The sequence below is a fragment of the Dryobates pubescens genome, chromosome Z (assembly GCF_014839835.1).
Source record: "Dryobates pubescens isolate bDryPub1 chromosome Z, bDryPub1.pri, whole genome shotgun sequence".
Taxonomy (NCBI): Eukaryota; Metazoa; Chordata; class Aves; order Piciformes; family Picidae; genus Dryobates; species Dryobates pubescens.
Window position 1 is genome coordinate 17231546 of NC_071657.1, and position 144179 is coordinate 17375724.

The window sequence follows — 144179 nt, forward strand, 5'->3', positions numbered from 1 at the left end:
AATACCACTTTTTGATCTTTTGAGAATTTTGAACATGGTTGGGACACCCAAATATAGAATAGAATAGAATCATAGAATCAATAAGGTTGGAAAAGACTCCAGAGATCATCAAGTCCAACTTGTCACTTAACGCCTCATAACTAACTAAACCATGGCTTCAAGCACCATGTCCAATCCCCTCTTGAACACCTCCAGGGAGGGTGACTCCACTGCCCCGCTGGGCAGCTCATTCCAACAGACAATTACTCTTTCTGTGAAGAACTTCCTCCTCACCTCAAGCCTAAACTTCCACTGGTGCAGCTTGAGACTCTGTCCTCTTGTTCTGGTGCTGGTTGCCTGGGAGAAGAGACCACTCCCCACCTGTCAACAACCTCCCTTCAGGTAGTTGTAGAGAGCAATGAGGTCTCCCCTGAGCCTCCTCTTCTCCAGGCCTCAAGGCCTCTCACCAGCCTTGTTGCCCTTCTCTGGACACATTCAAGTATCTCAATGTCCTTCTTAAATTGAGGGGCCCAGAACTGGACACAATTCTCAAGGTGTGGCCTAATCGGTGCCGAGTACAGGGGCAGAATGATTTCCCTGCCCCTGCCAGGATGCCATTGTCCTTCTTGGCCACCTGGACATACTGCTGGCTCATGTTCAGCCTGCTATCAACCAGTACCTCCAGGTCCCTTCCTGCCTGGCTGCTCTCCAGCCACTCTGACCCCAGCCTGTAGTGCTGCATGGTGTTGTTGTGACCAAAATGCAGCAGCCAGCACTTGGACTTGTTGAATGCCATCATATTGACTCTGCCCATCTGTCCAGCCTGACAAGGTCTCTCTTCAGAGCTCTTCTACCCTCTAACAGATCAACACCTGCTCCCAACTTGGTGTCATCTGCAAATTTACTGATGGATTCAATCCCCTCGTCCAGATCATCAGTAAAGATATTGAACAGATTGGGGTCCAGAACTGATCCCTGGGGGACACCACTAGTGACTGGCTGCCAGCTGGCTGTGGCACCAGTCACTGCCACTCTCTGGGCTCAGCCCTCCAGCCAGTTCGTAACCCAGCGCAGAGTGCTGCTGTCCAAGCCATGAGCTGACAGCTTGGCCAGGAGTTTGCTGTGGGGGACAGTGTCAAAGGCCTTGCTGAAGCCCAGGTAGACTACATCCACAGCCTTTCCCACATTCACCAGGTGGGGCACCTGATCATAGAAGAAGATCAGGCTGGTCAGGCAGGACCTGCCCTTCCTAAATCCATGTTAGTTGGGCATGATCCCTTGACTGTCCTTCAGGTGCGCCGTGATTGCCCCCAAGATGATCTGCTCCATAATGTTTCCTGGCACTGAGATCAAGCTGACAGGCCTGTAGTTTGCAGGCTCATCCATCTGGCCCTTCTTGTGGATGGGCATCACATTTGCCAGTTTCCAGTCACCTGGGATGTCTCTGGTGAGCCAGGACTGGTAGTAAATGATGGAGAGTGGCTTGGCGAGCTCATCTGCCCATCCTGTCCCATGGACTTTTGTATATCTGAGTGGCCTTGACCCCATCTACCAGTTCAGGAGGCCAGTTACCATGAAGACCTCCTGCCTTACTGTTGAAAATGGAGGCAAAGGAGGTACTTAGTATCTCAGCCTTTCCCTCATCTTTAGCTACAATGTTCCTCTCCAGGTCCAATAAAGAGTGGAGGTTGTTCTTGCCCCTCTTTTTAGCATTAATATATTCATAAAAATGCTTTTTTTGGTCTTTCACAGAAGTGGCCAGCTTGAGTTCTAACTGGGCTTTTGCCTCTCTAATTTTTCTCCTACATGATCTAACAACATCCTTAAATGTATCACAAATTGCCTCCCCTGCTTTCCAAAGGTGATACATTCTCTTTTTTCTCCTTAATTCCTTCAAGAGTTGCTTGCCCATCCAGGCCAGTCACCTTCCCCAGCAGCTTATCTTTTGGCAAATGGGCACAGCCTGTTCCTGTGCCTTCAAGAGCTCCTGTATGAAGTAGGTCCAACTATCCTGGACCCCTTTGTTCTTAAGGGCTGCTACCCAGGGTACTCTGTAAATTAAACAAGCTGAAGTTTGCCCTCCAGAAGTCCAGAGCAAGGGTTCTGTTATTGCTCGTCCTTATTTCCACTATCTCACGGTCGCTGCATCCTAGACAGTGACTATGGAAAATGTAAAATATCTTAGTAGCTTCACTTACCAGTTCCCATGGATCCATGGATGGACCTCATCAGGTCCCATGCACCTTCAGATTCTTTAGGTGGTCTTGAAGCTGATCTTCACTTGCAGGGGGTGGTTTTTCACTTCCCCAGTTCTTGCTTTTACCTTCTGTAACTTGGATGGTATTGTTAGTCCCCTTGCCAGTGGAGGCTGAAACAAAGAAGTCATTGAGTACCTCAGTCTTCTCCATATTCTGGGTGGTCAGATCTCCTGTTTCTTTCTGGAGAGGGTACACGTCTTTCTTAATTTTATCATTGATCTACATATAGAAGCTTTTCTGGTTCTGGATGTTTCTGGCCAGATTTAGTTCTGCCTGGGATTTTGCTTTCCTGGTCTCTGCTCAGACAAGTTCTCTGTATACCTCCCAGAATGCCTGTCCTTGTTTTCACCCTTTCTAGTCTTCTTTGTGTTGAAGAATGTCCAGGAGCACATTTTGCACTTAACATTTTTTCCCACCTTTCTCTTTGTTGGGACATGTTGCTCCTTGTATTGGAGGATATTATCCTTGAATATTAAACATTTTTTTGGGCCACTTTCTCCTCCAGGGTTTTATCTCATGGTACTTCTCCTAGCAGATCTCTGAAGAGGCAAAGCCTGCTCTTTTGGCAGAGCTGTGAGCCTACTTCTCATCCTCGTTTCCCTAAATGTCACGGCGGATTTGTCACGGACTCCAATGTGGTAATTGAAGACATTGAAGACAAATTTATTAATGCTTCTAAGGGCCTTGTATGTTCTAAAACAACTGATGTAATATGTGGGCAAAGATACAAAATCTGCAGTTGTACTAATTTAACAAGCACATTCTTTTCACTACTCAATATTGTTTCTACTTTCTAATCTGCAAGGTCAGGACAGTCTCAGAGAGCTAACTTTCTTTAGACAGATAACAGAAAGCTGTCCCATAGTTTTGAACTTAGAAGCACCATATTTCTTAAAGGGGACTTAGATTCTGCTGGTCCCAATCTACACTTAAAGATCCTGAACTCCACTATTTTGTGTTTATTGCAGCCAAGGCTGCCCTTTGAGTTTCACAATTCCAAAGAGACTTACCTTCTTGTTGAGAGCAAGGTCTATCACAGCACGTTTCCTCGCTAGCTTCTTAACTACTTGGAGATGGAAATTGTTATCAATGCATTGCTGGAATCTTTTGGATTGCTTGTGCTCTGCTGTGTTGTCCCTTCAAGAGATGCTGGATGATCAGTCTCCTGTGAAGACCAGGACATGCGAATGTAATGGTTCTCCTAGCTGTCTTAAGAGGGCCTCATCCTGGTCGGGTGGTCTGGTCAGGTGGCCCCTGCCATGATATCAACCTTCCTTTAATTCTAGCTGGCAAACTCTCACTAATGTACTCATCCATCCACAGGTGGATCTCCATGGTGAGGGGTAACACCCCCTCCTCATCTCCTCTGCCCATCTTTCCTGTAGAGCTTGTAACCTCTCCATCCCAGAACTCTAGCAGTTGGACCCATCATCTCAGTGATGTAAATAACATCATAACCTTGCAGATGTGCACATATGTCTAGCTCCTCTTCTTCAACTATAACGTATTAGACACTCTTGCAACACAGGGTTTTTCCTAGAGTGTTATAAAACATGTTGTTCCCGAGGATCAGTATTGAACATGGCCACATGTTAAGAAGGAGGAAAAGCTTTGGGAAATGTTCCACTTCTGGGTATTTTTGTTTGTTTGTTTGTTTGTTTTGGTTGTGTTGGGTGTGGGTTTTTTTCCTTTTTTTTTTCATTTTTCTTTTCTTTTTCTTTTCTTTTCCTTTTTCCTTTTTCTTTCTTTCTTTCTTTTCTTGAATGTGTGTACAGATAGAAACACTGACATTTCCTAAACATTTTTTATCAAATTCTCATGTCAAATAAGTGGAGTAGATATTTGCAGGAAAGTGGTATGGCCAAAGTGCTAGAGTTCCATCTAACAAGCCTTTTCTTCCTTTATGGCTTGTGAGGAAGAAACCTCTAGGAGCTGCACACTGCTAGTTACTCTTCCCCCTAATACCCAGTAGCAGAAATGCAAAGTGCCTGAGCAGGAAAAACAACCTTCTTTGAACCCTTCTCTAAGCACTCCTTCATATTCCCTGCTGCCACAGTTTGCTGCTTAGCTGCTGCCCTCCAAAAATGACATGTTCCCATTCAGTGTCAAGGACACACAAGGTACACTCAGACACACTAAAGAATGTATTTGCCATACATGTCACAGAGCCTGCTCTGCAGTGGTGCCATGAACCATGCTGGCTCTTCTATTTGTCTAGGCAGTATATTTTCTGTTTAGTACTAAGACAGGGGAAGGTTATGCACCCTGGTGCTGTCAGGTTAATGGTTCCAAAAAAGGCAATGCTTTTTGAAAATATGTCAAACTATAGCCTGTCTTCCAAATCGTGAAGGTGCAGAACTGCTATCTTTGACATAAATGCATGGAATCCAAAGCCTGCAGCAAAACATTTAGTTTCTACAGCTTTTTACTGTCCTACTTTGCTAAATGACCTAGTGAACTGAAGGGAGCTTTTTCTTAATCCACCAATAGCAGCTGGATCTCTTTCCCCACCTCCAACTGTTCAGTCGTTTTGCTGTCTTGAAGTTATGGCAGGAAAATAAAATGCCAATAAATGAAGGTCTTGGCATTCAATCTGTGTGTTATATGCTAGCAGCACTAAGAAGTGAAAAAAATGGAACCAGGATAAGCAGTCTAGAGGGAAACTGTAGAAATGACTTGTAACTAAGAGGATGTGACCCCCTGCATAATTCATAATCATTAGTCTAAGTGACACTTCTGCACTCTGTGCAATAGTGCTCTCCAATACGACAGGTCTGAGTCCAAATGGCCCACTCAGCAGCAGTTGTTTTGTGATCATATTTCCCCAAAAGACAACTCTCAAAGCTACATTTGCTCTGTGTACATGCATATGCATTTTTTTCTTTTTCTTATTTTTTTTTTCCTAAAGGAAAGGTGCTGGCTCAGCTTCATCATGTGTGTAGTTTAAGGGTTGCTCAAGTGATTCTTTAAAACTGCATAAAGGCAATTCTGCTGTGCCTTGGAGACAGCATTGCTGTAATGTGCTGTGCATACATCTGCATGATTTCTCAAAGCTAATTCAAATTTAATGCATTGGTAATTCCTTTTCTGCAGAAGTTGCCCAGCAGTAATCCGAAGGTTACAGAATGATCTTCTAGATCAAATAACACTTCTAAAATGGTATAAACTGGGAGGCAAGATTATAATGAATAAAATTAGACTTTTGTTAAGTGACTCTACTCTCTTTACAATCCTAAACATAGCAACCTGGTGTCAAAACTATTTTCAGGAAGTACATACACAAGAAAGATACAGTTTATGAATCAGCCACAAGACAGTTTACACCACTGTAGTTTAACAGAGGCTTGAGTCAGCAGAAACTTTGAAAAGCAGGGGCATTTATGTGTTTATATGTTCACAGAATAAAGGCATTTGGTTGTTTATGTAAATTATTCACGGTTAAATTTTTATGTACATTGAGCCTAACCAAATGAACAAAATAAATTGCACTCCTCTTGGGATTTACATGTCACAGTACTAATGGGCCGCTAGTTCCTATTTCATCTGAGAAGACATTTAATGTAAAATGTTACCGTGTTGGAATACAGCAAAGCAGCAAGTTAAGTGGGTTTACTTGGCAATGACCAGTTCTGAAGAGAACAAATCTTGTTCCATTTTGGACAGCCACACTGCAATTTAGTCCTACTTGGCCTCCTATCTGACTGCAATGAGAAGCAAGTATATGAGGGTAGAGTTAGATTTCCTGAACCCTATGACTTTTTCCTTGGATCAGTACAAATGTATTTCACCCAGCTTCTGGGACTTAGTTATAAGATACAGCTGGCAAACTGGAAATCAGGCAAAACACTCAGCAGTCCTGAGAAGTATGTACTTGAAGATACAAACACTAGTGTTTTTAATTTGGACTGTGCTGCCTCTTCTGCTTTATTTTAAGCAGTATTCATTTGCAGTTAAGCACAACCCTTACTAATATCCTGAAGATCCGTGTAGCCCAGTTTCTTCACTGTCCCTCATGTACTTCTACAAGAGAGAAAAGTTACATCTTTTCACTGCCTCTGACATTTGCTTATTGCCACTTACATAAGCTGGTTTGTGGTGTATGTAGACAAGAGATTTTGGTCTTTTGGACTACTGTGAATAATATTTAAGAGGTGTTATGGTTTGAAGCTGGAACTCTAGCCTAGTTCTTCATTACAAAATAGTAGGGATTTTTCCATAGACTTAAAGTAAAAGGTAAATAAAATTGCAGGTTGGATACAGAATAATAAGAAGTGATAGGTATATATCATCCAGTTTGTTTGCTGGATAGCTTATACTTGGTTGCACAGATAGCTCTTTCTGTTTTCTGTTGCTTCTGCCCACATCTCCCTCCTTTTCTCCATGGGCTTGCCACGATAATCTCTGTTCTGACTGCTGGGGGGGAGGCACCAGGGAGAAGGGACTGGTGGGGAGAAGGCTGCTAGCAGTCCCTCTGGACTGCCCAGGGGATACTTCTGATTGTTGGGTTGTAAACACATATATATTTTGTATATATCTTATCACCTTATATAGGTTCATATTTAGTTCAGTTTGTAAATATAACTTCATTTTGCTTTCATACTTTCCTTTCTGATCTAGTCTGGTGATTTATTCTGGAGGTAACTCTCCATCCTGGGGGAGGGAATCTCCAATTGTTGGGGGATGGGGAGGGCAAATCCTAACCTCACAACAAGAAGTCAGTGTCTGTCGCTGAAAAAATATTCTGCAACCTACGCCAAAGGCATCTTAGTTTTCAAGGGAGGGTAGTTCCATCTGATTTCTTCTAGATTAACATTGGAAACAGAAAGGACTTTTTCAGATGAAAAAAAATTAAGAAAACCTGGCTCAGAGCAAGATCCAACACTGTCATGGGGTGTCCCATAAGATTTGAAAAGCATATCTCACTCTAGGCTCTGCCTATGCACCTCAGAATAAATGCACTGAAAGATGTGTTAAAATGTGATCACACTAAATGAGAATTACATGACTGAAAGAACTAGCATATGTAATAACAACAATAATAATAAAGAAAAGTTTTCCAGTAACTTGTGTTTAATCCTATTTGTAAAAGCAAAAAGTGTTCTCCCTGATTTTTATGTAGCCTATAAAAATAAAAATAAAAAGGAACGCAAACATAAGAACCTAACATGCTTTCATCCCCTTTGTAATTCAGTTTTAAGAATTGATATACTTTGCATGAGAAATCCTTGATACTAATTATTTGCCAAGCTTCATACTCTCTGTGTTGTGCTTTTTTCTAAATTTTTTAATAGTACAAATGGTGAATGTCAACAATTAATTATTTTCTTAATCAAATTTAAAAAGAAGGTTAATACGATTTCTTATAGCAAAATCCTTATGACAGCAGCTTCATAGAGTCAATTACACTGCTGTGTACTCTCTAGCAGACTTATTTTTCATAGTCAGAGTGAATAAGGAGCAAGGTGAACAAATATCTCTGTATTGACAGAAGACTGACTTCCTTTGGTTTGCAGCAATTGGAATAGAGGAATCTTGTCTAATGAACTGGACCTATTTATCACTAAACAATGCAGGGCAAGGATTACTGCCCTGTCATCACTAGAACAGATAACACAGAAAACATAGCTGTCCAACAGGAGTTTTTGGACTCTAGTAAAGTAATAAAAAGAATGAAATAAACCCAAAACATTCTTAATGGAAAAAAAATCTCATTCAAAGAACTCCTGCGTTCTTTGGATGATCAATGATTCTATTAGATGTTCTTTAAAAAGAGCAGAAGTGAGTCATTTACATAGAATACATAGAATACATAGAATAAACCAGGTTGGAAGAGACCTTCAAGATCATCGCGTCCAACCCATCAACCAATCCAACACCGCCCAAACAACTAACCCACGGCACCAAGCACCCTGTCAAGTCTTCTCCTAAAAACCTCCAGTGATGGCGACTCCACCACCTCCCCAGGCAGCCCATTCCAACGGGCAATCACTCTTTCTGTATAGAACTTTTTCCTAACATCCAGCCTGAACCTCCCCTGGCACAGCCTGAGACTGTGTCCTCTTGTTCTGGTACTGGCTGCCTGGGAGAAGAGACCAACATCTGTCTGTCTACAACCTCCCCTCAGGTAGTTGTAGAGAGTAATAAGGTCACCCCTGAGTCTCCTCTTCTCCAGGCTAAGCAACCCCAGCTCCCTCAGCCTCTCCTGATAGGGCCTGTGTTCCAAACCCCTCACCAACTTTGTTGCCCTTCTCTGGACTCGTTCCAGCAAGTCAACATCCTTCCCAAACTGAGGGGCCCAGAACTGGACACAGGACTCGAGGTGCGGCCTAACCAGTGCAGTGTACAGGGGCAGAATGACCTCCCTGCTCCTGCTGGCCACACTGTTCCTGATGCAGGCCAGGATGCCATTGGCCCTCTTAGCTGCCTGGGCACACTGCAGGCTCATGTTCAATCTACCGTCAACCAGCACCCCCAGGTCCCTCTCAGCCTGACTGCTCTCCAGCCACTCTGACCCCAGCCTGTAGCACTGCATGGGGTTGTTGTGGCCAATGTGCAGAACCCGGCACTTGGATGTGTTAAATCTCATGCCATTGGACTCTGCCCATCTGTCCAGCCTGTCGAGGTCCCTCTGCAGAGCCTCTCAACCCTCCAGCAGATCAACTCCTGCCCCCAGCTTGGTGTCGTCAGCAAATTTACTGATGATGGACTCAATGCCCTCATGCAGATCATCAATAAAGATGTTAAAGAGCATGGGGCCCAGTACTGATCCCTGGGGCACACCACTAGTGACTGGCTGCCAGCTGGATGTGGCACCATTCACCACCACTCTCTGGGCTCGGCCCTCCAGCCAGTTCCTAACCCATCGCAGTGTGCTCCCATCCAAGCCATGGGCTGACAGCTTGGCCAGAAGTTTGCTATGGGGAACGGTATCAAAGGCCTTGCTGAGGTCCAGGTAGACTACATCCACAGGCCTCCCCACATCCACCAGGCGGGTCACCTGATCATAGAAGGAGATCAGGTTGGTCAGGCAGGACCTGCCCTTCCTAAACCCATGCTGGCTGGGCCTGATCCCTTGGCCATCCTGTAAGTGTTGTGTGATTGCACTCAGGATGACCTGCTCCATAATCCAGGCAGGAGCAGAAGGAAGAAACAAACCAAGCATTTTCTTGATACACATGGAAAATCATTCCACAATAAGAAGTTATTTGGATACAAGTTTAAATACATATTAATTTTAATCTGTTTGGAGAGGATAGATAGTAGTATGATGTAAGGTTTTATAAACTTGGGAGAGTTAACACTGTAAGGCAAGCCAGGCATATATTGCACAAATTATCACAAATGAATTACCTGTTATATCTTCTATGACTCCATGCCATTGCATGCACTCAATGCAATTACAGAAGCAGAGTTTGGAAAATACACCACGACATTAATAGAATTATCTCTGGCATCATTTTTCATTTATAGAATCACAGAATTGGTTTGGTTTGACATGGATCAGGATGTTACCCGATGGAACAGATATAGAATGAAAATAACTGTTAGCAAAACCTTTCTAAAGCCACCAACATCAAGTTGAAGGCATTCTACATATTTTTAAACAGATACGCGCTTTTCTTGCAGAGGTAATGAGTTGTGTGTGTTAGATGGTGCAATCAGGGGTTCAGGTCTGAGCTGGTGTACATCTGTAAGGGAGATTCTTCTCAGATGACAAGTGCAGAATGCTGATCATCTTTCACAACTCACCAAAAGCAAGTCTTGCTTTCTTTCCCTGGTTGACTTGGACTTGGCATTTCATCAGGCTGCATAGTTATAGTGGCTTCCTGAAATGTTGCCATTCCTGGATACCTAGCCTGTTTTACCTGTATATGGTACTACCTCCCCAATTTAAATCAGGTTAAAGATGTTTTCTTCTCATGTGGGTATCCAATAGATATTAGAAAATAAAGAGTTTAGAATTGTCTTTGAGTGCATTATTTATTTTAATGACACACTTGTTAATGGTTTTCTTCTCAGGATGCATAAAAAAAATGAAATCATTGCCTCTGTTTCTGTATTACCCAGGTCATGTTACTGCAAAAAGACATCACTGCTCTGAAAATCTCCACTATTCCCTGAATGGAGTACATGAGCCTCATCTCACAGGTCTGTAAAATTAATGTAGTAGGAATATCTTCTAATTTGGAACTGAAATCTTACTGAGCTATTACATGAAAAACTGTACATATGTACAAACACTTGTCTCACTGTTAGAAAGAAAATGTGTCCAGTAAAAACAAAACATGGATTAAGTTAACATTTCAGCTTAAGACTCTGCAGAAACAGATATTCCAGTGTTCTCAGTAACATACTCCAGTGCCTTTATATTTGGCAGAATGTGACATTGCACACATCATGCACAGAACTGTAAATATAGAGAACTCTTGAAGTCTCTAACTATTAAGAACACTCTACAAAAATGTAAAGTGAAACATGATGATAATTACAATAGAAGTTCCTCTGATTAGGCAGTGTAGTCATATTTATATCTTTGCTACCAAGAGAGAAGAAATTAATTTCTCTTCATATGCCTCAGTTTACAAGCAGTTTAGTTGTCTCTGCTTGATGGAATAAATTAATGACTACTCTGGACTTTGTGATCATGTAAAAACAACTAAGAAAATTAATATCAGCAGCAGCGTATGCACGAGCATATGCACACACATGGAGCTTGGTGATCTTTGCTCTAGCTAGGAAGGGCTTAGAAACTGAGCTCACCAAATGGGTAATATTACTGAAAGAGTGTATCAAGAATGAAGCTGAAGGACAAGTAGTTTGGTGTATAAGAAAATTACACTATTATTCAAAACTAGATTGGTTTACTTGCCCAGTACTCACAAACCCTATCCCTTGATAATAATCTTCACATTCAGCTGCACTTCACAGCTTGTTTACCATGTTACACTGATAGTTATTCCTCAAGTTTATTTGATGTTGGCTGTTTGAAAACTTTATCATTTAAATTAGCTCCTGTAACTAATGAGCATATGTTGCATATGTGTTCCACAGGAACAAGGAAATAAAAACATTTTGGTCTAACAGCCTCTTTTTTGATCAAGTTTAAGCATCATGAAAAATAGAGAACAGACTACAAAGAGTTATGCTGACATAAGATAATATGACAAGAATTCAAAGGAATTAGCATATTTTAAATTTTAAAACCTATTCAGATGTCACAAGCTCATGACTCTTCCAGTAGAGCTAAATATGATAGATAGGCTCTAAAAAACCCAAATTGTTTAATAGGAAGTGAGGCAGAAGAAGCTGAATGTCAGCTCACTTACTAGCTCATAGTCCATGGTATCATGTTTGGATTATAATTGTTGAAGCACTGAATCACCAAAGGAAAAAAGATGTGCAATAAAACAGGGAAAAGCAATAATAAAACAAAACAAAACAACACAACAAAAAACCCAAAACAAAACAAAACAAACCACACCACTATATTTGAGGGGCAGTTAAGAGTGGCTCTCCAAAACTTCTGTCTGTTCTACATCTGAGGATCAAGGGGAAGGGTTTAATTTTTCAAAAGATATACCCATCCATTCTGCATTTTCAGTTTTCCTGAGTAGTTTAGAACTTAGTATAAGGGTAGAGAAGAACATTGGATGTGAAAAGTACAGAACTGAAAAAACAAAATTAAAAATACTATACCAAGTGGCCATGAGGATGTCATACTGGGAAGAAAAGAGCTGTAAGTGGTGAAAATATGTGGTGCAGAATTAAACATGATATTTGCTCTCTGACTTCCTAGCCAGTTTTGTATGTTTATAGTATTGGAGTAACTTGGAAATACTTGCATGGCCTCCAAAGTTTTGGCTTTGATACATTTCTTTATTGAAAGAGTTGACATTTGAAAAACATTTCCAATTGTGATGCTGTGATAGTTTATGTATCAGGGTTTATGTCAAGAATTTTTTTTTTTTTCTTTTTAGGTAATGTGGGCATACACATATTAGGCTGAGGAATAACCTATGCCAGTTCTCTTGGGAACAGACTAGGGGGAAGTCCTCAGGCTCTACAATCTGCCTTGTAGCTTTGCCTCGTCAAAAGACAGTAGAATCATACTCTTCACACAATTTTGAGAAATGTAACCAGGAATAGTAGTATTTGCCAGTGTCCTAAATATTACAGAAGTCAATGGAGACACTTTTTGGTTGATGACTGCCATCAAATCATTAGGGCTTTCCATGCATATCCTGCTTGAGTTATTGAGTTCTACATGCGGAAGTCTTGACAATGTACCCTTAAGATTTTTATTTCCACTCTTTTCATAAGAAGAAATTTGTGATCTTGTTAGTCATCAGTCAGTTTTAATCATTTTTGGTGGCAAAATATCATGGCCATTCTCCCTAGTTTTATATATAGACAATAATTTTGAAACCTCTTTTTTGTAATCAAGTGAATATTCAGAATGTAGAAAGCAAAATTCTTCTAATTATCTGTTTGACAGAGAAACTCACAATAGCTCTTAGAAACACAAAAGCCCCTGATTACCATTTCAGAGTCTGCTGTCTTCTTTTTTTCCCCTTTTTTTTCTGTAATTCTGGTTAGAGTTTCAATATGTGGCTTCTTTTCTTTCTCCTTTTTAATTTTTTTTAAGTGTGTGTGTCTTAGTTATAGACTTTTTAAATCTTAGCCACTTGCATTTCTTCATATTTTTTAAGTATATTCATGATATGTGATCTCTTTATGGAGTTTCACAAAAATATTGCTATCTTACTGAATAAAAACTTCAAGTGGTTTCTCATATACAGTTTCTGGTGTGAAAAGTAAAACCTTATCCATGATAAGTCAAGTCAGGAGCCATAAACAAAATGGTAAAGTTTATTTTTTAATAATGGAGTCTAATAATCTGGCTCCTGTAATTGGTCCCATAATTTGGGACCAGCACTGAACTAATGGAACAATTTTCCAATCTGAAGCTGGTCTGCGGCCATGTGTCTGCAGAAAACTAGCACAGACAAGGAGCTCTTGCAAAATTTTTATGGCTTAGGATAGAGAAGAAGTAGAGATATTTTTTTGGGGGTAAGATTAAACATTAGCTTAATTGTGAGTTATTGGGGGGAAAGGCAATATATAATTTCATAGTTATGAAGGAAGGGTTATGTTTATTTTAAGTTTTCCTACATTGTGGCAGAGTTGTGATTCTAAATGAAATTTCACTTCCTCAGACTTCCAAAAATCTTCTGCCTTTCTCTTTCTGTGGCATAATTTTTGTTAATGTCAGCAATAAATTCAGAGATTAAAAAAAAAAAAATCCATTACTTTCTTTGTGGTTTGCCTTTAATTTTATGGGTGTGGGTGTTTTTTTTCATTAGAAGGGAAATGATAGCTGCTGTTTCAGTTTGAAGCAATTATTTTACTCTTTGCAGGGATGAAATCTGTGGCTTCCTATAAAACCATGAAAACATAACACTAGAGAAAGTCCCTGGAAAAGGACAACTTTGTACAAGAAGAAACTCAGTAAGAGATGAGACATACAGAATCATCTTAAATGATTCCATTGAAGACCTGTTCCCCAGGCCTGATCATTTCTTGTAAATTTTTATAAAGCATCTCAGCTCTCCTTACCAGCCCTACACAGGGATTTATCAGTAATGAAAAACTTGCCTGCCCACAGTTAATTTCAGGCTCTGCATGGTGTTAGACAACCAAAGCAGGGTAGAATATACTCACACAGTTTCTACTGAACAATATCTTCTGGGCATGCCAGAGGTCCACAGCATGCTTACTGTGTACAGCCAGGAATCCCTACTTGATTTCCACCACTGATATGCTGCCACACAGCTGCCATGTGGAAAGATTAGCACAGGACCATGAATACCTGTGAGCAAATGAGATTCAGAAATTACTGCCCTCTGACATGCACTAGTGCAAGTGACAAAAGGCACACACAAAATCTAGAAGTATTGCTCTCCACAAGTAAAGCTTGTTACAACAAAATAATCCACTTTTAATACCACAAAGAGCATTCTCATAGTCGATTATGGGGACAAACAGTTCTTTAATCAATTTAATAAACATAACCTTATTAAAGGAACTCCTGAGTCAACAATAGACCATGTCCTTAATTAACCTGAGTTCTAAAATACTCAGTTAAATGAACAGACGTAAAGAGGGTGCTGAATTTGAAAATAAGCTCTGCTTTTTGCACGCAAAAAGCAAGGAGAAAAAAATGCCTTTTTGGCAGAGGCAGTTTAGCTGCTGTAAGTTTGCTTTGAATGTAAACATGTAACAATATCAGCCAAAGTTACCTGCAAGAATAAAAGGGTCCTGGAAAAAAACCCACCAGAACACATGAATTTGAATTATTGCAGTTATTCATGCTTCTGTTTTCTCTTTCCCTGCCTGCAACAAGTAATTTAGTCAATAGCACCCATAGGTGTCTCAAGACACAGATGTTGTCCAAGACTTTCAGTGATCCTTTTCCAGGGCACTTAAGATTTTTGAGATAAAAACCTATTTATTCTCCATTCAAGCCCTGCCCAAAAGGACAGGTTTATAATGATGACAGATGGTAGGAAAAAATGTCTTACTGTATTAAATACTCAATCTACACAGATTTGTTTTGAAACTTCCAAAGAAATTAAATGCTGTATTGGTTGCTTTGCAGCATTATAGGTTTCTGCTGAGCTTTAAACAAGAAACAATATAAAACTTATGAATGTCTGCGCTTCTCTTTCCTGCTGTCCATCTGGCTGATAGCGGAGGAGACTGCCTCCACTAAGATTTATATGGAGGATCCCACAGCATTGTAATTCCTTCCTTTCTTCCTGATATTGCTTAAAATGAAAGAAGATAAGAACTCAGTGGGAAAAAAAAAGAAGAATGTAGGTTGCCATACTGGTTCTAGCCATTTCACTGTTATCAGAGCTGAGAACATCACCGTGACTGAGAATAGATCTGAAAAGTACAAATATCCAGAGACATGAATTATCTACATTCAGAAGCTGCTAAGTATTCTATTAACAAAAGCAATAAAAACCTTCTTAACACTATTTCTGTCCTCCAGCCACACCTTACTATGAACCTTAAATTATTAGAATAGAATAGAATAGAATAGAATAGAATAGAATAGACCAGGTTGGAAGAGACCTTCAAGATCATCATGTCCAACCTATCAACTAATCCAACCCACCTAATCAACTAAACCATGCAGCCAAACACCCTATCAAGTCTCCTCCTGAACACCTCCAATGATGGTGACTCCACCACCTCCCCAGGCAGCCCATTCCAATGGGCAATCACTCTCTCTGTGTAGAACTTCTTCCTAACATCCAGCCTAAACCTCCCCTGGTACAGCCTGAGACTGTGTCCTCTTGTTCTGGTGCTGGTTGCCTGGGAGAAGAGACCAACATCCGCCGGTCTACAGCCTCCCTTAAGGCAGTTGCAGAGAGCAATAAGGTCTCCCCTGAGTCTCCTCTTCTCCAGGCTAAGCAACCCCAGCTCCCTCAGCCTCTCCTCATAGGGCTTGTGTTCCAAACCCCTCACCAACTTCATTGCCCTTCTCTGGACTCGTTCCAGCAAGTCAACATCCTTCCTAAACTGAGGGGCCCAGAACTGGACACAGGACTCGAGGTGTGGCCTAACCAGTGCAGTGTACAGGGGCAGAATGACCTCCCTGCTCCTGCTGACCACACTGTTCCTGATGCAGGCCAGGATGCCATTGGCCCTCTTGGCTGCCTGGGCACACTGCAGGCTCATGTTCAGCCTACCATCAACCAGCACCCCCAGGTCCCTCTCTGCCTGGCTGCTCTCCAGCCACTCTGACCCCAGCCTGTAGCTCTGCATGGGGTTGTTGTGGCCAATGTGCAGAACCCAGCACTTGGATGTGTTAAATCTCCATTAGATTCAGCCCATCTGTCCAGCCTATTGAGGTCCTTCTTCAAAGCCTCTCTACCCTCCAGCAGATCAACATCTACCCCCAGCTTGGTGTCATCTGCAAATTTATTCATGATGGACTCAATGCCCTCATCCAAATCATCAATAAAGATGTTAAAGAGCATGGGGCCCAGCACTGATCCTTGGGGCACACCACTACTGACTGGCCTCCAGCTGGATGTGGCACTGTTATTAGTAATAATAGTAGCTGTTATTAGTAATTAGCAACTCACTTTGCTTTTATATTACCAAGACCTTTATTAGTAAACAAATAAATGCTCAGACTATAGTCACAGAAACAGCTTAAAAGTATATTCATAGAATTGTCAGGGCTGGAAGGGACCTCAAGAATCATGTAGTTCCAATCTCCCTGCCATGGGCAGGGACACCTTATACTAGATCAAGTTGCTCAGAGCCACATCCATCCTGGTCTTAAAAACCTTCAGGGATGTGGCTTCTACCACCTCCCTGGACAAACAGTTCTAGTGCCTCACCACCCTCATAGTAAACAATTTCTTCCTAACATCCAACCTGGATCCACCCATTTCTAGTTTTGCTCTCTTACCACTAGATCTATCACTACCTGACATCCTAAAATGTCCCTTACCAGCTTTCTTGTAGTCCCCCTTAAGATACTGGAAGGCCACAATAAGGTCTCCTGAGAGCCTTCTCTTCTCCAGATTGAGTAGCCCCAACTCTCTCAGTGCTCCAGCCCTCTGATCATCCTTGTGGCCCTTCTCTGGACACACTCCAGTATGTCCAGATCATTCTTGCAATAGGGGCTCCAGAACTAGATGCAGTACTCCAGGTGGGATCTCACTGGAGTGGAGTAGAGCGGGAGAATCACCTCCCTTGACCTGCTGGCTATGCTTCTTTTGAAGCAGCCCAGGATGTGATTGGCTTTCTGGGCTGCAAATAAATGCTGGCAGCTCATGTTGAACTTCTTTTCCACCAGCACCTACATCCATATTAGTTCGCAGTTAATTGCAAAACAAGTCAGAAACTGGACTGGTAAGAGGGAGCAGACACAGGTAGTTACAGCTTCCTTGTCAAACAATTCTTTATTAGACTTTTATAAAGTGTAAACATTTTATCACAAAACAGCATTTTCTGTAAGTGCTGCTTGTCTGTACATCTCAAAAAAACATAATAAAAGAGGCCTTTTCTGTTATATCCATTTCTATATGGAGAAAGACATACAAAATAATTTCTCTATGGCTCACCTCAGTGTTAAAACTTGGAAGACAAAACAAGCCCCCACAATACTATTCCATCATCTATTTAAGTGGAAAAAACTGATTTAGGAATTGAGAGGTGTGGTGGTGAGAAAAGTTCAGTTCTTCCCACCCCCCCCAAAAAAAAACCCCGCAGCTAACTCAGTTGGTGGAGCAGATGGAAAAGCTATATTTTTACAAGCAGGATGAAATGTGATGAATATATACACAGTATACAGTATTTAGAGTATATATAGAAAAATATACAGGAAAGAACGTAACACAGAAAACCTGCCCCCCCCCGCCCCTCCATAGAGGAGGGTCTCCCCCTAAAAAACCCTTTCCCCCCCTTCCTCCTTTTTTCCCAAAAAGGGTTAGAGAGAGAAAAGTAATTATTAAGGGGGAAATTCTGTTAGTTCACAATGTATGTTAAGGGAAGAAAAAGAATTAGTTTCTCATCTCGTTAGCTGAAACAGAAACAGCTGTCCGGACTCAGACTGAAACAGAGAGAGACACAAACTGACTGCACAGAGCAAAACCTAAAAATTACCTTGCCACTGATCTACCAATGAAATTTGTATAGAATTATCTTTCTTTTCCCTTTTTACACCAAAACATTCAGCCAGAGTGTTTCAGTAGCTGTCCTTCTTAAAGGCATAGCCTAAAACTGTCACAAGAGGTGAGTTCAGAAGTGTGATATAAGCATTATTAATGCAACATATTACTATCATATGATTCAATGTTAAAAAATTTTCCTACTCCTTATTCATGTTGTACCTGTTTTTCAAAATTATTTTGTACTTAATACCTAGTATTGTTCTGAAAGAAGCCTAGAAAAATTCTTCTTAAGGAATAATTTGTTTTCTGCAAAAGAATTCATCATGGTGAAACTTAGAATTTTCTCCACTGTAGCAGGAGACCATCATTTTGCTCTTATTAGATACGCAAAGAGAGTCAGATTTACAGACAGGAAGTCAAACATAAACCTAAGGTTGTTTTATTTCTGCAAATGAGATTGACTAAGTGCTAAAAAAAAATATATATAATAGAGGAGTGAATATTATAATTACAGTATCATAAAGTGAAACAATAATCATTAAACTATGAAAGCATGATCATTATCAATGCTTAAAGAGGAAATCGAGGTCTAATTAAGGCATTTCTAACAAGAACATCAACAAGGTTCATTAACTACCCTTACAGCTTTCTGAATATGGTAATTTACATAAAAATGAATTTAGTGACACCAATTGCTCATTGCTGTTGGGTTTTGGTTAGGTTCATAACATATCATTGTAAATAAATACACTGTCAATATATTTTCAAAGGAGTATTCTAAGGGATGAAAAGATGAACATTCATACTGTTAAGTATTATGTAGCTACATCTAGGCACAGACACAGGTAAAACAGAGCCCCAAGACATAATCCATGTTCAGTCATCTTCATGTGCATTGTACTCTCTTTTTGATCCCCTCATCTTATTTTGTGACAGAACTTTTAGCCTCTGTTATCTTTTCCTGCAGACTTATTAAATTTTATGATATATTTTCTCATGATGACTTCTTTCTTGGAGTTACTGTCTACAGTGTGTGCTGGTTTAACAATATTGTAACTCAGTTTAGTATTTTGACTTAATAATATTTTGACTTAATAACATTAATAGGATATTAGAGCAATGTCAGGTAAATCATGAAAGATACCTAGGGATTCTAATTCAACTTCTGAAGCAGCCATAAGCCAGTTCAATTTCAAGCTGTTTAATGAAGTCACTAACAGAAAAGTAGAAGTATTCTCACAAAATACATGAACTATCTTAGATTGGCAAAGTGAGTCTCTTTGCCTACTCTACTTCTTCAAAAGATGAATTTAATCAAAAGCAACCATTGCTCTAGCAGAATTCATGACCCAAGGGCCATGTCTACATGTTTTTTAACACCTTGGGGGAGAGCTTATTCCAATGCTTCACCACCCTTTCAGCAAAGAACTTTTTCCTAATATCCAATTTAAACCTTCCCTGGCACTATATCAGTCCATTTCTTCTCATGCTAACACTTGATATTAGAGAGAAGTGATGGATTCCCACCACACTAAGACCTCTTTTCATGTAGCTGCAGAGAGCAATTAGGTCTTCCTTCTCTCAAGACAAAACAATCCCATTTCCCTCAGCCACTCCTTGTAAAACTTGTTCTCCAAACCCCTCATTGCTTTTCTCTGGACATGCTCCAGCAACTCATTGTCTTTCTTGTAGTGAGCCGTTCAAAACTGAATACAGTATTCAGTTGGCAGCCTCACCAGTGTTGACTACAGGGACATGGTTACTTCCCTGTTCCTGCTAGCCACACTATTCCTGATGCAGGCCAGGATGCTGTTGGCCTTCTTGACCACCCGAGCACACTGACGGCTGATGTACATCTGGCTGGCAACCAGCACCCTCATGTGCTTTGGTGCCTGGTAACTTTCCAGCCACTCTTCCACAAGCCTGTAGTGTTGCAAGGGCTTATTTTGACCCAAGTGCCTGCATACAATTGATGCTGGCCCACCAATCCAGCCTGTCCAGATCCCTTTGCAGAGCCTTCCTACTCTCAAGCAGATCAACAAGATTTAGCAGCGACCTCGGTCTGTATACCAGCCTGTAGTACTAACTAGAAATTATTAGAAGCAGAAATTATCTGTGAAAACATACTGTTAATTGCAGAAAGTGTAGTTACTTGGAAGAGATAGGGATGAAAAGTAAAATCAGTGAATAGAATTTCTTCTGTTCTAACTGAAGTCAGGACACATTTTAAGATATTAACTGATGGGGATGGGAGGACAGTTTATGGGCAAGCAAGGACTTCAGATCTGAAACAGAAGCAACCTAACCTTCAGTGTAAGAAGAGACTGGAAGCAGTGATTATTATTATTAATTTAAATGTAGAACAATTAATATTGAAAGAGTTCCTGAGAGGTATGTTAACAACAAGAAGGTTATCAGTCCCTGGAAAAATGAAAAGTTAAACACAGGTTACTGCATGGCAAACTAATGTGCAATAAAGCAAATATGTCTTTGATTTCATGATTAATATATATGGAACGTGTCCAGAGAAGGGCAACAAAGTTGGTGAGGGGTTTGGAACACAAGCCCTATGAGGAGAGGCTGAGGGAGCTGGGGTTGCTTAGCCTGGAGAAGAGGAGATTCAGGGGTGACCTTATTGCTCTCTGCAACTGCCTTAAATGAGGTTGTAGCCAGGTGGGGATTGGTCTCTTCTCTCAGGCAACCAGCACCAGAACAAGAGGACACAGTCTCAGGCTGTACCAGGGGAGGTTTAGGCTGGATGTTAGGAAGAAGTTCTACAGAGAGAGAGTGATTGCCCATTGGAATGGGCTGCCCAGGGAGGTGTTCAGGAGGAGACTTGATAGGGTGCTTGGCTGCATGGTTTAGTTGATTAGGTGGTGTTGGATGATAGGTTGGACATGATGATCTTAAAGGTCTCTTCCAACCTGTTTTATTCTATTCTATTCTATTCTATTCTATTCTATTCTATTCTATTCTATTCTATTCTATTCTATTCTATTCTATTCTATTCTATTCTATTCTAAATAGACCTTAGAGGTAAAATTAACAATTTAATTAGTTATTTCCACAGTCTTCTTTGCAGGACTACTGTAAAGAAAGCCAAAGATGTGAGTATTTTCTGTGGAAAACATGTTGCCTTTTCAGGAGAAAGTGGAGGCTCTTTCAGATATCTGTATTACATTTCAATGGTGCATAGCTGTCTGGTTTCATGCATGTAGTCTATATAAGGGTATTTAGCTTTGTTGAATGAAGTCCAGTACACTCTAGACATACATATAGGAACTATGGTGGGTTTTCCCCACACTGAGTTCTTCCATACATTTGTTGTTGATCCTGTATTGTTTGGTTTTGCATTGTAGTATCAGCATACCCACAACAAACACCACATTAACACAAGATACATTTCTATATAAGCTAGTCTAACATCTTTATCAATGATCTTAATGAGGAGTTCAAATGCACCATTTGTAAATTTGCAGATGACACCAACTAAAGTGGAAGCATTGATCTGCTTGAGGGTAGAGAGGCTCTAAAAAGACAGAAATATTTGACCAATGGGCCGAGATTAATGGGATGTGTTTCAACAAGGCCAAATTGTGGGTCACTTGTGCCATAATAACCCCATGCAAGGCTACAAGCTTGTGGAAGTGTGGATGGAAAGTTATTCAGCAGAAAGGCACATCAGGACTGTAATGGACATGTGGCTGAATATGAGCCAGCAGTGTGCCCAGGCATCAAGAAAAGTCAATGACATTCTGGTTTGTATCAGAAACTGTGACCAGCAGGAGTAGGGAAGTGATTGTCCACCCTTACTTGACATTGGTGAGGCCACACCTTGAGTACTGTGTTCAGTTTTGGGAGTAAAGAAGAGTGGCTAAGTTGGTGAAAGGCCTGGACAATGAGCCCTATGAAGAGTGGCTGAGGGAACTGGGATTGTTTAGTTTGAGGAAGAGGAGGCTCAGGGGAGACTTTATCACCGTCTGCAACTACCTGAAAGGACAACATGGAGAGGTAGGTGCTGGTCTCCTTTGACAGGTAGTTAGTGATAGAACAAAAGGGAATGGCCTTAAACTGCACCAGGGTAATTTTCGGCTAGACGTGTTTACGTATGAACTGGGTAAAATAGGGTTAATGATTGGACCTGATAATCTCAAGGGATTTTTCCAACCTGAGTGATTCTATGATCTGAAAAGAAAATGTTAAGTATTATACTTCATCTTCTCATTCCTTCTGCTGCCTTCTCTGTCTTTTTGAAAACATCATTTTTTCCTCAAATGGTCTATTTTTGATACATTCCTTCATTCAAGGTCTGCTATATTTTATTCAACTATTAATTTTTCCTCCAGCTCTCAGTTTCTGACTCATGTTCTATTCTGTTTAGTTCTTTATCTCTGGTCTTAATTTAGTTCTGTAAATAACTAAAGCATGTTTTTGAAAAAAAATTGTAACACTTCAGACAAGTTAAACAGTGCCGTGTCTGTTGAACATAAGACAAGGTTGGATCCTCAGTACCATAAGGCTCAAGATGCAACCTATTTAGGTGGAGTTACGGTTCAAAACAAAACCAAACCCCAAACCAAATCCCATCTTTGAAGTCTGAGGATTTTACTCTAGACTGAGGTCAATGTTAATTGCAAACTCAGAAGGTGAGGCTAAACAGTATTTTTTTTTTTGGGGTGGGGGGGGGAGCATGAGTATTAGTCATCAAATTAAAATTTCCACTACCCTGTATTATGAAGCTATCCTTCAGAAATGCAGTGGGATCTGAATGTGACCAGTACTCCTGGGATACCTCAGACTTTTGAGACGTTTCCTACATAAGTTATTTAAAGTGTATTAAGTGTATTAGATATTAATTAATATGATTAAGATGCATTACATGTTTAATATAGTAATATGTTTATTTATGCAAATATAATGTATTCAGAATTTGTCATACAATGAAATCTACCATCCTGCAGATAATAGGGGGGGGGTGTGTGTAATGGAGGTGGGGGGAGGTGAAAGGAACCTTCAGAAAGGCAAAGTACTTCCTACTGGAACTTGCAAATCCTATTGGAATCCAGTTTTACAAGATGTGTGTCAGTAACTTCTCTACCACCAAGCAGAAAACTTTCAGAGAGCCAGAGAGAAAGTGTGTAGGTGAGCATCATTTTCAGCAATCTCTGCCCAAATCTAGGCGTTCAAAACTTGGGATATGAAGCCACACATTAGTAATTCATAAACACCAGGAAAATTGCATTAAGAAACTATGATTCTCAGTACACAGTATTGTCAGATAAAAAAAAAAAAAAATTAAAAATTACATATGCCATTTAGCAGCCAGGACACAAATAACTGCAACATTTTTCCCCCGTTCCACATGGTTAAGCAGTACTAGTAAAAAGTATTTCATTTGCAAATATTACTGTAAACACACATGGTCAATTTCATATTCCTTCCAAACTGTTTACTTAAAACATGTTAATGGCAGTGTAACACAAATCCTTTAGTAGATGCTTTATGGTTAAATAACGAGAGTATTTATTATATTGTTTACTTGTGAAAGCACTACATGCCAAGGCTTTCACAATACTTGTGACCTGCTAAATAGTCCGTATTACTGAAAAGCATCTTACCAACCTAGGATTCCAAGAGTAGTTACTCCAAAATTACACTTAAATGCAGAACAAACTACCCTTATACACAGCATGTTAATACCTAATTTTTTTTTTTCTACATTTTTCAAAAAGCTCCTGATCTCTTTTTGGCCAAATGTGTTGAGAATGGCACATTTATGAATGTTTTCAGATGTCTGGACCTAGGCTACAGTTCCCAGTTTGCAGCAGCCAATTAACTGTTTGCACATTAGAAACCCTTTGAAGATCAGACCCTGTATTTACCATACAGTCTCTCTTAACAAGAAATCTTTTCACTATATAGCTAAGATACCATGTAAAAAGTGTAGTAAAAATCTCAATATTCTTCTTTTTCCTCTTATGACAACTAGAACTCAGTCAGATTCACCAGTTCAAACACAGAGCCCCAGATATAAAACTCACTTAGTCATGAGATGTTCTGCCTTTCAAACATGATATAAATGGAAATACAATTTAAGCAACTCAGGTCATTCATGAATTAGGTGGAAAAATTCACTGTGAAAAATGGGTCCCCAGATTAGGACATTTAATAGCTAATCTCTTAAAGAGGAATTCTGAAGAAGAATAAGAATTTAGCATCTTGGATGAGAATGTTCATGTTATGTTTGAGAAGCTCCCAGTAGATAGTTTTTACAAAACCAGGCTTTGTTGTTATTCAATATATATTAGTGCTGTATCTGAGGGTTTTTATTTTAGAACAAGGATTAAAATACACTATATTTTCTGCCTCCCTACACATGAAAAGGATCTTTTGGACACCTTTTAGTACTATAAACTTTAAAAATGTCTCCCCAGATTGTCTTTTCTAGTTTTGTATTTTGGACAAAGTCATGGTCATTATTGATTACCAAAGATATTAGAGCACTGTTCCCCTGATAAGAAATACCTTGAGAAAAAAAAAAAGAAGAAGGGAGATGACTCCATCCACTGCTCTTTGTAATTCAGGAAAAGAGGTGAAATAGCCATCATTAAATCAATCCTGTACATGGCCCCTTTTAATTCAATGACACTGGGTCTAAGCACTTTCATTACAGATATCAAATGGTGCTATCCTTTAAAGAAGCTTGGAGGATAAGGCCAGTTTTGAGAGACAGTATTTATTTAGTAGTCACAAGGTCCTGGGTGGACAGGTTGGACTTGATGATCTTCGAGGTCTCTTCCAACCTTATTGATTCTACGATTCTAATTTAAGCATGTCTTTTTTTCTTTTTTTTTTTTTTTTCCTTTCTTGAAATTACACCATGAAAGAGTTTTGTTGCACATGATTTAAAGTAATTCAATTTAAGACTAAATCCTGTATCTCACAGCTCTGTCCATCTACAGTTTATCACCTTAATCACATTTACTTCATGAAGGCTTTCTGACATGGAAATAATAGCATACCTGCACTATAGATTAACAACATAAGGATCACCTTCAATGGCAGCTAAAGTGTTAATTGTGTGTGGATGTCAATCACCCTCATTCAGTCAATCATGCAACTAATTCCTTCAGGGGTCACAGTTACAACAAGGACAGCATGTGACAGGGGAGTTGACAGACAGAGAATCCTACCACCTAGGTAACAGTTTATGCATACCAAGTCACTCCTTACACAAACAGATGGCATAGTCCATTCAGCACAGGGTAAGCCCTTGGGCATTTTTGACATTTTATCCAAAACAATCCTTTGAAAAACAGGAAGCAAAAAGTGTCTTCATTTTTGTGTTGCTGTAGTATACAATTTACACAGCAAACTGATTATGTCATCCCTCTTCTCTTTTCTCCCTCTACAACATGTATCTTTTGCTGGCAATAAAATGTGAAGAAAATAAGTGTAACTGATAAAAAAAAAATTGTTCTTTTAATTGACATGCCAATTCATGTGAGCACACATACAAGTGGCCTGCATGCTGTCATTTCTGTAGAAGAGGTAGTTATCTATGCCTGGCTATGGTGTTTTTGGTATTACCTTGAAGACAGTTTTTACATAGACAGACTCCCACGTGCTTTCATAAGAATGCAAATTTTTACTTGAGACTCTGTCTAATCATAAAATGAGCCTAAAATATTCTAGCCTGATTTCTTAGTAGAACTAGATGCATTCAAAATATTTGCCTTTACTTTCTAAGCTAAAAATTGCCAGTGATGTTCTGGTAAGTCATTGAGATTTAAAAAAGGGGTTCTAATTAGATAAACTTTGAAAAATAAATAGTAATAAGGTATTTGAAGGCCCTAGTGCAAAAGCAAGAATTATGTCTAACAGAGGAAAACAAATAATCATGTATATATTTAAGAATTCATCAATGTAAGACTGATAGTCATTCCCTGCTAACTTCAAGCTGCCTTCATGCAACATAGGTGGAAGAAACATTTAGTATATACATAGCACAAAACACTTTTTAACAGTCTAGTACCTTGCTTCAACACCTGTTGTGATAATGAACCAACAAAGTAAAGATGTAAGGGGTATGCCACTCTCCAAAGCCATGTAGTAGCCAGGCTGCTTTCCTAAAAAAGGAAGTACTTGCCTCTCAGATCATTCAGAGGGAGTTCACAGATTCTCAGTACTCTCTAAAATTTCAGACATGGGAAAATCCTTTATAGGTTTGAATCAATCAATTTTTTTCCAGTATAGAAGGAATATAGATTTCTCTTTTTGGTCACTGGAAGCTACTGTCTAACTGTAACAGATACATCATGGAAGGTGTAAAAACATGCAGAAGTCAACATATGTTTGAAGCAAAGAAGATGACTTTGCTTCTGCAGATGATCATTAGAAGCTCAAAAAAAAAAAAAAAAGGAAAAAAAAAGAATATCACAAAGATTGTGCCAAAAATGAAATTAACAAACAAAAGTTCAGTTCCTTTTAGTTCTGTTTTTTTTTGCACCATTAGCTTGATTTCAAGACTATTTCAAACTGCTTTTGTTGGCTGAAGACAGTGATTTCAAAAATAGCTTGAATCATTTATTAGCTTCATATTGTGCCAGTATTGAAAAAAAATGGTTTAAATTGACTTGGATTACTCCTTGTATCTTCAGCACAGCCATCAGATTAATTAGAACTAATTTCCACCCCCCCATTCCTACCCCCCTCACCACCCCTCCCCCCACCCCCACCCCCAGCTTCTTACCAGATAGAGCTAAAAGGTCATATTGCATTCATGGATTAGCTCCCTTCAAAGAGCTATAGACCAGCTCTCTGAATTTTACACTAGCTACAGCCAACAGAACTGCAATGTAATTGAGTAAAAGACATCTGTATGTTACAGTTATTGGTTTAGTTCTCTGATACTGCAATTCTGTCACCTTAGAATGAAGTTTTATAACTGTTTTATAACAGTTTGCAAATAAAATTTTCACCTTCAAATTGTGACACTTTGTTAGGTTTGCATATATGACTCATACAAAGGGTTAACAAATGCTCAACGAAATGTGTAAGCAGGTGGTAGATACAAAAACAAGAGAAGTGTAAAATGCAGTTAAAAGTAGGTATATAGGCTGCATGAGAGGAGAAGTATTTCATATATGGAATGGTAATATTAAGCAATATGTAAAGGCTTTACTCATAATTGTTTGAACTTAAAGGAGCCAACATGTGAAAACAAACTCAAAAGAAAACAGGAGAAAAGTACTACAATTCCAAAATGAAATCACACATCACAGGTTAATCACAAACTATGAGCCATAACTGTTACCAGAATTGAAAAATCAATGCACTGAACAATCAATTTTCAACAGACAGCTTTAACATGCAGTAAATAATATGCAGAACATGTGAATTTTCTCCTGGTAATTAAACAACAACAAAATCCCACAGAAAAATAAGGTCTTTGACTGATGGGATCTACCCCTCCTTTCCCATCTCCACCCCCCCACCCCCATTGTAAAATTTTGGTCTGATTTGGATCCAAACCAGACATTTTAAAAAAAAAATTCCCATGAACTAGAAACTCACTGAACTCTGCAGCTAAGTCAAAGCTGATGATCTCATCAGTTTCACTGTTTATATCCACAACAAATTGACAAAGAGGTCAAATTTGCTGAGGACTCACAGGGACAGTTTCACCAGCTGATTGCCTCAGACCAAGAACACAATATTTCTTAGTTTTATTGCCACTGTGTGGATCCTCCAGGTCACTGCCCTGGAGGCAGTTGTATGACTACCATAAGTGATCATGCTTTGGCAGGGGGGTTGGACCTGGAGGTCTTTTGAGGTCTCTTCCAACCTCAAATATACTGTGATACTGTGATACTGTGGTAATTAGTGAATAAATGAACAGGAGAGTCCCTTCAGCTAAAAGAAATGATAATAAAAATAAAATTGCAAGCTTTCAGCATTCAAAGTAGAGAAATAGGTTTGAGAAAATTGCTGTCTATTTCAAGAAGATCAAATCTCCAAATAAAGATGCTTTTTATTAGTTCCAATCCTGCCTCCTTGGAGGATAATTGGCCAATCTAATCTTCAAAATAGCACAAAGAACTGCTGATGGATATATATGAAATACTGTTCTGCCTTTCCAAAAATATTTCAAAGAGAATCCCTTCCCTGAAGAACTGTTCTGAGAAATTATTTAAGCATGTCCTTAGTTTAAGGCACATACTTAATGATTTTTCCAAGAATAGTCTGCTTTTCCTAAGTAAGTGCCTTGGCAGAAAGCATAAACTAATACTAAACCAAAAGAGCTGATCAATGACTTTTTTTTAAAATTTTTTTTTTTTTTTTAAAGACTAGTTTCCTCAAGTCTCTAACTCAAGGTTATGGATTAACCCTTAATGAGCCTTGACAGAGCTCCAGGGTAGTACTCAAGAGATATATCAGTTTCCAACAAGGATAAAAACATTTCATACCCATCTGATTGTTAGCCAGTTACAAGTCTACTATTTATATTTATATTTCCAAACAAAACAGAAAGAACAGAAAAGTCACAGTACAAAAGGCAAACAGAAATAATAATGCAAGAATCTTACCAATGTCTGTCTACATTTATCAAATGCAGCATACGCTTGGGAGGTAAGAATAAGAAGCATTGAAGTTCTCTGAGAAACAACTCTTCTTCTCTCTAGCTTGAAGTGAATCTTGCAATTCTTTGGAAACTATCTTATCAAAGAGAGTAAGCTAAACTAAAATATATGTTAAGGTGTTGCCCCTGAGGAACTGCTGGTTTTTTTTTCAAAATTGGAAGTCTACAAAAAGTGTCAACCTTGTAAATTAACCTAGTAAGGAGAAAAAAGTTTTGTTTTTATACCTCTCAGTGTGTAACATAACTCACATGAAATATTTATCTGAATAGCAGCAGTTTTCAAAATGACTCACATTTACAGATTTTAGGTGGAGTGGGGAAGGGAGCAGAGGAAAGAGAGAAAAATCTGTGCAGTGATGTCAGTAGCAAATTCACACCCGACATGAAACAAGAAAATAGGAGGCAGTTAAACTACTATAAAAAAAGAAGTTCTGTTTAAATGTGAAAGAGGCTTTCACAACTACAAGAATTACATTTACTTTCCAGAATGGGATGAGAAATCAAGCAAAAAGAAAGGAAAATAAAAGACAGAAAAAAAATGTAGAAGAAACCCTGCCAATAAAAATGTTTAAACCTCAGTTACAACTCCCTGGGGAATGGCAGCTATTATCCCCTATTGAGTTGGTGCTTACCATACAGAGCCTGAACAATTCATACAGAAAAATAAACCATAACATTCCTGTTTATTATTACTTCAGCTGAGAGGTGCTGACATTGAACAGTTCTGCACTGCTGCTATAAATCAGCATGCTGTGGATGTTCTCAGCATGGGACTAAAGCTCCCTGGTAACAGCCCTCATCAAGGCAGCCAGCTGTCAGAATTCTTCAAATTAAACTATTATTACTGCAGTATTCATTAATCAGTTACTGACTATTAAGATATTTTTATATCTAAGCCATTGACATTAGATATTGCATTTTAATATGCAAGTTATATATAAACATGATTAAGTGGTTCGTGTGGGGTTGACGGCTTCTATTATAGCTTGATCACCCCTTTGCAGGGACTACAATGTTGGTGTAACATCCTGGTCTGCACTAAAATTAATTTTCCATTTAAAAGTCTTGTATTTCTGCTGTGATTGATAGTCTGTTTTCTTAAGCACCAGCATTCATGTTGCAGAGGTATAACACAATGAGAAAGGGATGTGTAATAGATTGTTTAAACCATGATATGGAGTGATAAATAATGGTATTTTTAATTGCATTTCTCTCCATGCTGGACTTGTGGTTGTTTTGTTTAGGTAAGAATCATGTAACTGAGGTTTTAGGAAAGATGAACTTCAAAAGCTTTTAATACATGCTTCCTTTAGCAATTTTTTTTAGTGTATATAAATATATACACACTAATTTTTTTTTTTATATATATATATATCAGTGTATATATATCAGTATATATATATTTCAGTATATATACACTGATATATATGTATATATATTAAACCAGTATATATATATACTGAAAAAAATATAACTCATTTAAATAGGAACATTCTGAACATTTCAGCAATTTATTTTGGCTAAAATACTAATTAAAAATTACTGAGGTTTCAAACACACAGAAGTAATTTCATCTAGGGTATTTCCCTTTCTTCAAAATAAAGATGTGCAATGTAAAGATTTTTCTGACTTTTTTTTTGCATTCAAATCTTGCTTACATTTCAGACATCCCCTTTGTTTTCTGCATTATTTGGATAAGTGCTTAGTAAAAATATAATTTTGATCCTGTTTCAAATTGTGTTTGCTATTTCATGATATGAAGACATTTATGAGGCACTGCATCACTACCACAGGATTTTGTTGCTTTGACAGAGCATCTTTAGACTAGGAAAAGCCAGTTTTCTTAGCTTTATTCTTATGTTAGCAAACACACAAAAGATTTTAATGGGACTACTCTTAAAAATCTGTATGTGTTTAAACAGAAAGCTTTCCCCATTATTTGATCTCCAAAAGCTGTAACGAGTTGTAATTGCAGCAGTAACTAAGGCAGTATGTCATACACACCTCAAAGGCATACCTAACCACAAGAATATTGTAAACTCATAGTAACACTCTCATAAGAACTTCCAGCTATATAGTATGGGAAAAGGATCCTAGTATAGGTTGTGCAACAGTGGAAATAACAGCAAAGCAGCATCCTATCTGTCTGGTGTACATAACCCTTAGCTCCATGAACTACTTCATATACCCTTAGAATTAAATGCACTCAGTGGTTGGTTCAGGGCATCCAGAAAACCCATGTTCCTCCTCTCCACCATTAAGTGCAAATATACACTAAAGCTCCAGAAGAAACAAAAAAAAATAGACATGATCACATTTTCATTAGTGGAAATCTAGAGTAGTTCTACTGAAGTTAATAGAATTACTAAGTTCAGAAAACAAACAATAGTGCTGAAAATTCTTATAGTGAAAACAACTCAGAAAATATCTTTTCATAATGCCACAAATGGGAAGGTTTCACACCATTCTTGAGTTACTTTAAATAACTCCATATACCTCTGTAGTGGTGAAAGGGCTTTAGTACATAGTACAATAATGATTTTTGTGCCTTAGTAATTATTTTATATGAGGTTGTTCTTAGAGCTAATCACCAAGAAATTGTTCTTATCTCTCCACAACACACACCTGCACCTCCCCATCCCACACTCCCTTCCCCCTTCCCCAAGCTTTGACATTTAAACACAGGAAGTAGTTTGAGAAGATTGGGAAAATCATCCCAGAGAAAGAGAAATCTGCTTTATGGATATCAAATGCCCCCATACAAGTAAAGATCTGATACTTGACAATTGTATAAAGGAGTTCCCTATTCCATACGGGGCTTTGTTCTCTGAACCTTTCTGAAAATCACAGAGTCACAGAATATTTCTGATTGGAAGAGACCTCAAAGATCATCTAGTCCAGCCCTTGACCCAGCACTGAAGGATCAATATTAAATCATGTCCCTAAGCTCCAGGTCCACATGATTCTAGAACACTCCCAGAGATGCCCACTGCCCTGGGCAGACCATTCTAATGTTTGATAACCCTTTCAGTGAAGAAGTATTTCCTAATATCCAGACTAAAACTCCCCTGGTGCAGCTTCTAACTGTTTCCTCTAGTCCTGTCACTTGTCATCAAGGAGAAAAAGCTAGCCCTCTCCTCACTCAAACCTCCCTTCAAGTAGTTGTAGATAGAAAGCAATAAGGTCTTCCCTCAGCCACCTCTTCTCAAGACTGAACAATCCCTCTGAAGCTCCACATAGGTCATGAGCTCAAGGCTCTTCATGAGTCTTATTGCCCTTCTCTAGATAAGAGCCATCACTTCAATATCCTTCCTCTAGGAGAGACCCAGAACTGAAGACAGTACTCAAGATATGGACTCACTAGTGCTGAGTACAGGGGAATGATCACCTTCCTGTTCCTGATGGCCACAGAGTTTCTAATACAAGCCAGGATGCCACTGGATTTCTTGGCCACCTGGGTGCACTTCTGACTCATATTGAGTTGACTGTCAACCAATGTGCCCAGATCCCTCTCCAAGTTATGGCTTTCCAGCCACATATCCCTAAGCCTGTATCTTAACGTGGAGTTCTTGTGGCTCAAGTGCAGGACCTGACACTTGGCCTATGTTGAATGTCATACAATTACCATTGCCCCATTGGTCCAACCTGTCCACATACCACTGTAAATCTTCCCTACCCTCCAGCAGATTAACACAGCCACCCAGCTTGGTGTCATCTGAAAACTTACTGAGGGTGCACTCAACACCCTCATACAGATCACTGATAAAGATATTAAAGACAGGCCCCAGTACTGAACTCTGGAGGTCACCAGTAGTGATTGTGCACCATCCAGATTTAACTTCATTCACCGCTACTCTTTGGGTCCAGCTAGCCAGTCATATTTTATCCAGTGCACAGTGCACTTATCCAAGCCTTGTGTCTTGAGTTTCTGAAAGAGAATGCTGTAGGAGACAGTGTCAAAAGCTTTACTTAAGTCCAGGTAGACAATGCCCCCAGCCCTTCCCTCGCCACCTTATTGCAGGAGATCAGAGTAGTCAGACAGGACCTGCCTTTCATAAACTCATGCTGACTGCTCCTGATTGCCTTATTGTCTTGTATGTGCTATGTGATGGCACTCAGGATGACCTGCTCCATAACCTTTCCTGGCACTGAGGTTGAACTGATAGGACTGTAGTTCCCTGGAGCATCCTTTTGGCCCTAAACACATTAAGAGAAGTTGTGCTTAATCACTACCATGGCAGTCATGAATGTTTTCTTCTGTAGTTAAGCAGTGTATTCCAGTCCAGAATGGCATCTATTCTTATCTTATTCAGGGATTTTTTATGCATATTACTTAGTAAGCTATGTCAGATTTCCTTTTGTAGTAGCTTCATATAAAACTAACCACATAAAACTCCTTTGTCCACAGTCAATGGTATTTTTTTAAATTATTGCTCCTTCAAATTTCATATAGACCTTAGAAACTTGTCGATTTTCAATTTTTTCTAAATACTGTCAAAATGTCCTTGAATATTTTTCTAAGGCTGTGAGTGGTGAAAACTTGTTACTTAAGTTTCAGCAACACATCAAGTAGAGTATAAAGATACTTGTTAGGTAGTTCACAAAAGATGAAGACTGGGAGAAAAGTAACATGCAGGGTAAAAAGATGTATCTAGATAGTTTGGACTCAGAATTGAAGTTGATCCCTCTGGGAGCAATTATACTGCCAGCAAGTCGCACATGTATGATGAATGAGACAGTAAAAAAAGTGCTTATGGAAGTGTGATGACAGCTCTGTGTCCTTAAGACGAACATCCCCAAGGTACACTTGTGCATCTGTTCTATATTTTGGTATTGTTTTTTCTTCCATTTTAAGTTATTTAAGAAGGTAAGAATCTATGCCCAAAAGGCCATAAAGAAAGAAAAGTTAGCAGAGGCAGTAAGGTAACAACAGGAGTGGCTGGAAGGATTTATCATCAGGAAGAGTACAGAATATTGTAAATACTCTAGAAGACTGTACAGCAGATGAAGAAAGCTCTGTCATTCACTCTCCTATTAAGTCAAGGGTGAATTATGTTTTCCTTCTTATTGTACATCCACTGCAACACAGTGCCCAGACTGCTGTTCTCACAGAGCTGAGCCTTGTTATTTCTGAAGTACATCAGCTTCCTCTCCAATACTCAGTTTTCTTTTTCTTTCTCCCTCTTTCCAAGTCTGGTAAAGAAGTAAACAAATGCTAACTTTTCTGCAAGAACTTTGAAGTCTGCATTTCCTCAGCTAGAACAAGTAGGTGCAAACAGGAGTAGAAAGGGGAAGGGGAAAAAAAAAAGAAGATAAAAAGAAAGTGTAGCAATGAACTACGTGATATGCAGCGTTTTGTGCTGTTTATACAAACTCCACGATTTTACTGCTGCTGACAAACCTTGAGCCTAAAAATTACAGGATTCAGTGCTTAGGTCAGCATGACCTGGTACTTGCATACAAATAAGGGATTGCCTACACTAGTGCCCAAGTGAACTGTTTTCTGCTTTCTGCTTAGAAGATGGTGAACACATAAGACACAATATCCAAGACCATGGTGTAAGATTTATCTGAAGCAATTGGAAAGAATGCCTACTCTAGAGAGCTTAAACAGAAAGTATAGCAAGAGAATAAAATTTAGATCAAGTGATACAGATAGAAAGACAGAACAGACAAGACAAACTTCCCAGCAAAATGACACTCTGGATACATGGAATATTTTGCAACATTTGAAAAAAAGAAAGAAAATAGAAATTCAGTATAACTTGTTAACCAAAGACCATGCTTCAAAGCTGTGTAGTATACTATAAAAAAGGCTAAAGAAATATCTTTGTTATAGTTTACAGCTACTTGCCTTAGCTTAGTGTCCTAACTGTAAATGAGAATGCAAACTTTCTGGAGATATTTGTGTAAAAGGCAAACGAAATTTGCCATTGGATACAAAAGGAAAATAATGCTACGTCTATATAATTCCATTGGTTTGCTAATGAGGATAAAAGTTAAGTGCATAAACATTTCTGTCTCTTTTCACTTCTTCTCTCTGCAATCTCTGCTTTTGCATTGCTCGCTTACATCTTTCCTGACATTCTGGTGGTGTATGTGTTATCTGTTAGGTACTGGGAAAGGGAAGGAGGGAGAGAGGGAGAGGGGTGGTTGTGAGCAGCACCTCTCACTTGTCCAGAGGGGTCTGGGAACAGTTCAAGGGAGCCATTGTGTTGTTTCTGTATAAAACATATTCATTGCATTTCATATTTCTAGAGTTTTGATTGCTTTGTGAATATAACTTCATTCTGCTTCCAAACATTCTGAGTTAGTTTGATGATTTATTTTGGGGGCAAATCTCCAATTTTTTTTGGGGTAATTTCAACCCACCACAGTCCTGCCATTAAGCCAATTTGAATGTTGCACAGAAGCACACAGAGGAATTCATAAAGCTCAATCTATCACCACCTACAAATAGATGGTTGTTCAAAGTAAAATTGATCTTGTGTACTTGATAGGTCCAAGGACAAAGAATTGATACATCCACAGCTGAACTAGATATGACAGCTTTTGTTTGCATTTTGACATCTTTTATGCTAGATGTGATCTTCAAGTTCTCTGCAAAAAGTGGATACTACTTTAGGACACATTATGCCAAATTCAACCTCCCCTTCTTATGTTTGGCAGGGCTTCTCTCCTCTTCCAGAAAGTAAACCATAGTACTCTACTGTTGTGCAGAAGCTGAAAATAGAAACATCGCCTTTTTTCTTCATTAGTTAAGAGAATGCAGCAGAAAACATTCAGTACAACTAACTCCAAAATGTAGGGTGGACTGATGTGATGTTTATGAGTAACCAAAGGAAGAACTCCCTTCTTAATGTTGAAAATCTTCTTTTGGTGTGTGCATTCTAATGGATATATTACTGACTTAAAACAGTCTTCAGAAATGACAGATTCTGGCCAATTGCAGAAATCAGTTATTTTCTTAAAAGCTATACTCAGCCAACACATGTGCAAAACTATTGCATTTATTTGAAATTAATTCAGCACACTTCTTAACATCAGCATCTAATATTCACTACTGTGTCAGGAAGATGTGCTTTTAGGGCAGTAGTTTTATGTGTAGGTATTACATATTAATTTAATCACAAGTAAACATTTATAAAAGCTATCTGTGTCAAAAATACTAGGAGATAGTATAGTGGCTGAATTCAGTGTATACTCACAACCTGGGTCTAATATACTCTAAGTACAGACACTAATTTTACAAAAATATGGTCCCTTATACCAGGCTCTATGAACATCTTTCCATTTCTGTAAGCTATGAATCACACAGATGGCAATAGCCTTCAGGAAAGGAAATAGCAGTTTTTCAGTAATGAAGTGTTAGTGCAGGTCACGTTGAGAAAAAAACCCATGGTTTAGATAAGTCAGCACCAGTTCTCATGGTCACTGCTTGAACCTGGCAGCCAGATGTCTGAAGTTGCAAAGCTTCAGAAGGCTACCTGGCTTGAGAAGAAAGAATGGGATTACTGCAAGAAGTGAGCAACTGGTCTTTACAAAACCAAACCAAAACAAACCACCAAACCAAACCAAAACCCAAACCACACCAAGCCAAGCAAATCACATCACAGACTTTGTCTGATATGTATAGAGAAAGAAAAACTCTAGACTGCTTTCAAGCCTGTAAGAGGTATAATGGACGATGTAAGATGTCTGTGGTTGATTGCCTTGATAGTATGAAGTGTGGTTGATTTTTTTAGTTCCAACCACAATCTTCAAAGCAGGATCTTCTGCAGAAGGCAGCCAGGAGGAACTGAAATAACTGCAACCACATTGCTAAGCCAGCTACAGAAAATGACCTTATTGTCTGAACACAGCATTCCACAAAAGTCAGAGAGAGAGCAAGAAATAAGATTCTTTCCAAAGAAGTGAGGAAATCATCTTAGTCTTGGATATTAGCAAGACTGAACAAAATGCAATAATAATGTAGGTTGGGAAGAATTTTAGCATAGCACACATCAACTTAATCTCACATATGCATACAAGAAAACTTCAAAACCTAAGCTAAATAAGACAGGGATTTGCAGTTTTACTGTCAGCAATTCTCTCAGGAAACAGGCAAGTTTTTCTCCTGAACTTTAGACTGAACAGGAGGTAAGGTTGTCCCCCGTTTTTCTAACAGATCCTTTAAGTGCTTCCCAGCAAGTCTGTGTAACATTCATACTAGCGACAAAAAGTTACACATACAGAGAACTTTTCTGCTGACAGATGGCCTTTCTACAGTAATGCTAAGTAAAGTCATTGTCAAGGGAACTCTATTATCTTTTTAACCTATGTGCAAGGGGAGATTTGGTGGATCTCAGTGACACATTCACCATTATGTTGAAGTGAAAGCAGCTCCTTGTGATGGAACAGTTTACTGGGAAAAGATAGCTTCTGCTGGGTAAACTATTGACCGACACTTCTCAAAACATCTTACACAATGAGGCTGCTGCTGTATCTGCATCTCTCTGATTGCGCCACATCTTTTTCATGGCATGCACAATAAAACAGCTCAAATTTTCTAAATTTAAGCTTTCTCATAATGGCCGATGTTCTGGCTGAATCAGATTTCTGAAGATCAAAAGCAATAAAGCTCTATCTGAAAAAAAACAACCAACCCACAAGTATTTCACAAGAAAGTGCAAAGCAAACAAAGGTTGTTTACCCTCTCACGTCTACAATATTTGTATTTCTGACCCTGTTGAGTAAAACACAGAAAACAAGGCTATGAACAAGACCATGGCTTTTTTTTTTTTTTTTAACACAAGTGTTTATTGCTTAGAAAAGTTCTACTTTCAATTGAAAACATAAATTAGGAAAAAATTGATTTAGTTAACAATCACGTGGAAAATATAACACATTCAGAGTTACTTTTCTAGAACTATTTTAGATGTCAGTGTCAACGTGATGATCTCACTGAACAGAACACAAACCACGCTTCCTAAAGCATTTTCAAAATGTGAATGTACAATAGTATTTTAACCAATCAGTTTGTGTTTAAAAAACACACCAGTAACAACAGGGAAAAGAAACCCAAACCAAACAAACCTCAAAAATCTTTGTATTGTTTCCATAAAGATTGACTGTGATTTAAAATCTGGAGGTTGTTAACACTGTAAATCTTGCTGAAAGATATTTCAGCTGAATAAAAAAAATAATAAAATAAATCAACATATAACAGATTTAACATAAATTACAGACTTTGAGGCTATGTTAAAATAACTGAATCATTTATTATACCCAAAGTTGTAAGATTAGCATTAAAAACAATCCTTTCCCTTACAATATTGTCCCCTCAGAAAATCTCTAGTCAGTTGAAAGTCTGTCTAGTGCTTGAGTCCCAGCAAATTGATTTTTCTCCTGGAATATTTTAAAGTTAGTGGAATATTTTTAATCAATATGCAACAGTGACTAATTTCTGTGTGGATAATTTTATAGATTAACCAAAATTCATCTGCACTATTTGTAATAATTGGAAAAACATTGTGACTTTCCACTATAAAAGTACTTATTTCTCTAAGTTCCTAACCTGACAGTACTTGAATGTGAAATTAACTTTACACCTGTGTCCATTGTCTACATTGTTATGTATGAAAAATAAGCACCTCAGAGGAGCCATGGTTAGAGGTGTGAATTAGACACAAATGGTTTTAATGAATGCCACACTTTGACATGTTGAATATACCAGTAATGTACAACTGAAGGAAGGCTAGAAGCGCTGCATGTAAATTATTTCTCTTGTGTTAAAGTTACAATAAGCACTGTTATGTTCATGCAAAAATAACTGGTGCGCTGGAGCCTGTGAGATTAGAGAGGTGTAAAAATTCCTTCAGACATGAAATCCCAAGACTCTCCAATTATATTTTGCTCTGCACTTCTGTATGATGCTTAGGATATTCACCCATAACATTTTTGCAATTTACCTACTGGAAAAAAAAAAAAAAAGAGAGAGATATGTCTGAAGGCATTACAGTGTGTATAAAGACGGATGGAAAATAAAGATCTAATTCACTGGAGGCTTTTCCCTCCCCCACAACTGCATAAGACTAAACTACACCAATTCAAGCAAGTAATATTTAATTATATATCCCTATATACATTAAAAACCCCTAATTTCCAAACACTTCTTATATGATGAATTATGTAATCCATATTAAAAGTGCTTTGATGTTTACAACTTGAAAATATGCAAAATAGCATTGTAGTGGTACTGAAACATCACTTACACTAATAAAGTCAATGTGCTTACACATTCTATTTTATTTACTAGTGAATAATAAAAGGTATATTTGTTGGGAATGCCCTTACAGTAACTCTAAAGGAAAAAAAATATTCATTGTACAGCTGGTTTAGAAGAAACTTGAGATGTAATTTAATAATTGACAAAAATTATACACAAATTGCTGCTAATATTTCAGAGTAATAAGTTAAAACACTTTAAAAATATCAGTTAAAGTCATACTGAAGTTTGGTATTTTACTGCATTCTTCAGAACTTACAAAAATACTTTGTTTTTGCTATAGTCTGTATCCTTACTTCCATTTCAGTTTTCACAAAGGAGAAGAGAAATTTGGAATTAAATTAATAAAGTGAAATATATGTAAGGAGAGATTATGCTGGGTAAACTTGCACTCAGAAAAATGTTGACAAGAAGCAAGCTTGTTAAAATTCAAAGTAGAAACAGCAAATAGTGAAATACTTCCTCTTAATCCCAGGCAAGTTTTCTCCACACTGATCAGAAGGTGACAAATAATACAAGAAGATTGGAGATAAGAGCGAATTATATACATTTCCACTCACTATAATTATGGTATTTTGAAAGGTGTGAACTTACTTTACAAGCTGAGTACTAAGTCATTAGCTGTGTAAACACTAACCATAACCTTTTTCTTGCGCTCTGCCAACTGTTGTTTCTTGTCTTTTAAATACTCGCTTATTTCTGTTCATTGATTTTCTTAATACATAGCAGATATAAGGTCTAAACTGTAGGTCTTGTGTTAAATAATTAATATAATTATTCTGGACCTCTGCAGAACTTCTGTTCTCTTAACTGCCTATGAATTTATTTTATTTTCCACTATGCTATATGCTATAGTTATATGCTATATGCTATATATCCTATATGCTTCCATTACATATATGCTATAGTTAACTGTGAATTCTATCACACTGCAAAAATCTGGAAAATGTAGATGAAAAGCAGTGAGGGACTTGATGTGCAGCAGAAGTAATCACTGAATTATCTGAGTCAATAATGCTTCAAAAATCAATAAGAGAAAAATATTACTCTTTTAAAGTGTCATACTACAGCCGTGTTTTTCTGAAAATTGTTGTCTGTGTCCAATTTAGGAAGGCATCTGCTCATGTTTGCTTAAAACAAAAGGGTGGTTGATTTAACAAATTATTTACAGGGATGCAATATGGCAAGAGTATCATTATGAACTCTTCTGATATCTCCTCTGGCTACTCCTGGCAGGGTGTCAATATGCTTGTTTATATGGTGGGTGCATGAAATTAGGGAGCCATTCGCTGAAATGAGATTCTACTCTTCTACTCACTAAATATTAGCAAAGTCAATGAATGAATTGCATTATTTCTACATCTCAGGGAAAAGGCTTATTTCTTAATAAGAGAAGTGCTCCCAAACACAGATTTAAAACAAAGATTTTGAAGCCACTGTGCAGAGATTTACCACGAGTAGGTAATTTCCTAAAACTATGAAGTGTTAGAAAGCACTGATGACAGTAACAGGAGCTTGTCAGTAGCTTTTAAGGGGAGTCTTTTAAACACAAGGATATTTTTACAGGAAATTCCCCCATATGTCCCCTATATGAAATTCCCCTATATGTCCCCAGCAGGACATAACTGGCAGTCACATCAACATTACCAAATTGTGTAAGCCAGAGAAACAAAACTATCTGTGAACAAGGATCCAAAAGTATGAGGACTTTTCTGAGCAGGAATGGATACAACTTTCAAACCAACTGGTTTGTTTAGAGATGACAACTTACCACTTCAATCCAATAAATAAGGCAGAGAAAAAAGGGCTTAATGATAATATCCCCCACTTGCATGTCGCCACAGATAAGTTACTAGTAGATCACTCTAAGAACAGAAAATAAAAATTAGGTGAGGCTTCCTTAAAGTTCTACTCCCATTCTTACACTGTTTTCATCAGTAATGACCTGGATAATGGAGTAGAGCATAATTAGTACACCTGAAGATGACACCAGTATAAAACAGTTGCAAGTGCTGGAGGATAACTTCAGAATACAAAACCATCTTGACAAACTGGCTAAATGTCCAGGGGAAAAAAAAGAAAAAAGAGCAAGAGAAAGTGAAGGATTACAGAACATTATTATTATTATCCTTTGGTAGGAGCAATCAGTCACTCAAATGTGGGACAGAGAGCAACTGCTAGTGGCACTACTGCACAAAACAATCTTCAGGTTATGCTTAATCATAAGAAGAATTCTCAGCATTCTGTCACTGCAAGGAAGTCACTCAAATTATCTGGATGCACAAACTATAGTATGGCTACAAGGCGTGTGAAATAACACCCCTACTTAGAACTGCCACTCTGTTACAATCTCTGTTAACCTTGCTCCAGGAAGTACATTTTTCCAACCTGTCTCTAACTACTCTGTAAGACAAGATGAAAAAACATGGCTCATGAAGACTGAGCTAACTGTACTCCTTCATCCTGAGGAAAAACAGATAGAGAGCCCAAACTTTCAAACCTATGCAAACTGAAGTAGTTTTCATGCACACAAATATTTAAAATCAATATTCCAACTCAGTTATTTTCAACATTTTATCTCATAACTCTTGATTTTTGGTTATATGAATGAGTATGCATTCTAACAGATGAATAATTGAGATTCTTAGGCACTCGTGAGACAACTGGCCAGAGACTGCCAAAACATAGTATCTATATTGTACATAGAAATGAAACACAGACTATTAAAATCCCAGTTTGCTCCTCTGATGGCAAAACTGTTTGCTTAGAACTTCTAATTCAATGACAGAACCTGGGAGCCACTCACTATATCATATCTCTGGGGAGTGGAGGGTGGAGGGGGAGAGGAGGAAAGAAAGAGGGAAGAAAAAAAGTCACGAGCCCTCATTTCTTTCAGAAGCCTAGACAGCATGGAAGCAATATTGTTTTCAAAAGCACCTGTTTGTAATTGTTTTAGCAAACACTGCGGTTTTACAAATTACCTATATGTGTTCAGCAAGGGTGATAAATTGATATTCTATATTAAGACAGACCTTATGCATTTCATTTGTGCTTAATGTCATCTGTTTTCTGACCCAAACAGTATGCTTGTTTCTCCTTAGTTTTAAGCCTTCTGGGAATTACAGCATTTCCAAGACAAGTGTAAAGTCTCATGGAAAAGATTTTGGGAATTATATCAACTTGTATAATTGGTTAATCGGGTCAGGTTTTGGGTGACATTGTCTTCTCTGTGCTGAGGTCTTTTGTCTGCAGGGAGATGAGAAGAGGAAAGCTAGTACTTGTGTGTGTCTGGCATCCAGGATAAACCACTTTTTCTGCATTTATTACATCCCAGTTATTTACTGTGAGAGAAACTGCAACTGTGCTTTTCCTCTGGGGAACAAAAACCTGTCAACTTGACAAGTCCATGGTCAGTTTGAATAACGTTTGAGTAAATGGGTATTTTTCAGAGCTATGAGAGGCCTTTAACTCTTTTAAGGGACGCAGCAGAATGTCCCAAAACATAGGAAGAGACACTTGTTTAGATCTTTATAATTACAGACTCCAAGGGCTGAGCTTCAATATGTATATGAAGTGCTAACACCAGGAAATGCCTTATTCTGTTATTTTGAAACAAATAACCTCCCTTGAACCTTTCTTAGAGTACTATTCAACTATATGATTCAGAAGGGAGATATTTCACCCCTAGTATTTGCAGCTTAAAAATTAACCAAATACAGGCTTTAACTGTGCTATATTTATCACTGCAGTATTTCCATTACATTAAAAAATAAATATTTGAACATAATCAGACCAGTGGCTTTTTAGCTTCACTGACTAGGAATACTGACTAGGAATAAGGCCATCTCTTCTGTTTAGGTGTATTTAAATACAAAGTAAGAAAGAGTTAAAAACATGTATAAACGCAGTGTTTATTTTTTGTTAATTTCCCTGGCTCATAAATATGTGTTCCCATTTAGCATGGCTGATAATGTCAGTTTGTGACAAGGACAGGTTGGATGTAGGTTGGAATCAATTTATTAAGTAGGGTTATGGCTCATGCACCCTTCAGCAGTTTCAGACTTTCTGCTTATCTATAGGCAGTGTAATCAGTCTTCTCCTTACAACAGCATTAAACCTGGTGTTTGAAAAATGTGTTGTAAATATTAAGAGAGAAGAAAAAGGAACAAAGGATTTTTTTAAGAATAATGAATTAAATTATCTGAAGGCTACAGCCCTGCATTTCCTGTGCTGTTGTAGTCTTAAAGACATTCCTTGATCTATCTTCAGCAAGGATATCTTCTCTTCTAACAGCATACTTCTCTACACTGTTGGCCTAACAGCATACTTCTCTACACTGTTGGCATTTCAGGATGGCCACAAGGCATAGGCAACATTCACATTTGGGGGTAACTGACTTGGAAATGCACAGGGGTCTGTGACAGGGCATTAACTATGTACTAAGTTGATATCATTGCTTTCCCATGGTTCAGCAAGGCTTTGCATTCCCAGAGGTGCTGCTGACTGCCTATAATGGCTGCTCTACCTCTTTTGCACTCTTGGAAGTTGTACTTCAGTAGTGTTTCTACCCTGTGTTTCTGCTGCCATTATTTATTTGCTCACATATATGGCAGTACATCAGAGAGGAAGCCTTGAACTCTTTCAGACTGTTTAGTCAAGGTTATGCTGTTTGTTGATGCATGTAGTTTCATAACTTAGTCTTCTTAAACAGGCAAAATGAATAGATTGAACTTGTGATGAGGCTGGCTATAATGAATCCTGTGGCTTTGAACCATCTCCTGTAGGTTTTCGCTTTACAGTATCACAGTATAACTAAGGTTGGAAGAGACCCCAAGGATCATCGAGTCCAACCTGTCTCCACAAACCTCATGACTAGACCATGGCACCAAGTGCCACGTCCAATCTCCTCTTGAACACCTCCAGGGACGGTGACTCCACCACCTCCCCGGGCAGCCCATTCCAATGATGAACGACTCGCTCAGTGAAGAACTTTCTCCTCACTTCGAGTCTAAACCTCCCCTGGCACAACTTCAGACTGTGTCCCCTTGTTCTGGTGCTGGTTGCCTGGGAGAAGACACCAACCCCTTCCTGGCTACAACCACCTTTCAGGTAGCTGTAGAGGCAATGAGGTCACCCCTGAGCCTCCTCTTCTCCAGGCTAAACAATCCCAGCTCCCTCAGCCTCTCCTCATAGGGCTGTGCTCAAGGCCTCTCACCAGCCTTGTTGCCCTTCTCTGGACACGTTCAAGTGTCTCGATGTCCTTCTTAAACTGAGGGGCCCAGAAATGGACACAGGACTCAAGGTGCGGCCTAACCAATGCAGAGTACAGGGGCACAATGACTTCCCTGCTCCTGCTGGCCACACTATTCCTAATGCAGGTCAGGATGCCATTGGCCTTCTTGGCCACCTGGGCACATTGCTGGCTCATGTTTAGGCGGCTGCCAATCAGCACCCCCAGGTCCTTCTCCATTTGGGAGCTCTCCAGCCACTCTGACCCCAGCCTGTAGCTCTGCATGGGGTTGCCGTGGCCAAAGTGCAGCACCTGGCACTTGGACTTGTTGAATGCCATCCCATTGGACTCTGCCCATTTGTCTAGTTGGTCAAGGTCCCTCTGGGGAGCCCTTCTGTCCTCTAACTGACCAACATCTGCTCCCAACTTGGTGTCATCTGCAAATTTGCTGATGACAGACTCAATCCCCTCATCCAGATCATCAATGAAGATGTTAAAGAGGATGGGGCCCAGCACTGATCCCTGGGGGATGCCACTGGTGACTGGCCGCCAGCTGGATGTGGCACCATTCACCACCACTCTCTGGGCATGGGAACTTTGGAATATGTGGTAGAGGCATTATCTCTGCTGTGAGTCTGGGCTCAGCAAGCATGAAGCATGATACTACCTGGTTGCCGGTGGGCGCTGTCCACACCTTGCAGACCTCTCCATCACCATTGTCACTGCACTCAGCCATCTTGAGCTGGGGAGTTTCACTTCACGTACTGCCAAATGAACTTCTGGTCACCAATTCAGGTGTTAAGATCCAAACCAAACCTAGGCATTTACACACACTCTGAGGTGAACACCTCTCCTCCCCTATCCTTACTCTCAGGTCTCCTTGTTGTCACAGGTTGTAGGGTCCTCCATGGACACAGTCCTTCAGGAAAATCACTGTCCTGGCATGTGTGTCCCATATCCACTATCCCTCAGGGTCACCCATACCCCTTTGGAGCATTACACCTTCCCTGGTGTACATCTTCAGGCCCAGCAGATAGGGCTTTTCTTAAGGATGCTTTATCAGGGTTTGCTGGTGCTCCTCTGACTCAGTCAGTCTTGACTCAGGATGGGTTTTATTTCCAGTGATGCTTCTGTTGATGTCAGTGGTGGCTGCAGCCAGGTGCCATAGTCCTAATGTGTATCTATGGCCCCCTTCTACACCATGTGCTGCTGCAGCTCATGCTACTTAAACCATGTCTGTCTTGCCAGCACAAAATTTGAAGGAGCACATCCTGCCTCACACCAGGAGACAAAAATGAAAAAACATGGATAATTTGATCCCTCAGCAGCCTTGTTTTCTACCTGGCTTGTTTTTCCTGGATGACCTTGTAGTGGCAGCTGAGGGCCTGCATGCAATACATCCTTTTCTGGCAGATCAATGAATAAAACTGTTTCCCTATCTCACACAGGTGTTCTGAAGATAAGTGTATCCATGAAAATCTCTGACACAAGCACATATTGCTATGGGGAGGATGGCTGAGCATCGCTGCCCATCCCCAAGGGGTGAGGTGGGGATTCCCTGTATGAGACTCCCTGGCACGAATCCTAAAACTGGCATAAACCCAGGAGGTGAACTCCTTATCTGAAAACAGAAACCAGCCCAAACAAATCCTGTCAAATTTCCATCTGACATTAACCATGTTATTAGTCATTGCTCAAAAGTCTTCAGAAAAGTACTTTGGAGAGGCTGTCATAGGCTCAAGATATCTTTTGTCAGAGTGTTGCTCTTCAAATCTTTATTTTGACAGGATGTGCATAAAATTACTAACAACAGCTCATGGTTTACCGCTTTTCTTATTAAGTTTGTACACTCCAAAGATGCAGATACAACACAGTCCCAAAGATACAGAAATAGCTGAGGGCACAATATTGTCAAGTGAAAAAAAATGCAAACAGAAATAACTATGGAATCATAGAATTGTAGAATATTTTGTGTAGGAAGGGACTTTAACGGTTATCTAGTCAAACCCTCCTGCAGTGAGTAGGGACATCTTCATGTAGATGAGATTTCTCAGAGCCCTGTTCAACTTGACTTTAAATGTATCCAAGGATAGAGCATCTACCACCTCTCTGGACAGCCTGTTCCAGTGTTGCACTACCCTTGTTCTAAGAAATTATTCCCTACATCTAGTCTAAATCTGCTTTTTCCCTGCCCCTCCTCCCAGCCCCCCACCCCATTTGAAATTATTACCACTTGTCCTGTTGCACCAGGCCCAGCTAAACAGACTGTCCTTCTCTTTCTTATAGTCTGTCTCTAACTATTGAAAGACTGTAATAAGGTCTCCCTGAAACCTTCTTTTCCCCAGGCTGAATAATCCCAACTCTCTCAGCCTTTCTTCACAGGAGAGGTGCTTCATCTCTCTGATCAATTTCATGGCTCTCCTCTCGACTGTCTCCAACAGGTCCACATCTTTCTCATGATTGGGACTCCAGAACTGGACTCAGCACTCCAGATGGGGTCTCATCAGAGTGAAGTACAGATGAGAGTCACTCCCCCTTGACCTACTGGCCACAATTCTTTAGATGCAGCTTAGAACACAGTTGGTTTTCTGGGCTGCAAGCACACATTGCTGGTTCATGTCCAGCTTTTCATCCACCAGTACCCACAAACCTTTCTTTGAAGACTTACACTCAAACCCTTCATTGTGGTTGTGAATAACATTATTAAATAAAACACAAGAAAATTGTGAAGCAAAATTTGTTATGCTTTATATACACTTCTATGAGGAACCATACAATAATATAAAATTAAATTATGCAAATTTAGATGCTATTGTCCCTCACTTGATCTGATAATTACTTGTAAACGTCTTTTAAGGAGTGGCTGCGGTAAAGACTATTGAAAAGTGAGAAACATTAAGAATATTTTTGTTTCACTTGAGGCTGCTTGTGGCATGTGACTGATAATGAAAGTTTGCAATAATGTAGTGCAAGAAAGGAGAAAATGGTGGGAAAGAAATAAAAGTAATTATCAAAAAGAAAACTAAAAATTAAACAATATAGGTAGTGGAAGTTATAAAAATTGGTTATCAATAACATCTAGCACCACTTAGGAAGTTTATGTGAAGAAAGTGTTACATGCCAAATATATTGTAATGACATTTTTAAAAAGTCATTTGTCTCCTGAATTAATCACCAGTGACTTAGGAGTGTTTGATCTCAGTTTTTAAGTGTGTGAGATTGGTTTGAGAAATTGTATATTATTTCTATTCTTTGGTTGGATATTTGTGAGAAAATATCTTCTGAAATACATGCATAAAGAAAGAATTTTCACAAAGCTTTTCAGACTGAAATTAGTTTTTGATAAATATTTTACCAGAAATATCTGCTACACAAATACATGCACAGCCTGCTTGCAAAGGAGGTCAGGACTCTGTCATGCCTTTTAGAAATGCAGATATAAGAATACTCAAATAGTAAAATCAGTTCTTCTAACACTGGAAATCTGAAATAGCCACAGAAATAACAAGTCACTTCAGTGTAAAAACTCCTTAGATGTTACCAGAATGCCTCCTCTGCCATGATTTTAATATGAAATCTTATTTCCTATATTTTCTATGAGTCCAGACCATGATAAAAACAAAAAGGAAATGAAAGATGAGGCTGACAGATGAGGCAATGGATCATCAAAGGTTGGTGTGGTTTTGTTTTTTTTCCTGAAAGAAGGAAGCTCAGTTTGTGTGATATCATAAATGTTTTGACATCGTAATTGTTTTATAATCACTACTACATTTCCAAGAATTCTAGTAATCTTTTTTGCTGTCTTAGGTGATTATATGACATAAAATATAGTCTATGAAATAAGCTATGAAACACATATGAAGTCAACATAAATTTTCCTGGTTTGGTGTTAACAGAGAAATAAAGGAGAAGGAAAAAGGGCTCAAGAAAAAGATTGCTGCTAATGACAAAATATTCCATATTATTATTTCCAGTGATCACTAAATGGAAATCCATCTGCATATTAAATTGCAGTGCCAGATTTTCAAAATAATAACAGTCCAGACTTCAGTGCAACAGATATTATATAGGTTGTTATGACGTTACTCTTTCCCTAATCAACATTATAGCAATAACATTGTTGCCAGATTCCATGATCCTGTTTCATGTATTTATTCTCCAAATATGTCTTTCAATAAGGCTTAACACAGAATCAGATAGTATTCACCGAATACACCAGATTCAGTTTCTTATAGTAACGTAAATATGCTACTACAAAAATGCTATTAGTACATGGCAATTATAAAAATCTATTCTAGAACAATGTACATCATGCATTCTGCTCCCACTGTGATGAAGGCCATATGGAGACAGAAGTAACTGTTTAGACATTCTCAGAAGTTGACAAATTAAAAATCCTCAAAATTGTTGCATTAAATTTAATCTGTGATAATATTGAAAACACAGAAGCTTCTGCCATTTAGCAGATATTCTTTATGCACTAAAGCGGTGTCAAGGAATGGGGCTGTACTTCCTGGCGTCCTGCTAAGAATGTGTTATATTAATCAAGTCTGTAGCCAAAATGCCATGAAGTGCTGTTGAAAGTTAGTCTTTGAATAAATGGAAATGTGGTCTGTGTAAATGGTACTTCTTAAAGAAGTGTTCTGGCTATGCTGAATATATGTGGGTTTTTTTAAGAGAAATATAGTGGTTGAATGTGACACCAGGGTTATTAGTCCCTTTTAGCAACAGCTAAGTTAACAGTGAGAAAAATTCTGTGCAATGACGTATTCCCCATGGTTTGCAGCCAGGCTGCTCATGCTAAATATAATTAGAATGTAAAAAAGGATATAAAGCTTCTTCCAAAGAATGCTGAAGTGTTAATATTAATGGACTGTTTCATTTAAATGTAAAAAATTACTTAATATCATGTTAAAATTGTCTTCTGAGTTAAAGAAACATGAGTAATGGCAACTGACTTAGATATCCTTTTTCTGTCCTGTTAGTGCTGATGCTCTCAAAGGAATCATTGTAGTAAACGGTGTAAGAAAAATCAATATGTCCAAATCAGAGAAAAGGCTGGCATCCAGAGACTGATGAAATATTTTTATATCAATAACTTCTCACAATAGCTTCAAATAAATACAGAATCATTCTGATGAATTCATCAGATAATATCAAGGTTTTATCTAGGTTTCAATGGTCAAGAACAGGGTAGACAACAGTGTACAATAAATATTATAGTTTGTACTCTGTTCAGAAAAGATTTGCATCAGCACACAAGTATTAGTAGAACTAAATAGAATAGCACAATCTTGAAGTTGGGACTGTGGTGAAAGTGAGAGGGTGATGAAAGGAATATCTCTCTTACAAGAAAGAAAGAATAAGGTTTTGCTCTATTCATGAAAAGATATGACTTTCTGACATTCTGCTCCATCCTTCCTTCCAGGAAGACAAGAGAGTGTTCTTTCTAAATTCAGCTCAATAGCTCATAAAAAATTTGCAGTGGACTAGGCATTTTGACACAGAAATTAGTCAGGTCATTCTTTGGTCACATTTCTTTATAACATGCTCCATTGCACCCCTTCATTCTAGTGGATCAAGACAGGAAGATTCAAATTCTGAGAATTCTACTGAGTAGGATTCCACTTCAATATGGTTTATATGATCCTGCTCATACAGCTTACAGCTGAGGTCAGTTGCTTCACCAACAGTTTTTTCATGTTTTGAAGATTACCAAAACCAACTTCCCTTCCCTTCCCTTCCCTTCCCTTCCCTTCCCTTCCCTTCCCTTCCCTTCCCTTCCCTTCCCTTCCCTTCCCTTCCCTTCCCTTCCCTTCCCTTCCCTTCCCTTCCCTTCCCTTCCCTTCCCTTCCCTTCCCTTCCCTTCCCTTCCCTTCCCTTCCCTTCCCTTCCCTTCCCTTCCCTTCCCTTCCCTTCCCTTCCCTTCCCTTCCCTTCCCAAACCTTCCCAAACCTTCCCAAACCTTCCCAAACCTTCCCAAACCTTCCCTTCCCTTCCCTTCCCTTCCCAAACCTTCCCTTCCCTTCCCAAACCTTCCCTTCCCAAACCTTCCCTTTCCCTTCCCAAACCTTCCCTTCCCAAACCTTCCCAAACCTTCCCTTCCCAAACCTTCCCTTTCCATTCCCAAACCTTCCCTTCCCAAACCTTCCCTTCCCAAACCTTCCCAAACCTTCTCTTCCCTTCCCAAACCTTCCCAAACCTTCCCAAACCTTCCCTTCCCAAACCTTCCCAAACCTTCCCAAACCTTCCCAAACCTTCCCTTCCCAAACCTTCCCAAACCTTCCCTTCCCAAATCTTCCCTTTCCCTTCCCAAGCCTTCCCTTCCCAAACCTTCCCTTCCCAAACCTTCCCAAACCTTCCCAAACCTTCCCAAACCTTCCCTTCCCAAACCTTCCCAAACCTTCCCAAACCTTCCCTTCCCAAACCTTCCCAAACCTTCCCTTCCCAAACCTTCCCTTTCCCTTCCCAAGCCTTCCCTTCCCAAACCTTCCCTTCCCAAACCTTCCCAAACCTTCTCTTCCCTTCCCAAACCTTCCCAAACCTTCCCTTCCCAAACCTTCCCTTCCCAAACCTTCCCAAACCGTCCCTTCCCAAACCTTCCCAAACCTTCTCAAACCTTCCCAAACCTTCTCAAACCTTCCCAAACCTTCCCTTCCCAAACCTTCCCAAACCTTCCCAAACCTTCCCTTCCCAAACCTTCCCTTTCCCTTCCCAAGCCTTCCCTTCCCAAACCTTCCCTTCCCAAACCTTCCCAAACCTTCTCTTCCCTTCCCAAACCTTCCCAAACCTTCCCTTCCCAAACCTTCCCAAACCTTCTCTTCCCTTCCCAAACCTTCCCTTCCCAAACCTTCCCAAACCTTCTCTTCCCTTCCCAAACCTTCCCTTCCCAAACCTTCCCAAACCTTCCCTTCCCAAACCTTCCCTCTTCATTGCTCTGGAGAGATACTTATCTGCTTATGCTCAGCCTTGGCTGCATTGTTTTGGTGAAGTCTAACAGCTACTTTTTCTCTGCTCTTTGGAACAGGTTGGACTTGATGATCCTTGGGGTCTCTTCCAACCTTAGTTACTGTGATACTCTTTTCTCCCTTTTGGATGGGGAATTCGGGGGCCGGGGGGCAGAGAGACAGATTCCCTGTTCTCTGCCCAGGGGGGGTTCTTGTGTTGTTTGTTAATTGTAGATATCTGTAAATATTGTAAATACTGTATAGTTAAGGGCAACAAGGCTGGTGAGAGGCCTTGAGCACAAGCCCTGTGAGGAGAGGCTGAGGGAGCTGGGGTTGTTTAGCCTGGAGAAGAGAAGGATCAGAGGTGACCTCATTGCCCTCTACAACTACCTGAAAGGTGGTTGTAGACAGGAGTGGGTTGGTCTCTTCTCCCATGCAACCAGCACCAGAACAAGGGGACACAGTCTCAAGCTGTGCCAGTGGAGGTTTAGACTCGAGGTGAGGAAAAAGTTCTTCACTGAGTGAGTCATTCGTCACTGGAATGGGCTGCCCAGGGAGGTGGTGGAGTCACCGTCCCTGGAGGTGTTCAAGCGGAGATTGGACGTGGCACTGGGTGCCATGGTCTAGTTGTGAGGTCTGTTGGAACAGGTTGGACTTGATGATCCTTGGGGTCTCTTCCAACCTTAGTTACTGTGATACTGTGATAGTTTGTACATATTAATTGCATTCCATTGTAGATTGTAGTTTTGCCTGTAAATACAGATTTCATTTGCTTCCAGCTGAGCTGTTCTGGCAACGTTAATGTTGGGGGAGGACAAATTTCAACCCACCACAAACCTTCTAGAGCCTTCCAGAAACCCCCACCCACCTTAGCCTCATCAGGCCCAAGAGCAGGCCAAAACTGCTCCCCCACTATACTCAGGCCTCCTGCTGCTTCAGCAGGACCAATTATGTAGCTGGAAATTCCCTACCAGCCAAGGCCATCTCCACTACATGAGGTATGACGTGCATGTTGTGACCAGAGAGCAGAAGAAAGAAGAGATATTGGCTATATATCCTCCTTGCATAGTGAGAACCTGGAAAATAGAATAGATTCACTAATTACAATATGCTGGGAAGAAGTGTTCATCCACTTATGACTTTCTAGCCTTTGGAGGACTTTTCTTTGTGGTTCTTAAAGTCTGCAAGCCTCAAACTGCCACAGATGGTGAAGGATTTTTATCTTAGCTACTTCATGCTGAATTAGAGTAACATACAGATGTGCCCTTCCTCCCCCTCCCCCCTCAAAAGAAAAAGGCATTAAAAGGGTTTCGCTGTGCTGGAACTGTCAGACAGCCTTGCTGCTTCAAGATTTCTAGGTAAATTTTGCAGACTAGGAGAGGTGGAAGAGAACTGCTCTAGACAAGCTGTGTAATGTTTATCAGTCAGAGCTGGTTTGTTTTTAAAGGTGATTTGTGTATTTTCTCTCTTCCATTCTGCGCTATGAAAGCTGATACATTATTACAGGCAGGAAAGAATGTCAGAAGGCTGGTACATATGAACAAAGTGCTCCTGGACATCTCTGGGCAAAAAACAAGTCTAAAAGTAATGGAAACAATAATGGGTTACATTGGAGGACTACAAAGAAATTGTCCAAGAAGCCAGGGATCAGGTTAGGAAATCAAATGTGCAGACAGAATAAAACTTGGCTAGAGGCATAAAGGGAAACAAAAAGATTTTCTTCACGTACATCAGTGACAAGAAAGGAGGCTAGGGAAGATGTGAGGCCCTTCCAAAAGGAAAGGTCATGATGGACACAGAGAAGGCTGAAGTGCTCAATGACTACTTTGCCTCCGTGTTCACCAGCAAGGGCTCTAGCTGCCCCACCCACACTCTAGAAAAAAAAAGGTAGAGAGTGGGAAAAGGAAGATTTGCCCACTGTAAGCGAAGATTAGGCTTGTGACCATCTAGAGAACCTGAAGGTGCACAAGTCCATGGGGCCCGATGAGATCCACCCACAGGCCCTGAGGGAACTAGCAGATGAAGTTGCCAAGCCACTGTATGTCATATTCAAAAAGTCATGGCAATCTGGTCAAGTCCCTGCTGATTGGAAAAGGAGTTAAATAACCCCCATCTTCAAAAAGGGAAAAGAAGGAAGACTCTGGAAACTATAGGTCAATCAGTATCACCTCTGTGCCTGTCAAAATCATGGGAAAGGTCACCCTGAAGACCTTGCTAAAGCATACAAAAAACGAAGAAGAGATGATTTGTGGTAACCAACATGGCTTCACCAAGAGAAAATCATGTCTGATGAACTTGGTGACTTCTTATGATGGAGTTAGAGGACCAGCAGGTAAGGGAAGAGCAACTGTTGTCATCTACCAGGACTTGCTTAAAGCATTTGGCATGGTCCAGTATGACATCCTGATCACCAACCAGGAAAAGTATGGACTTGATGGGTGGATCACTTGCTGGATAAGGAGTTGGCTGGATGGCTATACTCAGAGAGTTATAGCCAAGGGCTCAATGCCCAAATGGAGACCAGTGACAAGTGATATCCCTCAGGGATCAGTACTGGGACCAGTGCTGTTTAACATCTTTGTCAGTGATACAGACAATGAGATTGAGGGAGCCTTGAGCAAGTTTGCAGATGACACCAAGCTGTGTGGTCAGGCTAACATTCAGGGGGGAAGGGATGCCAACCAGAGGGACTTGCACAGGTTTGGAAGGTAGGTCTGTGCCAGCCTCATGAAGTTTAGCATAGCCAAGTGCAAGATCCTACACATGGGTCAGGGCAATTCTAAGCACAAATATAGGCTGAGCAAAGAATGGCTTGAAAGCAGTCTTGAGAAGAAGGAACTGGGGGTGTCAATATCATCCAGAAATGTACACTTGCAATCCAGGATGCAAATGGTATACTGGGATGCACCTAAAGCAGTGTGACCAGCAGGATGAGGGAGGTACTTACCCCCTTTACTCTACTCTCCTGAGTACTGTGTTCACTTCTGGTGTCCCTAGCATAAGTGGGATATGGAACTGCTGGAGCATGTCCAGAGAAGAACCATGACGATGATCAGAGGGCTGGAACACTTTCCCTATAAGGACAGGCTGCATGAGTTGGGGCTGTTCAGCCTGGAGAAAATAAGCCTCTGAAGAGACCTCAGAGAAACCTTTCAGTACCTGAAAGGGGCCTTCAGGAAAGCTGAGAAGGGCCTATATGCAAGAGTTTGTACCAATAGGATGAGAGAGAATGGATTGAAGTTTGAGCAAGGAAGATTTAGACTGGATATTAGGAAGAAATTCTTTACAGTGAGGGTGGAGATTCACTGGAACACGTTGTCCAGAGATGTCATGGATGCTCCCTCCCTGGAGGTGTTCAAGGCCAGGCTGGATGAGGCCTTGAGAAACCTGGTCTAGGAGGAGATGTCTTTGCCCCTTGAGAGCGGCTGGGACTACATGATCTTTAAGGTCCCTTCCAACCCAAACCATTCTATGAATGGTGATAGGATGATAGGAAAAATAACTAAGGCATAGCAGATATACAGGGATGGGTGCAAGATTTTTCAGTGAGGTGAGCTCCACAATATTACAGCTTCTATCTGCTCTCTCAGTGATTTTGTTAACTCCTTTGTTTATATGGAATCTGACAAAGTACTGACAAAGTATGTGATGCTCATATCTATTAAATAAATAAATCAATAAAAGCTGGTCTCAACAGATTAGCATTAAAAAAAAAAAAGTATTAGGGTCTTTTTCAGTTCACAGTATCATAGTGCTTATCATACCTTGATACATCAGTGTGTAATCACAGAGGCATTGCTTTTTTTTTTTTTTTTTTTAAATTTCTGATTTCTCTGTAATTTCATGTCATTGGTATGCCACAGTTACTACAGAAATTTAAGGTACAGCAGACATTTAATGTAGAACACATGTTTTTCTCATCTCCCCCTAGCAAACAAAACCAGAAAATGCTATAGTGTTAATAAATGTATTTGTGCTTCTTCTATTCTTCTATTCATAGAACTTAGCATTTTGATCATAAAAAAAAAATAAAATTGTGTTGCTCTCTCAGATAGTTCTGTGTCTTTGAAATACACCGTGTTAGAATGTTAATTGGGTTTGACATAAGCATGGATATAAAATGCATCATGCCACTCAACTTACCAGCAGTGAAACTGATTACCAATTATAATCATTCTCTGCATGGTGACAGCATACCAAGATGGAGATGTTGAATATTTCAGTTTGCAATATTATGTGGGTTGTTTAAAGTACTGACTACGTGTCCTGAAACCAATAGAGGTAATTGGTATGCATGTAAGAGCTGGCAGGCTGAGCGCATCACTTATTTATAGAGTCTTCTGATGTAACTCTGTAGAAAAAAATGTTAATAAAACATGGTTCAAAGGAAAATTTACACTCACCATTATAATATGACATAAAGTACAAATTATTGTACCTAAATAACTGTTTTCTAGTGAACACTATTCCTCTCTTTTATTGAACTAGTTCACTGAAACCTAACTGTAGGGGGGAATGAAACACAAAGAGGAAGAGGACTATTAGCTCTTTTCATTTTGTGATGCAGCTATCTGGAAATTAAGATACATACACAAGACAGAGTGGAAAATCACTGTCTATGTCATTGCTTTCCTAACCTTCCAATTTGCTCCGCAAATTGGTTTATGGTACTCTTAGGGCATGTTCATCAACAAACTCCATGTCAACACTTGATGTGAAGTTTGAAATGGACCAGAAAGCAGGATGCAGGAAGAAACACAGTGACCTTAGTTGGAAGGCAGCCAATTAAAGGACTTCATATAAGTCCTTCTACTGCAAGAACACTAACAATCCTAATTTCTCTTCAAACAGGAAGATGAATGTAAAGTCTTGAGATAATATTTACATTGCTCTCTACAACTACCTGAAGGGGGGTTGTAGTGAGGCGGAGGTTGGTCTCTTCTCCCAGGCAACCAGTACCAGAACAAGAGGACACAGTCTCAGGCTGCGTCAGGGGAGGTTTAGGCTGGAGGTTAGGAGGAAGTTTTACACAGAGTGATTGCCCATTGGAATGGGCTGCCTGAGGAGGTGGTGGGGTCGCCATCGCTGGGGGTGTTCAGGGCAAGGCTTGACAGGATGCTTGGTTGTATGGTTTAGTTGATTGGGTAGTGTTGGATGATAGGTTGGACATGATGATCTCAAAGGTCTCTTCCAACCTGGTTAATTCTATTCTATTCTATTCTATTTTTGTCAGAACTGGTTGTATACCTTATGGGATCTGAGTTTGTATCAGAGGCAAGAAAAACATAGTATTTCTGGTCACCAGATAAGAAGTGAAAAGACAAAATACTAGTAAATGATGATAAAAAGTAGTTTCATTAGACTCAGAATTTATTCTCTGTGGAGTGAGGGAAATCTTCAAAACTGGAGACAAAGGGATAAAAGGAAAGTTAGAGTGTCTGGGCCATCTCATGGGGGATAAATATAAGGATACTATGTAATAGTTACTGAGAAATCCCAATTAATCTTGTCATTAGTGACTGAATTGTTATGTTCACGCCCTAGTGGTGACAAATTCAAGTTCACAGGATCACAGGATCACAGGATGTTAGGGGTTGAAAGTGACCTCTGGAGGTCATCAAATCCAACCACCCCTGCCAGAGCAGGATCATAGAATCTACCACAGGTCATACAGGAATGCATCCAGATGGGTTTTGAAAGTCTCCAGAGACGGAGACTCCATGACCTCTCTGGGGAACCTGTTCCAGTGCTCTGTCACCCTCACAGTGAAGAAGTACCTCCTTATGTTGAGGTGGAACCTCCTGTGTTGTAGTTTATATCCATTGCCCCTTATCCTATCACAGGGTGCAACTGAGAAGAAACTGTCCCCTCCCTCTTGACACCCAGCCCTCAGATATTTATAAACATTTATTAAATCCCCTCTCAGTCTTCTCCAGAATAAACAGCCCCAGGTCTCTCAGCCTCTCCTCATAGGATATGTGCTCCAGTCCCTTCATCATCCTCATAGCCCTCCACTGGACTCCCTTGAGTAGATCCCTATCCCTCTTGAACTGGGGAGCCCCAAACTGGATGCATTATTCCAAGTGAGGTGTCACCAGAGCAGAGTAGAGGGGGAGGAGAACCTCCCTCAATCTGCTGGACACACTCCTCTTAGTGCACCCCAGAATACCATTGGCCCTCTTGGCTACAAGGGCACATTGCTGTCCCGTGGATAACTTGTTATCCACCAGGACACCCAGGTCCTTCTCCACAGGGCTGCTCTCCAGCAGATCATCTCCTAACCTGTACTGGTGCAGTTTATTATTCCTTCCCAGTTGCAGGACTCTGCACTTATCCTTGTTGAACCTCACTAGGTTACTCTTTGCCCAGCTCTCCAGTCTGTCCAAGTCTCTCTGAACAGCTTCAGGCATATCAGCCAAGCCTCCTAGTCAGCAAACTTGCTGAGCAGACATTCTGTCCCCTCATCAATGTCATTGATGAAGATGTTAGAATCGAATCGAATCAACAAGGTTGAAAAGACCTCAAAGATCATCAAGTCCAACCTATCACCCAAGACCTCATGATTACTAGACCATGGCACCAAGTGCCACATCCAATCCCCTCATGGGACATCCCCTCCAGGGACAGGGACTCTACCACCTCCCTGGGCAGCACATTCCAGCAGCTAACAACTCTCTCTGTGAAGAACTTTCTCCTCACCTCCAGCCTAATCCTCCCATGGTGCAGCTTGAAATTGTTTCCTCTTGTTACAGTATCACAGTATCACAGTAACTAAGGTTGGAAGAGACCCCAAGGATCATCAAGTCCAACCTGTTCCAACAGACCTCACAACTAGACCATGGCACCAAGTGCCACGTCCAATCTCCCCTTGAACACCTCCAGGGACGGCGACTCCACCACCTCCCTGGGCAGCACATTCCAATGACGAATGACTCGCTCAGTGAAGAACTTTTTCCTCACCTCGAGTCTGTTGAACAGGACCAGACCTACAACTGATCCCTAGGGGACTCCACTAGTTACAGCTCTCCAACTGGATTTGGCACCATTGACCACCACTCTCTGGACTCTATTTTGTAAACAGTTCCTAGTCCATCTCACTGTCTGTCTTCTACCCCACACTTCCTGAGCTTGCTCACAATGATGTTATGGAACACAGTGTCAAAAGCCTTACTAAGGTCAAAGTAGACTACATCCACTGGCCTCAGCATCTACCCATTCAGTTTCAACATCATAAAATGATATCAGATTAGTCAAGCATGATTCCCCTTTGTATATCCATGTTGACTACTGATCATCTTCAATCAAGCATGAAGACTTCCTTTTTATGGCATCAGTAGGAGTGGGATCATGTCACATGCTCTCTTATCCAATTTACTCAACCAACCTTTTTTCCCCTGGTCTGGCTGTCTGTTTGCCACTGAGACCCTAACCCAAATCCTTCAAAGTGGTTTCACCACTGCCTTCTCAAAGTATATTCTCACGCCAGCAGAGTTTGCTTTCAAACAACCTGGTTCTCCAAGCCAGATAGGAATATGTGAGCTCTGGTGTCAAAACAGAGTAATTTTAAGATGAGCCATCAGACTCTCAACAATCTGATGTTAGGCCTGCCGTAGCACCTGCAGACTTTGTGTGGCCTAGTGCTGTAGGCTACTGCAGCTGGCTCTGGGTGTAGAAGCAGAGTAACTGACATCCCTCATGGAAGCTAGAACCATTTCAGTCTACAGCCATCTTTTCAGGAACACCAAGTTTCAAGGCTGTAACTATTCCTTTAGTATCATTAAAGATGCAGCTGTCAGGAGGTGAAAATTAAGTTGCTTTACCCTCTGAGAATGCTGCACTAATTCAGGAAATGCACACAAAGGACATGAGAAACAAATATCAATTAGAAGAAGAAAGATGAAAAATATCTTTTACTATCTACCCTGCCTTTTATTATTATTCCAAGTACATTCAACCAATTATCCTCCCTGTCTGCTTCATTATTAACAAATTGTAAAATAAATACTGGGTATTTTTATCTTCCCATTAACAATGCTGAATCTCATTTCCTTGTCAGGAAGATTCCCATGACAGGCACAAAGAAAATATCCTGTGGTGGTCATGTCATTCACAAAAATTTATTTGAAAGAATGTAAACCATAGTTTGATCCTCTTTAATCTGTAAAGAAAGATGTTCATGAAATGACAGCATCATCTTTATTAGGGAATCAAGTTTTGAACGGAACATTGAAAAAACCACAACAAACTATTTACTGGAGAGCCACAAGAATGAAGAAAACAGGAGGAAAATACAGGCAGAAAGATTTTGTTGTTGTTGTTGTTTAAGGTTTGAAGTGTGATAATTACAGATATTAGCAATCTTATATTGAATAATACTATGATTTCAGAAGTTGATATTATGCAAGAAAGAAATAGTTTTTTTAAGTACCTATTTTGCTCCCATATCTAGGTGATACAGAATACAAATAAGATATCAAGAAATCAGAGATTATGTTTACAGAGCTCCTGAAGAGACAAGTAGCTGTGAACACAATGTGCATTTAATCTTCCTGTGGGCTTTGCAAGCAGCTACTGTGCAGCCTGTGCAAGGACAGCCTGTGTTGATGGGCTATTGATAGGATGGCACTTACAGGTTTGGTGTCATTATGGGCAGGAAATTAGTTTTCTTCCCTTTCATGTATATTTCCAATGCACCGGAAAATACAATGTGGACAAAGTAGGAAAGCTAAGAAATTTCTTTCTTTATAACTATATGTAATTAGTGAGCACCAGACATTCTCTACCCCAACAGTATTTTCTTTAATGGGCATGGAGAAAGGAGTCTGTGTGTCAGAAGAGAGAAGCCAGTGCAAAAGGCAAGTAAGAAACAATTTTCAGATCTTTATTCACCTTTTGAGTGATCAAGTTTAGACTTGATCCTAGATGACAGCTCTCTGTATGGATTCCTTACCTCTCATGTCCTCACTGACAGGAAGTTTCATAAGAGAAACCTCTGGTAACCATCCACTTCTGACAGAGAACCTCATTTTTCTATTGTGTTATGGATTATATTTACCTTCAAAACCACTATAAAGATTTCTGAGTATGCTTTCAGGTTTAGGTATTGGTGTAGTAATATCTTCTCTTCTGGCTATACAGATTGCTTACACAGGGGTGGTTTTCACCACTGAGATATTCATAACAAAGGAGGCAAAACAAACAAACAAAAATGCAATCTGCACCCCTGAGTAAGCAATTCAACAGCAGATAAGAAAGTGATGGATCCCAGTCTATCTCATTCCATAAACTGAAAACAAAAATAATGATGAAATGGTCTGTAATAAAAAAGAAACAAATTACAGATATTACATTATTGATTTTGAAAGACTGTAATTTTAGAGAGTTGCTTTCAGTTCTGTCAGCATTATAGATCCTGAAAATGAATGGAGTCTGTTTCAGGAACACTGCTCTCAAAAAGCCCACCTCTCATTGTTTCCAATGTTTTGTGTAAAAACTAAGGTGGCACAAATGTTTAAACAGATGGCTCAATGCTATGCTTTTTTTTTTTTCCCTCTACTAATCATAGTTATTAAAGAAACCACTTTAGTTTTAAATGGGCATAGGAAATTTAAACCTGATAATGACCTTTGTGCATCATGCTGCAAATTGATTTTGATGATCTTTCACTCTCAGATAATTAGGCTTCATGCACATTCTTCTTGTTTTTAGGCACAGGGATTGCCTACTGCACTGGGCCCTGTAAATTCCTCCCTTTCCAACATGTTGTCTCCTTCTCTTCATCACTGATAGGTTGTTGTAGGATTAGTGGCTTTTCTGTAAACACTGAAATTGCAATTTCATTTCATCTTAAATGCAGTGCTTTGACAATGCCATTTTTGGGGTGAAAATGATACCCTTTCATCTTTTCATAATGACAGTTAAAAAAATAATATCTGTTTCCATGCCTGCATCAGGTTTATTTCCCCCTTAAAACTAAATCTATTTTTGATTGTCAGATGACTTATCTTAAATTCTCGTTCAATCCTCTACAAAATCCATGTATACAACATGAGAACTGATGTAGAAAACACTGTGGTATCCTAGGAGAGGTGATTTGCAACAGGAGAAAAAGCCTCAGATGTAATGACTGAAGGACCAAAACATATAGAAAGATATATATGAGATATGGAAAGACTGTATGAGTATGGCTGTCTCAGATGGAGCATTTTTCCTCAGGCATCAACCTCTCTAGAAGTAATACCTTGTAAGGAAGTGCACCAAGACATATACCATAAGTATATATATTATATATATTTTGTGAGTGATCAAAAACTTTCTGAATGTGAATTGCTAAAAATCATACACTTAAAAGGAAGACATCCTGAAAGATAGAATACATTGTTTCTAAGCAGAAGATTATAAAGGAATCAAAAGACTCACTTCAGATTCTAGGTAATTACTTAACCCAAAACATATTATTCTAAGCAAGACTCTTTCTGGGTTTTGCCAACAAAACTTGGTCCTATGTTTCATATCCAACAAGTTAGTATGTAAAACAGATGAAGTAGGATAAGAGTTGTTTCTGGAGTAACAAAATTCACCAAGTCAGTTGTGTATGAGTAAGGGACTCTATGGACAAATCATTCAAAAACTCTATAGAGCTTTTCATGTGTTTGCATTACAGACCTGAATAGAGTACAGCACCAGAGTTTTGCTATGAAAGATAAAGACAAACTCTTTTACTCTAATCAGTCAATAATTTGATATGCACATGCAAATGAATGAAAAAAAACCCAAACAACCAAACAACAAAAAACAAACAACAACCACCCCCCCCCAAAAAAAAACCCAAGGGGAAAAAAATAAAAAAGAATACTACTGTTGGTTTGTAAAAGGATAGTGACTTTCAGCTCTTTCTAAAGACAGAAATCCTTCTGAGGTCAAACCAGGCAGCCCAACAAGGCAAAACTGCAAGAGGAAAAATAATTCTGGAACATAGCCAGAATGTGTTTACTGTCTATGAGCAGGACAGAAAAGAGCTTTCCACATTTCTTGCTGTGCAAGATACACAAGGGCAAGGACTTTGTGTTCTCCTTTATGCGGTACAACTCTCAGCACAATGTCAGTTCTTAATAAATAATAAATAAAATAATGACTTGGAGAACATATAAAAAGATGAGTGGGGAGGACATACTAAATTATTCATAAATGTTCCCAACAATGTCACTTCCCAATTAAAGTGTCATCCTATTGTCTGTGTGGGTGAGACAACAACCTTCATCTCACACAAATGTGACAGCACTAAGAGCAAAAGGATTTTGTCATATATTAGTAACTAAGAAGTGATAAAATGTTTAGAACAAGTTTTCAGGAGTGCAATTTTTTTGTAATTGTCTTTCCTACACCAAAGAAATTCCAGTATTTTTTTTTTAATATGAAACATATGGACAATGATTTGAAAAGTCATATTTAACAATATGAACAAAAGCTTACAACCTACTTAACAGGTCTCTTTTTGAGCAAGTCATGATAATTAGAAATACTATTGAAATTAATAGCTGCCTGCCAACCAGTTTCCCTCTACTGTAAATGTACTAATGTAGGTTCAAAGGGATAGCTTCTGTTGTGCCTTGGTCAGCCAGAAGCAGTTTGGACCTTCATGTCAAGTTGTGCAGTTTAGTTTATATTCATGCTGTACAAGGTTTTCTATCTTCATGTTGTATATTAGATGCAGTAAAGCAACCTTTGTATTATACAGGGCAGACCTCTGTAAAGTCACTGACTCTCCTGACAGACATTCCCACTACTACCATCAATAAGTTGTACAGCAAGGGGTTGCTCTCTGCATCCTTCCCTCTCTTCAGTGCTTTCCTTGGTTGCCACATAGACAACAAGCAAAAGGGTAAGAAGAAAAAAAAAGCAGGTTAAACATATATCTGTTCTTGCTGTCCTGAGAAAATTATTCAGAGCTGTATGTTACTGAGCTGTGTGTTACTGATCTTCTCTTGTGGTTCTGTTTTGAGTCATGTAGCATTTAGTGTGGTTCTCATAATTACACCACTGGGAGCCATGAAATGGTATTACAATAAACAGTGAGACTCAGTGCAATAAATAGTAAGTTTGTAGCTATCAGAGCCACAAAATTTGAAACACTAAACTCTGAAAGGCTCAAATACACAAACCAAAACAGAACAACTGGAAATGTGTATTATTAAATCTCATGATCCCTAAACACATCTTCCCTGCACAGAAAAAGAATGTAGTCTGGGTTGCTTTAGGGAAGACTTTCCAAGGCTCGATGACTGTGAGCAAAATTGTCTTTCACTTTTTTCCCCTCTGGCGTGAAGATTTGGACTTAGATGTGAAATGTCTTATTAGTAATATTATGTTCATTTAAACATACTTCCCTCCATTACAGAGATATCTTGTCTGTATAGAACTGATTAGTTCATTACATAGAGAGGAAAATATAGGTACACATAGCCTGGTGAGGAAATATCACTAATATCAGATTTAATTGCTAATAGGTATAAGCCAAACTTCTGGCAAATGGTGAGGACCTGATTCTTTTATTTATTTTACAGCTGAAACTAATGATGGGATTTGGGTGTGTGACAGTTGAAAATAAAATGATATAGACAGCACTAGTATGAAGAATATTCCCTGGATCCTGGTGGGTTGTTGGGGTTTTTTGTTTGTTTGTTTTTTTCTTTCTTTCTTTTTTTGGGTTGTTTTGGGTTTTTATTTCTAGCCGAGCTGGCACACAAAGCCCTTAAGCTGGCTTCTTAGAGCATACTGCACAGTCATTTCATTCACTTTCATGTCAACAAGCTTTGACTTGATAAATTAAAACAGAAAAATGCTGGAAAAAGGACTGCAGATGTGTGATTCCTTTTGCAGCATTTTTCTCAAGGCTGCCTCAAGAATGACCTGCTATCTTCCTGGTCTTCTTATCATTTTCCCATCTGGAAAAGACTGAGCCATGTGGTACACTGGGGAGTCAGTGTTCTGAGACTGCTGCATTCAAAGGCCATTAACAATCATAACTCTTAAAATCACCACCCTCTTGCAGACAAGGTTAATAGCAGTCTATAGAATAGGTAGGGAGGTCAGTAGTTAACTTTTGCTAGAATAAATACTAAGTGAACTGTTTGATTTTCTTTATTATCTCAGACATAAACCAAGAGTTACAGTATTTATAGGCTGCTTCTGAAGATTACTTTTGAAAACATGGAATTCTAAACCTTTTAAACCGTAATGGCCAGTGAAAGACATCCTTTGTGTGTATAACTGTCAGATTACTTTATTAATTTTCTTTCTTTACAATGGAAATACAGTTAAATTTTTTCACAGAAGCTAGCAAGTTTGATTGCAGAATCACAGAATTGTCAGAGTTGGAAGGAATGTGAAGGATCATCCTGGTGCAATCCCCCTGCCATGGGCAGGGACACCTTATACTGGACCAGGTTGCCCAGAAACCCACAGTCCTGGTCTTAAAACCTTCTAGGGATGGGGCTTCTACCACCTTCCTGGGCAATGTGTTCCAGTGTCTCACCAGCCTCATGGTGAAGAACTTTTTCCTAATTTCCAATCTGAATCTATCCACTTCTAGTTTAGCTCCATTCCCCCTAGTCCTACCTGACATACTAAAAAGACTTGCACCATCTTTCTTGTAGGCCTCCTTAAGATAATGGAAGGCCACAATAAGGCCTCCTTTGAGCCTTTTCTTCTCCAGGTTAGTTTAAAAGTTAACAGTTATTTTGGTTGTCTATCCCAAGGTTCTGAAACAAAAAAATATGAACAATTCATTTTCAGTGGAGAGGGACAAATCTGAGAGAGAGACTAATTGCTAACAATGTCAACTCTATTTCAGTTAGTGCAGGACCATAAATTAAAAAAAAAAAAAATCATATCAGGAATTTAAAATAACATCAATTTTCAAAGTAAGAAATTCTTCATTAGTCTTTGCTCCTTAAATGAAATTCAGAAAAGTTCTGTGAAGAGAAGAGAAAATGCTGATGTGGTAAGAAGAAAATCAGTGCTGTTATTATAGACAAATACCTACAATAGCAGATATCTAGAAAAGTGAAAAACAAACAGAACTTAGCTTCAAGAAAAGGCAGGACGTTCATCAGCACTTAAGAGGAAACTGATAATAATTATAATGAATCAATAAAAGAAGGAAAAAAATAATTCATCTTAATGGTAAAACATGCACCACATATTACTGAGTGATAATATTATTGCAAGATTAGCAAACCCAATGATTAGATTTTCACTGGTACAGTAGATAGCTCTATATGTGGGCATTTTTTTTTTCTGTAAGGTTGGAAAAGACCTCAAAGATCATCAAGTCCAACCTGTCACCATAGACCTCATGACTACGAAAACATGGCTTCAAGTGCCATGTCCAATCCCATTTTGAACATCTCCAGGGACGGTGACTCCACCACCTCCCTGGGCAGCCCATTCCAATGGCAAACAAATCTCTAAGTGAAGGACTTTCTCCTCACCTCAAGCCTAAACTTTCACTGGTGCAGCTTGAGACTGTGTCCCCTTGTTCTGTCACAGGTTGCCTCGGAGAAGAGACCAACCCCCACCTGGCTACAACCTCCCTTCAGGTAGTTGTAGACAGCAATAAGGTCTCCCCTGAGCCTCCTCTTCTCCAGGCTAAACAATCCCAGCTCCCTCAGCCTCTCCTCATAGGGCTTGTGCTTGAGACCTCTCACCAGCCTTGTTGCCCTTCTCTGGACACGTTCAAGAGCCTCAATGTCCTTCTTAAATTGAGGGGCCCAGAACTGGACACAGTACTCAAGGTGTGGCCTAACCAGTGCTGAGTACAGGGGCACAATGACTTCCCTGCTCCTGCTGGCCACTGTTTTCTTGATGCAGGCTAGGATGCCATTGGCCTTCTACACCACCTGGGCACACTGCAGGCTCATGTTCAGCCTACCATCAACCACTAACCCCCAGGTCCCTTTCTGCCTGGCTGCTCTCCAGCCTCTCTGACCCCAGCCTGTAGCTCTGCATGGGGTTGTTGTGGCCAATGTGTAGAGCCTGGCACTTGCACTTCTTGAATGCTATCATGTTGGACTTTGCCCATCTGTTCAGCCTGTTAAGGTCCCTCTGCAGAGCCCTTCTGCCCTCTAACAGATCAACATCTGCTCCCAGCTTGGTGTCATCTGCAAATTTACTGATGATGGACTCCGTCCCCTCATCCAGATAATCAATAAAGATATTGAATAGGATCAGGCCCAACACTGATCCCTGGGGGACACCACTGGTGACTGGCTGCCAGCTGGATGTGGCACCATTCACCACCACTCTCTGGGCTCAGCCCTCCAGCCAGTTCCTAACCCATCACAGAGTGCTGCTGTCCAAGCCATGGGCTGACAGCTTAGACAGCAGTTTGCTGTGGGGGACAGTATCAAAGGCCTTGCTGAAGTCCAGATAGACTACATCCACAGACTTCCTTACATCCACCAGGCAGGTCACTGATCATAGAAGGAAATCAGGTTAGTCAGGCAGGACCTGTCCCTCCTAAATCCATGCTGGCTGGGCCTGACCCCTTGGCCTTCCTGCAGGTGCACAGTGATTGCCCCCAAGATGACCTGCTTCATAATCTTGCCTGGCATTGAGGTCAGGCTGACAGGCTTGTAGTTCCAGGTTCCTCTATCAGTCTCTTCTTGTGGATGGGCATCACATTGGCCAGTTTCCAGTTATCTGGGACCTCAATGTCAGTGCTAAAATAAAAGATGTCTACTTAATAGCCCATGCACACATTATGGCAAACTAAACACACAGGTACATGTGAAAAAAATCCTTTTTGGTTCACATGAAAGGTTTAGTATCCATATTTCAAACCCTTCAAATGAGCAACACTTTTTTTTGCCTCAAAAATTCTTTGCCTTGTGAAATTAAGGAGAACTTAAAATATATATTTTTTTGCTTCAATTTATATCTATTTGTAATATTAATATTTGTCATTACATTCTACTCTTCTGTACCTCTAGACCTATAGATGGAATCTGGAGCAGTAAATTCTGACAGTGTATGAGAAGATACAGCTTAGCATATGCCTGACAAATCCATTGTGAATTTTAGGAGCTTTTTTGAGACTTCTTTCCTCCCTCTTTTTCTCCCTGGAGTTGTGAATGACTCAGTGAATTGCCAGAGTTTTCTGCAGCCTTTCACTCTGGGTCACTGGTGTGATTCAAGTCTAAGTCAGCAGTCATTACCATCTGGGGATGGGTTTATGCTCCTTTAAAATGACTTGGTGTCTTGAATCAGTTTTCTTTGACACAAGAGTGATAAGGACTTTCACAGCTGACAATTCTTTTGTGCAGTCTTAGCTGAGAAAACTGAATTTCTGACCTATGGACCAATAACTCCAAGTCAGAGAGAAGGGATGTTTAAGCTCTGTTAAAAATATCTGCCAACTACTTTTCCTCTATAGAAAAGGTGAAGAATATTTTTTTCCAGAACTATTCATCTTCTCTGTATTCATGAAGAGTTTGCATGAGAAAAAGAATAAAGAATTTATGTGACTGTATAGTCAAGCTATCATTAAGGAAACTTTCTGAGAAAGGAAGAATGTTATCTTGCATTCTTTCCCTGATTGTCCTCTGGGAGTGAATACATCCCAATTAGGAAAGACCTAAATAATATTATCAAATCACAAGAAATTGATGACACTGTGAAAGAGATATTGGCTTTGCTATCATCTGTAGTGTTGCCTCTGCTTTCATAAGATGATGTTAATTTTCCCATGAATGAACTTTGGTAATAATCTTCTTCACCTGCAATTGTAGTTTGCCAGTTCCTTCATTCTTTACAAAAAGCTTTAATAACTGCACATGCTGACAGTGTCTTTGTGAAATGATAGATTTCTCATTTGTTTCATGTGTTTTTTTTCAGCTGATAAAGAAATTCTAAATGTAAGAAAAAGACATCTATTAAATCATGAAATTAAATTTCTGTTGGTGGTCCTTCTTAACTGAAACTTTCTTCTGTATTTATATACTTTTCATCAACATGCAGTCAGAAGGTCTGGCTGATTTGTAGTCCTGATCCCCATTTCCTCTACTAACATTATTTACCCTTTGTTAATAATAGCAACATATGTAAAAATGCCTCAGACTAAACCCATTTCAGAAAATAATAAGAAAATATCAGATTTTATAAAAATACATTAAAAAGGTGCACTCTAATGTGTACTACTCTTCCCCTGACTTTGGTGGACCTTATTAATTTCCCTAGAATAACACACAATTGGTGGCTTCTCTTGATTTGTTTCTCCATTGCACTGATTTTTGTAATTATAATTCAGTTCCCATGCATGTTATATATATCTGCATGTGTGTATATATATATATACACATATATATGCAATTTTAAAAAATGAGCTAATTCTTCATACTTTGGATGACTATCAGGAGATGTTGCAATAATATATTATCAAGTGTATTTTAAAATATTTTTTTCTAGTGAATCAATCTGGCCATGTAGCTAAAACATATGTGGAATGGGAGGGAGAGTGAGGCTCATGTGCAGACGTAATATTATCCTCTGAAGAAATCCCCATAACTCACAGAGTTCAAAATCCATTATGGTTATTCCACAACCAGCATTTGATACACTGATCAGTGTCAAGAGTTGATGTAAGGAAGAGACACAAAATGAGACTGAAAACTTTGATGGTGCCAGCATCTCTCTGACCTTGACTCAGCAATGTAAAACAAAAAAAAATCATCACTACCAACAAAAACAAACAACAAAAATTTTTACTAACAAAAAATCCCACCAAAATCCCCCAGAAAATAAAGAAATTAAGAGGAAAAAGTAAGTAACTATGCAAGCAAAATTAGGACATATCTGAAAATATTACTCCTTGTAGATATCATCTTTTTCTTTCAGCTGCTGAAATATTATTTATTCTGTGTTAATAAATCAAAGTATCAGAGCAATTTTGTAGACACCAGGTATGGGCTTCCTAAGGAAAACTTAAAATTTTGCCCTCTAATTGTTAAAATGTATTATTATTACTATTAGTAGTAGTAGTAGTAATAGCATTAGTAGTAGCGGAAGTAGCTGTAGTAGTAATAACAGTAGTAGTAGTAGTAAGGTTTTATAAGACAAACATATAAATAATGTGCCAAAAACTTTTCCAACAAGCTTATTGGAATGGTGGAGTTGTTCATTCATTAAAGACTTCACTGAAAGTTAATAAATTGAAGTCTGTGTAAAAGAGCAAAATCAGCATATATTGCTCATGAATCAAAGAAATATATTGTTCTTAACATAAACATCTGGGAAGCAAACATGGAAACCTGGAAACTATTACACCATGACTAATATTAACATAAAAAAATAAATTTCCAACTAAAACATGGTATTGGTAATGATTTAAAATACTGCTTACTATTTAAGTACTGCTATCCCTTGACCCACATATTTTAAGCCCAAAGACAGTTAGTGGTGGATAGTTCTCCTTTTGGAAGCTCTCATTAAATACTTCATGTTAAACACCAATGTCAAAGGTTAAGAAAACACCCCATGAACTGAGTGAACTACATATTAAAGTAGTCCTCTTTAAATTGTTAACTTATGTTCATGTTTGCAATAGCTACTTCTTTCTAGATGTTTGATTCACATGTTGGTATCAGTAACACAGACTAACCAAGTCAAAGACAAACGAAGTCTGGAGAGTAAAAAAAACTTAGTATCCATAAAAAGAGAGAGGAAAATATCGTAACTATTTCTATATTGAAAATGAATAGTAAAGCAGCTTCCCATGCTGCATATCAACAACCTGATGTTTACAGTTTTGACTGCTTGCTATTTATTTTCACTTGTGGGTTTATTTTGTACAGTGTGGTGTCTGCTTCTTATAAAGTTAGAAAAAAAGAATATGATTATACATTCATTGGAAGTGGGGAAAAGGATGTGCTATAGAATGAAAAAAATAACTAGAATCTTGGTTGTAATGTACAACTGAAGTGCAATATTTCTGTATTGCTTGCATTAGTCAAATTCACCATTTGTCATGTTTCATCTTTCTTTACCTCTGCATTGTAAGATTTGGCTATAATGGATTTGCCAAGGAATTGAGCTGTTCTCACCATCTGTCAAAGTGACTCTTTTGTCATACAAATTTAAATAAGCATGAAACTTTTTGAAAATTTGATATTTATAATGAGGTCTCCTCTTTCTGTTAATGGCAGAAAAGCAATTCAGTAGGTCATCTGGCATCTCTGCACAAGCTGGATGCCAATTTGCAAAAGAAAATTATCAAACTTACAGTAAAATTTACATTACCCCCAGATCTTCCCTTTAACCACTGTCAAGCTTAGCAGTGACTAGTGCGTTCTCTACACATTTTTAAATGTAACCTGTTTTCAGATGGAAGAGGAATTGTACCACCTGCATGATGCTTTTGCATATCTTTCACAGAAGATATGAGGAATTCAAGGGTTTGGCTGGAGTTTAATGCTCTTCAGCTAGTCCTGCTTGACAAACCATTTCTTCATCAACTGTTTCAACAGTAATTCTGAGTTTAAAACAGCCTTCCTAACACAGGGAAAGATCCAATCACAAATTCATTGTTCTGAAATTCAGCAGGGTATTTGATGTTATCCCTAGCACTTAAGCAGGTAATTTTTCCCGAACAAGAGATTCAGAAGAGATAGGTCTAGCCTCATGATTCACATTCCATGGATTGCTTTTAACTACGCTGTAGTGTCACACCTTGAACTGATATTGTGTATCACCATTATCTGTCAGAAGTTATATCAGTATCAGCAGCAGCTGTTGCATCTTCTGGATGAAAAGTCTCAATGTTTACTTTTAAAACATCAATCCTTTTGCACTCTCAGTGTTCACAAACCTGTTCATCAGTTTGTTTGCAGCTACCCTAAAGGTGTGTTCAGAATAAATTAATCAAGCAAGACAATTTAAACATGAGGGGGAAGCTGTAGTCAAAGTTATCTGACGCTTCACTTCACTGGACAGTTCTCAAAGGGATTGTTCCTGTAATGATAGCATCACACTGTGATTTACCATTTACATCTCCTGTGGAAGGGACTGGCATAATTTTGGTTACAGATATTCTCTGCTGAGATTTAAAGACAGCACAATTTCTCCACTTAAGTGACTGCAAAGAGGAAGGAGACCAAGACAGAGGCATGGCTGTTGCAGTTGGTACTCTATCCAGCAATGACATCTGGGTTGGATTCAGAGGGCAATTTGCACAGTTCATGGTGTAAATGAGAAAATAATTCTAATCATCAGTGAATGCTACCAAGATTCTGTCCTGCCGTTTCTAGACAACAAACATGCAATGAAGGAATGATTAGCTTGTGACACTTCACTGCTAGCAGAAAATTTCTCGGTGAGCCTGACAGTTTCAACTCTGAAATTTAAAAAACTAGCAATTTGGATACACTAGTGAATAAATTACAGGCTGACCTGGCTTGCTTCTGGTCATTGCCAAAATGCTTATGACCTTGAATTAAGGATTGAGTTAAGGACTGAATTAAAGAATGAAGTTAGCTAGAATGTCATCTCAGTGGATTAGCATTTTTTAAGGGTGCAGACCCTATGCTTTCCCCCCTAATGAAAATAAAGGTGAGTCGATTCCTTTGAATCAACCTGATCATGAAGGGTGCAATAGATAACCATTGTAACCCTTAGTCTCACTTGATTAACGACTTGCTAATGATTTGAAGGTCATCATTCTCTGATAACCATTCTTATACCTGATTTATATTATTCCTAGAGAATACCTAAAATGTTTGCTTATTGGCAACAGACATCAGAGTAAATGTGTTTTATTAAAAAAAAAAGGAAAGTTGTCATGCCTTTTTTTTTTTTTATTGAAGTAATAAAATACATCATGAGAACACAGAAGTCCTATTAACAGTGGCTTTCACAGTGTATATACACAATGATCCATTGCATCCAAGTTTCTAAAACTGGGTATTTGAAGAAAACTCAAAGATGCAGAACCTGTCATTTCTGCCTTGCCACTATGACAGGCAGCATGTTTCAGGCTTCCAGGGACAGATCACCAATAATAAGTGAAAAGTTTCAGTTAAAAAGATAATTTCTGGTATTAACTATGCCTGGTGTAATGGCTTCTAATGGATTATCTACAAGTAGTAATATACACTGACTTTCTGTCTTTCTGTCTACCTATCTATCTACCTATCATCTGCTAACTGTACACAAGAAAGAGAAAGACCTTAGAAGCTGTATTTTACCTTAGCAATTAGTATCCTACTCCACAGCTGGACAAGGCAAATAAATACTGAGCTGTGGAGGCTGCTTGCCATAGCAACTGTAACCACAGTCCTTCCCACTGCAGAGCAGAAACCTTTGGCACAGGAAGTTTCTGTTCCCACTGTGTCCTTTGTGACTTTCCTCTCGCTGAGGGAAACACAGCTTATGAGACTACCAGTGCAGCACCTACTGAAAGCACAGCATTTACTAAAAATGGGAAAGAAAACACATTTTCCTTTGATCTATAATCCATGCTCTGCTTTTCCTCTGCACTGTTCATGCATATGCACCACATAAAAAACCACATCTAGAACAAGATCCTTCCTGTTGTTCATATGTGCAAGCATGGGCTTGTTCAAAAGAACAAGCGGGTGGGACACAGCTGCGATCTCGTTCATTAAAATCATACAAATTTTATTCCATGGCTCCACTGACTGTCTTGGAACTTTTTTTTTTTTTTTTTTTTTTTTTTTTCCCCAAAACCCTTGTGCCTTTGTGGTTACATTCTTGTGAGGTTTTAAGGCTGCTTAGAAGTGGGAAACCCACAGGTGAACAGCAGACTCTCTTCTGTCTGCCTTTGTCACAGCCTGATCAGCAAACAGTGATGAACTTTATGCTTGCACGTTCACTTCCATCTGAGCTAGAATAACCAGGAGCAGTGTAAATGTTTTCCATTAGTAGACACCTACTACTATAATAGTTCATGCTAAAATGTGGGTTTATGATAAGGTATTATAATGCAAACTTAGACTGAAATTTGAGTTTGCTTTTGCAGAAAGAGACAGAAAATGGATTTTCTAAGACAGGCTGATAATTAAACTTGGGAATACAAGCAGAACACTGAATGTAATGGATAAGTAGTTGCTATCCTGCAATTACATATGAGACTATTAGTGATCTCAGAAATGGTTTGCTGTTCCACCAATGAATCCATCTGGGTCACTGAATTGAAAAAATACCTAATTTCATTATGAGTTGTGGGAGCTATTGTACGATGTCTGCATTTGGATCTGTGTTAGGAGTCTACCTAATTTTCTTTGCTCTCTAAAATGAGATGTGGTTTCAAAGCAGCATCTTTTTGACATTTATACATAATATGCTTCAAGCAGGCAACTTCACTCCACAGAGAAGCTTGGTAGTGCCCAATACACATCTGTCACTACAAAAGTGCATTTGAAAAATAATGCACTCAGGAAAAAAAAAAAGAACAGTTGTGCTACTACAGAGTCACTTTTAAGCCATGTTTACAGGCATTTCACTGAGACAAGGGTATCTTTGTTCCACCCAAAGAGGAAGTTAATTAACAGTGGAATACTTCAGGGAAAAAATCCTGTAAAAGAAAATTTTCACATTTCTCAATGCAAAGCACATACCTCAATATAGGAACTACACTTGTATCTAGAAGGTAAATATGTAAATGCATTCAGTATATGTGATATTAATGTCCATTTTGTGCACAGACATGCATCTAAAAATGATGATTCAGAAACTGAAGAAAATATACATTTGACAGTATGATAAAAAATGGGAAGGAATTTTTCATTTTGTTTTAAATTATCAAGAGAAAGAGAGGAAAACCCCATTAAAACTAACCTTAAATTTATAAACACTGACACTTCACTAAGCTTCGACTGAGACTTTTTTGTAGTAGATTGCTAATTTGTTCATTTTACACTGTCTGGGTAACTAGATCAAAAGGCAGTATCAAATGCCCAAAGTAGCGTTTGTCAGTAGTTCTTTTTTATTTCAAGGCATCTGAATAGAGGAAGGCTTGTACTGTACTTCCAAACAGACAGAGGAAGGCTCTTGTTGGCAGCCCCTTGCCGCAAAATGAATACATGCCATGAGTACAGACCATTTGTCTGCTGATTACAGCAGACCCCGCGGGAGCTGATGTTAGCTCTCATTTTCACCTCTCTCTCTCTGTCTCTCCTTGCTGTGGCAGTCCTGCCTCCCCTCCTCCTCCTTGCCTTCATTCCCCGCGGCTTTGAGTCTATCTGACTTGGCAGTGGTATATTTAAGACTGTTTTCCAAATTAAAATCAGACTAGGATGCTTGAAGTATGTTGACTTGCCTTGAAGGCTAACACAGGGGGAAAAAAAAAAAAGAGAGAGAGAGAAGATATTCTCATTTAGAATTCAGAACTGATCATAATGAATGTAATTGGTATTCATGTGAATCTCACACATATTTCCAGAACAGTGCTACTGCAGTTTAACATTGGTGCTAAAACCACTGGATGGAGAGGGGTGCTTAAAATAAAATGTCATGAAATAATAAAAAGGCTATACATTGTCTCTCTGCAGTAACTGCAGTTTCCCTGTTTTTCTAATACTTGATTTATAAGCTTTGTCTCCCATCCCCCACAAATTACCATAACATTTTCTCAGAGAAAAAATGAGAAATATTCTTTTACTGTGCTAAATATGTAGCTTTATGATTCAGTACTCCCAGGAGCAGTAGTGATATATGTGCTATCAAATTACATGGATTTTACACACCTATTTTCTCTGATAGCCAATAAGAAACGTGTACTTACTGCAGTAACCTTGCATTACTCAAGCTACACTTCAGAGAGACAGAGCATGCTGCACCAAGCACATCCAGTAACCTGCTGTCTCTCTTTTTTTTTTTTTTACTTTACAGTATTTTAAAGGGGAAAATATATGTTAGTGCTCCAGCAAATAATTTTCTGAGATTCTAAACTAATTTTTAAAATAAGTTAAATAGCCATACCTCAGGACTTCAAAGCAGCACACAGCTACAACACTTGAAAATAATTTCATCTGATGTAAACTTCAGAATTCTTTGACTTTTATTATGCACACCCTGATTGCACTTGACTCTGGTTTTTTTTTTTGTTTTGTTAGATTGCTGTTGCTGAAGTGGTACAGTAAAAAACTGTTTTTATGGTTTATTTGTGAGAAATCGATGTAGAATAGAACAGAACAGAACAGAACAGAACAGAATAGAATAGAATAGAATAGAATAGAATAGAATAGAATAGAATAGAATGGAATAGAATGGAATAGAACAGAATTAACCAGGTTGGAAGAGACCTTTGAGCTCATCAAGTCCAACCTGTCATCCACCACTATCTAATCAACGAAACCATGGCACCAAGCACGCCATCCAGTCTCCTCCTAAACACCTCCAGTGATGGTGACTCACCGGGCAGCCCATTCCAATGACAAATCACTCTTTCTGTGAAAAACTTCTTCCTAACATCCAGTTTAAACCTCCCCTGGTGCAGCTTGAGATTCTGTTCTCTTGTTCTAATGCTGGTTTCCTGGGAAAAGAGACCAACCCTCGCCTGTCTGCAACCTCCATTCAGGTACTTGCAGAGAGCAATAAGGTGTCCTCTCAGCCTCCTCTGCTCCAGGCTAAGCAACCCCAGCTCCCTCAGCCTCTCCTTATAGGGCTTGTGTTCCAAACCCCTCACCAACTTCATTGCTCTTCTCTGGACTCGTTCCAGCAAGTCAACATCCTTCCTAAACTGAGGGGCCCAGAACTGGACACAGTACTCAAGGTGCGGCCTAACCAGTGCAGTGTACAGGGGCAGAATGACCTCCCTGCTCCTGCTGGCCACACTGTTCCTGGTGCAGGCCAGGATGCCATTGGCCCTCCTGGCTGCCTGGGCACACTGCAGGGCCATGTTCAGCTTACCATCAACCAGCACCCTCAAGTCCCTCTCCACCTGGCTGCTCTCCAGCCACTCTGACCCCAGCCTGTAGCTCTGCATGGGGTTGCTGTGGCCAATGTGCAGAACCCGGCACTTGGATGTGTTAAATCTCATGCCGTTGGACTCTGCCCATCTGTCCAGCCTGTCGAGGTCCCTCTGCAGAGCCTCTCTACCCTCCAGCAGATCAACTCCTGCCCCCAGCTTGGTGTTGTCAGCAAATTTACTGATGATGGACTCGATGCCCTCATCCAGATCATCAATAAAGATGTTAAAGAGCACAGGGCCCAGCACTGATCCTTGGGGCACACCACTGGTGACTGGCTGCCAGCTGGATGTGGCACCATTCACCACCACTCTCTGGGCTCGGCCCTCCAGCCAGTTCCTAACCCTCAGCTCTCCAGCCAGTTCCTAACTAACAGTGTGCTCCCGTCCAAGCCATGGGCTGACAGCTTGGCCAGGAGTTTGCTATGGGGAACGGTGTCAAAGGCCTTGCTGAGGTCCAGGTAGACTACATCCACAGCCTGCCCCACATCCACCAGGTAGGTCACCTGATCATAGAAGGAGATCAGGTTGGTCAGGCAGGACCTACCCTTCCTAAATTGTCCCCTGGTGTGGCTCAGTTGGTAGCACATAAGACCTTTAATGGGGAAGGTCGTGAGTTCAAGCCTGCAGTGGGCACTAGTGTCCTCCCTACTCTAGTCATGAGGTCTGTGGTGACAGGTTGGACTCGATGATCTTTGAGGTCTCTTCCAACCTTAGTGATACTGAATAAATCCATGCTGGCTAGGCCTGATCCCTTGGCCATCTTCTAAGTGCTGTGTGATTGCACTCAGGACGACCTCTTCCATAATCTTGCCTGGCACTGAGGTCAGGCTGACAGGCCTATAATTCCCTGGCTCATCCAACTGACCCTTCTTGTGGATGGGCACCACGTTGGCCAGCTTCCAGTCATCTTGGATGTCTTAAGCGAGCCAGGCTGAAAAATGATGGAGAGTGGCTCAGCCAGCTCATCTGCCAGCTCTCTCAGCACCCTAGGATGGATCCCATCTGGTCCCATGGACTTGTGGGGATCCAAGCGGCTCATGGAACATAGAGAAACTGTGCAACTCCCTGGCTCCTTCTGCCAGCTATGCAGGCCAGCTGTCTGGTAGACGTTCTGTCCTGCTAGTAAAAATTGAGGCAAAGAAGGTGTTAAGCGCCTCTGCCTTTTCCTCATCCTTTGATACATTTCCCTCCATGTCAACCGAGGAGTGGAGGTTGCCCTTGCCCTTCCTCTTGCTAATAATATATTTATAGAAGGACTTTTTGTTGTCCTTCACATCAGAGGTCAGTTTAAGCTCCAAATGTGCTTTTGCCTCCCTAATTTTCTTCCTGCATGATTTGGCAACAACCTTAAACATTCCGTGGGTTGCCTCACCTTTCTTCCAAAGATGATACACCCTCTTTTTTTCCCTTAGTTCTGTTAAAAGTTCATTACCCATTGTAATGGGTTGGGGCAGATCCCCTCCCCACCACAGGCAGAAATAACGACTCAGACAAACGGATTGCAAAAGTGATGAAAGTTTAAATAGAAAGCAGTGAATGTTACAGAAAACCCAAAGCGCAGTGACAAAGAAAGATCCCATCCCCACCTGAGGGTGCATGCAAAACCCCCAGGGCTCCTTCTTCCCCCTCCCTCTGCTGGGCTAGTCTCAGCTGGCCAGGCCTGAGACTGCCCATCCCCCTGTGGCCTTGGGCCTAATCAGGCCCATGGCCGGGAGATCTCTCCCCCAGTTACCAAGTCTCGGAGAGGGAAGGAAAGAGGAAGTGCCAGACTCCGCACTGGATCTTATAGTGGTGCAAAGAATTATGGTAGGAAATACACAATTTCCTGTGTCCATCCCTCTGGGCTGGACTTCTGGACACAGGAAGTGAATGCACCAGGGGGGCACCCAGCTCAAACTACAACACCCATCCAGTCTGGCCATCTGCCCCGGCGGCTCATCTTCTGGCACATTGACACAGCCTGTTCCTGCAACTTCAACAGTTCTTCCTTGAAGCAGGTCCAGTCCTCCTGGACCCCTTTGTTTTTAAGGGCTGTTTCCCAAGGGACACTCTGAATTAGTTCCTTGAGCAACCTGAAGTCTGCCCTCCGGAAGTCCAGAGTGGAGGTCTTCTTGCTGCCCCTCTTATCTTGACTGAATACCGAAAATTCAATTATCTCGTGGTCGCTGGCCCCTAAACACCCTCCGACCACCACATCACCCACCAGCCCTTCCCTGCTGGTGAAGAGGAGGTCAAGCATAGCCTTGTGCCTGGTAGGCTCACGCAGCACCTGGGATAAGAAGCTGTCCTCCATGCATTCTAAGAACCTCCTAGACTGTCTCCTCTCTGCTGTGTTGAGATCCCAGCAGATATCAGGCAGGTTGAAGTCACCCATAAGAACAAGGTCAGGTGATGCTGAGACAGCTACCTATAGAATGACTCATCAACATCTTCCTCCTGGTTGGGTGGTCTGTAACAGACTCCAACCAGGATGTTCCCTCTAATTCTTACCCACAAGCACTCAACCTGATCGTCCCTAATCTCCATCTCAATGGCATCTAGTGCCTTCCTGATGTACAGGGCCACCCCTCGCCCCCTTCTTCCTTGCCTGTCTCTCCTGAAGAGCCTATAGCCATCAATTGCAGCGCTCCAGTCATGTGAGTCGTCCCACCACGTCTCTGTGATGGCTACTACATCATAACTTTCCTGCTGCAACAAGACTCCCAGCTTCTCTTGTATGTTACCCATGCTTTGTGCACTAGTATACATACACAGCAGCCGGGCTGCTGGTTTCACCTCTGACTCTAGCTTATCGCCCCCAGACTCTTGCCTGAGGGGACTAGTTTCAGCCCCTTCCCTCCTCAGGTTCCTTACCGTATATTCCCATGTTGTACTTATAATCTCTCTAGAGTCAAAGGGTGATCCCTGCATGTAAGTATGATTTACACACTTACAACTTCACTCATCTAAGTCTGTATCAGAGAACTTTTTTTTTTTTTTTTTTTTTTCTCTAAATCAGGAGCTGGTTCATTATTTCTCAGAGAGACGAGTCACAGAAAGTGAGCAAAGATGAGGTGGATGCATAGACATCAGGGGAAAAGGAGGGGTGTAAACAAGTTTCTCCGTTAAGTGCATGTCTCAGTTTGGAAGTTTGGAAGGAGACATGGTTCTTTTTATTTTACATTCCCATAAGTGAAATTAAGATACAGACAAGGTCACATATCAACATGATACTATTTATTAATAAGGAGAGAAAGTAATAAAAGGGAGAGAGAGAATGAAAAAATGAAAGAGCAGAAGAAATAGTTACCACCCCATGGTCCTTCTCTGGTGGAGCGGGTAAGGGGGAAAGACATCCTGTACTGCTGCTTCCAGCCTGTCCCTGGTGATGTTCCCCCTAAGTAAACTGGCATAGCCCAGGGCTTCTATTATGTTCCTGGTTCATTCATCATAGTTCCACCTAGCTCATATCAACAATGCATAAGACTGTTTCCAGGGGGTCTTCAGTGCCTGCAGGGGTTGGCTTTGAATGACCTCCACCCCTCTTTGCAGTCCACTGTCTACCACACCCGATGGGCAGTTGTTGTCTTGATGGGCAAAGTTGACACATCGGGTGGGTCATTCAGGATGATCTTATCTTTGTTGAGACACTTCTCAGTTCTTAATATAATCACCACCATCACAAGGTGATTTACATGTTCAAGAGAGAATTCTTTCAGTATAATCTGGGCTTTCATGTTTTTTCAAGCTTTCATGTTTCCAAGGGAAGAACTTGAAATGGAAACCCTGTATGCCTAATTCAAATTACCTTGAAAAATACGTAGAGCGCCTGATGTTCTGTAAGACATAGGGGATTCATTCACCCGCACACAGAAGTGATTCCCTTAAAGGAAGTCCTTCTTATTCAGGTGTTGGACATCTTGGAAGCTTCCTGGTGAAGAATCTGTCAGCTCTAGTTGAGTGGTTTGTGAGCTCAAACCAGTCACAGTGACTTCTTTGTGTGCCAGAAATATGTCTTTTCATTGATTTTTACAGAATTCTTGTGAGGAAGACTGCCCCACTAAGGATCTATGTAGTGCTTGCATGCATGAGAAAGGGGGACTAAATTCTTCAGTAGTGACTGAAAAACAGAGAATCCTTTAATTTTTTTACTTTTTCATTATGAAATATCATGTTATGATATACATTCTGCTCCACATAACTCATGAAATGTTCAGCTAAATAAAGCATTTACACTGTTGAAAGAACAACTACAGGAATTATCTTTGTTGTGAGACTTGAACCACAATGTACCCTCATACATGCTTTAGATATTTTTGTTCCTTTATATGGAAATCTGTTATAAAATGCAACATAATTATGATCAATCTGCTTGTGGTGAGTAGGGAAATAGGTCTTAATTTAGAAAAAAATATTTTTTTTCAGAATGATTTTACAAACCCCAACTGTATTTTAACAGCCACTGAAGCTGAAGGCAGATTGATATGTTTTCCCTAGCTGACACATATGAACAGGGAGTGAAGAAAGGTGAAATAGTTGAAAATCAAATAAACCCCCACATCATGAAAGAGAGATACAGCAATATGTTATTCTCTCAGTAGTTCCCTTTGACTGAGAGCAAAGTGAAATGATGAGACTAAGGTGGTGAAAGCATTACATAATGCCTGGCTTCACATATTTCTTGTTCAGTGACTGCAGTTCTAGTAACACAAGAGCTTAAGCAAGAAGAGATGCATGAGATAATACAGGATTCCTGACAAAGGTCTGCTTACCCTATACTGAAGTCTTACTTATGTTGTGGAATATTTTTACCATAGCTGCCATTACTTTGTGCAGACTTTGGAAATAAATTACTTTGCTGCTGCAACTATTGCACTATGAAGTAATATATACCTATACAAATTATACATATTACAAATGTTATTCTGTAAAAATCAGTTGCTCAGTTTCTGGCTTTTATTTTGTTTTTGATTTGTTTGTTTGTTTGTTTTTTCCCACAAACACTGAGGTTCTAATCTTTATGACATTTCTCCCATTATTACTGAAAGCAGTATTCTGCTTTCCTTGTCTTTTGCATAGAATCATAGAATTGTCAGGGTTGGAAGGGACTGTGATGGGTTGAGGCAGACCCTCTCCCCACCACAGGGAAAAATGAGACTCAAATGGATTACAAAAGTGGTGGAAAGTTTAAATGGAAAGCGGTGAATGTCTACAGAGAGCCAGAAGCACAGTGGCAAAAGAGATCCCAAGGCACAGCCAGAAACATCCCATCCCCACCTGAGGGTACACCCAAAACCCCTCAGGGCTCTTTCTCCCCCCACCGCCCCTGCCCCCACCCCCCCCACCCCCCCACTCTCCCGCTAGAGGGCTGAGGAGCAGCCATCCGGAGTCCAGCCTAAGGCCAAGCGGTCCCCACCAACTATAACGACCAGCTCCACAAAGAAAAGGAGAAGGGTTATAGTTGTTGGGGACTCTCTCCTGGGGGTTACTGAGGGACCCATATGTCGTCCTGACCCATCTCACAGGGAGGTCTGCTCCCTACCCGGGGCGGAGGTTAGGGACATCGCAAGGAGACTCCCTAAATTAATCCAGCCCACTGACTATTACCCTCTCTGGTAATACAAGCTGGGAATGATGAAATTGACAAGAAAGGCACCAGGGCAATTAAAGAATTCAAGGCCCTGGGACAATTGATTGATGGGGCAGGAGCTCAAGTGGTGTTCTGCTCAGTTCCCTCAGTGGCAGTGGTGTACACTGATAGGAACGGAAGAATCCATACCATCAACAATTGGCTGAGGGGATGGTGCCAGCAGCGGAATTTTGGTTTCTTTGATCATGGGGCAACTTTTACTGCACCTGACCTGCTGGGTCCTGATGGGATGCAATTATCTAGAAAGGGTAAGAGAGTCTTAGCACTAGAGTTGGCGGGGCTCATTAGGAGGGCTTTAAACTAGGTCGGAAGGGGTTGGGTGAGGAAATCAGTCCCTCTGCAGAGGAAAGAGTAGGGCACAAACTGGGGGCAATTGAGAAGTCGGGAGCCCAGCTGAAGTGCATGTACACCAATGCACACAGCCTGGGCAATAAGCAAGAGGAGCTGCAAGTCCTGGTCCACCAGGGTGACTATGATATAGTCACCATCTCAGAAACATGGTGGGATAACATGCACGATTGGAGTGCTACACTGGGGAGTTACAGGCTCTTTAGGAGAGACAGGTGAGGGAGAAGAGGAGATGGTGGGGCTCTGTATATTAGGGAGTCACTCTCTGCCACAGAACTTGAGGTGGAGAAAGAAGGGATTGAGAGCCTGTGGGTTAAAATCGGAGGGCAGCCTAAGAAATCTGACATCCTGGTTGAAGTCTGTTATAGACCACCCAACCAGGATGAGGAGGCTGACAAATTATTCTACAAGCAATTAGAGGCTGTCTCAAGATCATCAGATCGTGTCCTTGTGGGTGACTTCAACCTGCCAGATGTCTGCTGGGAACTTAATTCAGCAGAGAGAAGGCAGTCAAGAAGATTCCTGGAGTGCATGGAGGACTGCTTCCTGATGCAGCTGTTAAGTGAGCCCACCAGAAGCCAGGCTCTGCTATTCTCCTATAGAGAAGGGCTGGTGGGAGATGCAATCGTGGGAGGCTGCCTAGGGTGCAGTGACCACGAGATAGTGAAGTTTTCAATATCCAGGGAGATAGGGAGGAGCACCAACAGAACCTTCACCTTGGACTTCTAGAGGGTAAACTTCAGCCTGTTTAAGAAACTTATTTGTAAAATTCCCTGGGTAGAAGCCCTCAAGAACTGAGCAGTCCAGGAGGGTTGGACCTACTTCAAACAGGAGCTCTTGAAGGCACAGGAACTGGCAGTTCCCATGTGCCGAAAGATGAGCCAGCGGAGAAGGCGACCGGCCTGGATGAGCAAGCAGCTCCTGGAGGATTTAAGGGGAAAAAAGAGGCTGTATCACCTTTGGAAGGAGGGGAAGGCTTCTTGAGGTATGTTTAAGGAAGCTGTTAGATTAGGCAGGAAAAAAAATAGGCAAAGGCCCAGTTGGAACTGAAGCTGGCCACCTCTGTCAAAGACAATAAAAAGCATTTTTACAAATACATTAACAGTAAAAAGAAGGACAAGAAGAACCTCCACTTCTTATTGGACCTGGAGGGGAACACTGTGACTGAAGTCGAGGAAAAGGCTGAGGTCCTGAACGCCTTCTTTGCCTCAATTTTTAACAGCAAGGTAGGAGTTCAGGACGAGTGGCCTCCTGAACTGGGTAATAGGGTTGGGGACCAGTGTGATGCCCTGGAAATCCATGAGGAATTAGTTCGGGACATGCTGAGCCACTTGGACAATCACAAGTCCATGGGACCGGATGGGGTCCATCCTAGGGTGCTGAGAGAGCTGGCAGATGAGCTGGCCAAGCTGCTCTTCATTTTCCTCCAGTCCTGGCTCACCGGAGAGGTCCCAGATGACTGGAAACTGGCCAGTGTGGTCCCCATCCACAAGAAGGGTTGGATGGAGGAACCTGGAAACTACAGGCCAGTCAGCCTGACCTCAGTGCCAGGGAAAGTGATGGAACAGATTATCCTGGTGGCAATAACTGTGCACCTGAAGGATGGCCAAGGGCTCAGGTCCAGCCAACATGGATTTAGGAAGGGCAGGTCCTGCCTCTCCAACCTGATCTCCTTCTATGATCAGGAGACCTTCCTGGTGGATGTGGGGAGGCCTGTGGATGTGGTCTACTTGGACTTCAGCAAGGCCTTTGATACTGTCCACCAAAGCAAACTGCTGGTTAAGCTGTCAGCTTGTGGCTTGGACCACAACACTCTGTGCTGAGTTAGGAACTGGCTGGAGGGCTGAGCCCAGAGAGTAGAGGTGAATGGTGCCACATCCAGCTGGCGGCCATCCACTAGTGGCTTCCCCCAGGGATCAGTGCTGGGCCACATCCTCTTTAACATGTTCATTGATGATATGGATGAGGGGATTGAGTCAGTCATCAGCAAATTTGCAGATGACACCAAGTTGGGAGCAGATGTTGGTCAGTTAGAGGACAGAAGGGCTCCCCAGAGGGACCTCAACCTACTGGACAAATGGGTGGAGTCCAATAGAATGGCATTTAACAAGTCCAAGTGCCGGGTGCGGCACTTTGGCCACAGCAACCCCATGCAGAGCTACAGGCTGGGGTCAGAGTGGCTGGAGAGCTCCCAAATGGAGAAGGACCTGGGGGTGCTGACCGGCAGCCGCCTAAACATGAGCCAGCAGTGTGCCCAGGTGGCCAAGAGGGCCAATGGCATCCTGGCCTGCGTTAGGAATAGTGTGGCCAGCAGGAGCCGGGAGGTCATTGTGCCCCTGTACTCTGCACTGGTTAGGCCACACCTTGAGTCCTGTGTCCAGTTCTGGGCCCCTCAGTTTAGGAAGGACATTGAGACACTTGAACGTGTCCAGAGAAGGGCAACAAGGCTGGTGAGAGGCCTTGAGCACAAGCCCTGTGAGGAGAGGCTGAGGGAGCTGGGGTTGTTTAGTCTGGAGAAGAGGAGGCTCAGGGGAGACATTATTGCTGTCTACAACTACCTGAAGGGAGGTTGTAGCCAGGAAGGGGTTGGTGTCTTCTCCCAGGCAACCAGCACAAGAACAAGGGGACACAGTCTCAAGCTGCACCAGGGGAAGTTTAGGCTCGAGGTGAGGAGAAAGTTCTTCACCAAGAGAGTCATTCATCATTGGAATGGGCTGCCCAGGGATGTGGTGGAGTCACCATCCCTGGAGGTGTTTAAGAGGAGATTGAACGTGGCATTTGGTGCCATGGTCTAGTCATGAGGTTTGTGGTGACAGGTTGGACTCGATGATCCTCAAGGTCTCTTCCAGCCTTGGCGATACTGTAATACTGTGTGATAATCTCAGCTGGCCAGATCTGAGATAGACCATCCCCCCAGCCTTGGGCCTATCGAGGCCCAAAAGGCCGGGAGACATCCCCCAAGTTACCAGGTGGTGGTGAGGGAAGGAAAAAGGGAGTACCAGGACCCCTGCTGCGATCTAATAGGGGAGCAGGGTATTATGGGATGAATACCCGGCTTCCTGTGTCCACCAACTGGGCTGGACTCCTGTGGGACACAGGAAGTGTCCCTCATATGAACACAGCAGGGGGCACTGAGCCCAGACTGATGCAGGGACCTTGTGGCAAAGGCTGCATTAGGCCCAGAATTATGCCCCAAATATTGAAAAAACATGTCCCTACATGTTTTGCTCAGATACCTCTTGCCCCTCAGAGCTGAGAAAACAAAAGGCCAGGAATCAACAAGCTGTGGTAAACAACCCAGTTTGCCCTGTTGTGGTAAACAAGAGTACATGCCCACCTTATGGGATGCTTGTGTTGTGTTTGTGCTTCTTCCAACTATAGGCAAGATGTCAGCCCGTGGCTTGGACAAGAGCACTCTGTGTTGGGTTAGAAACTGGCTGGAGGGCCAGAGAGTGATGGTGAATGGTGCCACATCCAGCTGGCAGCCAGTCAGTAGTGGTGTCCCCCAAGGATCAGTGCTAGGCCCCATGATCTTTAATGTCTTTATTGATGATCTGGATGATGGCATTGAGTCTATCATCAGTAAATTTGCAGATGACACCAAGCTGGGGGCAGGAGTTGATCTGCTGGAGGGTAGAGAGGCTCTGCAGAGGGACCTTGACAGACTGGACAGATGGGCAGAATCCAATGGCATGAGATTTAACACATCCAGGTGCTGGGTTCTACACATTGGCCACAACAATCCCATGCAGAGCTACCGGCTGGGGTCAGAGTGGCTGGAGAGCAGCCAGGCAGAGAGGGACCTGGGGTTAGTGGCTGACAGTAGGTTGAACATGATCCTTCAGTGTGCCCAGGTGGCCAAGAAAGCCAATGGCATCTTGGCCTGGATCAGGAACAGTGTGGCCAGCAGGAGCAGGAAGGTCATTCTGCCCCTGTACACTGCACTGGTTAGGCTGCACCTCAAGTTCTGTGTCCAGTTCTGGGCCACTCAGTTTAGGAAAGATGTGGAGTTGCTGGAACATGTCCAGAGAAAGGCAGCTAAGTGGTGAGAGATCTGGAACACAAGCCCTGTGAGGTGAGACTGAGGGAGCTGGGGTTGCTTAGCCTGGAGAAGAGGAGACTCAGGGGTGACCTTCTTGCTCTCTACAACTACCTGAAGGGGGGTTGTAGACAGGCGGAGGTTGGTCTCTTCTCCCAGGCAACCAGTACCAGAACAAGAGAACAGAATCTCAAGCTGCACCAGGGGAGGTTTAAGCTGGATGTTAGGAAGAAAGAGTGATTTGCCATTGGAATGGGCTGCCTAGGGATGTGGTGCAGTTGCCATCACTGGAGGTGTTTAGGAGGAGACTTAATGGGGATGCTTGGTGCCATGGTTTCATTGATCACATAGTGTTGGATGATGGGTTGGATGCGATCTCAAAGGTCTCTTCCAACCTGGTTAATTCTATTCTATTCTATTCTATCCTATTCTATTCTGGCCATATGCTTTGCTATTGGCTAAGGATGTGTTTACTAAGCATTTGATTATTGCCTAAATCCAAGCCTTTAACAAATTATAAATATTACCCAAATTTTTAACTGCTTGCTCTTTTACTATTAAGCTATTTGTGCTCTTGCTCTATTGTTCCTTGCACATGCTCTGTCCTCTTGCATGTGTTCTGCTTTTGTCTGCAGTCCAGAGAGAAGCCTTGATGCCAGGAAGTGTCATCATGCCTCAGTTTACCTGGGAACCAGTTTACCCAGGAACCAGCAAAGAGTCTTTTGCATAAACTGCACTGAACTACAGCCAGCTTCACTGAGGGTAGTCTGCAGTCCTGCCATTTGGAAGAAGCTGCCTAACCATGCCCCAAAGGGACAGAGCCCCACTGGCAAAGCCTCATCAGATGGGGAGAAACTGCCCAAATCCCTTTCGGCAGTTCTAAGCATGGCTACTGTAAGAAAACCTGCAGATCTGAGAACCCAAGCTGGTCTGTGTGCCTGCTGATCACAAAAGCCAGAATCATGCCCAGCCACTCCTGTGTGACAACTGGTAAGTCAGGGGAGAAGGGAGCCACTGCCTGTTGCTCCACACCTGAGAACCGAAGTGCCAGGGTGATCCAAAGCAGCATCTATACTCTGTCAGGACTGTCTGTGAGTGTCCCAGGCAGCTCACTTGTTTCTGAGTAAGGGGGAAAAGATGCTCTGTACCACCCCCCCCCACACTATCCAGCCACTCTGGGAGGGGAACTGCACCTCCACAACATCCTGCGGACTCTGTAGCACTGCCAGGGATGGAAGCAACTGAAAGCCTGTTACAGGTGAACCAGCCTCCAGCACATGCCCATGGAGCCCACTCCAAACCCTGCAGCAGCAGGAGAAAGCTGCCTCCACTGCTTCTGAAAAGGACCGCACCCCAGAGCCAGCCACTGAGCCAGCCTAAACAACCTGTGTAGCAACCAACTTGGCAAGGAGGCTAGCAAGAAAAAACGTATCTCTCTAATGTTTACATGTTGAACACCATTTTTAGTTATGTTTAAAATGCCCACACTTTAGCCTGCATGGTATTGTGACCTGTGATTTATAATGAAGCAGCCCAGTGAGTGAAAATTGGTTTAAATCTCTTAGAAAGATTCCTTTAAACTGTATGTGCCTGACACCTGGCCTCACTGCTGCATTCAGCTGCCAGGTGCCTGTTCAGGTCCCCTGGTGGACAAGTGGCAAATTGCCTTCTCGTTCTCATTGAATAACTTTTGCACTCTTCTAATTTGCTTGAAAATTGTTAAACTGTATCAGTTTATGGAATATATATACAACCTTACACTAGAATATGAATATATATACACACTGTTAAAGGGTTATTAATAACTTGTTATAGTAATAAATTAAAATTAATAGTATTAATAATCTTTCATTTTTCAAACTAATGACCATGGCAGACCTCAAGGATCCTCTAGTTCCAATCCCCTTGCCATGGGCAGGGACACCTCACACTAGATCAGGTTGCTCAAGTCCCCATCAAGCCTGGCTTTAAAAACCTTCAGAGATGGGGATTCTGTCACCTCCCTGGGTACCAGTTCCAGGGGCTCACCACCTACATGGTGAAGAATTTCTTCCTAACATCCAATATGAATCTACCCATTTCTACTTTTGCTCCATTCCCCCTAGTCCTATCACCACCCAACACCCTAAAATATCCCTCATTGGCTTTCTTGTAGGCCCCCTTAGGATAGTGGAAGGCCATAATTAGGTCTCCCAAGAGCTTTCTCCAGACTGAATAGCCCAAACTCTCTCAGTCTGTCTCCATAGGAGAGGTGCCCCAGCCCTCTGATTATCCTCATGGCCCTTCTCTGGACACATTCCAGCCCGTCCAAATCCTTCCTGTAACAGGGGCTCCAGAACTGGATGCTGTACTCCACATGGGGTCTCACTAGAATGAAGTAGAGGGCAAGAATCACCTCGACCTGCTGACTATATTTCTCTTGATGCAGCCCAAGATGTGATTGGCTTTCTGGGCTGCAAGTGCACACTGCTGGCTCATGATGAGCTTCTCAACCACCAGGACCGCAAAGTCCTCTTCTTCAGGGCTGCTCTCAAGCCAGGGCTGCCTAGCCTATATCAGTGCTTGGGATTGCCCTGACCCAGATGCAGGATCTTGCACTTGGTGGTGTTGAACCTCATGAAGGTGGCTTGGGCCCACCTCTCCAGCCCATCAAGGTCCTTTTGGATAGATCCCTTCCCTCCAGCATGTCTGCTGCACCACACAGCTTGGTGTCATTGGTGAACTTGCTGAGGGTGCACCCAATGCCATTGTCCATGTCAGTTGCTTTGCATTCATCTATTAATATTGTGACCTTGTTATAGAAGGCCACCAGGCAGGATTTGCCCTTGGTAAAATCCAGTCACCTCTTCTTATTCTTCTATCTCAGCAGTGCCTCCAAAGGGATCTGCTCCATGATCTTTCCAGGCACAGAGGTTAGACTGAATGGCCTATAGTTCCCTGGGTCATCTTTCCTTCCCTTTTGGAAAATGTGGGTTATGTTTCCCCTTTTCCCATTAGTGGGGACTTTTCTGGACTGCCATGACTTTTGGAATATAATAGAGAGTGGTTTAGCAACCTCAGCCGCTGGTTTCCTCAGCACCCATGGGTGTAGCTTATTGGGTGCCATGGACTTGAACACTTCCAGGTTCTTCAGATGGTCATGAACCTATCTTTACTTACAATGGACAGTTCCTTCTTCCAGTCCCTGCCATTATCTTTCATTATTCTGGTAGTGTGGCTGGAGCCCTTGCCGGTGAAGACCGAGGTAAAGAAGTCATTGAGAACCTCAACCTTCTCCAGGTTACTTGTCACCAGTTCACCCATTTTCTTTCTGGGAAGGCCCAAACTTTCTTTAGTCGTTTTGGCATTAATGCACTTACAGAAACTTTTGCTTTTTTCTCTTGATCTCCTTGGCTCGCTTAATTCTAACTGAGCTTTAGCTTTCCTAACCAGGTCTCTTGCTGCTCAGGCAGCTTCTTTATATGCCCCCATTCTAGCTGTCCTTTCTTCCACTCCTTGTAGAGATTTTTTTTTGTGTGACAGCATGACCAAGAGCTCCTTGCTCATCCAGTCAGGTCCCCTAGCATTCTTTCCTACCTTCCTCTCTGTAAGTATACTTTCCTCCTGGACACAGAGAAGGTTATCCTTGACCAGTTGTTCCAGCACCATCTTCCCTCTTGGGCTTTGTCACACAATACTTTGTCCAGCAGGTCCCTGAAGAGATCAAAGTCTGCATGACTAAGGTTCAGGGTTGTAAGCTTGGGATAGATCCTCCTAGTTGCCCTGAGGATCTTCAATTCCATTGCTTCATGGTCACAGCAGCTGAGGTTATCTCTGAGCCTCACATTGGTCACCAGCCTTTCCCTATTGGTGAGAACAAGGTCCAGCATAGCACCTTTCCTCTACCATTTGGAGGAGAAAGTTGTCATCTATGTATTCCAGGAACATCCTGGATTGCTGGTGCCTTGATGTGTTGTCCTTCCAGCAGAAACTAGATTCGAAGGGGGAAGGGGCTGAAACCAGTCCCCCCCGGGCAGGACTCTGGGGGTGATAAGCTAGAGCCAGAACCAGAACAAGGGGACACAGTCTCAAGCTGTGCCAGGGGAGGTTTAAACTCAAAGTGAGGAGGAAGTTCTTAATTGAGAGAGTCGTTCGTCATTGGAATGGTCTGCCCAGGGAGATGGTGGAGTCACTGTCCCTGGAGGTGTTCAAGAGGAGATTGGATGTGGCACTTGGTGCCATGGTCTAGTCATGAGGTCTGTGGAGACAGGTTGGACTCGATGATACTTGGGGTCTCTTCCAACCTCAGTTATACTGTGATACTGTGATACTGTGAAACTGGCAGCCTGGCTGAAGTGCATGTACACTAATGCACGAAGTATGGGCAACAAACAAGAGGAGCTGGAAGCCTTGTTGCAGCAGGAAAGTTATGATGTAGTTGCCATCACAGAGACGTGGTGGGACGACTTACATGACTGGAGTGCTGCAATTGATGGCTACAGGCACTTCAGGAGAGACAGGCAAGGAAGAAGGGGTGGAGGGCTGTCCCTGTACATCAGGGAGGCACTAGATGCCATTGAGATGGAGATCAAGGACCATCAGGTTGAGTGCCTGTGGGTGAGAATTAGAGGGATGGCAGACAGGGATGACATCCTGGTTGGAGTCTGTTATAGACCACCCAACCAGGATGAAGATGTTAATGAATCATCCTACAGGCAGCTTAAGGCTGTCTCAAGATTGCCTGGCCTTGTTCTCATGGGCAACGTCAACCTGCCTGATATCTGCTGGGATCTTAACATAGCAGAGAGGAGGCAGTCTATGAGGTTCTTAGAGTGCATGGAGGAGAGCTTCTTATCCCAGGTGCTGAGTGAGCCTACCAGGGGTAAGGCTATGCTTGACCTCCTCTTCACCAACAGGGAAGGGCTGGTGGGTGATGTGGTGGTCAGAGGGTGTTTAGGGGCCAGCGACCATGAAATAATTGAATTTTCGGTATTCAGTCAAGCTAAGAGGGGCAGCAAGAAGACCTCCACTCTGGACTTCCGGAGGGTGGAATTCAGGCTACTCAAGGAACTAACTCAGAAGGTTCCTTGGGAAACAGCCCTTAAAAACAAAGGGGTCCAGGAGAGCTGGGCCTACTTCAAGGAAGAACTGTTGAAGATGCAGGAACAGGCTGTGCCAATGTGCTGGAAGATGAGCCCGTGGGGCAGATGGCCAGCCTGGATGGGTAGTGAACTTCTAAAGGAACTAAGGGGAAAAAAAAGGGTGTATCATCTTTGGAAGAAAGGTGAGGCAACCCACGGAATGTTTAAGGATGTAGCCAAATCATGCAGGAAGGAAATTAGGGAGGCAAAAGCACATTTGGAGCTTAGACTGGCCTCTGCTGTGAAGGACAACAAAAAGTCCTTCTATAAATACATTAATAGCAAGAGGAAGGGCAAGGACAACCTCCACTCCTTGGTGGACACAGAGGGGAATGTTGTAACAAAGGATGAGGAAAAGGCAGAGGTACTTAACACCTTCTTTGCCTCAATTTTTACTAGCAGGACAGAATTTCTTCCAGACAGCTGGCCTGCAGAGCTGGCAGAAGGATTCAGGGAGCAGCATAGTTTTCCTCTGTTCCAGAATGGGGTAGTTGGTGATCTGCTTAGCTGCTTGGATCCCCACAAGTCCATGGGACTAGATGGGATCCATCCTAGGGTGCTGAGAGAGCTGGCAGATGTGCTGGCCAAATCGCTCTCCATCATTTTTCAGCAGTCCTGGCTCACTGGAGATGTCCCAGAGGACTGGAAGCTGGCCAACGTGGTGCCCATCCACAAGAAGGGCCAGTTGGATGAGCCAGGGAATTAGAGGCCTGTCAGCCTGACCTCAGTGCCAGGCAAGATTATGGAACAGGTTGTGGGAACACTAGCGACGAGCGGTGTGAGCAATCTGGCAGTGCAGGCCTAGAGCCTGACATGGTGGTAGGCCATGCTCAGCATAAGTGCAGAGCCAGCTACCAGTATGCCAAAACAGTGCTGTGCCTGCAGCACTGTAACTAAAACAAGACGCTGGTAGCTAGAAACATAGTGAGTTATCTCGGGACAACAGGACATGCACCTGCATCAACAAACCTCACGTGTCATCCATAGTTGGACCAATAATCTACAATAGTGTGATGTGTGGTCACTCATAGGGAACCAATGAGTCCATGCCAACAAGGCATACCAAGGTTATATAAATTGTAGCAGTTTCCTTGATATGCACGTCTTCTTCTTTTCCTGCCTGTCCTATCTCCTTTCCTTCCATGCTTTACTGTGCCATGCTTTCACCACAGGCCTGAGCCAAAGGCCTGCAATACTGGAACAATAAAGGATCAATACCCGATCATATTGGTCAGCCGTATTGATTCCAAGAACCTCCATTGTCACCAAATCTGGCTAAAACAGGTCATCTCGAGTGCAATCACACAGCACTTCCAGGATGTCCAAGGGATCAGGCCCAGCCAGCATGGATTTAGGAAGGGCAGGTCCTGCCTGACCAACCTGATCTCCTTCTATGATCAGGTGACCCGTCTGGTGGATGTGGGGAGGCCTGTGGATGTAGTCTACCTGGACCTCAGCAAGGCCTTTGACACCGTCCCCCACAGCAAACTCCTGGCCAAGCTGTCAGCCCATGGCTTGGATGGGAGCACATTGCATTGGGTTAGGAACTGGCTGGAGGGCCAAGCCCAGAGAGTGGTGGTGAATGGTGCCACATCCAGCTGGTGGCCAGTCACTAGTGGCAAAGTCTGCATTAGGCCCAGAATTATGCCCCAAATATTGAAAAAACATGTCCCTACATGTTTTGCTCAAATACCCCTTGCCCCTCAGAGCTGAGAGAACAAAAGGCCAGGAATCAACAAGCTGTGGTAAACAACCCAGTTTGCCCTGTTGTGGTAAACAAGAGCATATGTCCACCTTATGGGATGCTTGTGTTGTGTTTGTGCTTCTTCCAACTATAGGCAATATGTCAGCCCGTGGCTTGGACAGGAGCACTCTGTGTTGGGTTAGGAACTGGCTGGAGGGCCAGAGAGTGATGGTGAATGGTGCCACATCCAGCTGGCAGCCAGTCAGTAGTGGTGTCCCCCAAGGATCAGTGCTAGGCCCCATGATCTTTAATGTCTTTATTGATGATCTGGATGATGGCATTGAGTCCATCATCAGTAAATTTGCAGATGACACCAAGCTGGGGGCAGGAGTTGATCTGCTGGATGGTAGAGAGGCTCTGCAGAGGGACCTTGACAGACTGGACAGATGGGCAGAATCCAATGGCATGAGATTGAACACATCCAGGTGCTGGGTTCTACACATTGGCCACAACAACCCCATGCAGTGCTACTGGCTGGGGTCAGAGTGGCTGGAGAGCAGCCAGGCAGAGAGGGACCTGGGGTTAGCGGTTGACAGTAGGTTGAACATGATCCTTCAGTGTGCCCAGGTGGCCAAGAAAGCCAATGGCATCCTGGCCTGGATCAGGAACAGTGTGGCCAGCAGGAGCAGGGAGGTCATTCTGCCCCTGTACACTGCACTGGTTAGGCTGCACCTCGAGTACTGTGTCCAGTTCTGGGCTCCTCAGTTTAGGAAGGAGGTTGACTTGCTGGAACGAGTCCAGAGAAGGGCATCAAAGTTGGTGAGGGGCTTGGAACACAAGCCCTATGAGGAGAGACTGAGGGAGCTGGAGTTGCTTAGCCTGGAGAAGAGGAGACTCGGGTGACCTTATTGCTGTCTATGACTACCTGAAGGGGGGTTGTAGTTGGGCAGATGTTGGTCTCTTCTCTCAGGCAACCTATGGCAGAACAAGAGGACAGTCTCAGGCTACACCAGGGGAGGTTTAGGCTGGAGGTTAGGAGGAACTTTTACACAGAGAGAGTAATTGTCCATTGGAATTGGCTGCCCGAGGAGGTGGTGGGATCGCCATCACTGGGAGTGTTCAGGATGAGGCTCGACAGGATGCTTGGTTGCATGGTTTACTTGATTAGGTGGTGTTGGATGATAGGTTGGACATGATGATCTTGAAGGTCTCTTCCAACCTGATCTATTCTATTCTATTGTAATCTATTCTATTGTAATCTATTCTATTCTATTCTATTCTATTCTATTCTATTCTATTCTATTCTATTCTATTCTATTCTATTCTATTCTATTCTATGTCAGGGTTGTTGAAATTCCCCCCTCAAGGACCAGGACTTGTGAACATGAAGCCACTTCTATTTGCCTGTATACAGTCTCATCTGCCTGGTTCTGCTGGTCAGGTGGCCTGTAGTAGAACCCTACAGTAACATCACCTTCCCCTTAATCTTCACCCACATGCCCTCAACCAGCTTATCATACTTCCCCAGGTGGAACCCCACTGATTCCAGTTGGTCACTGATATAGAGAGCTACATCTCCTCCTCTCCTACCCTGCCTGTCCTTCCTAAAGAGCTTGTACCCATTTTTCCCTACATTCCTGTCATGGAAAACATCCCACCAAGTTTCAGTAGTAGCCACTATGTCATAGCATTCCAGCAGCACAGTGGTCCTTAATTCATCCTGTTTAGTGCCCAATCTGTGTGCATTTGCACAGAGGCACTTCAGCTCAGCTGCCCTTGTCACCCTCTTAGATGAATTCCCCTTGATTATCTTGGGGTGTCCCAGTCCTTCGTCTGGAGTGTTGTGTCCAGTTCTGGGCCCCTCAGTTCAAGAAAGACAGTGAGCAATTTGGAAGAGTCCAGTGCAGAGCCACAACGATCATTAAGGGAGTGAAACATCTTCCATACAAGGAGAGACTGAGGGAGATGAGGCTCTAACTTAGAAAAGAGGAGATATATATGTTTATAGATATGTAAAGGGTGAGTTCCAAGAGCATGGAGCCAGGCTCTTCTCAGTGGTGCCCAATGACAGAACAAGGGGCAATGGGTGGAAGCTGAGGCATGGGAAGTTTCATATACATATGAGGAAACCTTTTTTTTCACTATGAGGGTGATGGAACACTGAAACAAGCTGCCCTGGGGGGTTGTGGAGTCTCCCTCTGTGGAGATATTCAAAACTAGGCATGGATGCATTCCTGTGTAATCTGGTGTAGGTGATCCTGCTCTAGCAGAGGGGTTGGACTAGATGATCTTTCAAGGTCCTTTCCAGCCCCTGAAATTCTGTGATTCTGTGATAGGCATATTTTGAAATAAGAGGAATCTGACCATGTCCAAATAACAGCTGGAAAGCCTAAAGCTAAGCAGGTACTTAGATGTTTTTCCAGACTGATACTTCAAGACCTAGTTATACCACTGAACATTGTATTTATATGGAAATATGGGGGAAGTGGATAAAAGAACTGGTCTTTCAGTATTACCATTAAATGTATCATTCTCTTCTTATAACTGTGTTACATTCCTATGTAATTCCTGTTCCAGTCCAAATATAAGCAAATTCCTGCTTAGATCCCTAATCATAAATGAATGTTAAGCATATTAATATGTCTGAAGGGTTAAGTAACCCTTTTCAATCGTTTTATTTGGCAAATGATTCTCTTATTGCTTTACTTTTATAATTGCTTTCTCTTTTTTCCTCTCAGTTTCATTAAATCAGTAATGTATCTGATCAAGTTTGAAACTTTCCAGCTTATTGTAATCTATTTGATGTCTTTCGTAACTCAGTCTTTTCCTCTTTTTCTTTTTTTTTTTTTGTTGTTTTGAGATATGTAATTCTGAAGAGCTAGATGGACTTTGCCTTCTACATCTTCCTGCATTTAAAAGGATGTTTTCAGACTAATTTGCAGTAGTAATGTGGGATAAAGAAGTGCTTTTAATCAAATAACTGTCCATCAGGTGAACAAGCTGGCATGTTTTAACAAGTTACCAGTTCACAGCTGAAAACTGTTATAAATCATGTGAAATATAGTAAGTAAATAAGTGAAAGGATGTTTTCCACAGCAAAACCAAGGAAAGACAGAGTACTATCATTTTGAATGGGAGAAGGCCACTCATTGCCATTTACTCTTTTCTGAAAAAAGATCATAAGTTGGCTTGCTGCAATTCTATATTCTATAGTTGTGTTTCCAGGTGATTTCTCTCAATGACAGGGCCAGTTTCAGCACTTGCCTAGTTACATTTTTGTTCTGTAGAAACCTCTTGTCATCACATACCTATACAAAAAAAAGTGCAGATGAGGAAGTAATGTGTTGAAAATGATCTGACAAGAAGATGTCAAGACGAGGGACAAGCAACTGACATCATTTACCTGGGCCTGAGCAAAGCCTTTGACAATGTCCCACACAACTACCTGGTCTCCAAACTGGTGAACTGGTTTGATGGATGGACTACTAACTGGATAAAAAACTAGCTTGATGGCTGCTCCTGAATACTGGCTGTCAATGGATCCATGTCCAAGTGGAGGCCAGTGACAAGTGGAGTCTTCAGGGATCAGTACTAGGACCAGTCGTTTAACATGTTTGTTGGTGACACAGACAGTGGCATTGGGTGCACCCTCAGCAAGTTCACCAATGACACCAAACTGTGTGGTGCAGCAGACATGCTGGAGGGAAGGGATCTATCCAAAAGGACCTTGACGGGCTGGAGAGGTGGGCCCAAGCCACCCTCATGAGGTTCAACACCACCAAGTGCAAGATCCTGCATCTGGGTCAGGGCAATCCCAAGCACTGATATAGGCTAGGCAGCCCTGGCTTGAGAGCAGCCCTGAAGAAGAGGACTTTGCGGTCCTGGTGGTTGAGAAGCTCATCATGAGCCAGCAGTGTGCACTTGCAGCCCAGAAAGCCAATCACATCTTGGGCTGCATCAAGAGAGGCATAGTCAGTAGGTCGAGGTGATTCTTGCCCTCTACTTCATTCTAGTGAGACCCCATGTGGAGTACAGCATCCAGTTCTGGAGCCCCTGTTACAGGAAGGATTTGGACGGGCTGGAACGTGTCCAGAGAAGGGCCATGAGGATAATCAGAGGGCTGGGGCACCTCTCCTATGGAGACAGACTGAGAGAGTTTGGGCTATTCAGTCTGGAGAAGGCTCTTGGGAGACCTAATTGTGGCCTTCCACTATCTTAAGGGGGCCTACAAGAAAGCCAATGAGGGATATTTTAGGGTGTTGGGTGGTGATAGGACTAGGGGGAATGGAGCAAAAGTAGAAATGGGTAGATTCATATTGGATGTTAGGAAGAAATTCTTCACCATGTAGGTGGTGAGCCCCTGGAACTGGTACCCAGGGAGGTGACAGAATCCCCATCTCTGAAGGTTTTTAAAGCCAGGCTTGATGGGGACTTGAGCAACCTGATCTAGTGTGAGGTGTCCCTGCCCATGGCAAGGGGATTGGAACTAGATTGGAACCCTAACAATTCTTTGATTATATGAATAGCAAATTCCATCTCTACCAACAATCATAATTTCTGCTGGTTATAATTGGATTTGGGATTACCTGTTTTAACCAATCCTTACTTTAAGCCTTAAACCACTATCAGGATACACACAAATAACAGTATAAAGCAGATTTATAATTGTATGTTAACTCATTACTGCTTTTGATATAGTATTTAAAATTATTTCAGTGTACACACAAGAGTGACAATTATTTGCCTGCATAAAATTAAGAATTTTTTAAGAAGAAAAATATTTTTGTTGAATTAAATTTCCAGGCCAGAATTACCTGCACCTACAGATGAGACTCAGTCTTGAGCAAGGACATTGACAAGGCTCTTGAATTTCCAAGAAAGATGTCTGAAAAAGCAGATTCTTAAATACACTAATATTTACTATCTAATTTAATGATTCAAAAGTCTGTACTGAATCAGAGGTAGAAATGTTAAAGTAATTACCCTGGAAAGTCAGTTTAATGAATGTGCAATATGTGAAAGCCTTATTTCTGTAATCTTTTCAATTGCTCAATTGATCATTTTTATTGTTCATTTACCTATGTTATATAGTTCTGGTATGAATTATGTTCTTCAATATTCATTTTTCTTCAATATGACTTCATAGCTAACTAGTGAAAAGATCTTCTTTAAAGAGACCTTTGTACTTGAGCAAACTTTGAAATATAATTTATCTAAACATAATTCTACCCCCCCTTTTATTTTTTTTTTAAGAATTACAGTGCTCCTTTCCATAATTTTCAGGAATATTTGTTTAAGCAGAGGTTTTAATCTCTACTCTTTCTGTTTAACTTTTATTTGATTTGAAAGCATGGCAGTATTATTGAATATTAAATTCTAGGGTCTTGATTTTGAAAAAAATTATCTGTATCTATAAATTTATTCCTGCCAGTAATTCCTCAACTGCTTAGCTGAAACACAGCATGGGATTTGTGATACTACACACAAAGAGGATTGTTGACTACGTTTAGTCATAATACATGTTCATGTGATATAAATGCAGTATTCTTTCCTAAATTCAGGCTTAAAACAAATTAGCTGATGGAGAAAATTTGTCTCATTAGGACTATAGGAAATAACAGAGAAAGCTCATCTCTCAGTCTGCTATAACTCAGAAATTACATTTGGAAGAAGGTTACTGAAAGATCCTGTAGGAACCATGGATGTTTGGGAATGACTCTATAACTTCTGAGTTTACATTTTTTGGTGATAATATTATTTCAAGTATTTATAAAAAAGCCCCCTACCTTAGAAACATTGAACAAGGAAAAAGAATTTTATGGTAGGCACCACAGTAATGAAGAACATACTCCTGCACATTTGCATTTTAAGAGTTTACCCAGCTATTCAGTCTGAAGTAGATTGATGAGGAGATACCAAGAAATAAGCAGGCAAAGTACAACTTTTAAAAAGATAGTGTTGCAAAATAAAATTAAGTAAAATGGAATATTAGTGCAAGAAGAGTCAGGATAAAATGTGGAGAAAAAAGATGAAGATGATGAATATCTTGACATTTACAGGGTGCTTTTGCTCTTATGGAGAGGCTGAAGCACAGCCAGAAACTGGCTTTATGGCCCATATATATGCCTTATTGTTACTGGCACGAACTCTACTTCCCAGGAAGAAATCAGGATATGCTTTCTATATTTTCTTTCTTTTCATGACAATTACTTTGTATCACAGTGGTGCAACCTCTTCCCAGGAGGACCCTCCACATCTACTAGAGAAAAAGGAAGATTAATCAACACCCAGTCAGAGAATCAGGGACTGTCTGGCACCTTCTTAAAAAGGAGACAGATTATGTCTTATTCCTATAAATAATACTAGCAATTTTTAAGGCCAGATTGAGGGCAGCAATAGTGGCTGTAGGTTCTGAGACGATGCCAGGAGTAATGATTTAGTTCAGAACAGAGCATACAAGACACTTAATGAGATGGAGAGTAATAATTTTATACCAATATGCAAAACTGCTGACATTGTCATTTCTTGCCAAGATTAATTATTTTGAGCCCAAACCCAGCCCAATATTACCTTTACAAAAGGACATCCTTGTGAATGAGATATTGTTCATTTAAAAAAACACCAATACTCGTTTCTCCCTGTTGTTGCAGCTATGGCATGCTTTCGGCCTGGGCATGCTTTGGGCCTGGGTTATGTACTCCATTTTCATGACACCCTTATGCAGCTCACATATAAAAGAAGATAACTTTTAATGTTCAAAACATTGATCTTGGCAATAATACTGGGGACAAAATTTCACAGCCCAGAAATGTGGAGGGTTCATTCACACACACATGCGACAAATAAGGACTTAGCAGGAATTGGTTTGTTATCCTTCTGGACTTCTGTAGGTCTAATAAGTCAAGAAATAACACTTGAATGAAATCATACGATAATCACATGATTAGATTTTTTTTATATGTTGCATAGTGCTTAAGTATAAAAATAAAAATGCATTTAGAGCTTAGGCTGTCCTTTATTGTACCAAATTAAATCATATTTAATGCCTAATTGTGTGTCATGCAGATGAGATCCATTTGTACATGACTGTACAATGTGGAGCTGGTTCAAATCAATGAATAGCTTTCTCATTACTTCACCCTATTCTGCTGTCTCTTTTCCTGTCTTTTGTAATGTAATGGAGGACAGCTGTGGCAGTGAAGTGAATATTAACTAACCTCAGAGCCTCAGCAGATTGTGACTTTAATCCCTGCAAATACTACTAAAATAAAAATTTAATTACAGTCAGTGTAGCTCTGCTAATGCCTGAAAAATATTTAACAATTAGTGGCCGGCTTAATTAAGCAAACTGCCTTTCACAAAGCAACCTGAAAAGTTTTTCCCTGTATTTTATCCTTCAGACTAATTAGTCTGATGTAAGCTTACAGCAATTCATTTACTGTTACTGAGTCTGCTGTATTACTGATCCAGTTGCTGGGGCTTAACAGCCTTTGATTGTGGAGAAGTTGTTAAAAGAAAAAAAAAAAAAAGATTCATTAAGCACTACTAACCCTTAAAAATAAAAAGTTCTTTCTAGTATGTTTTGTTAGTTATTTAGTCATATGCAGTTACATAGTTAAAGACATCTTAGCTATGATCATATTATTTACTTTGGTTCAGTATGTGTTGAATAACACATAAATTAGGGGACAACCATGGCTATGAAAGGACAATGCCTTGCACAGCCAGATGAAAAAAATATGGTTATATCTAAGCTTAGTGAAAAGACTCAGCCCTGTGTGGCCTTTTTCAGGTATTTGTTTTGAAAATCTCTGAGAAAAAGTGAGAAATACAGTGTAAAAGACAGATTACAGCTGACTTCAACAATTAAGTCTTGCAATTTCAATTAACATGACATTGCTTTGATCTAGCTTGATTCTGCTGTTATGGTACATGATCCATTGCTCTTGTTTTACTAGATTTTAATAAAGTTGCATTCCTGAATACAGATAATTACCGATGGAGCATTTGTTTTCTGAAAATATGAGCATGTAAAAAATTCCTGTAAACTGTGGTTTGAATTACAACTGTACTGTCTGATATCTTGAAAAACAAGTTAAAAAATTCTTCAACAGTTTAAAGACCAAGATACATTACACCATTTGATATATTGATTTGGTGGAACATTCCTCCCTACTGTAATGGATAGCGTAGGTTTGTCTAAAAGTATTGACAGATACTTGCCTGAGAATACTTAACTACATATATTATATATATACTTAACTATACTATTACTATTACCATACTATGACTATACTATTACAATACTAATACTATACTAATACTATACTATCAACTATACCATATATTATATATATACTTAACTATACTAAACTTATGCTATACTTAACTATATATATTTTCAACTTTTCAAGATGAAGTCTTTACCTCTTCATCTAATAAATACTAGGCTTGTAAATTTATGGATGTCTGGAGGAGTGAGTACAATCGCCTTAACAAGTAAGGATGAATTTTCTGAATAAGGACCACTGTCTACACAGAAAACAAATTTCTTCAATATTTTCATCCTTAAGAAGTTATATTTAGTATAACCCCAAGCAACATTTGAAAATTCAAAATGTTCTGTTTGAATCCTTAGATAAACCCCCTGAAAAAAAGCTTATCATGCAGGTATCACACTCAGATTATTTAGAAAAATAGAGGATTCAGGTTTGCTGCTGAACTAGCTAGATAGCAAATAAAATATTTTTAAGAAATGAGATTTCCTTAATCCAAGTATAGAAAACTGAAGTTCAAGACTAGATAGGACTATTTTAAATCAGAATGTTTTATTCCCATGATATCTATCACTGGAATTTACAGGAATGTGTTTTAGCTGTCTGCTTTCTACAAAGGATGGACATTATACAGTATAGATGAATTATTTGTTTCACCCTGCATTTTGTTTCCTACATATAGGAACTTTAACCCATTTTAAAACATCTGATTTTGTAAAAGCTATCTATTGTTGCCAAAGACAAAAGAAATAAGAATTAAATAAATGTGAAATGGAATGTATGAAAGAAAATTATTCATAGTTTGGTACAATTCAACATAATTGTCAACCTTTGCTCATGGTTGATTGAGGATGGGCATTAAATTACCATTCATAATACTGTAGAGGTGGTCCATTTTAGTCATGGCTTAAATATTGAACATTGACTGAAAAATGTAAAGAAGCACCTGGCAACTATGTAAATCCTTTCTGGGAGTAATTTAACTTATTACAAAGGAGGGGGAAAAAAAGAAGAAATAATAATAAAAAGAAGCCTACATTGCAAAGCTGGAAGAACTGTAAAATGTCTTTCAACTATCATTTACAAAAAGAATTGTTTTCAATTTCTTCATGTGACATCTGGATGGACTTCAACTCTTTCCATCTACACCCTTATATAATGTAACTATCTCTGTAAATGTACATCTACATTACTGTTAAACAGATGTTTCATTCAGCACCAAATTCCACTTTCCCAGTATGTTTTCTCATTGAAAAATTAATAACAATTCTCTTTAATGATAGAAATAATCTGCTTATAAACATCTATTATACATCGGTGTTTTTACCCCCCAAAGCAATAATGTTTGGGGATTTTTGCCAAATGATGAAGAATTTCATAATGGCATAATATAGTTAAATGGTTTTTGAATTTTACTATACAAGAGCAATATGTGTTAAAAAACCAGTCAGATTTAATTCACCTCAGATCCACTGCCACAACTCTTACCACAGCTGCCTTCAACTGTTTTCACAAAATGATCATGGCATAAGACCTAGGCTTTACTTTCTAGCAGGAAATACACTTGTAAACCTTGGGATTAGACCTTATAAGGAAGATGGTGAACCAGGATTTTTTCTTGCCTTTCCCACACTTGAGCTGTAATTATTACAAAGTTGAGGAAATTTTGAGGCTGAGGACAAAACCCCTTGGTTGTATCTGTGTGCACATATACTTACATGTGTGACCGCTTTAGGCTGTGCCTTTTAGAAAGGGACGGTGTTGGAACACTCTGGCTGAATATTTTGAAAACATTCAGAATGCAACTTTAAGTTTTAGTTCAGTTGGAATCTTTCTCAGTTCCACTCTGTTCTGCCTTTCCAGCCTGTCTGCTTCTGAGCAACTAGCCAGAGTTGACCTTGAATACCAGATAAGAACTAATCCTTGCATGCGCTTGGAGCCTAACAGAATTTATTCCTTAATAATCACCTTCTTCTCTCTCTCTAACCCTTTTTGGGAAAGGAGGGAGGTAGGGAGAGGGAGAAGGTACGGGGGGGGGGGGGGAACCCGCCTCTATCCGGAGGAGGGAGTTTTGTTCTGTGTTACTTTCTTTGCTGTATATGTCTATATATATTGTAAATACTGTATATATTGTGTATATATAACCTGCATTTCATCTTGCTTGTAAATATAGCTCTCACACTTTGCTTCTCCGACTGAGTCAGATGTGGTTTCTTTCTTTGTGGGGGAGGGAGAGCTAGGCCTTCTCTCACCACCACACACGTGTATGTACTCAAGGGTGAAATCCTGCCTTCTGTAGCACTCATGATACTCTTGCTGAATTTAAATGGAAGCGCATACATATGTGTGGAGGGTTAACGCCCATTCTGAAAACAATAAAATGAAGCAGGATGCAGGGCTTGCAGGTACTTTGCCCTCCCTGCAGGGCGTTTTCCCCCGGGAAACTGAGTCTGTTCCAATCCCCCCTCCCTGCCCAGCTAGGGTATAAAAAGCAGGGCATTGCAGCTATTAGCTCTCCTTTTGGCTCCTGCCTCCCCTGGATGAGAGCTACTGCGACTGCTTTCCTGTTCCTCTGCCACGTGGTCAGGCCTGTTCCTTCTCCCTGCTGCCTCTGTGCCTCTTCAGAGAGAGACTGGTTTTGTATTATTCTTTTTTTTGATCCCACTCCCACCCATCCTTGTTCCTTACCCTTGTAAACCTTACCTGTTATTGCTATATATATATATATATTGTTTAAAGAAAACTCTTTACCTCTCTACTTCCAAGCCAACTCCAAATTATTGTTTGCTGGATTTGTTCCTTCCCTTTTTTTCCCTCTCTGTTGGGAGGGAGGAGGGGGAAGTGGGGGAGAGATTCTCAGCCTTGCCCCCATCTGAGCTCTTAACTCCCTGTTAAGGCTTAAACCATCACAATATGCCAAGGATAAATTGTCATTCCTTCTTTATACTCAGGCGTATTTACATAAAGTCTATGGCCAGAAGCACAATTTGTGTAAGTTAGCGGAGCTCTATTAACTTGTTGTACAAAAATGCACAGCAGGGAATCTCTACCACATTAATGTACTGGAGTACTGTCATACATGTAACCATAAATGGCTCCACCTTGACCTCTGTGGAAAAAGAAGAACCCAGTAAAACTTGGAAAATAGGAGGACTTCACTGGGATTATATAGGAGTGCTGTGGGGGACTATGATGAGTCTGTGGACCTTCTGAAGAGCTCTGGTGAGGAGTTCAGTATTGAAAACATCACTGTGTTCCCATGAGAAGCTGGAAACTCCCTGGACTGGATGTTGGAGGGTGAGAAACTGTAAGATGAGGTGAAAAGGTCACCTGGGCTAGCTTAACAAGTAACTATAGCAATGTTATCACTAACCCATAAGAATCTTGAGAAGAGTTTGTTAACCAATTACATGCAGCCACACTAACTAGATACAAATATGTGTTGCTTGCTGGAATAAATGGAGTCTTTGGTCTTTCTCTATACTCTGCTTGCTTTTTATCTTTGGCGCTTTGACCATCACCCTATCCCTACAGTGACAGGGTGCCTTGAGATCTGTTGGGGGGAGCTCTCTAAGGCTCATGAGGATGAAGTTGCCCTGATATCCAGAGTGTGTTTTGGATCCCTGGTCAAATTTCAGACTTGTAGCGTTCAAGCTTCTGCAGGGATTAATGTGTGTAGTGTATTAATTCACAAGTTTTTTAACTACCACTCTATTTTAACCTTCAACCTTTTTTGCAAAACCGTTTCCTACTTCAGGAAAGGAGATACATGTAAGTCTTTAGATGTGAGTTTAAAAATAAACAATGCAAACATCCCCATGCTGTAACAGCTACCTTGTGTCTTGTAATTCCTCAGCTAAAATATTTCTCTATCTGTTGATAAGCTTCTAGGTTGCGGTCCAGTAAAAAATGTTTCAGAATATAACAGGATTTTGCACTTAATTATATTTTCATTAAAGAGTCAGCTCAGAATGTCACAGTCCCCTTCTGTCATGGATCAAATTGAACCTGCTGCTGTTTTCATACCATGCCATAGTCATGCCAGCTTCAAAAAAGTGAAAGCACTAACTGGAGCGAAATATTATTGGGCTTGAAGTTCAGATTGCAACATGGGAGGCTTACTGTCCCAGTTGCCACTTCTGGGTTCCAGAGTTTTTTTGTTATTGTTCTTTTCTGCTGGAATGGCAGTGGGACAAGGAAGAACAGGGGAGTAGTTTTCTGGCTCGGGCTTTCAGCTTGCTTTCTTCTGCTTGCTGCTGATTTGCACCTATGTTTTTTCCCCCTGCAAACAGGGTACGGTAATTATGCATTTTGTACTACATTTTTCTGATTTTGATCAGTAAACTCTAATTTGATGTCACATTTTTTTCCCAATTTTGATTTTTTTGTTTGTTTTTGTTGGGGTTTTTTTGGTGATGTTTTTGTGTTGTGGTTGGTTGGGTTTTGGGGTTGGTTTTTTTTGGTGTGTCTGTGTGTGTTACTATTCCATCATTTCTGTGTTGGGAAAATAGCCAGGTCTTGATTCAAACCATTATGCTTTCCAACAGGTAACTCTTCACAACATTATAATAAAGAAAAAAAAACAAACAACCCACATCCTAAACAGATCTTAAACAGGCCTGAAGAAAAAATTACTTATCCTGAATGTGAGATGAATGTTGCTATAGCAATAATGTAAGCCACTTGATTTAGTTTTCCTTTTACATATTTTTTTTATATTCTTATTTCTTTGGCATTTGTCATTTATTATGCTAACACAGGTGTTTAAGAAAAAATAATAAACCATTCTGGATCTTTGCAAGCTGATAAATAAATTTGGATAATTCTGATGATTAATATTCTGAAATCTCAATAATGTCAGCTACAAATATCAGTGATAGATGTTATTGTAAATGCATGTTTAGCACAAAGAAAGACGCTGTAGAAAGCCCAAACCATCAGATAACTAAAAAAATATGTCAATAGCCTTCAACTGTGTTACAGAAAACTATGCTGAAATATTATTTACGTATTCACTGGGTATCTTAGAATTGAATCTGTCCAACCATGCAGTCTAGAGATGTAATAGGAGGTTTTGGGGACTTTTCCAAAATATTACACAGTAATTAGGAAAGCTTTCAAACCTACTCAGAAAATTAATAGCTCAACAAAACTCATATTGGATTTCTCACATATTTGCTTGCAGTGGCCACTTTTTGTATGTCAGACTTTTGCAAACAGTACAAAAAAGTTTCACATGTAGAATAAGTTCAATGCTACAACAAAAGTGTCATAAACCAGAAACATTAGTGTGGGTCACACTGAAGGCTGCAGCTTTTTCTGTCACTCTTTATATTTGCAAGCAGAGTCAAAATCACATTTTTTCCAAGTCTGATGTGTTTGAGAGTGTCATTGTTCATTACTATTTCCCTTTTTTTCCAATGACACTGTTACTAGTCAAAACTATTTCTTCTGTGCTACAAAACTGAAGCATTATGCAATATATCTTGCACAGGTTTTTTTTTTTCTGTCATTCAGAACTCTCTATAAGTAGGATACCAATAAAATTATTACATTAGCAAATATCATCTTTCTGGCCTTGGTAATAAAAATTCTCTTTAGCCATTATTAAGTTGACTATTAAGAAAATGAGGAGTAGACATTTTATTACATATATATTGTACTTGTTTATATGGAGACAAGAGACTGACAGTCACAGGTAGCAGAGTCTGTGCAATCCTAAAACACGGATACAGACATCTATCAAAAAAGAAGTGAGAGAAATACCTTTATGTCAGTGCTGAGATCATTGTACAGGAAGATGGACATCTGGATTCTGTACAAATGTCAAGTTGTACTCATCACTAGGATGCATACATGACTAGGGAGTGATTTGAATAGTATGAGATTGTTTTCCACATTACAGAAAAACCTCAACAGAGGTGAGAAATACATCAAAGTCACTATGGATGTTACTAAACAATAATAAGAATGAGAAATTTAGATTTAGATCACAAAGAATGCAAATCCTGATTAATTGTGGAGGACTATATTTCCTTATATATTATCATAGAATCATAGAATCAGACAGGGTTGGGAAGGACCACAGGGATCATCTAGTTCCAAAGCCCCTGCCATGGGCAGGGACACCTCACACTAGATCAGGATGGCCAGAGCCTCATCCAGCCTGATCTTAAACACCTCCAGGGATGGGGCCTCAACCACCTCCCTGGACAACCCATTCCAGGGCTTCACCACTGTCATGGTGAAGAACTTCCTCTTCACCTCCAGCCTGAATCTCCCCACCTCCAGCTTCATTCCATTCCCCCTAGTCCTATCACTACCTGAGATCCTGAGAAGTCCTTCTTGTAGGCCCCCTTCAGATACTGGAAGGCCACAATTAGGTCACCTCAGAGCCTTCTCTTCTCCAGACTGAACAGCCCCAACTCTTTCAGTCTGTCCTCACAGGAGAGGTGCTCCAGCCCTCTGATCATCCTCATGGCCCTTCTCTGGACCACTCCAGCATGTCCATATCCCTCTTGTAGTAGGGGCTCCAGAACTGGAGGCAGTACTACAGGTGGGGTCTCACCAGAGCTCAGTAGAGGGGGAGAATCACCTCCCTTGACCTGCTGGCCACACTACTCTTGATGCAGCCCAGGATATGATTGGCTTTCCGGGCTGCAAGTGCACATTGAGAGCTCATATTGAGCTTCTCGTCCACCAGCACCCCCAAGACTCTCTCCTCAGGGCTGCTTTCCAGCCAGTCACTGCCCAGCCTGGATTTGTGCCTGGGGTTGCCTCGACCCAGATGCAGGACCCTGCAGTTGGTCTTGTTGTACCTCATGAGGTTGGCTTGTGCCCACCTCTCCAGCCTGGCAAGGCCCCTCTGATGGCATCCCTTCCCTCCAGCGTGTCTGCTGCACCACACAGTTTGGTGTCATCAGGAAACTTGCTGAGGGTGCACTCAGTGCCACTGTCCATGTCACCGACAAAGATGTTGAACAAGCCTGGTCCCAGGACTGATCCCTGAGGGACTCCGCTTGTCACTGGCCTCCACTGGGACATGGACCCATTGACAGCCACTCTTTGGGTGTGGCTATCAAGCCAGTTCTTTCTTCATCTAGTGGTCCACCCATCAAACCCATGTTTCACCAGTTTGGAGACCAGGATGTAGTGCAGGACAGTCTTTGCTCAGGTCCAAGTAAATGACATCACTTGTTCGCCACTCATCTATTAATGTTGTCGCCTGTTCATAGAAGGCCACCAGGTTTGTCAGGCAGGATTTGCCTGGCAGGATTTGCCCTTGGTGAAGCCATGCTGACTGTTCCAAATCACCTCTTCACTATTCTTCTGTGTCAGTAGTGCCTCCAGGGGAATCTGCTCCATGATCTTTCTGTGCACAGATGTGAGACTGACTGGCCTGTAGTTCCCTGGTTCTTCCTTCTTACGCTTTTTGAAAATGGAAGTAATGTTTCCCCTTTTCCTGAGTGTCTTTTTTCAAGATTGTTTTGTCAGATTTTGCATTGACTGCGCAATGTTAAGGTGTAACCAGCTGGTTATGGAATTATAGCACTTCAAGTGTGTTTCATGAAATGTTCTAAACAGCTGGAATCACAGACTAATATAAACTACCTAGACATTGAATCTGTGCATCTTGTTTGCTTCCCACATACAAAGGCTTTTCTTAGCATGATATTTAGATCAACAACAAACATAAAAGATACAATGGATCAACACCAAGAATGACCAGAATGTGCCTCATTTTCCTAGGTCTCCAGGATAACCAAGAAACTGCCAAAAAAATTTCCCATGTGAAGTAGAAAGTAGGTGAAACATTTGCTTCAAAGAAAGCCAGAGAAGTTACAAAGGGCCCAAACAGTATTATCTGGGGAAAGAGACCTCCTTGTCTTGTAGTATTACTTAAAGAATGAAAGATTTTTAACACTCTTAGGAATACCAATACACTATCTGTACAAAATCAGTTTCTGATGTGAGAGAAGAAAAATATATCCTCTTGGAAACAAAGCTCTGTATCAGGAAATGTGAGGTAGTGAGAGAAGGGAGAAAGGAAAAGAAAATGAGAAAAAGAAAAGAATTCCTTTTATGCTCCCATGGACAACTGGAATAAAAATCTATGGGGTAAATATGCCTCAGAAATATAATTTGTAATTAATTTATTTTCAAAATGCTTTAGAGATACCAAGGAAGCTGTCCATCCAATGAAAAATATGTTTCAAAATATCCACAGAGTATTTTAGCTGCCCTCAAGTACCTTGAGGGCTTTTAGTTACCACTGAGGATCTCTTCTGTAACATACATCAGTGTCATGCAGATTCTGTCAAGAATGAAGAGCATCTAAACTGGTATTAGGCACTTAGAGACCTGATATGTCCTATGTACCACAGGGGGACTCAAAGATCACTCATTGTGGCATATATTAATTTCCATGCAACTTTCAAAGTCTGCATTGAAAGTATAGTGGTTAGAAAAAAAAATCATCTCTAATTTTAACATAGTCAATGGCAAATTCATACTTATGTACCTTACACTTGTGCTATATTTTCATTTGAAAAGTTTCTGCAATGCTTTGATGACAACTTTCTCATGCAGGTAGTTGAAGAACCAATGAGGAGAAATGTGATATTGGACCTGTGTGTATACAAAAAATGAATATCTAGTCAAGGATGTTTAGGTAGGAGAAAGTATTGGCTGTAGTGACCATGGAATAGTAGAGCTAGGGAAAGAAGGAGGGCAAATAGTAAAAATTCTACCCTGGACTTTAAGAGGGCTCACTTCATCCTATTCAAAGAACTACTAAAAAGTCTTATGTGAGCTAGGACTCTAGATGGTAAGGGGGTCCAAGAGAGCTGATTAATATTTAAACACCACCTCCTTCAAGCTCAAGAATACCCTTGGAAAAAAAAATCTAACAGAGGAAGCAGGAGACCCACACAGGTAACCAAGGAGTTGTTAGAAAAATTCAAATGGAAGAGGAAAGTCTACAAGAAGTAGAAAAGAGACTGGGCAATTGAGAGGATTATAGAAATATTGTCAAAGCATGCTGAGATGCAATAAGGAAAGCCAAGGCTCTCTTGGAACTAAACCTAGCTAGAGAAGTGAAAGATAACAAGAAGTGATTCTTTAAATACATCAACTGTAATAGGAAGAGTAAGGAAAAAGTGGGCCTTGGGTCTTTGGTAAATGAGGTGGGAGACATGGTGACAGATGAAGCAGAGATGGCAAAATTACTGAATGTCTCCTTTGCCCCAGTCTTTACTGCTAAGACCAGCCATCAAGACTCTCAGACACTGCAGATAAGAGAGTAAAACTGGAAGGAGGAAGACTCTCCACAAGTCACTGTGGATTGGGTTAGGGACCACTTCGATGGAATACGCCATGGAATCCATGGGCCCTGATGGGGTTCATCCACAAGTGCTGTGGGAGCTGGTTGATGTTGTTGCTGTACTACTCTTCATCATTTTTGAAAGATCATGGAGAACAAGGGAGATACCTGAGGACTGGAAGAGAACCAGTGTCACTACAGTCTTCAAAAAAGACAAGTTTCCTTTGCAGGCAAATACAGGCTGGTTAGCCTCACCTTCAGCTGAGAGAGGCCTCTCCTGTACATGGAAATGAATGTCTCAACAAAGATAAAATCATATCTGCTCACCAGAGAGTAGCTGCCATGGGAGGGGTGTGGTGGAAGACCCTTGGAATTTACAAAAAAAGATAAGATCATCTCTGCCCATTAAGACTGCAGCTACCCCGGAAGAAGGGGATAGTGGATGCAACACGTCACATCCTGGCCTGCTATGCACAGGGATGTGTATTGGTGTGTGCACAGGTAGCAGGTGAAGAAGGGGGTGGGTGCCCACCCCTGGTGCAAATGCCTGCAAGCACACAGGGCTCCCTGGAGGCAACACCTGGAAAACAATGGGACTAGGGTGAGGGGGCAAAAAGAACTGAATAAAAGCCTGGGCTATACCAGCTTATGGGGGGGGGAACATCACCATGGCTCAGCCTGGAAGCAGCAGTTCAGTATGTCATTGTCACCCCCTGCCCCACCAAAGGACCATGCTGTGCCCTAGATTTTGCCTGCTGTAAGAAAGACAAACTCCACTGAAGATGCCACACCCTGGAAACATCACAGGACTCAGCAACTTCCTCCTTCCTTCTGGCCGAGGACAACTCTGGTGGTTTGGAATTTCCCACTTAGCAAAAAGTGCATCTCACTCAGTCAGTAAGCAAACGGAAGCTATATTTACAAAGCAAAAACTGCAGTCTACAATGGAATGCAATGAATATGTACAAATATACAGTATTTACAATCTTATACAGGTATTTACAATCAGAAAACAGTACAGAATCCCCCCTGAACCCTTTCTGGTATACCAAAAGGAGTGGGGAAACTGCTCTACTCTCCTCTAACCCCTCTCCCCCTCTTTCCCCCTCCCCTTTCCCTCTATAATTAGAAGAAAAGAGAAAGACGTTAGGAAAACTGTTAGCTTAAAGCATCGTTAGTGTCCTCATCTGCAAGGTCAGCTAGCTGCGATTAAATCCTCCTAGCTGAGCAGAAAACAGCCAAACAGCCAGAGAAGAAGGAAAGAAATGAAGTAGAATATGTGAGATTGCTAGGGGTACATCTCACACATCTGGCCAATGAAATTAGTTTAGAATAATCTTTTGTTTTCCTTTTTGCACCCAACTGTGAGTTGTTTATATTTCCCCACTTTTCTGCTTGACATCTGCATCTAACTTTTAAAGTCATAGCCTAAAACTGCCACACCAGCACAAGCTGACAAGGCAACGTGAATCCTGGGACGTATCTGTCTCTCCCTCTTCTCCTTCAAGCCAAAGAAGTGACTCAAGAGCACACTTCCTCAGACCTCTTCCAGCCAAAGACAGAAAAGTGTCCTGGGGGGGGTGTGATAATATTACTTTCCTGCTCTTTCTCTCTTTCTCAATTTTTCTTCTCTCTCTCTCTTTTCTCCATTCCTTTGTTTCATTTACTTCACCCTCTAATAAATAGCCTTGCTTCTGATATTTGGTCTCTTTTGTGTCTTAATTTCACACACAGGAATATTATAAAAAAGAACAGGTCCCTCTTCTCCTCTGGACCAAGACACCATCCACCCGAATATTGTAAACCTTTGTAATTCTTCTGGTTTAAGCAATTTGAATAATAAATGACTTAATTTTATACAACTGTACAATGAGAAATTTTCTTTGTAGAATGGTACTGGTATGTAGCTGTGTCTCTTTAAAACACCTTACCTCCTGCATTATTTTTTTCCCCAGATGTTTCATAGCAACTCCTAGTCATCTCAAGACTAGTTTACTTTTATTTCACCCTCACAGCCATTGATCAGCAACTTAGTAATATATAAAAGTTTTGTTATCAATGCCTAAGTGTGTAACTTTGAATTTTGTGCTCTGAAATACCTTTCCCATTTTTATTCCTTATTTACAAGGTGAACTTGTACTTTCTATATGATGATGTTTTCCTTACTAATAGTAGCACTTGGTTGCCACATGGCTGCACTTTTCACCCTGAGATAGATTTCCAGTCAGATTCTTACTTTCCCGAGAGTGAGAGCAGAGAGCCTGATGCAAGTGCTGCTACCTAGTTGCCTGAGCAAAGGAGAAGTTATCTAGTGTCAGGTCTACCTCACCACCAGTGCCAGAAGAGCAGGCACTTCCACTTCTGTAAATCTAGGTGTGAGAAGCAGATGGAAAATATTATTTGCATATCTGAAGAAGCAAAGAGTCAGTGAGTCTAAGTGCAGGGATTTTTTCCTTGTTTGTTATGAGTGTAGCTCATACTGGTGTGAGTAGGCAGAGGCCCTTTCCATTCAACTTCTGTTTCCCCAGTCCTATCCTTTTTATAGATGATACATTTCATTATTTTGCTGCCAGAAATCTGGCAGTCAACATCTATTATTCATATATTTCACCTACATGCCTAGTAATGTAGTCTCATTTTAGTTTCTTCCTCCCCCATCATTCCCATATTAATGGTCATCTTGTCACGATGATTTACTAGGGGACACTGTAGGAAACACTTAAGATAGATTTAATCCACTGCATTAACCTTGTCAAAGATTGTAGTTATCTTATGCATTAAATAAAAATTAAATTAGTCTCACACAATCTACCTTTGTTATATCTACACTGTATTTTATAACTTTCATTTGCCTCAGGCTTTTCTAGAAAAATCTGTTTAAGAATTTACATAGTACCAAATAAAAACTCTTGCATTAAAAAGTTTTAAGAGCTGTGTCTATCTCTAGGGCCATCAACATAAGAAGAGCATGAACCTGACGGAGAGGGTCCAGAGAAAGTCCACAAAAATGATCAGAGGGCTGGAACACCTCTCTATGAAGTCAAGCTCAGAGAGCAAGGGCCTTTGAGCAACCTGATCTGGTTAGTCATGACCCTGCTTGCTGCAGGGATGTTGGACTAGACAACCTTCAAAGAGCCCTTTCAACATAGTACATTTATGATTCTATGACAATTCACACTCTATTCCTCTCCACATTGCTCACTTGTAAGTCAACAATATATTAAATTTCTTAGTATTCAAAAATCATACTTTTGCAATTTGTACTAATAGTTCCAATATTTTACAGCAATTTCCCACCATCCTCCAATACTTTTTCATGAAGTAGTGTAATTTGGGTCTGCATGTTAGAAGTTGCAAGTCCTTTATTCTCATGTTCTCTCCTGATTTCCTCTCATTCACCATTTAGAAGTGCCCACTCTTTAGTGAGAAGCATCCAGAATAATAGAAGATTCTCTTATGCAGAGCCAGAAATAGGATGGGATCTGGTAAAATTTATCAGCCACATTTTCATAGGCTTTTGCAAGCCAAAGTTTTCAGTGAGACTCGCATGCCTAAAATTAGCTATAACTAACTCTACAGCACTGATTATGCACTTAACAGATACAAAATTTCTGTCTAGAACAACCTCTTTTAGACATCTCCTAAATGTAATGCAAAAACATGAGCAAGTATTAGCAAAAGGTTATGATACTAAGTGCACAGTTGCAAAATTAGGTTGTTATAAAGAGTTGTATGTGCCTGAAAGATTTCTAGTGGTGAATCAATAGACAGTCAGTAGTTAATATGAAAAGAATACATACATATATTCCTGACTGGTACCATACAATATATTACCTATAATCAAGTTTAAACCCCCCTCAATATTTATTGTAGCAGAAAAGGATTTATACAGAGTCTATAGATCTTTTAAACAAAAGATATACTGTCTATAAAAGTGTTTTAAGTGTGTAATTATTTATCTTTATCCTCTGCATTATTTCTAATATATATCTGTAACAAGAAATTATTGCAGTGAAAAAGAATCATAATTCCTGTGTAAAATGCAACGTTCAGGAAATCAAGACAACATATATGCCTGGTTTCTGCAACTAAAGTGAAAAAATAGAATGCTTTTAAGACATAAATATCTGGAAATCTATCTAAAACTAACTTCTGTGAAGTATGCTTTTTCCTTCAACACTTGCAGAACACACACGTGAATTATATACAGCTCTTTTCTTCCATCAATCTTCATATGAGATCATGGAATTTAGAAGATCATAAATGACCATATATCTATATTTGTGGTGGGTTGAAGTTGCCCCCAACATAAAATTGACAGACCAGCTCACATCCAATAGTGATTTATTTACATTCTGCCACTTTCTGTTCAAGACCTGTGGAAAATTCTCTAGGCACCATCTAAAACTACCACAATATTGCAAGTCAATTTAAAAACACTGAGACATATTCCTTATATTTTCCTGTATATATTGTTATCTGTGCATTCTTGCAAACATCAAGAACAAGTGTGTTTGGAGCAAATGTTTCACCTGTTTCTTCCTTGCACTAATATTTCGTATAAGAGTGAGAACTGAAAATGGCTCACGTGTAGTTGAACTGTACTAATGAAAGGTTATACATGTTCACTTCCCTCACAGCTGGAGTGAGAGTGCAGATCCCTAATGTGGCTGGTCTCTAAGACAGGGAGTCAAAAATGCTTGGTTCTTGTATTTCTCAGGAGTGTGTCAAAACACACTCTGCTGTGCTTTCTGCAGTTGTGGACTAAGAATTAAAAAAAAACCTGAAGAATTGCACATTATATGCTGATAATTTGCTCTCTCCTATAAGAGAAAGTATTATTACTGCTTCCTGTCACTCAAGAAATCCAAAGTGGAGGTCTCAGATAAGGGCAAATATTGAAACATCCTTTCCTCCTTTTTTTTCCTCTTTTTTTTTTTTTTTTTGAGAAGACAGTACATTAGAAAACTTACAAAGTAAGAATTAGAGAACATCCTGACAGTAGTTGTCTGAAAGAAAAGATCAGAGAAAAAGGTTGAAAGATGGCAAGCTGAACAGTTTAGTTACATGAAATCTCTGCTATAAAAATTGAGGAGGAAAAGAAAATAATAATAATAAAAAAAGGTATATTATAGACATAAAAATGCAGGTAGAGGACAGGACTGCAGAGCTACTTAGACAGAATTATCTGTTTAACATGCATGCACAGTAACCCTGGCTGAAACTGGGGTGAGTGATCTGCATAGATAGCTGGTTCCTATGAGCACTAGTCATAGTGTCGTTGCCAAAAGAAACACAAAAGCATGCTTGTCCCTATGCTCTAATTGATGATGAGCACCTGGATATGCACATTTATATGTCTCAATAATACACTGGGTATTTTTTAATTGCAAAACCAACAATTGAGTTTGCTCATGTTTCCTGCTCCCTGGAAACTATTTAGAACTATTGGAATATTCAAGAATACAAAATGCTGATATCTGCAGCCAAAGCTTAGGCAGGTTTCTGCTAATTTCTTGGAGTGCTTCTGAGAAGACTGTTTCCAATATTTAAGACTATGAGGGAGGCCTATTCGAGCCATTTGTGGTTTAAGCTTTCCTAGAGTCCAAAAGCCCAAATGGAACAGATTTGGATTGCTTCCCCTCTCCCTTTTTTCCCAATAGGGGAAAGCAAATTTGGCAGGAGAAAAGAGAGGTAAAATTACGAAAGAAACAGTCTTGAATCGATTTGGAAGTAAAAATGTAAGTTTAACAAAATATAAAAGGCATTTGAGTAAAAGGAAGGTTACAAAGGTATTAAAAAAAGGTAAATAAAAATATATGCAAAACCAGGCACAGCTGGCAAAAGATTCTCTAGATGCAATCTGGATTCTCTTTAGATGCAGTCTTAAGGACTCTGGAGCAGCATGAAACAGACCCCACCACATGTTTACAACAACTGCGGGAGCAGCAAGAGGTCTGTCAGGCAGGAGAAGAGAGGCAGGCAATGGCTCGCCCTAAAAAGGATTAGGGGCAGGAAGTGAAAGTGGAATAGACTTTGACCCAGAGACCCCTCCCCCTGCGAGGGAGGACCAAGTCTCCCTGCCCACCTGAGTCGGGTTTCTTTGTCCACTTGGGAATACATTCTTTTCATCCCACCCACTCCTGGGCTGCATGTAACCTGGTGCACCAGTATTCTTATCTTTCATGTTTTGGAGCCAGCATGCAAGCATCCTCCTTCAGAGAAGGAACCAGCAAGCTTACAGGAGCCAAGGCTTTGGATATGTGACTTGTGGTTATGTGAGGCCATGCATGACAAGAACTTCAAGAGTTCCCAGCACTGCACTGTCTAATCATGATTGTGCCGGTGTGCATCTAAGTTTGACACAGAGATTTGAGCAGTACTGACTGGAGTCTCCCAAAGCTTTGGGCTCCTATAACACCCACAAAAAAATGTTGAGAACATGTCCCTTATGTATGTGCTAGTTTTTGGTCTAATATCACTGGGATGAGCTGATGTAGAAGCTAAAGGGGGGAAAAGAAAAAAACAAACAAACAAAACCAACAAAACCCCCAAACAAACAAACAAAAAAACTTCAGCCAGAATCATGCTAGCAGCCTAAGCAGCATAACACACAGTAACAAAAAAATGTACATCAATTGAGGTCCTCAGTGTAGGAGACAATAAAGACCATCATCAGGCCTGCAGTCAAGGAGCAGTAAACAATTACCACAGCCTAGAGAAGTCATTAACTAGTATCTATTCTATTCTATTGTTGCAGACTGATCCTCTGCCTGTTGTTTATCTCTTTATAATCCTGGGCAAAAGGCGACCTCTGTCACAATTCACAAAAGTAGAGAGGAACAAAAGAAAATCTTGCAAAGGCTAAGAAGTGTTGATCTCACATAGCATTAAAAGTGTCAATCTCACATAGCTTTAAAAGTGTCATGAACATCACGGAGCATGCAGTGTTTGCTGGGAAAAATTAATAAGATCAGGGCTGGTTCAATCTTAACAACACATTAGCTTGTAGCTAATGTGGACCCCTAGCACTGATGTTGCAGATCTTGGTGTTGTGGGAAAAGGAAGGGAAAGCTAAGTTCTCCAAAAGTTCTGACTATTTTATTAGTTGTCAAAATTACACATTATTCAGAAATAGTGCTAAGGGTATGTAGTTAAGACTGCTGTTAATTAAGTCAAACATGACTCACAGAAAGGAAATATATGAAGAAAGATATGAAAAAGAGAAAAGCACTGTTCTAACTTAAAATCTGTGCCCACCCCCACCAACACCTTAATAACCTAAGGTTAGTCACAGGATGAGATCTCAATGAAACAAAATTATCTCCCCTCCTGTGTCGTCTGTAAAATGTGTCTAACCATCAGCCTGACACATTTTCTCTTCCTGGCAGGCTGTAGGATTTATGTTTGCCAAGATAAACAATTTTAATTTAGCAGAAATACTTGGTTTTTCTCAAATTTCCTAAGGCTAGACAAAACTGAAGCATTTTCGTACTTGTAAAACTGTTACTACTTTATTCTTTCGAATTGCTTTAAAGTACTAAGATTAACAGTGTTAAAATTACTCCAAGCATTCATAGATAATTTCTAATGAAAATTTTCCTTGATTGTTTCTAAGTGATCTGTTTTGTGCTTTCTGCAGGCACATTTGACATTTTAGCACAACAAAACAAATATCCTGAAGTTACATGTGCAGAAAGAGCATAGATCAAGCAGCTATTGCTGAATATTTATGAAAAGACTTTTCAAATGAGAAGTGGTAAGTTTTACAGAAAATGTGCTTCTAAGAATTTAATGTAGTCAAGCAGCATAACAATGTAATGAATCAGTGAGGTTTTAAATACTGTAATAATCAATACAAACATTATTTTTTTTCATTTAGGAGTTAGTGTGAAATGTGCTTCCAAGACCAGGATTTTGCTAAACATTTATTATTTCAACCACAGTAGATTTTTAAAAAGTTTATAAGCAAATTCAGTGAAGTCTGAAGAAATGCAACATGATCCCATATATGACACAACTTCTCTGATAAGATGGGCTCTTCAAAATAATTAGTCTTTGGACAGATTTCGTTTAAGAGTTCTGGTAATAATACTGGTATAATATTCCAAACAATACTTCAAACTGGAGCACATTCCTCAAAGATCAAATTAGGAAGCCTTTACTATTGCATGGTAGGTTCATTAACAAACTGTCTTACTCTGGGGACAGATTATCAGAAAAAAAAGGATACAAAAGCTAAGGTCATGCATGTTGAGATAAGAAACAGTGGGTTAATATTTTTTAAGCATATGAAGAAACAAAGAAATATTTACTTGATTGGAGAATTACTATGAAGTACTGTTTGTGAAACAGTAGATTGTAGATTATAATTAAAACAGTAGATTGTAGATTAAAATCTATCATATTTCAAGGAATATTCATGTAAAGGAAATGATTAATCTGCAAAACAATGGTGAGATCTGCCCTAGTAAGACCTTACCTGGAATACTGCATCTAGTTTTGGGCTCCCCAGTTCAGGAGAGATTTACTCAAGAGAGTCCAGCAGAGGGCTATGAGGATGATGAAGGGACTGGAGCATGTGCCCTATGAGGAGAAGCTGAGAAACCTGGGGCTGTTTAGTCTGGAGAAGAGAGGAGTGAGAGGGGATTTAATAAATGTTTATAAATATCTGAGGGCTGGGTGTCAAGAGGGAGGGGACAGGCTGTTCTCAGTTATGCCCTGTGACAGGACAAGGGACAATGGATGTAAAGTACAGCACAGGAGGTTCTACCTCAACATAAGGAGGTACTTCTTCACTGTGAGGGTGACAGAGCACTGGAACAGGCTCCCCAGAGAGGTCATGGAGTCTCCCTCTCTGGGGACTTTCAAGAGCCATCTGGATTTATTCCTGTGTGACCTGGACTAGATTATATGGCTATATGGTCCTGCTCTGGCAGTGGGGCTGGACTCAAAGATCTATGGAGGTCCCTTCCAACCCCTAACACCCTGTGATCCTGTGATTCTGTGATCTTACCTGAGAAACAATTTTTAACTCCTATACGCAAAGATAAATTTAGACAAAACTAATTCAGATATCTAAGATGGCCTTGAAAATAATGTATTTTCTAAGTACACTAAATACAATGTATACAAATACCACTGAGGGACAAGCCCTGTTTAAGCTAAAATAAAAATAAATAGGCATAAATTGACTGAGTAGTTTAAGAAATCATATAATGGCAACCCTGCAGAAATAGGGCTCCAAACAAGTAGTCAGGATAAAAAAAACAACAAAAGAGTTAACATAAAGTGATGCCTGATGAGTTTATGAAAGGTATACTCTAGCATGGTTTCCAGCAGTATCAGGATGGCAGTCAATAGCCAGGAAGTCCCACTGTACTAATGTATGTTCCCTAGGTTTTTTTCTTTCATATGAGTTTCTGTTAAATGTAGATGACACAATCAATCAACCTTTTTATTATTTTTTTTTTTTAAATTAATCTTATGAAGTTCATGTTGGTAAAGAAGGCATTTGCACTAGAATAATAAAATCTGTACAGGTCTTCATGAAGAGACTGCATGTGGGGCTGCATAATACTTCAAACTGCATATTATTTTTGCCTCATTTTATGAGTTTGTTTCATTTTTAGTTATTGTGTTCATTTTATATCAAAGTAAATAGGAATGCTACTGTCTTTCAGGACTACAACACCCCAGTGTTTCATTATTTCTAATTAAGGAGTCTTTTTTATTTTCATGCTTGCCCATAATGTGTATTACTGTTAATGGGAATTCTGTTTGTGCACTGATCTGAGGACAGAACCTTCAGATACCATGTAAATAGCTTTACAGTTGACTGGCTATTGCTGATCAACTAAGCAAACTGATATACTCGTATATTACTTATCAGAAGCTGTAGCTTGAGTAGGAAAAAACATTTTCTAATTTGTGAAGGTCAAAGTGAGGGGAAATAAACAGTTTAAATTAAGATAAAACCACCATGATGCTGTTAGTTCAGTTCATCCTGAAATAATTATTATACTTAGCTCTCCCAAAGCTGTTTGAGTCCCATGACATTTCACCTACCACAGGTAACACAGAAAGTGGGGTTTACTAGTAAAGAGCACTTATGTATCTTTTGTAGGCTGGCTAACCAAGCCTCATCCATCCAAAGAGAAAAAACACCGTGCATAAATCTCCTCTTGGAAACATGCATCTCTTTCTAGTAACTGCATGACCAGTACAGGATGTCTGTCTTCTAATGACTAAAATCATTAATCATATCCAGAGTGTGAGGTAAGATGCTTTGGGGAAATCCCTGAGTTACAAAATATCCTGGAAAAAACAAGCAAACAAACCCAGACAAACCAACCAACCCATCAAATTGCATTTCTGATTAAACAGATAATTTTTAAATAGGAAACGTTGTCTAGAAGACAGACAATTAATGGCAGAAAACAGTATCTAAATTGCCAAGAATTATTTTGATAAACTGTTGCTATTCTAAAGGTGGTTTAGGTGGTTTATATAGTATTAGCATAATTATTTATAGCTATGGTACTAGAAATCAGTAATTACTATGTAAATAATCTAGATGTCTCTGCAGTAGCCTCACATGATTTCTGAGTAATAAACTACCATGTTCCTTTTTTAGAGGCAGAGTGGAAACAGTCCAACAGCAGTAAATAATGTTCTTGTCTGTCAGTGTTGTTATTTTGCTGTGTTGCAGATAGGACATGGCAGCAAACCGAGCAGCAGTTGTGCGAGTGATGTTTAAAAAAAAAACAACCACAAACAAAAACCCCAAACAAAACCAAACAAACCCCTCCAAATCTTAAAGCTTGTGATCTGACTGCTCTATAAGCCTGCTCATCATCAAAAGCCTGAATGCACACACAAAGCTTACAGTGAAATGTGAGCCTATAAAACACACAAAAGAAAACAAACTTTGCTGACTTAAAATGTGGAAAATACAATCTGTCCCGTGCACAGCTGTTGGAATAATGAGGAGAACCAATGCTAAACCTCTGATGTGGTCAGGATAGTGAGGCTGGATTTTCAGTGTTACCCTATGTCTGTGTTAAAACTAAGCAATTATAAAAGGAACAATAGATTAACACAGAGGGGTAAAGGTCGCACAGCAATTAATTTTCCTTCCTGAAAGCGTAACTACTTGCGTATATGATATACAAATTATTTCCTTTTTCATTCTAATGTGATGGTTCTTATTGTTTTGTGATTAATTTGCTTTTCATACCTTTCCTTTTTGACTATGAGAAAACTAAAAGCAGACAGCTTCATTAAATAGTGTTAAAATAAAATGCTGAAGTATTCAAACTCATGGTGAGAGTACCAAAATAGAGTGATCACATGAAAAACAGCCCCAAGAGCAGTTGAACTGACATCAGGGCTCTAAAAAAAAATAGGTTTAAAAACATATTTGCAATACAAATATGTCTAATTTAAAAGAAAAAAACATGTTACAAAGATGTACTTTGAAGCACAAGGTGTCCTCTATTTATAAGTACTTTTCTTCCTCTCCCTGAATTTGACCATCATAACATTCACACAAAGGGGAACCTGGAACACTTGTCTGCTTGCATATATGTACAGAATAGAGATGTTTTAATGACTATTTCCTGAGTGTGATTTGACAGGGTTTACTTACATGTGTATATCAGCCGTTTTCTTTCACTTTTTCTCTTTCTTTCAGTCAACACAAAGAAATAAAACCTTAGTGAACTTAGTCACCAGGTGGCTTTTGCTTACTTAGTAGCAACAGCTACAGAACCTCTTTGGTATGGTTTTTCTCAAATGCTGGACTTGTTAACACTCGTCAAACACAGGAAAAATAAAATGGCACATTTAATTTCTCTCTCAGTATGAAAAAGTTATGCAAAGAACAATCATGTTTCTAACTAGGCAGCAAGAGGTACACTGCAAAACATTTTTGCAACACTTAAAAAATCTGAAAAAGAAAGCTCTCCAGCTGAAATACTGTCTTTTCACTGTGGGGTTTTTGTTGGTGGTGGTGGTTTTGTGGATTTTTTTTGAGTGCATACTTGCTAGTGAGAAGAAGCAAAATTACCCTACTGGGATCAATTTACAACAAAGCAACCCATTAATGCATGTCTACAAAAGATGTAGAGCTTGTTTTCAGAAAAAAAAGAATACAATTATATTGCCTCCAATGAGTAAATATTTTCTTAGTTGTAAAATCAGTGTCAAATTGCTAAGGCCATAAACTATATCAGCATAAGTTCGTCATTAATTTCATGGGTAAAGGTAAGGTTTTCAAACAGCAAACTTCTCAATCTAGTTTTTATTTTAATCAGCTAAATAATGAGATGGGGGCAGAGTTGTTTAACCAGGCCAACGGAAGAAGAAAGCAGAATCATCTTAAAACAACAATCCTGGATTTAATAGCCTACAACAAAACACTAAACAGGTCAGCTTCATGGTTCAGCAATTCCTAAAAGCCCTGTCTGCTTCTCAACAGCTTATCAGTGGCCAGTGTGTAAGATCTCCCAATGAGATCTGATTTACAGCACTAAAGGGTTTTGCTGCAAAACTGAAAGGCAAAAAATAGTACACTGTTTTCTGTACATTCTGTCTGTGCACACATATAGTAAAAATGCCCCAAACCCTCAGAAACTAATTGGGCCCTCATGATAAGGATCAATTGCATTTTTCATTGACATAAACAAGTCACAGTGCCTGGAAAAGCTTAAGTAGAACTCAGCAGCAATCTGGTTTGTTTTTTCTGGGTCAAAGTCAGAGTTTATCTTGTTAAGCTATCTAATTGAACACAGCCCATGTGATACAGCAGGACTAAGTGCATTAAATGAGGAGGCAGTGGGAAGTGGGGTGAACCTTACTTCTGTGTGGTGCTGGCAGGATGCAGCTTCCTGGAAATACCTAAATTACATTTGAAATAGCTATTTTTGTGGCTGGAGGAAAAAGATGTCTGACTTCTGTAATATCTTTTCTGTACACACACACACATTGTCCAAAGTTATGTTGTGATTGTGAGGTGGTGTTCCACTTCTAAGCAAAATTAACATCTCCATTTGTCTGTAGTAAATCTGAAAAATAGCAGATCTACATTGAGATAATCAAGATCAAAACTGAACCCCAAATGTCAGAAAAAAACATGATTTAAATCACAGCTGCACAAACCAGACCCTATGGAGATCTCAATAAAGCGAATTTATATAATAACACTTACATTTTCCTCGTGCTATTAGATTTGCCTTTTTGCATAAATGCTTAAGTTATGATAAACACCAGAGCTGTGTCAGTTCTTTTCAGTCTCAGCACATTTGCTATTAGCATAAGAAATGCTGCTTATGGCAGAGGCAGTGGTGCTTGAAATTTCTGAATTAATGGATTTGATTTCCTCTTGAGACAAACCATCAGCCTTGCAGTAATGGAAATAGATATAGTTGGTAAAACAAATAAAAAGCTGGCATGCAGATAAAATGGTTTTCAGTTTAAAATAGTAATGTTGTAATTGAAGCGAACAATTACAGGGTTGCTTCTAGGCACAAAAGAAATACCACAAAAATGAAGTAATGTTTTTGTTAAGTATAGTCATTTCATGAAAATGTAGAGCAGCAGATATCATTGTCTAGATAAAGGAAAACTATAGTATTTCTCCTTAGCTGAGATCCTATGATAACATTTTTCTAATTTTCATAATAATTAGCAGTATTAAACCTGAATTTCTTACAGGGAAGGGGATAGACCAAGGCATCGCAAAAGCTTTACAAGTGGTGTTAAACTAAAATGGCTTGCTTCCTTTCAAGGAATTTCAGTTATGAAAGGTCAGAAGCCTGGAGTAACAATTTTCAGAGGGCAGGGGAAGGAAATAATTTCCTGTTGGTAGAATAAAGCTCTCTTGTCTGCATCCTTTGTCAGGGCTATAATGCTGGAAAGCCTGGGTGGGAGGGGAGAAATACCAGCCATGCTGGGTAATCACCAACAGGAAACTATAAGGTGAAACTATAAGGAAAACAGGGGAAGAACACGCTCAGCATTAGATCGCTTTTCCAAAGACATTTTTTTTCTAACTGGGTATCATTTCTGACCGTCTTTCAGCTATGTATACCACTGGGGAGAAGCAGGACTTTCAGTGTATGAAAGTCTTTAATGTTAATGTGCAAAAGTAACGAAGGACACCAATGTATGTGCCACCTCAAATCTGAGAGTGCATTCATTAACTTCATCACAAAAAAATGTTCTTCTGTGTCCTGTATTCCTCTTGTTTTGCATGCATGACAGAATATGTTCTCATTGCAGCTCTTTGTAGAGGTCTATTAATTAACAGCTTATGATTAGTGACTTGACAGTCAACAAAGCACACAGATCTTCTTGAAATGCTATAGGATGCTACCTGGCACAGCAAATTACCACTCATTAGATTTTTATCTCCAAGAGTTTGCATTTACTCCACCATGCTGCACAATGCAAGGCATGGCCAACAGCTCCACAGCTGTGTGGGTCATGTATGATTAACAGGTTTTGTAGTAGTAATGGCTTTGTGATTCCAGGAGCAGGATTTTAGGCATTGTTGGTCTCTTGCCCTGGTGGTAGGGTAACTGTGGTAAGGAATAAGGTACTGGTGGACAGGTGCTGGCCAAGCTGCAGCTCAGATGCTCAGGGTCTTGTGGACCAACTTCTGCAGTCACTGAGGGCTAGAGCTTCATCTTCTCCAGGAGCCTTTCATGAGGAGATTCTAAATGCCATGGTTTGTTATTATATGTCAGTTAATTATCAATATCCGATGTCCTGTGTGGCATTTCATACACTCAGGCAAAGCTCCTAAATATAAATGAATTTTCTACTGCAACTACTGTATCAGTCATGTCTGTACTGCAGTTATATAATAGCAGCCTATTTAAATATGTCATTCTAAAGTGCTCACACTGAAATTTTACTGCTTTCTCCACACTCTCACATTTAAATAAATACACCTACGCAGTACAGATGGATTTATGAAACATCAAGTATTTATCTTCCATTAGGAGATACTTTTGGAAACAAATTAATTTCAAATGGATCATGGTTTAAACGTGTTTATTACTTTATTTGGTGTTTTAAAAGCTCCTCTGAAATGTTTTAAGCAAAATGATGTGCACCCACGGAATTCAATATACACGTGATCTGTAGAGGAAAGAAATGTCTGACATAAAGATTTAAGTCTTTATTTTCCTCCCTTGACATGGTGGCTGGTGACACATAAATGTACTTTTTTTTTTTACTTTTTTTTTTTTTTTACTTTTTTTTTTTCCCTTTGACAGAGTAATAAAAATCTCATTATCTCTGAATAGGCAGCAATTTCGTTATCTAATCTTTTTACCAAAAGGTTAGTTAATTAATCAGAAACAAATCCTGATTATTATTTCAATAGAATTAGAAAGACAAATCACCAGAGTACGGCTAAATAGGGCAGGCCTGTGGTTTAACCTGCCTCATTTACATCCAAGTACAATGATTGTCAGGAGCTCACAGTGAGCAAACAGCCCCGAGAACATAAGCCAGCAGATGGTTTTCTCTCGTTGCTAGCCTTTCCTCTCCTGTAATGCCTCTGATCCCATTACCTCACTGAATCCGTTACCAGGGTAACTGTTAAATTGCTGTGAAAGGCATGGTAATAAAGTAACCTGTCACACCGGCAATAAAAGCAGCAGAATTTTCCTGTTCACTGAACTTTTCAGCTCATCAATACTCACTTTATGGAGAAATTCACCACTAAACACAGGTCAGCTGCAGGAATTGTTCTGTGAGGCTTTTGAAAAGCAAATCAAGGTTCATGTAAACATAGGGAAGGTATAATTAAAGGCTAGATTCAGAATTCACACAGAGCTAATGCTTTGCTATTTACTGTAGAAGGTTAGTAGAAGATTAGAGATACTCAGGTTGCTGCTTTTTTTTTTTTTTTTCTTAATAAATAACCTTTTTATTTTTTCTCTGTAAATAACCTTCACTGCAGGCAAGATGGTGGTTAATTCAAAACAATGTTGATAGTGTTTAAAACAATGACCTCCATTGCATCAGGCTGTGTACCTTGGGCAGCTGTATTCTGACCTATTTGCTAAAGTGGATTTTGTTATCTCAGAATAATCTGGTGCTAGAAGGATTAATTTTGAAGTGTTTCCTACCATTTGTCTACATTTAATTATTTTACAGATATTTGAAGCAGGTTTGATATCTTTAACATGTTTTTGCAATATGTCACTCTTTTCATTAATACAACATTACCGAATGTAATCCTGGAGAGAAAAATGCTTTTTCAATTTTTTAAGTGCATCATACCCAACTGCCATTTTGATTAAAGGAAAAATAAAAATAATTAAAAAAATCCTATAGATACATGGTAAGAGTTTTTTCCATAGGGCATGTGCACTGCTTGCCACTGATCAGAGCTGAATTTGAAAATGTCATGTGGAAAAAAACCTCCTGACTTCAATTAGGCTCACAAGAAACTGTATGAACATGGAAAAAAAAAAGAAGAAAAAAAAAAGAGTGCATAGCTAATCCTTGTTATTAGCCATTTGCAGACTCTACACTTTCAGCTCCATTTGGTAATGCCATTAATTATACATCAGTAACCTTGGAATATATTGGAGTTTGCTTGTTGAGATAACTACTCTTTCAATCTCTCTCTCTTTTTTTTTTTTTTTTTTTAAATTTACAGATATTTACAGCTAGTTATGAAAAAATGAAAACATTCCTTTGACCAACAGCAAGCATGAGCTACCATGTCTCTTCCAGCTGCAGGCCATAAAAGAGAAGTGTCTTAAGACAGGAGCCATGTTATGTACTCCTGAGAGTATGGATATAAAGTAGGGCATTTTTCGAGGTAAATTTTTGTGCATACTGTCTTCAACCTTTGGATTATCAACTTCAAGACAATAGTCTTTTTCAGACTGATTTAACACTTCTGAATGAAGAGTTTGCTGCTTTCCAAAAATGTCACAGGAACCAGACAGGAAAACAGTGAAGGTGAAGGATTATGTGTGGTCAGATGTTTCCTCTGTATTCAGTGACTGTTGTTATGTTAGATTTCAGTTCTAGGCCAGAGTTTCATCAAACGCTTGAAATCTTTAGGCAAAGTTTGTATGAAAAAGAAAAAAACAACTTCACACAAATCCAAACTAACAGGTACATTCATTAATCCACATAAAATGAAACAGTTTATGCTGATCTTTAATCTAAATTAAATGGTACCATTTCTGAGATTCATCAAATTCAAAACCTCGCTAGTCTCTGGTGTACATAATACTTCCAATTATAAATAAATGTGAAAATATGTATTTAAAAAAACAATATTCATGCTCTTCCCAGGTGACAAGTAGAGGAAACAATGTCACAATGACATCTTAAGACCATTTTATAGGTGTGAGAAATCTTGGTAAGATGCCATGGGGAGATTTTCCGCTCCATATTCTTATGTTTAAACAGACCAAAAGTCAGGAAGGGTGATATGCACTTAGTTTCAACAAAGGAATTGGGTTTTTCATAACCACCATTGTTTTAAATTAAAATTTACTTTAAACTGTGTGCTTACTATATTGTTCATGATTACACTTTGATAGAAGGCAAATATGAATGAGATGTCGACACAGACAAATTCCTCCCTTTGAAAATGTGTATGAATATTCATGAGCAACATTTGGTAGCTCATTTTCCCATCTCAGGTTCAAATACGCAGAGCAGGGTTTCTGTGTTCTGTGTGAGCCTTTATGAAAAAGCTTTTCTGCTGCACAGATTCTGATGGTGTAAAGAAGCATAGTATTTGAATGGCAGGTCTCTACTCCAGTTTGATTTCAGCATCCATGTAGCTGTGATTACATATTCACAAAACATCAAGAGTTCACACTGGGCTGAATTACAGCTGGCTCCATTTATATTGGCATATCTTGGGTTTACCTCACTGAAAACTGTGAAGTTATGGCATCAGAAAGAAAAAACAGTGTCAGAAGAGAATTAGAACTGCTGTCACTGAAAGAGAAAGAAAGAGAAGTAATTGTGCCACTCCTTCCAACAGATGCTGTGTCCTTATTATTGTCCTCCTCAATAGCACGTTGTGACTAGACTGGCTATACAACGTGTAGCCCTTTTCTCCTCGGATTAAATTCATCCCTGTGCAGTAGAGCATTTTGTAGCCTTAGCACCACATAAACTTCATGTGTAGCTCTGCTTTCAACCATTGTGTGCTGCACAGACCTTGCACAGGCTTTCCACAGGTGTGGACTGCACCTTTCAGCTTTAACTAGAAAAGACAAGTGTCTGTGAAAATACCACAGGCTTAGATCTACCAAGCACTGCTAGGAATTTTCCAGCCTCACTGAATAAAGGTGCTTTCTGAATGCCATACCTAGTCATCAAATCAGTACAGGGTGCCTTGCAAAACCAGCCTAACATTTTGTGCTTCCAGTGAGATTCTAACACACAACCTTTGACATTTTTGTCCCTCTCCTAGCTTGATATCACATTAAGGCCTTGTATTAATCAGAACCAAAATTCCCATCCCATCTCCTCCAACTTTTCATATGTATTTTGGTTCTTTTTTCTGTTGGGTACAGGAACATTTTTCTTACTTCACTTCTGTCTCTGGGTGTTTCTTACAGTCTATCATAGTTTCCAGCAATGAACTTCAAGGGAGAAAAAAAGAGCATAGAAACAAATTTAGAACACATTGAACTACTTTTTCATTGCATACTGTATAATGTGCAAAACTCAGATTTGATTATCAGATCCAGGGAGGAAAAGAAAATCCCAATGCTGCCACGGATTTCAATGGAGATCTATTGATCTGCATCAGTTAAGTAACAAAACTGCAGCTGTTTATCTTGATGGAGTGAAAAAATTGAGAAGGACATCTGCCTCTCAGGGTTACTGTATGGCTTATTTGATCTTACCTATATGTGACTGATCCTGCTAGTTTGTATTTTTATGAATCTCTGATGGCATGACAGCGGAATAGTGTAAAAGTGCCTTTCCCTTTGTTTTCAGCATTTTACACCATGGTCCCTCTGTTGCTCTTTTTTCAGCAACAAATTAAAAATTTACAGCTTTCATATCCAGCATGGGCAATTATGTATGAACATCAGTCCAATCACTTACCCTGAAATAAAGGTTTATGATGCAAGCAGTTTTCTGTAGTCATTCACATTGCCAGAGATTGGTGTGGGATGGGAGGAAGGACAACAACTCACTTCAGCCCTGCGTTTTTGATGTTGCTGATGTTTTGTGCTGTGATTTCATGCTTCCTGAAGAAACAAGATACATCAAGCAGTGCCTAGCATACATCCTCTTTAAACATTGGGAATGATTATTTCAGCAAGTTTTAGCTTCCAGCAGCAACATATGTAGCAGCAGCTGTGTAGTAGTGCTTTGAGACTGTGGGTACTTTGGAACCCAGTAAGAAAACTGTGACTCGCGTGTAAAGAGCTGGAACAAAGAATTTTTCCTCATTCAAAATTGTGCTGAGACTTAAGAAGCTTAAAGGACTAGCAAAGCAGTTTATTTCATCCAATCCAATGATATGTCCTCTAAAAATTGTAATAGATTTTTGAAAGTACACATTAAAAAACATCACCAGTAAAAAATATTCCACAATGCATCAAATTTTAATACCAACAGAGAGTAGCTCTCTTTGATCAACAGTTAACCTCTTTTCTTCTCCAGCTCTTCCATTCCTAATTATATATATTATTTTGCTTTTTATATGTTATCAACAGAGAATTCATGGTCACAGCCTGAAGATATAAGAGGAAATCTAACGTTCAGACTGCGCTGCCCATGCCCATAAACTATTCAACCTCCACTCCTGTTCTCTGTGACAGTGGCAGAATTCTTGATTCACTTAAAGGCTACAATGAATGGGGATCATGCTTTTTATCTGTGTACAAACAAAAGGATAAACCAGAAACATGTACCCATTCTAAGGTTGATAGTTTATTACAGCGTGACATTAGGCAGCATTGTAATAATACATGCTGGTTTCAGAAAATGGATGAGATTAAATTGTCTACTACGTTATGCCTGCCTGTTTTGTACAGACTGACGTACAAACTCCTCTGCTTTTCTGTCATTTATCTGGCTCACAAAGTCTCTGATCCATTACATGCTGCATGATCATACAAATTCCAATGAGTCTGAAGGATTCACAGCATTATGCAGGATTAGGCCATTATACTAAACATGATAGAATTTTTCAAATATGACTTCGATATGAAATACCATTCAGGGTAGCAATTCCATTCAAATAATCAACATCTTTGCCCAAGCGTGTTAATATGTTCACATATCAGAATGTCTAGAGTCAGTTTCCATGTTTGACAATACCCTTCTAACACTCTGTGTCAAATGACTCCTCCAGAGTCAGTTTAAAAGAAAGGTAATTTTGCAGGCCAATCCTCATGCAATGGTGGCCTTCCATCATGTTGGAGTTGGTCCACTTCCAGAAAACATTTAAAACATGTGCTTAATTACAAGACTTATTTCAAATATCACTGGATTTCAGCATTTGATGAAATATTTCAGAAAACTGATTAACTGAATGTTGAGGGAAGGACAGCAGCATGGAGCAAGGCTGTTTCTAGGAGTAACAATAGGTTTTTCCTTGAATAAATTCTGCATTTTTAGACCTTCAACAGAAAATATAGAATCACAGAAAACATCTGGGTGGAAGAGACCTCAAAGATCATCCAGTCCAACCTTTCACCTAGCACTGAAAGGTCAATACTAATCTATGTCCCTAAGAAGCAGGTTGACATGCTGGCTGGGCACCTCCAGGGACAGTGACCCCACTACTGCCCTGAGTAGACCATTCCAATATTTGACAACCCTCTCTGTGAAGAAGTATTTCCTAGCATCCAGGTTGAACTGCCCTTTGTGCAGCTTGGACCCATTTTGCATAGTCCTGTCGCTTGCCATCAGGGCTCCACCTTCCTTTCAGGTAGTTCTAGAGTGATGAAGTCTCTCCTCTTCTCTTCTCTTCTCTAGACTAAACAACCCCAGCTCCCTCAGACCATGTGCTCCAGGCTCTTCATGAGCCTCATCACCCTTCTCTGAACATGCTTCAGAACCTCAATGCCCTTCCTGTAGTGAGGGACCCAGAACTCAACACAACATTCAAGGTGTGACCTCACCAATGCTGAGTGCAAGGGGAGGATCATTTCTCTGTTCCAGGATTGCCTCCCTGTTCCTGCTGGCCACAAAGTTCCTAATACAAGCCAGGATGCCGTTTGCTTTCTTGGGCACCTGGCCACTGCTGACTCATACTTAATCAACTGTCAACTAGAACCCCCAGGTTCTAGTCTGTAGCTTGCCATGGGGTTGTTGTGACCCAGGTGGAGTACCTGGCACTTAATAGAATAGAATAGAATAGAATAGAATAGAATAGAATAGAATAGAATAGAATAGAATAGAATAGAATAGAATAGAATAAACCAGGTTGGAAGAGACCTTCAAGATCATCGTGTCCAACCTATCATCCAACACCACCCAACCAATTAAACCATGCAACCAAGCACCCTATCAAGTCTCCTCCTGAACATCTCCAGTAATGGCGGCTCCACCACCTCCCCAGGCAGCCCATTCCAACAGGCAATCACTCTCTCTGTGTAAAACTTCCTCCTAACCTTCAGCCTAAACCTCCCCTGGTGCAGCATGAGACTGTGTCCTCTTGTTCTGGTACTGGTTGCCTCGGAGAAGAAACCAACCTCTGCCTGTCTACACCCCCCCCTTCAGGTAGTTGTAGAGAGCAAGAAGGTCACCCCTGAGTCTCCTCTTCTCCAGGCTAAGCAACCCCAGCTCCCTCAGTCTCTCCTCATAGGGCTTGTGTTCCAAGCCCCTCACCAACTATGTTGCCCTTCTCTGGACACACTCCAGCAAGTCAACATCCTTCCTAAACTGAGGGGCCCAGAACTGGACACAGGACTCGAGGTGTGGCCTAACCAGTGCAGTGTTACAAGGGCAGAATGACCTCCCTGCTCCTGCTGGCCATACTGTTCCTGATGCAGGCCAGGATGTCATTGGCCCTCTTAGCTGCCTGGGCACACTGCAGGCTCATGTTCAGCCTACCATCAACCAGCACCCCCAGGTCCCTCTCTGCCTGGCCGCTCTCCAGCCACTCCGACCCCCGCCTGTTGCACTGCATGGGGTTCCTGTGGCCAATGTGCAGAACCCGGCACTTGGATGTGTTTAATCTCATGCCGTTGGATTCTGCCCACCTGTCCAGCCTGACAAGGTCCCTCTGCAGAGCCTCTCTACCATCCCGCTGATCAACTCCTGCCCCTAGCTTGGTGTTGTCCACAAATTTACTGATGATGGACTCAATGCCCTCATCCAGATCATCAATAAAGATGTTAAAGAGCATGGAGCCCAGTACTGATCCCTGGGGCACACCACTAGTGACTGGCCGCCAGCTGGATGTGGCACCATTCACCACCACTCTCTGGGCTCAGCCCTCCAGCCAGTTCCTAACCCATCGCAGTGTGCTCCCAAGCACAAGGTGCTTGACCTTGTTACGTGTCATACAATTAGCTTTGGTCCATCAGTCTAACCTCTCTGGGTCCCACTGCAAAACCTCTCTACCCTCTAGCAGATCAACACAGCCCCATAGCTTGGTGTCATCTGCAGATTTACTGAGGGTGCACTCAATCCCCTTATCCAGACAATTGATACAGATATTGAAGAGGACAGGCCCCAGTACTGAATGCTGCGGCATGCCACTAGTAACTTGGCACCAGCCACTCCTCCCATCATCACTCTTTGGGCCTAGCCATCCACCCATTATTTTATACAGTGCAGAGTGCAGTTTTCCAAGACATTTGCCATGAGTTTCTGAAAGAGAATATTGTGGGAGGCAGCATTTAGTAAAGTAAAAGGTTCCATTTCACTCCCTCTCCTTTTTGCTCCTACTTTTCCTTCTCCTCAAAATGCTGCGGTCTGAGTGGTACAACAATATGTAGGTAATGGAAGGAGCAGCAGCAGAAGGAGGAGGCAAGGGTCTTTCTATTCCTTTTGCCCTTCCCATGTGCTTCAGCCAGCTTTCCTGTCAAAAGAACTTGGTTCATTTCACTACACCAGAGAAAAGGGTGTTTACATTGTCCTTTCCTCCTCCCTTCCTTCCTTCCTTCCTTCTTATCTTCCTGCCTTCCTTCCACTCCTCTCTGCCTTCCATCATACCTTCCAGTATGGCAGCTTGTACTTTAAAAAATCACAGTGCCTGCTTCTTGTCATTTCCTTTGAATAGCAGTTATATATATATATAACAGTTTTTATATATATATATAAAACAAAGAAACAAAATGTAAACAGATTAATGTAAAATACACTAGAATGAGTTATCAGAGAAGAAATGTGGAATATCCCCTCAATTTTTACTCAGGAACAAGGACTTTTCACAAGCTGCACTTGCAAAATGTCCTAGAGATCTCTCAAGTTGCAAGTATTGCACACACAAGGGAAAGGATGAAGGAAAATGTACATGAGAAAATAAACAGTATGCTTCCCATTGGTACAGTCAGAGCACATTTTGAGGGCTTCCTTGCACTGCCAGCATTTGTCAACAGGTACCAAACTGTTGCTTCCTGCAAAGGTCTGGTGCTTCAAACACTGCTCAGTGACAGCTCTTGGCAAACACTGCTTTTAAGTGGCAACCAGTATAATTATAGTATTCATAAAAGTGAGAGATGAACAGTGGTGACTGAAAAGTTGATAGGTGTCATACCACATGCACTAGTGCAATGCCTGCTTTCCTACACTGTGTTGCCAATGCCACTCAATCCTAAGTGGTGGGACACCTAGCATGTTTCCATGTTTAACATAAAAACAAAACTCATCTAATCGGCTCTTGTGGTTCTGTACACATTTTTCTCTAGTCTGAAGGAGATCAAGAAATTAGGAGGCTCACAAAGATGACATGAATCTGGGTGGATGTAAGTCAGCCTACACAGGTCATAAAGCAAGTCACTTTACAATAGCATCCTTTTGTCCAAGGTATTCTGTTCTTAAGAGCAGGTTTTAATTCACTTTATTGGCTAAAATTCAAAAAAGAGGTGAAATTCATATGTAGAAGGGATTTTCTCATATGAGCTAAAATTCTACACCTACATTCATTGTCCACAGAAAAAAAAAAGGGGGGGGGGAAAAAGGAAAAAAAAAAAGGTTTCTTAGAGAAAAGTAACAGATCAGATGAATTTTTTTGTCTTTTTGTTCTTTCACTATGTTGTGAATGTAGCATGATACATTCTGTCACCATACTAATGTTCAATATGTGAGTAGTTGTTCATCTGAATAGTGTAATTGAAATCAATGGGCCTAAGTCAGATGAGTTAAGATCTTATATGGCTGGAATATATTTATATCCATGCTGAAACTATGACTTCCTTGTTCACTGCTACTTGGCTTGGATAATTAATCTGCTGACATCATCCCTCAGTTTCATTGACACTTATCAAAAGTAGGGAAATGAAATATTTTCTGTAATCTTTGGGGACTCCAAACAGTCACTTAAATGCAAGTAGTGGAAGTCTGCTGAATTTAGGACAATTATCTGAGAATCAAACTCATTTTTCATCTAAAAATCATTATTTCTGTGGCAGCAGAAAAAATGAAAACTGAAATATTTATGGCGCCTAATACCATGTATTTCTGTGTACTCCTACTTGCCTTGCTTCATGTTACACCTTCCCACATCGAGCAAGCGAAGAAAAGCGATGCTGAGGATTGCTGAGTTTATGGATAGCCAGCATAAGTTCATTTTCTGTGCAGATTGTATTTTTCATTCACATTTGACTGCCTTTGACAGGCTCTTGTCATGGGGAAGGGGTGGTATTTTGTTCTAAATGCTCATTACTTATTCAAGGTGCTGCGTGAAGAACAATTTTCAGTGTATATACAACATATTGCACATGCCAACCTATTTTGCCTGTGCCAAGTATGTATAGTCTGTGCACCAGGGCACACATTATTATGAAAGTTGGATTCATAATCTTCAGATGTATTATGTCATCAGACAATGATGTTCATTTATATGGCTATAATACAGCCAAATAACAACCAATAAATTCCATATCATGAGGGATCATCGTAACACCCTTTTATTGCACAACTTCAGTACTGAAGATCACTTCGAGGTTCCCAGGAAAAATAGTGATGGGAGAGAATGTTCTCCTAGACTTGTGTGGCCTACTTGTCCTGGTTAATTATATGTTCATCTCATCTTCTTTCAAAAAAGAAAGGAGAAAACTAAAGAGACAAAGCAATAAAAATAATTAGGAAATAGCTCACATTATATATAATGACATATGTGGATATGGATATCCAGCGCCCTGAACTGGAAGACACAGATAGGGAGCAGAATGAAGCCTCCATAATTCAAGAGATGGTTAGTGACCTGCTATACCACTTACACATAAAAAAGCCTGTGGGTCTGGATGACATATGTGGGTGCTGTGGGATCTGGCAGAAGTGCTCAGCAACCACTTTCCATCATTTACTAGCAGTCCTGGCTAAGTGGCTAGCTCCCAGCTGACTAGGGATTGGTAAATGTGATAGTCATCTACAGGAAGGGGTAGAAAGAGGTTCAAGGGAACTACAGACCTATCATTCTAATCTCTGTAGTGGACAAAATCATGCAGCAGATCATCTTGAGTGTCATTATGCAGCATGTGCAGGGCACCTGGGTGATGAGAGCCACCACTGGTTCATGAAGGGCAGGTCCTGCTTGATGAGTCCCATCTCTTATGACCTTCATAGTGGATGAGGAAAAGACTATGGATGTTGTTTACCTGGACTTTAGTAAAGCCTTTGACACTGTTTCCCACAGCATCCTCACAGAGAGACTGAATGTTCATGTCTTAAATGGGTGGACACGCTGCTCAGACTGGATGCCTGAGCCCAAAGAGTGGCAGTGAACAGAGTTAAATCTAGTTGAAGTATGGTCATAAGGTGTACCCCAGGGCTCAGTGTATCTGTATCAATGATCTGGTGAGGGGATTGAGTGCACCTTCAGTAAGTTTATGATGACACTAAGCTGGAAGGGAGTTTTGATCTACTTGAGGGTAGGAAGGCTCTGCAGAGGGATCTGGACAGTCTTGAATGATGGGCCGAAGTCAACAGTATAAGGTTTTACAAGGCAAAGTGCAAGGTCCTGTAAGTAGGTCGGAACAACCCCATGCAATGCTACAGGCTTGGGGGAGAGACAGGAGGGTGCTTGTGAACAGCCCATTTAAAATAAACCAGCAGTTTGCTTGGGTGGCCAAGAAGGCCAACAGCATCCTGGACTATATCACAAACAGTGTGATAAGGCAGGACAAAGGAAATTATTTTCCCTCATTTTTGAAACCACACCTTGAGTACTGTGTTGAGTTTTGGGTCCCTCACTGCAAGAAAGAGATTGAGGTGCTGGATCATGTGCAGAGAACGGTGATGGAAAATGGCCTTATGAGTAGTACCTGAGGGAACTGAGATTGTTTGGGCTGGAGGAAAGCAGGCTGAGGAGTGGCCTTCTTGCTCCCCACAATTACCTGAAAGGAGATTGCAGCAAGGTGGGTGCTCGTCTCTTAGTATAAAGTGACAGAACCAGAGGAAATTGACTGAAGTTGCACCAGGATAAGTTCAGACTGGATATGAGGCTTCCCAGGGAGGTGGCTGAATGACATGGAGATGTTTAAAAGAAGAGAAGTGTGGTGCTAAGAGGCATGGTTTAGCACCAGATTTGGTACTTACATAACAGTTGAACTCAATGATCCTAAAGATATTTTCCATCTGAAATGATTCCAAACTGAAGTAGTGTAAGAAAAAAAAGAGACTGGATAGGTAAACATACACAAACAGTTACTTATACTTTCACAGCAATAATAATACTGTAACTTTATCATTATATTTTATGACATTATTGTTATTCAAATCTGTAAATTTTTAAATTAGGAAAGAAAAAAATCACTGCACTGCTGTTCACAAAAAAAAAAAAAGAAAATCACAGGATGAACAATTCAGGATTTAGAGAATTTATATATGCTTTTAAGCTTTGCTTAAAATGGTCACTCTGACAGAATGTCTGAAATGATATATGATGCTTCTACTATTTTGTTGACAAAGAACTAAAAGTTAATCCCATAGTACCTTAAGTTGATATATGTGAAAATTTTCAAGAGTAAAGCTGTTGTTCAGGAGACTCATGTCTCCCTCCACATTTTGCTGCCCTGAGAAAATAATAATAAAGAAAAGCTCCTTGTAGCAGCAACACAGCAATCATGCTGGGTCATGAAACTAATTATGTTTTTTGATGGTGGAAATTCTCCATTTCTGTGTGAAGGGGCACTGCTGCATGATAGATGAACGTTGGGAAGGCAGTGCGTTGTGCTCTTTCATCTCTGTCACTGCATATTTATTCTGACTGCTCCTAAATTATTCATTTTCTTTAAGCAATCAATATTAATAATCTGATTTGCTCCTTGGCATTTTTAGTCACACTTCTGTTTAACTGACTGTAAATAAAGGTCACTTGGAGGCTTCCTGCTGCTGTTCTGAAGGTCCTTGCCTAATTAATTCCCAATGCTTTTTTTTCGCTGTGACTCTGATTAGCAGTTGCAATCAAGTTCAGCAATTAGCTGCCTCCTTGCACAATGATTTGCTCACTCCACCTCCCTGTATAAAGCTACATTTGGTTTCTACTTTACAATGGCATAAGGAGGAATTAAAATTAATTTGTTTTGTGTTCCCTGACCATGCAGAACAGATCAGATTTGTCGCTGCTTGCCCATAACCTTTGCCCATCTGCATCATACCTACTAATCATCCCTGATCCCCCCAGCAGACATCATAAAAGTAATGAATGGCCTCACCAACAACCCCCATTGTGATATGCCTAATCTCAACCTCTTGTATCAACAAACAGCTACAGCTCATCAAATAATTCTTAGTTATTTAAGAGCTTCTGCAGTTTACTTTACATCAAATTGCTTTTAAGAAAAGGGGTCTGCTTCACATTTAACAGATTTATCTTACTCTTCTTGAGGCCTAGAGACAAGTCTGAAATTTAAACATCTTTGGACACCTGATTTCTGCTCACAAGATAATACAGATCTTACCCATGCTAGAGCTTGAGAAATAATAATCTTGGTGAGCTGGTTTTGTCTTTATTTCCTAGGAACATGGAAAAGCTGTTGGAAATTTCAGTACTGTGTTAAGAGAGACTGCAGTCAGGAGGGATGTCTAATTTGCATTTGGAAGTACATAGAGGAGACAGTCTCCTCCAGGTGTGTATTTCAAAAGAAAGGAACAACAAATAAAGAGTGACTTACTGTCATTACATAAATATCATAAGCATTTTATATGGGCTTCCCCAATTAGTCTCAGTATTCTCCATTCTTATTACTGTGTTGTGAGCAACATTTTCCAGGCAATATTATTTAATGAAGAATTTCTGAAAAAAAAAAAATAATTGTTAGGTTCAGGCTTATAAATTCACTGATTTACATGCTTCTAATTAAAAAAAACAAAAACAACAAACCCATATGGATATTAATTCAGATCAGACAGAACATTTTGTATTGTCTCAGCAGAAACCTAAGAAGTGTGTGCAAGAAAAATCCCTCTTTAGCTAGTCTGTTTCAATGCATTCACAGTTTTTCAGTGAATCTATATTTTAAAAAGATGACTGAACTATACCTGTGAGAAAGTCTGTCATGTCAGTACTTGCTCCCATAATGGTTTCTGTGTGGTTTGTTTGTTTGTTTGTTTAATATAAATACTGTGTGTTGTTTTTTTTCACATCCCAATCCTTGGAAAGTAAACAAGCAGTGGGACTGTGAAACACCAACAGAATGGATTGAATATTTCTGGATGTATCTTTAAGACACAGTCAGACTCTAGAGGAAGAAAAAGATAGGTCTAAATTCCCACATACCAAGCACAAAGATTTAAACTGTCACATACTTTTCTCAACTCTCTACAAAAATGTCTTCATGTGTTTTTTGTTTGTGTTTTTTTTCATTACCTTGGAATTCTTGTGGCTGAGGGGAATTTTGTATTGGTGTGTTTAAGTGTGCTGAAATGGGATAGATCAGAACTTAACCCAGCTACACTGTGCTTACAATTTACTAGGTGCATAAAAGCAGTTCCTTAAACTGCAGCCCATTTCTACTACTACCACCTACAGAGCTCCTCTCCTGAAAGCAGCAAGCCAAAGCATGCATGCCCTGAACAAATAAATTTTCTCTTTTCCCTTCTGTTCTGGCAAGTGTGTTCATTTAATCTCATAGGGGATCTGACAGCTTTCCCCAGCTTCTAAAGTAATTCTTTAGCACTCTTTGAAAAGTGCTGTAAGCAAAAGGCATTAAAGCTGACTGGTGTTTGCATGCAGAGACAGGCAACTGGGGCACTGAGTGCAGCCAGTCTGACTCCTCAACATGCAATGCACATAACCAAGGCTAAAAGCCATTTTCAGACTCGTCACTTAATGAATGTAAATACACAAAATAAGCCATTTATTGGCATGATAGTATAATTTTGAATCATTATTTAAGCATCCGGTGTTTTGAAATATAGACACACAAGAGTGAAGCGCCTGTAGCTGCAACAGCTAGGGCTGTAAAACTTGTACACTCAAAACAGATCACTCATTTCTATGATGGAAGTTTCCATATTTGGTCGCATCCCAAAAGTTAGCAGTTAGAAGTTAAAAAAAAAAATTTCCTTTCATTTATTTGTTTCTTAGGACAATTAAATTATTCTCAATGAAATAGAGCCAGCAAACAAACAAAAAACAACACCACCCACCTCCCCACAAAACACAAAGCCAACCAAATAACAAAACAAAACCAATCCCCTCCCCCCCCAAACAAACAAAAAACCAAAACCCCTGACCCTTTTCCTAAGGAAATAAATCATGAAATCTATTAAGGAGGAATATGTGCCTAAGGAAAGATGAAAGGAATCCAAAGATACTGTTTCAGAGTCACAAATATTTGAAGACCAGATGTGTTGAATTATTCTTCAGCAAAAAAATGTATATTATATACACATCCTCCCTTCACCATTTTTCCCCTGTAATTGTTCTAAAGTTACATGTACAGAGAACATGGAAACTAATTCTTATTTGTTTAGGATCTATTGCATAAGATCACATATCCTTACTGTTTTCTCTACAGGACATAAAAGAGACATCAGATTTGGAGCAAAGGACTCATAGTAGAGAAACATGCTGTCTAAGTAACCTTGGAAAAAAGATTTAGCGCCTCACGTTTGTGTAATAACATTTATAATTACTCATTGGGGAAGTATTATTTATGAAAGCCTTCCTGAATGTAATGCCTTGAAAACATGTAAAGGATTAAATAAGTATTTGTTGCCTAGAGCTTGGAGGAACAAAGCAAGCTCTACAGGGAGAGCTTTTTTACTCTGAGTCCAGTCTACACAACAGTGGCTGGGGCTGAAGAAGCAGAGGAGAAGCAGAAGTGATGGGTGGTCTGAAAGACATTGTCTACACTATGTTCTTCATAAATACAGCAGTTATTCATGAGGATGACTTATTGGAATGACGCTTGAAATCTCTACTCTCTGTTGGGAGTTTGCAACCAACTGAGACAGAAATTCACCTTTACTTTCATTCTCCATGTCTCTTGAGGACAGCCTTATACCATTTGTTGTGATTTTTTCCACAACATATTGCATGGCAGAATTTTATACCTGTATCCATATCCTCTGATACTGTATGCAGTTTGTGGAACAGGTGGTGCAAGAACAGCAATCTACCTGCTTTTGCTAGACATCCATCCCTTCTGCTAAATGCTTGATGCAGCTGCCTGTTGTCCTTTACAGAAGCAAAGGCAGTTCTGTGATACTTTGTATATCAATTATACTCAGAATGAAAGGCCTTAAATACTGCATTTGAATATGTTGTAAGGGAGCTGTTGTCTCCCAGGATACTAGTTTAATCTAATGAGGGCAAACAGTAAAACCATTGTTCAATTGAAACAGTATTATCATTAATTTATCTGGCAACAAATATATTAATGGTAATCAAGCTGGTACTTTCAACATGGATAAACTTCAAGTAAATAAGTTACAAAGAGAAGATGAAAGAGAATTTTTTTGGTTGTTTTCAAGAAAGGTTATAAATTGTTTTGTTCTGAAAATGTAGATCAAGGACATGTGAGTTCATGGACTGCTCTGCTATCTACCATGAAAATGAAGCTAAGAAACTGTAAATGCAGTATTTCCAAACTGTAAATCTTCAAGGTCTGTATATACTTTGTTACTTATTCTGATTTTCCCTCAAACTTTCCTGTAAAAAATGCTATGTGTTCATATAATATTAAGTTTATATGATGAACTACACAGGTGTCAAAAAATGCCAAAGTTATGGATGAATGCACAACCATGAGGCTGTCCTCCTGTGTGTGTGTATTATAAGTCTTCAGTTACATGATCACACAGAACAATGTAAGTTATATTCTAGGCAAAATGCTCATGTCCCTCATATCCTGGAGTATGAATAATAGCCTTGTAAGGATAAAAGAAAAATGAAACTACTTGGGCCTTAACAAAACCAACCAACCAACCCCTTTGCCCCCTCCCCCCCCCCCCCAAACAAACAAACAAACAAACAAACAAAAAACCACAAAGAAAAACCAACCAAAAGCAAAGATGAGAGAGAAAGTTTGAACTCTCAGGACATTTCCCTGAGAGAACACAGATGATCATGACAATATTTTTGGTACTTTCTGATGCTACTGCTGAAGTAATGGCAGTTGGGAGGAAAGTGGATTTTACTATTTCTGAAACCATTCTCCTTCCTGCATAAGAAATCTTTAAGGTATGCATTAATTATTTATGATCCACCCCCCCTCCACCTCATAATAGATAAGTAGTCTGAACTGCAATAAAGCAGATATCTGATTAACTGTGAATTTGTAGACCACAAAGAAATGCACCTTTCTGAGGAGAAGACTCCCAGGGCATTTTCTGCAAAGCTCTTTCCATTTGGTCAGCCCTCAGCATGTTCTGGTGGTTGGTGTTACTCCTCCCAACATACCGTCCTTTCTCTTGCTAAACTTCATGAGGTTCCTGTCAGCCCCTTTATCCAACCTGCTGAGGCTGCCTGGATGACCCTGATGTGTACCAGTCCCTCTTCCTAGTTTGGTGTCATTTATTTTAATTACTTTTTATTTGGGAAAATATTATTGTTCAGCTTAATTTTCAGATGGAAAAAGTGCAACGTGTTTTCAACATATGAACTCTTCAGGAGCCATTCAGATGTTCAAATATCCTATGTCCACTAGTGGAAAACCACCAGATCTCCCAGGGGACAAGTACACAGTCCTTTTTGAAAAAGCTCTAACTAAATTCACCTAGCATTAGGTCCTAAAGCATTTGAGTCACTCAAAAGTACACGACAGTTCTCAAGAGGAGATACAGTAACACTCAAATTACACCTTCAGTGACACAAGATCAGGTGTAGTCAGTTGTAGGAAATGTCTGCAAGTGCAAGCAACAAATTGTTTTAATATTAAAGATACAGATGACAGACAGAAAAGCTCAGCTGAGGATCTGTTTTGCTCTTCCCACCTCACTGCTGTCACCTCTCACATCTGCTTGGTACGTTAAATGTGTTGGCAGCTGGGATTACCCTGCTGACCCAGCTCTCTCTTCCTAGTGTTTTCATGAGACGCATGCTTATCAAACCCTGGAAGGCTCCTGTATCTCAGGAAGGAAAAGACATGAATAATCTCTGAAGTCCCATGGCAGAGTAAGGCAAACACAATGAACAGCTGGAAGACAGAGGACTGTTCTTTAAATCAAATTATTTACAACAAATGTATGCTTTGAAGTGAGCCAGCAAGAAGCAGTCATGATATAGGCCAGGAGAAAACACACTGAAAACACACAAGAAGTGTTGCTATTTACATAACTGACAACATAACAAGGATATTAGAAGGAAAGATCAAGAAGACTGAAAGCTCACACATATAAAAAGTTTCCATGTTTTACATTTATCATACTAATTTGCCTTGATTTCTGCTGACAAATCTTCAGGTATAGGAAATGCATATACCACAATATATTGTTTCTCCTGATCAGTCACAATTGCACCCTCCTATTTGCCCATATCCAAATAAATCCAATTTTATTGGCAGACTCCAAAAGGGAAATACCAGTTTGAAGACTAGGAAGAAAAATTGCATAGCTATGAAATCTGGAATGACAAATTAACCCCAGAACACTTCCCACTTTATCCTTACTACTAAGAATGAAATTTTTTCCTAACTGCCATAATTAATATATTCTTTCTATGTTAATTTTACAAAAGATCACAACAATTGTGGCAAAGCTCTTCAGCTTGAAGTTTTTACAACTATATTCCACTTTATAGACACATGTCATGTGCTAGGTTAAGCCCAGGCCAGGAGCAGTGGGCTGGGAAATTTAAAAGCCCTAGGCTCAGGTAGGCAAAAGAAACCTGATCCAGGTGGGCGGAGAGACCTGGTCCCCTCCTAGGGGGAGTGGACCCCAGGTCAAAGTTTATTCCACTCCCACTTCTTGTTCGCAACCCCATTTAAGAGGGAAAGATTTCCTGTCTTGTTTTCTCTACCCTGCCTTTAGCACTCTGGTACCTTGCTGGTGCAGTTACCTATTAACCATGTGGTCAGATGTTACAGATTCCTAAGGGAGCTGCATCTAAAGAGAATCTGTTTTACATTCAGAGAATCCTTTGTCAGCTGCATCTGGTTTTGTATATATTTTTTATT